General features: G+C 39.7%; 1 protein-coding gene across 1 annotated transcript; it reads left to right on the forward strand.

Moving 5' to 3' along the window:
• Positions 1 to 37,589: 37,589 nt before the first annotated feature.
• LOC105481426 (ubiquitin specific peptidase 26) lies at positions 37,590 to 107,976 on the forward strand. Its single transcript, XM_011741021.2, has 2 exons — positions 37,590 to 37,626; positions 102,885 to 107,976. Exon 2 carries the CDS (start codon positions 102,961 to 102,963, stop codon positions 105,706 to 105,708), a length of 2,748 nt encoding a protein of 915 aa, XP_011739323.2. The 5' UTR covers positions 37,590 to 37,626; positions 102,885 to 102,960; the 3' UTR covers positions 105,709 to 107,976.
• Positions 107,977 to 108,308: the final 332 nt, after the last annotated feature.

Raw genomic sequence — 108,308 nt, forward strand, 5'->3', positions numbered from 1 at the left:
CTATCACATGCTACAATGTGAATGAACTTTGAGGACATTTTGTTAAATGAAATGTCAGTCACAAAAAGACAAACACTGTATGATTCCATGTATATGAGGTATCTAAAGTAGTCTAATTTATAGAAGCAGTATGTAGAATGGTGATTGCCAGGGGCTGAGAGAGGGGAGAAATGGGAAGTTGTTGTTCAAGGGGTATAGAGTTTCAGTTTCATAAGATGAAAAAAATCTGGGTATTTGCTGCACAACGATGTGAATAGACTTAACACTATTGAACTCTACAGTTAAAAATGGTTAATATGGTGAAGTTTGTTATTTTTTTTTAACCACAATTAAAACTAAAAATAGGCTGAGTGTGGTGGCTCACACCTGTAATCCCAGCACTTTGGGAGGCTGAAGCAGGAGGATTGCTTGAGCCCAGGAGTTTGAGACCAGCCTGGGCAACAAAGCAAGACCCCATCTCTACAGTTTTCTTTATTTATTTTATTTTATTATTATTATTATTATTATTATTATTATTATTTAGCCAAATGTGGTGGCATGCACATCTAGTTACTCAGGAGGCCAGGATGGGAGGATTGTTTGAGCCTGGGGAGTCAAGGCTGCAGTGAGCCAAGACTGCACCACTGCACTCCTGCCTGGATGAGAGAGTGAGACCCTGTCTCAATAAATAAACAAATAAAAACCTGTTAAAAATAAAAAAATAGAACTGCACTATGAAGTTTCTGTTTTTGTGTAGGTCTTGGAGTTAGTTTTGTTTTAAAGACTGCTATAGTGTGCTATTGTTGTGTTAGCAGGAACATTAAAAGTTAGGCTCTTCCTAATATACTGATTGTGTTGAGAGGTGGAGGTAGCCCCTTAAGATCTTTGCCTTGGCCTGGTGCGGTGGCTCACACCTGTAATTCCAGCACTTTGGGAGGCCAAGGTGGGTGGATCACCTGAGGTCGGGAGTTTGAGACCAGCCTGGCCAACATGGTGAAACCCCGTCTCTACTAAAAATACAAAAAAATTAGCCAAGCGTGGTCACAGGCACCTGTAATCCCAGCTACTTGGGAGGCTGAGGCAGGAGAATCACTTGAACCTGGGAGGTGGAGGTTGCAGCGAGCCAAGATTACGCCATTGCACTCCAGCCTGGGCAACAAGAATGGAACTCCATCTCAATAAATAAATAAATAAATAAATAAATAAATAAAAATAAAGATATTTGCCTTCTTTCCCTCTATCCCTGGGCAAGGTATGACCTTGCAGACAGATCCTTCATGTACGTTCTGAAGATCTGGCTTTCAGACAATTCAGGTGAAAAGATGTGTATAGAAATCACCCCAAATCTGACCAAACTGTTCTGATTTCCAACAGTGGCATCATACACTATGAACAACGTCAGGAGTTACAAAATTGGGGTTCTATTTTTCCTCTCCTCTACTAATGTACACTAAAGTGGTTCTGCAGACCACTCTTTTCTCCTCTTTACTCCATTTTGTTCTAGAGGAGGAAGTGGCAGCAGTTTATTATGTTTCTACTCGTTAGTTATTTGCTTGAGAGAGGCTTTGGTCCCACGTCTCGGGGATAATGTGGTAAATAATGTTAAACACAAGTACAGACAGTTCCCAACTTAACGATGTTTTGACTTATGATGATTCGACTTTAAGATGTTGTGAAAATGAAACACATTAGGTTTTGTGTTGGATGATTTTGCCCATCTGTAGGCTAATGTATGTGTTCTGATCATGTTTAAAGTAGGCTAGGCTAAGCTATCATGTTTGGTAAGTTAAGTGTATTAAATATGATCCTATCTTAAGTCAAGGAGTATCTGTAAGGTCTTTTTGCATTTATTTTCATCATGATAATATTTTTCTTTTTTTAAGAGACATCGATCTGTCACCCAGGCTGGAGTGCAGTGGTGTGATCATAGCTCAATATAGCCTTGAATTCCTGCGATCAAGTGATCCTCTCACCTCAGCCTCTGGAGAAGCTGGGACCACAGATGTACACCACCACACCCAGATTATTTTTTAGAAAGTTTTTTGTAGAGATGGAGCCTCAAACATAGGAGCTCATACACCAGCCTATGTTGCCCAGGCTGGTCTTGAACCCCTGTCCTCAAGCAATCCTCCTGTCTCGGCCTCCCAATGTGCTGGGACTACAGGCATGAGTCTCCGTGCCTAACCAATATTAGTTCTTTAAAATGATTTGAAATAGTTTTACTCCTTCACTCCAATTTTTAATTTCAATTTAGGAAACCAGAAATTGCTTATCTCCCTCCTGTTTGTATTCCTTTTCTTCAATATACCCATTGTCTCCTGTATTTCTTTGCTGACTTTCATTTTTCTCTTCCATATAATTTTTTTCCTCTTTTTTATTTTTTGTTGAGTGGGGTCTCACTATATTGCCTAGGTGGGTTTCAGACTCCTGGATTCAAATAATCCTCCCACCTTGCCCTCTTGAAGTGCTGAGATTACAGGCGTGAGCCACTGTGCCTATCCTAATTGTTCTTTATCCATGTTTCTCACCTCTTTTAGTTTATCTCCTTTTATTTTCTTTCTCTTTCCTTTTTTCTTTCCATATCTTTCCTTTCTCTCTTTTTCTATTATTCCCATTGCCCTCTTACCTCCTCCCCTCCCCATTCTCTTTTCTCCTTTCCCTTTCTTATCCTCTCTTCTTCTCTCACCCTTTAAATTTAGGAAGCATAAAGGAACTTTGGAGAGAAGTGAAACAACTACTGACCTAGCACCCATTGTACCCATTACAGAGAGACAGGCTGCCTAGGTGTTGTGCTTCCTTCCTGGTGGCAGGAGGTACAAATAATGTGTCCTTCACTTTAGAGAGGATATCCTGGCATGCTACAAACCACTAAGTATCTAGAAACTTCACTGATGTGGCATGTTCTCTGAATCTTCATTGCGTTTTTCTCCTACCCTTCGGATATGTATGTGTTTTACCAAGGTGTCCAATGCACTTACTACTTCTTCCTTATCTGGTCCAATTAGCATGGTGTCATCACTATAGCCTACTGATGTGATGTTTCAAGGTATGTCCAGATCCCTTTGGACTATGTTGAGATAGAGGCCTCGAAAGTTAATATAGCCTTGGAACAAGATAATAAATATATGTTATTGACTGGATGCGGTGGCTCATGCCTGAATCCCAGGACTTTGGGAGACCGAGGCAGGTGGATCACTTGACGTCAGGAATTTGAGACCAGCCTGGCCAATATGGTAAAAACACATCTGTACTTAAAAAAAAAAATAAAAAATACAAAAATTGGCTGGGCGTGGTGGTGCATGCCTTTAATCCCAGCTACACAGGAGGCTGAAGCAGGAGAATCACTTGAACCTGGGAGGCAGAGGTTGCAGTGAGCTGAGATCCTGTACTTCAGCCTGGGTGGCAGAGCGAGACTCCATCTCAAAAAAAAAAAAAAAAAAAAAAGGATGCTATTGTCTTGTCAGTTACATGTGAATATGAATTGCCTCTGGTAATCTTTCCTGACTGGGGTGGAAAGAAAAGTAGTATTTTTCTGATCTCAATGACCACATACCATCAACCTGAGGCTGTGTCCTTTTACTCTAGAAAAGATACTGTATCTGGCACAGCAGGACCAGTTAGGGGTACTACTTGGTTGAATTTAGAGTATTCTGTTGTCATTCTCCAGGATATGTCAGCTTTTTTTGTAGTGTTCAGTCTGGCGAATTAAATGGGAGTACGATGGAAACAACAACCCCTACATCATTTAGGTGTCTAAGGGTGACACTGATCCCTGCCATTTATCGAGAGTATTTTAATTTACCATTTTTCTAGAGGTTAAAGGGCTGTTTCAGTAATTCATGTTGTCTTATAAGACAAAAGCCTTTTTGTTGTCTGTAAGCAAGTGAGGAAGTACACTAGTTTTTCACAGGGAGGAGTGGGCCACTTCTACAGGCCTAGAGGGTTTAGAGAAATTGGAGAATTGAGACTTTTGAGTGCATCAACCCAGATCTACCAGCCAAAGTCTCAGTGTCCTACTCCTTCCTAACCAGGGCCCTGACCTTAGCGAACAAGACTTGCTGTGGTTGAGGACTCAATGTTCTCTGGAGATCTGCTACTCTTTCCCACCCCAGCTTTATTGTGGAGTGATTGACACATAAAAATAGAATATATCTACATTGTACAACATGATGTTTTAATATACGTCTACATCTTGAAATTACCACATACCAGCTGACTTATAATTAAGTCATCGACTTGATATTTAGCTGTTTTTCACATGCCAAGGAGCAAACATAAAGTCCTAGGCACCTTAATGTGGGTTAATCTGTACATAATATAGGTGCATCGTGTATAGATTAGCATCAGCACATATAGATGTAGGGAGCGAGATAATATACATCTCTCTGCCTAGTAGCATGATTCAGAATAGCATGAGAATTGAGTTTCAGACTGATTGAAAAAGACAAAGTAGGGATGTGGATAAAGAAAGTGGAGGCAATAGAGAGGATGGTGGATAGAAAGTACACAGAAGAAAAACTTCATGAACTTGTCAATTTTTGTTCTGTTGCAGTGCTCTACTTCATCTATAGTGGTGTGCTAATGAGCCAGGCTATCACAAAGCTCCAGCTTTGATGGGTGAAGAAACAACAATCTGCAGCCTTGTTGGGGTCCTGTGGGAGAGGAAGATTTGTTTGCTGAGCAATCTGGTAGCAGGGGATTCATACCTTCCCTACTAGAATTCTTGACTTGAAGGTGTGACTAAGTTGTAAGTACAGTATGTTGTCCCTGACTCCAGTGCCATCATAACAAATCATTTACTTCAGGTTGCTTTTTAAAATTTTCATAAATAAATAATTACTCTGGCTCTCTGGGCAAAGTCATTCTAAGCACTATTGTATACAAATGAATATCTTGAAATACTTCCTTGAAATTGCATGCCAGAAAGAAAACAGCCAAGGCAGTAAGTTTTTCACCAGTTTACAGGGAGAGCTGGGGACCACCATGTGCTTTAACTTCAGGTGATCAAGTGGCCTTACTATCTGATACGGGTATATCCAGGCAGCCAAAAGGATCTGTTTATCACATGGTGTTTTGCTTTTGTTTGTTGTTGTTCTAAACACGAACATGATATATCTGCTTCACCATTTATGACTACCCCAGCTCGGCTATCTCTCGGGCTTCTCCTGGACCACTATAATAGTTTCCTAATTGTTCTCCCTGTTACCAGTCTCATCCCCTCTGAATTTTTTTCTCCCAATTAGCCCAGATAAATGTTTCTATACCACATCCCTGTTCTATACCACCTCCCTTCCTTAAATCCCTTCACCTAGTATCTTGAAGTTTCTGTGGGTCAGAAGTCTGGGCACAGTTTAGCAGGCCCTTTGCTAAAGGTCTTACAAGAGACCTTCAAGGCAGTCAAGGCGTCAGCTGGGGCCGTTGCCTTTTCTGAGGTTTGACAGAAAGGATCTGCTTCCAAGCTCATGTAGTTGTTGACAGGATTCAGTTCCTTGTAGGCTGCCAGACTGAGAGCCTCAGTCTGTTGTTGGTCATTGCTGGAGGCCATCCTCAGCTTTTTCTACATTTGGCAGCTTGCTTCTTCAAGGCCAGCAAGGGAGAAAGTGTCATTCTTAGCTAGATGGGCATTAGAGTCTTTGTTTTTGCTTGTTTGTTTATTTTGTTTTGTTCTGACACAGTCACATTCTGTCACTCAGGCTGGAGTACAATGATGCAATCTCAGCTCACTGCAACCTCGACCTCCTGGCCTCAAGCAATCCCCCCACCTCAGCCTCCTGAGTAGCTGGGACTACAGGTGTGCACCACCATGCCTGGCTAATTTTTGCATTTTTTTTAGTCGAGACGCGGTTTTGCCATGTTGCCTAGGTTGGTCTTGAACTCTCGATCTCAAGCAATCCTCTTGCCTCAGCCTCCCAAGTAGCAGGGACTATAGGCATAAGTCACCTTGCCCAACTGGGCATTAGCACCTTATGTAATGTAATCACATATATGAATTTTTTGTCACCTTTTCAGTTTCCTATTCGTTAGAAGTAGTCATAGGTCCTGCCAACACTCAAGGGGAAGGAATCACACAAGGGTGTGAACACCAGGAGTAGGGATTATGAAGGCCAACTTAGAGTCCATCGGCCACAGCATTTCACCACCTAGATGTAGAGCCACTATATCGCACAACTTCCTGGAGTTGTGCATTACGAAAATCCTTTACTATGTGTTGACTGGAAGAATAGATAAACCAGAGTTAAACCACCTTAGGCATAAAATTAGCTGAGATGTAACATTATAGAAAGAGTTTTAATGTGGGAATACAGCATTTCCTCTGTCTGGGCCTTGGTTTCCTTATCTGTAAAATGAGTGGCATAAACCAGCTGATCTCTAGATGAGCTTTCATCTTCAGAATTCTGAAATTCTATAGCATCTGTTTGTTTTCATCTTCATCCATCCCTATCTTCTTCATGACATAATAATAGCTAACACTTACATAGCACTTACTTTGTGCTGGATATTTTTCTAAATGTTTTATATGCTTTAAATTCTCACAAAAACACTACGAACGTAAGTTTTATTCTTTTCCACATTATATGAATGAGGCAGTTGAGATTCAGATAGTTAAGTAATATTAGTCTTTCCCAAGGTATATGCAGTAACCCCGATGCAGTACTGTCTCTCTAACAGACACAAACAGAGGAAGGAATGAAGGAAAGGAAACTAGTTTATGAGGGTTGACTGGTTATATTTAGGATTTTTTTTTCTTCAAGGTTCAAATTTGAGGGTTAGACTCCATGAGATTAAGAAAAGAAAAACCAGACAGTTATTGCAGCTCTTTCTCAAACCTGGCATCTCCCCAGAGCATAGGAAGGGTATTAATGGAACCAAAGCTCAGTACTTCCAGCAGTGGGAAGGAGAATACTGAAAAGCTGTAATGGGAATTTGAAAGACTCCCTCCTCCCTCTCCTGCTCCAGGCAATGACAGGTAGACACCCTCTCCCTTATGTCCTTTCTTGGTCTGTCTTGGCTGAACAATGCCCCTTCCATGTTGGGAATTTCCAAGGAGAAAGATAAGTAGATAGGAGTCAGGCTGCTCTGGATGGTGCAAGGGAACTGGGTGAGAAAGGCAGTGAAGCAGAACATACCCAAGAGTGACAGTTTCTTGTTCATTAAATGATCAACTCCCCAACAGAACAAACTGAGTCAAAGTAGATCCTTATTAGCCCTGAACTGGACTGGCCTAGTCCTAACACCTTGCTCTCTAAGTCATTCTTTTATTTCTCCACTAGACATAATCCTATATCAAGGAGCAAGGTGTATTCTGGCTTTTTATTACTCTCCTATGAAGTGATAGTTTCTGGTGCATGGAAAGATATAAGGCTAAATCATGCACTGTGATCTCTCAACCCTTTCCTATCTAAATTAAATAGAAAGTCAGATGCCTGGCAAGCCGCCTACTTTGTCCCACCCTTGTAGACTACATTTTAGCTTTTATAGAATGGAATCCACAATTTAACAGAGAGAAATAAAAGTGTATGTCCTTAATGACCACCTTGTAAAGAATGAAAACTCTGTCAACCTCCTTGACCCAGCCTGCAGACACAAAATGGGATGTGTGGGCTGAAGATGCATCCAGGCAACATCGTGGAGTGTGGGGTGGGCAGGGGGCAGGCTCCGAGGCTCCAGGGCCCCACCTCTATTTATTTAGCAATGGTACCTGGGAAAATTTGCCCTGGCAGACAAGGTAAATTGCTGCAGTGTTTCTGAACATGCTGCCAGCTAATAGTGCCTCCCGCATCAAAATAGCTTGCAGAAGTTCAAATTTAATGGGGGAAAGTAAAATACAAAATCCTTCTGTTTGGATAAATCATTAGAAGGTTTTAATGATGGAGACTTCAGAAATTGCAGTTTAACCTAATGTTTAAATAATATAACGGTTAAGAGTGCAGACAGACTCTCAAGCTAGACTATCTGGGTTCAAATCTCGGTGCTCCTGTTCACTATCTGTGCAACCGTGGGCAAGTCATTCAGCTTTTCTGTGCCTCAGTTTTCTCATCTCTGCAATGAAAATAATAGTATTTATACCTAGTAAGTAGTATTTACACCTAGTATTTATACCTAAAAAGTTGCTATGAGGATTAAATGAGTTAAATTTTGTGAAGTGCTTAGAATAGTGCTCAGCATGTAGTAAGCATCTGTAAACATAAAATAAATATTTATTCACTTCCTGCTAGGACTTATACAGATTTCCATTTTTTGAGACAGGATCTTGCTCTGTCTCCCAGACTGGAGTGCAGTAGCACAGTCATGGCTCACTGCAGCCTCAGCCTCCTAGGCTCAAGTGATCCTCCTGCCTCAGCTTCCCAAGTAGCAGGGAGGGACCACAGGTGTATGCCACCATGCCCAGTTAATTAAAAAATGTGTAGAGACAGAGTCGCACTATGTTGCTCAGGCTGGTATTGAACTCCTGGGCTCAAGCAATACTCCTGCCTCGGCCTCCCAAAGTGTTGGGATTACAGGCATGAGCCACTGCCTACAGCCAGATTTGTTTCTTGTTTCACGTAATTACCCTGGAAAGTACATACTATTATTCACCATTTATTGACATAGAAACTGAGCCTCAACTAGGTTACACGGGTTCCCTAAGGTCATACCAGTTATATGTTTGAGATCAAGATTCCGAAAAGAATGTGCCTGATGTAAAAGTGAAGACTCCTTCCATCACACCTCAATAGCTTTCCATTTGTAGCTCCGTGGAATTTTGCTCCCCGCTTTGTTGAAGGATATGGACTTTGAACAAACTTCTCATATCAACCTCTCCAGCTGCCCTGGAGAAGTGGCTGCAAGGGCCTTCAGCTGTCATAGGACTCAGTATAGGTAGTTTCTTGTTTTGTTAATTCTCACTTTCAGAATAATCCTCTGGAAAGTTATAAGTTCCCATAGTAGGTACACAGAAATGTATTGAATCCATATCCTCTGTTATCTCACAAAATAACTTGTTTAATTCTTCTCCAACAAACCATATTGTTGTTCACAAGCAGGTTACATTTAATCTCTGGCTCATCGTAGCCCTTTACAAATTTTTCTAACCAGCCTGATTTTGAGCAGCCTGTATGATTCCAGCTGCTGCTCCTTCCTCCCAACTTTTACTGTAGATCTGTAAATATTTACTTCCCTTAGACATCAGCCATCAGGACCGCTACCCTCGTTCTTGTGCCTTAGAGGACTCCCTCTGGTCCCATCAGGCAAAGGAGTTGGAGTTGGACATAACTGAATTTGAAGGTCCATTTATTTATTTATTTATTTATGAGACGGGGTTTCGCTGTGTTGCCCAGGCAAGAGTGCAGTGGTGTGTGATCATAGCTCACTGCAGCCTTGAGCTCCCAGGCTTAAGCAATCCTCCAGCCACAGCCTCCTGAGTAGCTGGGACCACAGGCACACACCACCACACCTGGCCTCCACCTGTTTATTAGGTATGGTAAGTTGGGCAAGTTAATCTAATTTTCTGGACCCCAATTTCCTCATCCAGAGAATGGAGACAACAAAATACACCTCAAAGTGCTGTGAAAATTAAATAAGATGATTAATAATATAAAATATTTATAATGGTGCCTCGCACATAGACAGCAGGAAATTTGGGCTCTTTTTTGCAGAATAAACTTCTAGAATCACAGACTACACATTTTAACAAACAGCACCACAATTTCAACAAACAGCACCACAATTTCTTCCTTGAGCTCCTTAAAATCCTCAGATAGATATTGCCTGGTTCCATTCCCCATGATTGATCTACACTGACATAGTTTGTAAATTAAGAGCACAACATCTTGTGCACTTAATATATTCTAATCTGGTTCATCTACCTGATCTGATTAAAAATCCAATATATGGAGAAAATGAGAAGGAAAGCAGCAAAAGGGAAAGTAAAAAGCAAATTTCAGGATTGTGGTGGAATATGTTCCTAAAGCTGGTTGCAGCATGAGCTCCCATCCCACATGCTCTTTTGCAGTGTGCTTTTGCCGTTCCTCCCACTGAGAGGTAAATTTGGACTGGCCCTGTGACTTGTTTTGACCAGCAGAATGTGGTGGAAGTGACAGATTCCATGTGGTGGAATCTTCCATGGTTGAATCTTGAGCGATCTTCAGTTTCTGTCTTTCTGCTGGAATGTTTCTTCTTGGAGTCCAGCCACCACACTGTGATAAAACCCAAGAAGCCCCACAGACACGGCCACATGGAGGAAAACTGAGGCCCCCAACCAAAGCCTCAGCCAAGCTCCCAACCAGGAGCCAGCACCAATTGTCAGCCCTGGGAAGAAAGCCATTTTGGATCTTCCAGCCATCCCAGGGACCTAGGCAACACCACACAAAGTAGAAGAACCACCCAATCAATCAACACAGCATAAGAAATTAAGAAATTGATGTTGTTCTAAGCTGTGGAGTTTTAGGGTTGTTTGTTACACAGCAATAGGCAACTGATGTTGAAACATTTAGTAATCATGCTGTATCCACAGGCACTGTTTACCAGAGAACATCTTTAAATGATGAAAATCAGAAAAAAAGAAACACATCACACTACCTGGTAACAGATTTGAGAAGAGATGCTATTCGAACTATTAATGGAACTTCTGAATTAGTAGTACATAAATTTATTCATATTTATAGAAGTGATCTCTTTGCCACTTTAGTGTTTTAAACACATATGCATAGTGGTCAATGTAAAGAATATGTATCTATTTCCCATTGTGATTTGAATTGGTAACCATTAAAAAAACTCTGCTGCTGATAGGGGTAGAAATGATTGAGTTCTCTGTGTGACTTTCACATAAAGGCACTGAGATCTGCTGAGGGAAAATGCATGTCTTTCTGTGTCATGACTTTGGATTCTGTAATTGATTTTTCTTGTCTTTGTGACAAAATATTATTTCCTGCTCTATGTCTCAGGTATAAGCAGGAATAGGAGTCCTATCAAAGAAATATGCATATAAGAATCCTAACATGAATGGCATGAGTGATGGACAATTCTTCATTTATTCTTTTAAAAGTCATTGCCTCCAACTTCCTCAGGGCTCAAGTGCTTTTTTTTTTGTATGAAGACTCTAAAACTTTGATATGCTGTAGTAAGACTAGATATTCTGTTTTTACTATACCATTATGGGTGGTCTCAGCCCATCGTCTCATTGTCTTGAATATATGATTGTACAAATGTAATCCAGCATCTTGCTCAATTAAGGTAAGACCTTCCACATATGCCCAACTAGAAATTATCATTTGGCACTGAACCGTGTGAAGACCCAGATGAGAGGCCTTCCCTTTAACAATGACATCTACCTGCCTAATGTTCTATTCTACATCCAGCAGCTATAATGCCTCCAGGAAAAGAGAAACCATATTTTGTAGACCTACCCTAAATGAAAAGCTCCCTTGGAAAACACAATCGTCATTACTAATTATTGTTCAGTTGATTTTATTTGGATGAAGAAGGTATCTGATCAGAGGTAGCCAGAATTTTCAGTTGCTGTCAGTGAATTTTATGAATAAGAGAAAATTTGTTTTCAAGGCAAGGAGCAAATACTCACTTGATTCACTGTTGAAAATTACATAGAAAATTATATCTGGGAAGTAAAAGATCCACAATGAAAGGCATTTAAATACTGACCTACTCAATGCAAGTGCTGGCCCTATTTCTTTACTTGGCCAGTCTCTCTGACTCATTTTTTTCTCTCTCTCTAAAGGACATTTCCCTCAAATGACAGTGCTCAAAGAATAGATAAAGCAAGCCTGTGATACAGGCCATTGAATTCCAATTTCATTTAAACTACAATCCATTATTTTCTTCCTGCACTTATTCAAGAACCCGTTGTTCATTACTCTTTCATCACTCTGTGATTAGAACAATTTGTATGTGTCCCTTGTACATTGGCCAGATAATGAAATAATCATTTCTGCATCTACAAAGTATTTTTCACTTATTGTTCACAGTCTAATTCACTCTATAAAGCCATTTTATCATTTTCTAACAAGAGGGAGGTGAATCTCTGAGGCATCTGGTCAGTGAAGACAGTTTATTTACTTATGAAACAAATATTTACTGAGCACCTATTATGTACCAGGCACTCTTCTAGGCACTAGGAAAACAGACAAGAATCCCTGTTTTAGAGGAGCTTACCTGCTAAAGAGAAAAGACAGGTGAAGGAAATTAAAATATTTTATCCCAGCTGGGTGCAGTGGCTCATGCCTATAATCCCAGCACTTTGGGAGGCCAAGGTGGGTGGATCACTTGAGCCCAAAAGTTCAAGACCACCCTGGGCAACATCATGAAAACTCTACCTCTACTGATAATACAAAACTTAGCTGGATGTGGTGGTGCATGCCAGAAGTCTCAGCTACTCGGGAGGCTGAGGTGGGAGGATTGCTTGAGCCTGGGAGGTTGAGGCTGCAGTGAGCTGAGATCATGCCACTGCACTCCAGCCTGGGCAACAGAGCAAGATCCTGTCTCAAAAAATACTTTTACTCCCAAAATATATTTCTTTGATATATTTTTAAATGGTTGCCATCTGACCATCCTGACAGAAGTGGCCTTGCAAAACTGTCTTAAGTAGGGAAAATTTGTATCTATAGAGAATCTCCATTAATGCAGCCATGCCCCCTCCCCTTTCTCTGCCTTTCTCTGGATCCGGGAGAGATTTAGAGTCTGACACCTTTAAAAGTCTGAAAAGAAGAGATAACAAAAACAAATGGAAAAATATTCCCTGCTTATGGATAGGAAAATCAACACTGTTCGTATGGCCATACTGCCCCAAACAATTTACAGATTCAATGTTATTCCTGTCAAACTACCAATGACATTCTTCACAGAATTAGAAAAAACTTTCTAAAATTCATGTGGAACCAAAAAAGAGCCCAATGCAATCCTAAGCAAAAAGAACAAAGCTGGAGGCATCACACTACTCAACTTCAAACTGTACTACAAAGCTACAGTAACCAAAACAGAACAGTACTGGTACAAAAACAGATGCACAGACCAATGGAACAGATTGGAGAACTCAGAAATAAAGCCACACACCTACAGCCATCTGTTCAACAAAATCAACAAAAACAACAAAAACAAGCAATGGGGAAAAGACTTCCTATTCAATAAATGGTGCAGGGGTAGCTGGCTAGCCATATGCAGAAGATTGAAACTGTACCCCTTCCTTTCACCATATACAAACATCAATTCAAGATGGATTAAGGGCTTAAATGTAAGACGTAAAACTATAAAAATCCTAAAAGAAAACCTAGGAAATACCATTCTGGACATAGTCCCTGGCAAAGATTTCATGATGAAGACTCCAAAAGCAATTGCAACAAAAACAAAAATTGACAAATGGGACCTAATTAAACTAAAGAACTTCTGCACAGCAAAAGAAACTGTCAACAGAGTAAACAGACAGCCTACAGAATGGGAGAAAATATTCGCATACTATGCATCTGACAAAGGTCTAATATCAAGAATCTGCAATGAACTTAAACAAATCAAAAAGCAGAAAATGACTCCATTGAAAAGGAACAAAAGATATGAACAGGCACTTCTCAAGAAAAGACATACACACCACCAAAAATCATGAAAAAAATGCTCAACATCACTAATAATTAGAGGAATGCAAATCAAAACCACAATGAGATATCATCTCACACCAGTCAGAATGGCTATTACTAAAAAGTCGAAAAATAACTGATGCTGACAATGTTACAGAGAAAAGGGAACACTTAGACACTTCTGGTAAGAATGTAAAATAGTTCAGCCACTGTGGAAAGCAGTCTGGAGTTTTCTCAAAGAACTTAAAGCAGAATTATTCAACCCAGCAACCCCATTACAACCCCATCAATGGTGGGCTGGTTAAAGAAAATGTGGTACATATATACCATGGAATACTATGCAGCCATAAAAAAGAATGAGATCATGTGCTTTGCAGCAACATGGATGCAGCCAGAGGCCATTATCCTAAGTGAATTAATGCATAAACAGAAAACCAAATGCCACATATTCCCACTTATAAGTGGAAGCTCAACATTGAGTACACATGGACACAAAGAAGGGAACAACAGACACCCAGGCCTTCTTGAGGGTGGAGGGTGGGAGGAAAGTGAGGACGGAAAAAATACCTGTTGGATAATATGTTTTATTACCTGGATGAAAAAATAATCTGTACAGCAAAGCCTCACAACACACAATTTACCCATGTCACAAACATGCACATATACTTCGTGAACCTAAGATAAAAGAAAGAAAAACAAAGTCTGAAAAGAAACATTTACCATTTGTTCTCTCTGAGGGAGGCTTCATCAGCCTAACAAGGCCACCTTTGCTAGCCAAGCCTCTTCTCTCCTTTCCATAATCTGTTTTTAACAGAATCTAAGTCCCCATTCTTTCTGTAATTTCAAAATGGCATGTAAGTTTCTGTAACTCATTGGGAAGTTGGATCTTCATTCTGAAGGCTCCCATGCATGCATGTTAAATAAATTTATGTGCTTTCTCTCCTATTAATCAATCCATTTCAAGTCGGTGATTTCTAGCAAACCTTTAGGGGGCCAAGAGTCTATGGCTCCCACACAGACAATAAACAAATAAGGAAGTAAAATAGATGATGTGTAACAGGATAAAAAGTGTTATATGAAAGATAAATAAGAGAAGGAGGGAAAGGGATGCTTGGCAGGAGATGTGTGTAATTTTAAATAAGATTATTGAGGAAGGTCTTACTGATAAGATGGCATTTCAACCACGATCTGAAGAAGGTGAGGGAGTCAGTATGCTCTGTGGATACCTGGAAAAGAGCTATCCAGGGCAGGGAGAATAATAAATGCAAAGGCCCTGAGGCAGGAGAATGTCTGGCTGTGTTTGAGAAACAGACAGGAAGCCCTGTGTCTGGAATGGAGTGAGAGAGGTGAAGAAGAATAAAAGATGAACTTGCATTGCCAATGGGCAGAGCTATTGTTTAGGTTTGTACAGGCCGCTGTAAGGGCTTTGGACTGATATAATTTTACATTTTAACATAATCCTCTGTTTGTTACATAGAGAATTGTGTAGAAGACTGTAAGATCAAAAGCAGGAATACAGGAGGCTACTGCAAATGATCTAGGTGAGAGATGATGATGGTTTCAATCAAGGATCAAGCAGTGGGCATGGTGAGAAGTGATGGCATTCTATATATATTTTATAGACAGAAATTGCAGGATTGTTAATAGATTGGGCAGAGGGTGTGACAGAAAGAGAAGTCAAAAATAACTGCAAGATTTTGGCCTGAGCAACTGAAATTAAGTGGTTGCCATCTCCGAAGATGGAAAGATTGGTGGAAGAGCTATTTTAGGTAAAAATAAATAAATAAATAAAATGAGGAGGCTTTTTTTGTATATGTTAAGTGTGAGGTGCCTATCAAACTCCCAAGAAGAGATGTCTTGTATGTCATGGGAGAGCAGCGACTATCTGAGGTCGGTGGGGTGGGGGTAAGAAGACTTTACTAAGACAATTGTAGGTAAAGAAAGTTAGATTTATTAGAGAAAGTATGAAAATATGTTGCAAGGAAACAACAGGCAGGCCAGCAAAGGAGAAGCTGACTGCAAGGAGACAAAGGTTTGCTGGGGATTTTATAGAATGTTGCTGTGTGCTGAAGGGGGTTTTGTGCAATATTGATAATGCCAAGGTTGCACTGAGCTAACTTGCATTTTTCTATCAGTTGAGGGTCTAGGGATAAGTTGGGTGCAGGAAGATTGTGAGTTATTTGCGCAGGAGGACTATGTGTCCTGGATCACAAAGAAAGGCAGACTTATAGCTTATCTGCTTTTTCTTTTTGCTTTCCCCTGGTCCCTCCAGCCTGACTCCTCTTCCCTAATTTGGATTCCACACTGTAGGCAGTTGGGTATATATGACTGTAATACAAAGGAGAGGGCTGGGCTGAGGATATATATATTATGGAGTCATCACTGTCCAGATGGTATTTAAACCATGAGAACAGATGAGGTCACCACAGGGGTTAAGAAAGATGGAGAAGAGGCCCAAGTCTTGAGCTCTGGGTACTCCAATGTTTAGAAGTACAGGTGAATCAGGAACCAGCAAGGAGTCTTAGAGAAGAAACTAGCTGTAGCTAGTTGCAGCTGTTTGAATGTTGTCACCAATGGATCAAACACAATGGACGAAAGCGTTCATGACTAGAATCCTTTGGTAAATCTAACTGATCCTCTAACAAAGACCCTCTGATGAAAGGGAAATGAAAGGAAGGAAGCAGGATGATTCTTTGTATTTAAAACACTAGTATTATAGATCGTTTGAACTCAAAGAGACTTTAGGGGTCATCTTGTCCAAGTCCTTCAATGTTTACATAGGGAAACAGAGGTCAAAGTCATAGGTCTATTAAGTACACACCTAGAACTCAGGCATCCTCGGGTGCCCAGCTGAGGTCTCTTATCCTGGCACGTGATCTTCAGTACAAAGCCAGTTCCTTGAGAGCACCATGGCAGCAAATAAAGATTTCCCTCAAGTGTCAAGAGTTGAGGTAAATAAAAGAATTATTATGACATAAAGGAGGAATATTACCAGCTAGTGTTTCCATTTCCTTTTCATAAGTCTGTTTCTAGTCAATTAATTAAAAAGATATATGCTTTGCTCTCCAGATAGCACATATCATTATGTAAAAGCAGGCTTAGTTGTTACTTAGAAAAGGTCAGAGCCTGCTTTTTAATGGTGTAGTGAGCTACTGTTTCTCTCAGAAACTTCGTAATCACTCATTCATTGAGATCTTATGATGGTAAGTGGTTTCTAGGTCAAAAGATTAGATGTCATTCTTGGCAACGAAATTGCCCATGAATGACAGTATCAATTTATGCTTATTCTTTTGACAGTTGTTGAGGGAGATAATTCAGGCTGTCTGCCCCCAAGAGAATGAACTTCCCTGCCCAAGTACAAGTTGACATCTTATGCAACATACAGTTAAGTAACAGAAAAAGTACTCTTATTGCCCATCCCCTCCTTTGTAGTAGCTCATGATTCCATGATAGGAAGAGAGGTTTGATGTTCAGGAATAGAGTTGTATCTTAGGTAGGTCCCAGCACTTAGATCCAGAGCTGAGTTTAGTTCAGAAAGGCAACCATGTGAGGACTGGGACTTTAATATGATTTTCGCTTTCTCCGCATATAATGCTTATGTAGCCATGAGTAGTCCTGAATAATTTTGATAGAAACTGTTTTGAAGTGGCTGAATTTTCCCTTTTGGTGATATCAGATTGAGCTAGCCAACTCCTCTTCATCCCTGTCTCCCAGAGAAAGGGATGCATTAGCCTGAATTCTCTAGGGAACTATTTCCATGAAATCCCTGTCAGAACTAGGACAGAGCTGAGCCTCTCTGGGCCGATGGTCATCCCACCAACTGTGACAGATGCTGGATCAGGCCAGGTGAGGTTAGCAAAGAGCTGATCATAGAGCATTACTTGTGAACAGAGTCAAATAGTTAGCCCAGAAGGCAGATACAAAGATGCATGCCTGTTCCCCATCTTTAGTAGGAAGCCCAAGGTCCCAGTTATGAGGTGAGAGTGAGAGGGTGTGGATGGAGGATGCTCCAGAGACAAAGGTGGGCAGTTCAGGAGTACAAGCAGGGAAGGAAGTCACATGTGCACGGGAGCCAACCTAAGAACAAGAAAGAAGGGAAGGAACTTTCTGGCACCTATTTTGAGGTAGGTACCTTATCTGTAATAATAACTACCATTTATGTAGAAACAAATACCCTTTTTTAATCAGTTACTATGTGTCAGGTATTATGCTAGATTGCTAAATGCTTATGTACATGTTTATGTACACATGTACATACACACATGCATACACATATGCATACATGCACACATGTACATATGTGTCTGTGTAGATAGATAGATAAATAATATTTAAGCCATGACAGCAGATTAAATCACAACCTGGATAAGGGTGGATAGAATCTCAAGCCTGAAGCCCTGGGCACTCCATTGTCAGCACAGCAACATGGCACAAGTATACATATGTAACAAACCTGCAAGTTATGCACATGTACCCTAGAACTTAAAGTATAATAATAATAAAAAATAAAAAATAAAAAGAAGTAAGAGAGAAGCGGAAAAACTAGTGAAAAACCCTAGAAAGAAGCAGATAGTTGCTGGAATATGTTGTGTTATATATAATGCTTCGCTATATAATTTAAGTTATAATTTCCCTTCTTTCACTCCTGATATTGATGATTTGTATCTTTGCTGTTTTTTTTCCCCCACCCAGTCAAGCTGGCTAGACTTTTCTTATATAGGCCTGAATCCAATCAAGAGACTAAATCCATATAGTAATTTGAACAGAAGTTTAATATAAAGAATTATTAAATAAGATAGGAGGTTAATATAAATATTGAAAGAGAAATAAAATGTGTACCCTAGGGCTGAGGAGAGTACTAAACAAAGTTGGAACGGGAATTCCCTTTATTTTTCTTTGAAACAGGATCTCGCTCTGTCACCCAGGCTGCAATGCAATGGCACAATCACAGCTCACTGCAGACTCAATCTCCAGGGGCTCAAGTGATCCTCCCACTTCAGCCTCCTGAGTATCTGGGACTATAGGCCTGTGCCACTATGCCTGGCTAATTTTGCATACTTTTTTTGTAGAGACAGGGTGTTACTTTATTGTCCAGGCTTGTCTTAAACTCCTGGGCTCAACTGATCCTCCTGCCTTGGCCTCCCAAAGTGCTGGAATTGCAGGCATGAACCACCATGCCTGGCTGAAGGAAAATGCCTTACCAAGGCTGAGGAAAAGGTGTGGATGCTAACCACTGGATGATGGAGAATTTCACTGTGTTTCTGGGCAGTGAGAGTCTGCAGTCACTGGACAAACAGGAAACAACAACCATCCAGGGTGCTGGTGAGGCAAAGCTAGTGGGTGGGTTTTGGGACACTATTTGTGTCAAAACAGCATGAGTTTTGGGACACTATTGCTGCTGTGAGGCCTGGAACATGAAGTGTTCATATTGGCAGGGCTGCCAGGAACAATTCTTTGGTACATAGTTGTGTCACCACTGGCAGGCAGACTTGCAGAGGGAGTTGGGATATGGCTGCAGATATAAGACATGGAGCATGTGGAGTCCATATTCTGAAGACCACACAAAGGTAGGCACTAGGGATGGGCCACAACTATGAGTTTGCAAAAGGGCTGCATGTTCCTGGTATGCATCTTGGCTTGGGCTTCACTGGATATTCCCACCCACCTGCATCACTGACTGAAAAAAAAAAACAAAACCACAGTGCACCAGTAAGAGAAGCCTCCTTCCTTATGCAATTCCTCCATTCTCTTCTGCTGACAAATCTCATCATGTTTACTACAAAGGAGGAATACTAAACCATCCAGTGCAGTTTTACAGAGCAGACACTGAAGGGCAAATTCAGAGATGAGAAGCAATGAATTGGTAACTGGTACAGTCCACCCCTTTGGCTACTAAGCTTCCATATGAACCCTCTACATACATTTAAATTACCTCATAATCTAAACTGTTTACATTTTGACATAAGAAAATACCACTAACGTCTTTAGAAGTGTTCTTGTCCTTTTGCAAAATGAAAAGACATGCAGTTTGAAGTCATTATATCCATAGATATATTGAGCGAGAATTATTCCTCAACCTTAGTCACAGTCTCACTGAATATGCTGTTATTTAAACACTAAGCTATAGAACTAGGCTCCAATAATATGTACATAAGAACAAAGATAGGAAAAAAGAAGGAGGAGAACAAATGGCTAGTATATACAGATTAACACATGTACATATCAAGTAAAGAGAAAATATGAAAAGCTACCACAATTCTTGTTTCTCTAACTGTTCACATGGTTGTAGTTGATATCTATGGCCATTTTCTTCAATTAGTAGTTGAAAAAATTTCTATTTACTTTGTCCTCAGCCAGAACTTCAGCTGCTCTTAGTTTTTTTACATGGCAGAGTGCCCCAAACTTTTATTCCTGAAGGGTGTGATTACTCAGTCATCTTGCTTTGGGTGGGGGTGCTATAGTTTTCCATTAACCTTTACTATTGGACATAGAAGTATCGAGAAGCACCTCAGAGAATCTCCTGGATTCCAGATATAGTAATTCTTGATTGCATTGTATAGCAGCAAACAGATTTCCTCTTGATAATCTGGATCAGTCTCTCCAGTCAGTAACCCCTTTTTCTCCTGTTAGTTCAGTGGTATGAGAAGCCCCATACATTCAGGCAGTATAGTCTCAACTTCCAATTCAGTGTAACTATTTTGTATCTCTTGGTGGAAGCACGTGATCGCCAATGCAACAGAGCTCCAAGTTGCTGGAATGGGAGGAAAAAATGCTGTGAGTTAGTTATTAGTTGCAATAGTGACGGGAGTCATTCCCACTTCCACACCTTAATTTCTGGAACTATGTGATCTGGCTATGGGGGAAACAGCACCAGATAATTCTGCTCTGATTTAAAGCAAAAACTACATCCTGTGAGACTGAATCCCATCCTCACAGGATGTTTTCTCCCATTTGGTGTTGTAACTGAGTGTTCAGTAACCAATTTCACCTTTCAATTAGACCAGCTAACTCTGGATTGTGTCATAAGAGCAGTTATTTCCATGGCATGAGGGCTTTGCTGCACACTTCCTTTGCTGTGAGATGAGTTCCTTGGTGATGCATACAGTCACGCACTGTGTAACTGCATTTTGGTAAACGATGGTCCACATATATGAAGGTAGACTCATAAGATTATAATGGAACTGAAAGATTCCTATCACCTAGTAACACTATAGTGCAATGCATTACTCATGTGTTTATGATGATGCTGGTGTAACCAAACCTATTGTGCTGCCAGTCATAGAAAAAAAAGTCTTGCACATACAATTATGAACAGTACATAATACTTGATGATGATAACAAATGATGATATTACTGGTTTATATCTTTACTATACTTTACTTTTAATTAATTACTATTTTAGAGTGTACTCCTTCTACTTATTTTTTAAAAGTTAACTGTAAATTAGTCTCAGGCAGGCTTTTCAGGAAGTATTCCAGAGAAAGGCATTGTTATCATAAGAGATGACAGCTCCATGCATGTTATTGCTCCTGAAGACATTTCAGTGGGACAAAGTATGGAGGTGGAAGACAGTAACATGGATGATCTTGACCCTGTGTAGGCCTAGGCTAATGTGTGTGTTTGTGTCTTAGTTTTTAACAAAAAAGGTTAAAAATTTTTAAAAATTAATTACAAAACTTATAGAAATAGGATATAAAAAAGAAAATACTTTTGTACAGCTGTACAATGTGATTAAAAAACTATTATTATTATTGTTACTTTTTTGAGACAGGGTCTCACTCTATTGCCTAGGTTGGAGTACAGTGGCATGATCTTGGCTCACTGCAGTCTCAACCTCCTGGGCTCAAGCAATCCTTCCACTTTAGCCTCCCGAGTAGCTAAGACCACAGGCACCCACCAAGGTGCCTGGCTATTCTTTTGTTTTTTGTAGAGACAAGGTCTCACTATGTTGCCCAAGCCGGTCTAGAACTCCTGGGCTCAAGAGATCCTCCTGCCTCAGCCTCCCAAAGTGTTGAGATTATAAGCATAAGCCACCACTCCCAGCTGTGTTTGTGTTTTAAGCTAAGTGTTATTACAAAAGGCAAAAAAAGTTTTAAAAAAATCTAAATGCTTATAGAGTAAAAATGTTACAGTAAGCTAAGATTAATTTATTATTGAAGAAAGGAAAAATATTTCTATATATGTAGTTTAGCCTCAGTGTACATTGTTTATAAAGTCTATGGTAGTATACAGTAATGTCCTAGGCCCTCACATTCACTCATCTCTCACTCACTGACTCAAAGCAACCTCCAGTCCTGCAAGCTCCATTCGTGGTAAGAGTCCTATTAGGGTGTACCCTTTTAAAAAAATTTTTAATAACATATTTCTACTGTACCTTTTCTATGTTTAGATACACAGATACTTGCCATTGTGTTACAATTGCCTACAGTATTCAGTACAGTAACATGCTGTACAGGTTTGTAGCCTAGGAGCAAGGGGCTATACCATCTAGGTTTGTGTAAGTACATTCTATAACATTTGCACATTGACAAAATCACCTAATTATACATTTCCCAGAATGTATTCCCGTTAAGTGACACATGGCCATAATTCTCCATAGAATGCCATGATGGTAGACAAGACATTCTATGAATCCCCAGATGGTGCTACTGGAAGAAGCACTATAGGAAAGGAAGACAAATCCATAAACAGAGTACGTGTCCATTCCTGTGAGGATGAAACTCTTCCCCACCAATGATGAAAGACATCTAGTGTAATCCATCTGCTACCAGGTAGCTGGCTGGTCACCGTAGAAAATGATGCTATATCGGAGATTCAATGTTGGTTTCTACACTTGGTAGATTAGATACTCAACTCTAGTATTATCCAAGCCAGCCTTGATAAGAGGACACCTATGTTGTTGAGCCCATTCATAGCATCCATCCCTGTCACCATGGACTCTTAGATTCGTGGGCCCATTGAGCAAATACTCAAGTGACTAGAGAAAGAAGCTGACTGCCATCTACAAAGTGTGTATAGATATATACACACACATATATATAGAGACCCACATGATAGTGTGTGTATATACATATATATATACATATATATATATACACACACACATATGAGTATATATTTGTATATATATGGAGAGACTTATAAGATATTTATTACAAGGTAATTATTATAAAATATTGGTTTACATTTACATGATTATAGAGGCTAAGGAGTCCTACAATCTTCCATCTGTAAGCTGGAGACCCAGGAAAGCCAGTGACATCATTTAAGAGTGTGAGAGTCAGAAAACTGATATTGTGGATTCCAGTCAGAGTCTGAAGGCCTTAGAACCAAGAGCACTAAGGGCAGGAGAAGACTAATTTCTCAATTCAGCTGTCAGAGTTCACTCAACTTTCCTTCACCTTTTTGTTCTATTCAGGTCCTCTATAGATTGGATGAGTCCACCCATACTGGGGAGGGTCATTTGCTTCCCTCAGTCTGCCAATTCAAGCACTAATCTCTTCTGGAAACATCTCACAGACACACCCAGAAATGGTGAACCAGCTATCTGGGCATCCTGTGGCCTAGTCAAGTTGACAGATTAAATTAACCGTAACAAATTGGTATTGTTCTTTGAATGTTTTTTATAATTGATTGGTGAAGCCACCTGGCGGAGCCTTGTTTTGGGTATAGTTTTTAAAATTACTGATTTAGTCTTTTACCTTGATATAGGTCTGTTCAGATGGTCTGTTTCTCTCAAATTACTACTTTAGCTGCATCCCATCTCAAAGTATTTTCTCATTTCCCTTTTAATTTCTTCTTGGTCTATTAGGTGCTTCAGTGTGTTGTTTAATTTCCACTTATGAGTGAGTTTCTCGAATTTATACTTATTATTGAATTCTGTTTTAATTGCAATTTCGTTGGAGAACATACTCTATGTTCTAGAGATATTTGTTAGCACTAATTGGTTTATAGTGTTCTTCAGCTCTTCCATTGCTTTGTTGATCTTTTAAGGTGTTCCATTTATTATTGAAAGTGAGGTACTAAATTCTATAAATGTTATTGTGAATTGTTTATCTCCTCAGTTCTGTCAGTTTTGTTTAATGTACTTTGTATTAAACTTTTCTTTACCACATATGTTTATACTTATTATATCTTCCAGATAGATTGACCCTTTGCCATTATAAAGTGTCTTTATCTCAATAACATTTTTTGTTTTAAAGTCTATTTTGTCTGATATTAGTATAACCACTCCAACTTTCCAATGATTGTTATTTGCATGATATATCCTTTTCCATCCCTTTATTTTCAATTTCTTTATTTTGTTTAAAGTACATATTCTATAGACAGCATGTAGTTGGATCATATGGTTTTAAAATTCATTTGGATAATCCTTGTGTTTTGGTTGGATTGTTTTATCCATCCACAGATGGTAGGGTTTTTTGTTGTTGTTGTTGTTTGTGTTTTCTAGTTTTTTTTTTTTTTTTTTTTTTTTTTTTTTTTTTTTGAGACAGAGTCTCACTTTGTTGCCTAGGCTGGAGTGCAGTGGCATGATCTCTGCTCACTGAAGCCTCGACCTCTGGGGCTCAAGTGACACTTTCACCTTCACCTCCCTAGTAGCTTGGACTACAGGCGTGTGACACCATGACAAGCTAATTTTTTTTTTTTTTTTTTTTTTTGTATTTGTAGAGACCGGGTTTTGCCATGTTGCCCAGGCTTGTCTCAAACTTCTGGGCTCAAGCAATCTGCCCGCCTTGGCCTCCCAAAATGCTGGGATCAAAGGTGTGCACCATGGTGCCCGGCTAGTTTTCATATTTTATCCAAAATTTATAGTTATAATTAGCAGTAGGGAAAGGCTGTTAGGATCTCACACTGCTTTTGCAAAACTAGAATATGCTTGCCTATTTTCTATTAGGTACAATTTATATATAATGAATGTACTAATCTTAAGAATATCATTTGCAAGCTTTTGACAGATCTATGCATCTGGGCAGCCAAAACACAAATAAAGATATAGAATAATACTATCAACCAGAAACTCCCCATATATATATAGTTCAATTCAGCATCTGCTCCAGTTCTCCCAAACAACCCCGGTTGTAATTTATAACATCATAGTTTAGCCTTTCCTGTTCTAGAACTTATGTGGATATGATCATGATGGAGGCTGACAATTTTTTCCTATTGTTTATAGTTTCAGTCTACAATAATGTAGGATAAAAGGGAAATTTTTATTTTATTACAAATATGTGTTTGAATGCAGCCAACAAACATATGAAAAAAAGCTCATCATCACTGGTCATTAGAGAAATGCAAATCAAAACCATAATGAGGTACCATCTCACATCAGTTAGAAAGGCAGTCATTAAAAAGTCAGGAAACAACAGATGCTGGAGAGGATGTGGAGAAATAGGAACACTTTACACTGTTTTTGGGAGTGTAAATTAGTTCGACCATTGTGGAAAACAGTGTGGCAATTCCTCAAGGATCTAGAACCAGAAATACCGTTTGACTCAGCAATCCTATTACTGGGTATAAACCCAGAGGATGGTAAATCATTCTACTATAAAGACACATGCACACGTTTTTTTAATTGCAGCACTATCACAACAGCAAAGACTGGGAACCAACCAAAATGTCCATCAATGATCGACTGGATAAAGAAAATGTGACACATACACACCATGGAATACTATGCAGCCATAAAAAAGGATGAGTTCATGTCCTTTGCAGGGACATGGATAAAGCTAGAAACCATCATTCTCAGCAAACTAACAAAGGAACAGAAAACCAAACACTGCATGTTCTCAATCATAAGTGGAAGCTGAACAGTGAGAACACATGGACACAGGAATGGGAACATCACACACTGGGGTCTGTCGGGGGGTGGGGAGCTAGAAGAGGGATAGCATTAGGAGAAATACCTAATATACATGATGGATTGATGGGTGCAGCAAACCACCACGGCAGGTGTATACCTATGTAACAAACCCACACATTCTGCACATGTATCCCAGAAATTAAAGTATAACAAAATAAAAAAATATAAAATAAAAAACACAGCTGTTTCTTAATACATTTTACTTTTCACAAATGAAACTTGATTAAATGTCAACTTTTACAAAAACATATTTTCTGAAGCAGGAAAATAGTCAAGTTACCAGGAATCTTTTATACTTATTTCACTTAAAACTATTATTCATTCTTTTACACAAAATTATTTTGCACTATTTTTTTCTTAAGCAAATTTGTCTGGAAACCTAGTGAGTAATTTTCTGCTGTTTGGTGCAAATTGTTATTTTTGATGCTAAATGTATATGCACATATTTGATTTTAATTATTATAATTTAAATGAATTAATTTAAAAGTTATATTTGTTAACTATTATAACTTATATGAATGAATTTAAGTCACATAAATTAATCAAATCTTTGCTATATTTTTACTTGTTAAATATTATATTAATTAATAATAAACATTTTAAATATATACTAAACACTTTTTAGACAAATACGGCATACAAACAGCTAAGTGGTGCAATGTTTAGGAAAAGAAGAAATATCCATGTGGAAAGGAATTAAAAGTTTAAAATAGTCAGAAATTTAGATAGAAAAATGCAGAAAATTATCATGTCTTTAACATTATTAGAACAAAATAACTATCAAATTCAGAATTAAAGAATCTTCTGTGAACAGTGAAGAAAAAAAGGAAGGAAGGGAGATTTTAGAAATTTCAGAAACTATTGAACGTAATTGTAAACAGATAAGTAAGGTGATGCTATTTGAAATAAATTTGACCAGGCACGGTGGTTCATACCTGTCATCCCAGAACTTTGGGAGGCCGAGGTGGGTGAATCGTTCGAGCCCAGGAGTTTCAGACCAGTCTGGGCAACATGGTGAAACCCCATCTCTACAAAAAAATTTAAATAACTAGAAAGACATGGTGGTGCGCACGTGTAGTCTCAGTTATTCGAGAGGCTGAAGTGGGAGGACCACCTGAGCTCGAGAGACTGAGGTTGCAGTAAGCTGAGATCACACCACTGCACTCCAGCCTGGGTGACAGAGTGAAATGGTCTCAAAAAACAAAAAGAAAGAAAGAAATTTTTGAAATCCTCTATTATGACCAACAGTTTCTGATAAAGTAAAAATGAATTTAATAGAACATGTACTCAATTGAGAACAGATTTTGCAGTTTTAGAAAGTCTATTTCCCATGACAGGCAAAAAATTTCACATGACATTTTAAAAAGTTAAAATGATGAGTTGAACAATGAGACTAGCTCATTTATTCCAAAAGGTCCTTGTCTTTATTTTGTTTTCCATAGGTATTTTTTAGCAGTTATATAATAGAAAACAAAGTTATGGAACTCTTATTATTTAAAATAGTTTGATTGTAGATATGCTTGCATTTTCCATATAGACAATTATGGTATCTACAATTAATGGCAAAATTCTCTCATCATTTTCAATTTTCATCCCTTTATGGGTGGGGGGTCAATTCCATAGTGAGCACCTCCAATATAATGTTGACTATTAGTAGCCATAGAAGTTATCTTACTTCTATTTCTGCTTTTGGTGAGAACATTTATACATTTTTGCCATTCATTCTGATATTTTTTAAAGGTTTTGTTATATATCCTTTATTGGTTTAAGAACATTATTATCTATTTCATGCTTGCTGAGACTTTTAAAAATACATGAACGAGTTGACATTACCCAAAGCTTTTTCTGCAACTATCGATAGATCATATGGTTTTTATCCATTAATGTGTGCATCGCTCAATGCCCTCACGAGCACCACATACCATTATCAGAAGATTAATTGGGCCAGGCATGGTGGCTCATGCCTGTAATCCCAGCACTTTGGGAGGCCAAGGCAGGCGGATCACTTGAAGTCAGGAGTTCGAGACCAGCCTGGCCAACAAGGGGAAACCCGTCTCTACTAAAATACAAAAATTAGCCAGGCATGGTGGCACACACTTGATATTAACTCAGGGTCTAGCAACTATTGGAATCTGTTACTGCCAGTAGCCATAAAGGTACAAGAGGAGAGAATGGAGTTATTAGAATGAGGAAAATCTGTAGTTGTGAGAGATGGGCTTTTTTTGCAGGCAGTGTAACTCTAGAGGAGGAATACAGACACTGCAATGACCTCTTTAATGTCCTCTCAAATTTCTCACCTCTGCTTCTCTGTGGTTTAACACAACTTGAAGACAAAAGACAAGGCAGACTGGATGATGCAGTAGTCCATAGAGGTCGGTCCTCAGGTAACAAAGAACAAGATAGAGAAAGTAAAGAATGAATTTGGTTGGGTGAATAGAAAATATGTAGCTCAGTGCTTTTATGTGGTGAACTATGATCAGTTTTCCAAAGTTGAATTACACTGCATTAGTGGGATAAACAATACCTGCTTTATATACTGATGGGTTTGATTTAGTAATGTTATACTCAGGACTTCAGCATAAAATGTTTATAAGCCAGTTTGGCCTATAATATTTCTTCTCCTGTCATTTCCTGAGTTTGGCTATCAAGGTTATCCTAGCCTCATAAAATGTTTGGATTATTAATCAGTATTTCAAAAGCCAAGTTTTAATTTTAGAAGCATCTTAGCATATCTGTATAATTCTTTTCATCCCAGTCCATGGACAGTTACAGTAGGTTATTTTTAATCCCAACCTAGACTATGATTCCCACCCCAAACTTCAGCAAAATGATTCTGAAACTATTAGAATCACCTGGAATGCTTGCTTAAAATGTAGATACCTGACCCCATCCACAAGATTCTGATTCAGAAGGGTTAAAGTGGAGTGAAAAACCTGCATGGTTAAGAAGCCCTCTGAGTACATGTACATGAGTATTCATAGCAGCACTAATCACAGTAGACAAAAGGTGAATACAGTCCATATGTTCATAAATGGGTGAATGGATAAAGAAATTCTGGTATCCACATATAATCAATATTGTTTAGCCATAAAAAGGAATAAAGGACTGATACATGTTATAATATGAATAAACCTCAAAAACAGTATACTAAATGAAAAAGGCTAAACACAAAAGGTCATGTATGTGATTCCATTTATGTGAAATGTCCAGAATAAGCAAACTCATGAAGATGAAAAGCAGATTGGTGGTTTACAGAGGCTAAGGGAAGGAGAATGTTATAAACAGTGCTACTGGGATTCCTTCTGGGGTGGGCCAAATGTTTCAAGACTGTGTAGAGGTGGTGGTTGCACATTGTAAATGTACTAAATACCACCAAATTGTTCACTTCAAAATGCTTAACTGTGTGTTATGTGAATTTCACCTCCATAACATAAAAAAGGCAGCTTCCCAACTGATTTGGATGAAATGGAAGACCACACTTTGGGCATTCAATCTAAATCATAAAACAACGGGCCTCCGAGGAATGAAGTATGTAATCTTTGGTGTCCTTTCAACTTGAAGAACGCTGAAGAGTTAAGTAGAACTGAAGTAGCAGAAGATACCACCTCATCCCATTACTGTACATGTACACCTGTTTATTTCAGTCACTTTATCTTATTGGAAACACTCTTCTAGTTTCTTCTCTTAATGGTTTCTTCCTACCTATCCTCAAATGTGGTTAACAACATAGGTTGAATTCCTGGCTCTGACCAATCCTGGGGGCTATTGTACCTTACTTGGTTTACCAAGTTTGTTGTTTGGCTTACTTACATTTTTTTTTTTTTTTAAATGGAGTCTGACTCTGTTACCCAGGCTGGAGTGCAGTGGTGTGATCGCGGCTCACTGCAACCCCCGACACCCGGGTTGAAGGGATTCTTCTGTCTCAGCCTTCCAAGTAGCTGGGACTACAAGTGTGTGCCACCATGCCTAGGTAGTTTTTGTATTTTTGGTAGAGAAGGGGATTCACCATATTGCTCAGGCTGGGCACAAACACCTGACCTCAGGTGATTCACCCACCTCGGCCACCCAAAGTGCTGGGATTACAGGCATGAGCCACAACACTCAGTAAGTAGTATACTTTAATCTATTTAATAGCATACTTAAACAGTCTAGAGGGCTTCGGATTTAAGACAATTTGGGTCCCTTAGCTGAATTTGGTCACAGTGTTGTGTTTTACCTTCCAAAGTGATGACTCTAATATTTTATTTGTTTAAATATTGCTTTTGGTCCCCTCATGTATGCTGTCTAAGGCTTTGTGATGGTTTTCACTTAAAAATAAGGAAATACATGCCACGGTTGGTTGAGCAGGTGCAGGGACAGCACAGTGACTGCCAGGGAGCTGATTTTGCATTTTATCTTATATTTTGGGGTGCTTTTTTTTTCCTTTTCCTTTGGATTGACTCTCTCTCTGTCGCCGAGGCTGGAGTGCAGCGACGCTATCTCAGCTCACTGCAACCTCTGCCGTTGAGATTCAAGGGATTCTCCTTCCTCAGCCTCCCGAGTAGCTGGGATCACAGGAACGCGCCACCAAGCGCAGCTAAATTTTTCACTCTTTTAGTAGAAATGCGGTTTCACCATGTTGGCCAGGATGGCCTCAGACTCCTGACCTCAGGTGATCCACCTGCTCGGCCTCCCAAAGTGCTGGGATTACAGGCATTAGCCACCACGCCCAGCCTTACCAAGTTTACTTTCAACTGTAGTCTAAATTTATAATTCTCTGACCAGTCAGGAGACAGGTATGGGCTAGTTTATTTTCTGCACTGGATTTTGCAGAATTCCTGCAATCTAACAAAGGCAAACATCCCAGTACACATCTGGGTCCTTCTCGCCACATCCAGCCCAGTGCTAACTGATGCCAGTGCTGACAGTACTCCCTTGCACCCCAATTCTAATGTTTTCCCATATTCCCTACTGGTAGCAGCAAGAGAGGGCCTGTTAAGAGAGGGAAAGGATCAGTGAATGCATCATGGAGAGGCTGCATTTGAGCTGGGACCTAATTGGTGGGCAGAGATGGAGGGAAAGGACATTCCAGTAGGAGGCTGATTACTCTTAAATAGTGATCTACGACACAGACATTGGTGCTAGAGGGTCATGGATTCAAACGCTAGTATGGCCATTTCCTGGTTCTACTCGTGATCCCCTTCCTCAATCCTCTTATCACCCACATTCATTCTCCCAGTCACATAAACTCTTTCCTAATTGCCTATGCTCACTTAGTTCAATGCCCATTCTGTTTAACTGGTCTGCAATGGCGGCACCATTCCCAATTTAATGCCTTAATTACTATGCACGATTGTTAGGTGTGCAGCTATTTAGGTTCATTTTTCACTGGAAATCCCTGCCCTGACATCACACCCATTCCTTTTTCCCAAACATAAATGCTGAGGGGCGGGTTTCAATTCCCTGCTACGAATTGAGTCTCATCCCAATGGTAGAAATGGCTGGGAAGATCTTTCCTGTTCAAGGCAATAATATGCAAAAAATGTAAAAGCGGTTAGCGCGTTATTTGAATTCATTGTGGGAACCACGCTGAAAGTCTCGTGGGAGTTACTTAGTGATAGTTTTTTCCTTCTGTTCCCCACAGGAAACGGAAGTGGCGGTTCCTGCCACTGCACGTGCAAAACCTCCAAGCAATAATCCTTCCCACCAATGAGGAGCAAAGGCCCAGGGTGTGGACTGACTTTCCTGTTATAGAGAAGGTGGGAGTGGACAGTATCTGGGTCAATTGTTTCAGTCACAACCAATCAGGATCCTTGGGGGTGGAGCCATACACCCGCAATAAAAGAAGCCTGCCCCCTGTGGAGGGGCCCATTTTGTTTTGGATCGTTAAGTGGGCTCGTGGTGGAGCGTTGGCGTGTCAGGGGTGTCGACTTCTCCCACGAACTATTGTAAGGTCAATTTGCTTTTCATTTGTAATAGTTACTGATAGATATTTGTTGTGTGCTTTTTATATGTGGCTATATGAAATGTAGTAGTATACTTTTTCTTTTTCTTTTTCTTTTCTTTTTTTTTTTTTTGAGATGGAATCTCATTCTGTCGTGGAGGCTGTAGTGCAGTGGCACGATCTCGGCCCATTGCAACCTGGGTTGAAGAGATTCTCCTGCCTCATCCTCCTGAGTAACTGGGATTACAGGCACCTGCCATGACGCCTGGCTAGTTTTTGTATTTTTAGTAGAGACGGGGATTCACCATATTGCTCAGGCTGAGCTCCAACACCTGACCTCAGGTGATCCACCGGCCTCATTGTCCCAAACTGCTGGAATTACAGGCATGAGTCACCACGCCTGGCCTCTCTTTCTGTTATTTTGGACCTGGAAAGAATCACCTTCCCACTGGGAGGGATTGTCCACGGTATTAGAACAGTTAATGGCCATTAGCTTATGTGAGTAAAATGTTGTTTGTATTTTTTTCTTTTAAAAATGTGATATTTGTGGTTATCTTTTGGAATCGGTTCTCTCATCCACTAACTTTAAAAGAAAAGAAAAGTTTTCTGGTATTTAAAACTTGAAAATGTCTGGTCAGTGCACGAATTGTTCATTGACAATTTCAGATAGCCTCCTGTTGGTCACTGGCTATTTTGCATTTTTTATACAGTATAGTTGTGAATTTAATTGTATTCCACCAAGAATGCTTCTCATATTTTTCATGCATTTACCTTTAAAAGTTTGATCTTAATTGCAGTTGATGTTTGTAAACAATATGGATGCTCTGACTCTCTAGCTTTGGTGGCTAGTGTTTGTAATCCCAGTACTTTGGGAGGTGGGAAGGTGGCTTGAGTCCAGGAGTTAGAGACCACCCTGAACAGTAGAGGGAGACCTCATTTCTACACACACAAAAAAAAAAATTAAAAATTTTTAAAAAAAGAAAAAATTAGGCTGGGCACTGTGGCTCACGCCTGTAATCCCAGTACTTTGGGAGGCTGAAGTGGGTGGATCTCCTGAGGTCAGGAGTTCGAAACCAGCCTGGTCAGCATGGTGAAACCCCGTCTCCACTAAAAATATGAAAATTAGCCAGGCGTGGTGACATGTGCCTGTAATCCCATCTACTGGGGAGGCTGAGGCAGGAGAATCACTTGAAACCAGGAGACGGAGGTTGCAGTGAGCTGAGATTATGCCACCGCACTCTAGCCTGGGTGACACAGTGAGACTACATCTCAAAATAAAAAAATAAATGAATAGTCAGATGTAGTGTCCCTGAGTAGTCTTGGCCACATATGAGAACCTCTTTAGCCCAGGAGGACGAGGCTGAAGTGAGCTGCGTCTGCGCCACTGTACTGCAGCCTAGGTGAGAGAGAGAGATCCTGTCTCTTAAAAAAATATTGTTGGCATTGGAAACTTCATAGGTTTCTTATGAAAGGTTTTGTACATGTTTCAGTTTGCAGTAGAGGAAATTAATGGTCGATTTGAGTGCATTTTATAACAGAACGGCCTATTTGGTATAATTTTGTTTGTCCAAATTCTGGTCGTGTTTCTTCTTCATTAATTTCCTTATGAAATAAAAGTTTTGGAGTAATCTTGATTTACAAACGCACAATTTAATCATCTGGCTGTGTCCTTAATGTTTTGCAGCAGTGACTGCACTTAATTGTCTTATCATTGGCTGCCATTTAATGGAATTTGGAATTTTATTTTACAGAGGAATTATGTGTTTGGTAGCATTTTATTCCATTAAATGTGGGTCCTAGTCCTTTTCATAAATTTTGTGTGAAGTTTTGTATTATCTTCAATTTACAAATAACGAAAAGAATTTTCTAATTGAAAGAATGTTTTGTGGAATTTTCTTTCTTTTCTTTTCTTTCTTTCCTTTTTTTTTTTTTTTTTTTTTAACAGAGTCTTGTTTTGTCGCCCAGGCTGGAGCACAGTGGCATGATCCCAGCTCACTGCAACGTCTGCCTCCCGGGTTCAAGCGATTTCTGCTGCCTCCGCCTCCCAAGTAGCTGGAATTACAGGCGCCTGCCCCCATGCGCAGCTAATTTTTCTATTTTTAGTAGACATGGGGTTTCACCAAGTTGGCCAGACTGGTCTTGAACTCCTTACCTCAGGTGATCCACCCTCCTTGGCTTTCCAAAGTGCTGGGATTATAGGCGTGAGCCACCGTGCCCAGCCCTTTTGTGGTATTTTTAATGTAAAAATGCACACATTGCTAATTTGCCTGAGAGCTTGTTTTAGGACACAAAATTGTCACAAGTGCCAATCACCAGCCACTGCAGAAAGTTTTTTGGGATATCATATCCTGAAACAATTGTGTGTTGAGGTTCAGTGTATTCAATTCTGCTCGAGTCTTTTGCATACGTTTCCTTTAAAAGACTGAGGTATTTCAATGTGTAAATGAGGAAATTAACTGTAAGATCGAATGTTTATTTTCTGGCAGTGAACAGCCGTTGGAAGTCATGTTGCCTCATCTGAATTTTATTGTACAGTATAGTTGTGTGTTTAATATAATGGTATTTAGACATTTTGGCATAGGTCCTCTTTCCCAGGTGTTCCTTCCCAGAAAAAAAAAAAAAAAGGTTTATATTTATGAATAAGGAGGACAGAAGTTGTCTAGGGCCAGGTTAGGAGAGAAAATGGAAGTAGACCCTTCTAGATCCTTCTGGATCCTCTGCTCACTCCCTTGCTGGCGTGCACCAGCCCTGTCCCTTAGCCACGCAGTGTGCCACAGTGCCACAAGTAACACTTAAAGGGCAGCCGTTTTAAATTGGCAGCACTGGCTTCTTTACATTCCTACTGCCATTTTGTGACTCCTATTGTGTATTCAGTGGGATAATTAAAATTAAAGGAAAACTTTAGTCTCTCTCAAAAACTTGACGAGCGTAATCACTGAGAAACCAGATTTTTGCTTTGAGGATAAAGTGCAAGTATTTTTTTAAATGGTGCTGATTGAATTTACTTATTAGTCTTTGGCCTGGTTTACTCTTTTTTTTTTTTTTTTTTTTTTGAGACAGGGTCTGGTTTTGTTATCCAGGATGGAGTGCAGTGGAGTGCTCATGGCACACTACAGCCTCGACCTCCTGGGCTCAAGTGATCCTTCCACCTCAGTCTCCTGAGTAGCTGGGACTGAAGGCATATGCCAACTTGCCTAGCTAATTTTTGTATTTTTTATAGAGATGGAATTTTGCCATGTTGCCCAGGCTGATCCCCAACTCCTGGGTTTAAGCGATCCACTCCCATTGGCCTCCCAAAGTGCTCGGATTACAGATGTGAGCCACTGCACCTGGCTTATATTTCTTTTTTGACATTGTCTGTTAAGTAATGCTATGAGAGTTGAGGATTTTTTTTTCCTTTTTGGACATAGCATCTCACTCTGTCGCCCAGGCTAGATTGCAGTGGTGCCATCATGGTTCACTGCAGCCTTGACTTCTGGGCTCAAGCGATCCTTCCATCTCAGCCTCCTGAGTAGCTGAGACTATAGGCATGTGCTACCACGCCTGGTAATTTTTCTTCCTCCTCAATAGACTTTAAGCTCCATGGGGGCAAGAACTTTTTTCTTCCTTGCTGTAAACGTGGTGTCTCTAATGGTGCCTGATATATAGCAGGCACTCAAGTAATATTTGTTGAATGATTTAATCTAGTAATTTTTCTGGATACTGATTAAAATGTTTATTTAATTTTAATTTTGTTTTTGAGAGAGAGAGAGGTTTCACTCTGTCACCCAGGCTGGAGTGCAGTGGCAGTGATCTCAGCTCACTGCAACCTCTGCCTTCCTGGGCTCAAGTAATCCCCCCACCTCAGCCTCCCAAGTAGCTGGTAGCTGGGATGTGCACACCACAATGCCTGGTTTGTTGTTGTTGTTTTGTTTTGTTTTTCTTTTTGTTTTTGAGAAACGGGGTTTTGCCATGTTGCCCAAGCTGGTCTCCAACTCCTGGGTTCAAGATTCACCTGCCTCAACCTCCAAAAGTACTGAGATTACAGGTGTGAGCCACAGTAGCTGGCCTAGCCTGGCTTATTCTTGATTTGGATTTGAATTACATATATTATCTAGCATCTGAATGACTTATTAGTACCTTTATTGGTAGAAAGTTGGTGTTTTCCAAATATCCTTCTAGATTGAATTTAGAAACCTGAAAAATCAGTTGTTGGAAAGAATGAAAGCTACCTCTGCCTTTGCTAATATAAGGTGCCAAGATTTCAGGAATTAGGATATTAACTAGCCTCACAGATCCTGACTTTTTTAGCAGAGCTCTAGACCTTAAATAATAATCTAAGCCTAGAATGTAGAATTTAGATCCAGGTGTTAGGCTGAAGGCACTTTTGTTGTGTTCACTTTGCCCGTAGAATCCTAGAGGGGATATTTTCCAAAGAGTATACCCACAAAAGCAAATATTAGCAACTGTAAACGTTTGTGGATTATTTCTTTGAAGATCTATTCTCAGTGTCAGATGGCACCAACATTATTTAATGGTTGCAATTATTCGTGAAATTATCCTAAATGATACTAGCTTCCTTCTGAAGTCCATGGTTTTCTAACTTACTGTGTTACTAATTACTGACATGAATACACCATGAGAATGCTATTGTATAACCTGGTGAACAACTCAAACCTCCGATTTCAAAAAATTTGTTATCTGTGATCCTGTATGAGTCTCTTTCACCATGGTAATGAATACAATCAACTGACGTCTTTGAGACTTCCCCTTCTAGAAGCTGAGATATTGCCTATTAGCTTAATATATAATTCCCCCATAATGTTTGATTAAAGCAAGATGAACTATAGTTTATTTTGAAGGGACAGTCAAACCTCTGAAGCAGTAGTCTTGTCTGATCTTGTAACCACAAGATTGATGCAGTTCCTATTATATTATTTTTCATCCTCCATGATTGGGTACCTTGATCCGACCAACCATTTTCAGAAGTTTCTCTGAATAAGTGGAAAAGGAAGTGTGCTCCAGTCACCCACCAAAATGAGTTCCAAGTTCCATAATTTTCCTGCAGTGGCGCTGGGCTGTCCATCCACAGGCAAGTCTCTTGGCAGATTCATACAGTCACCATCTCCTTCAGAACCTGTGATGGAAAAGTCCAGCACCAGTGAACCTATGGGTCTGTAATGTGAAAAGGATGGAACTGGAATCAATTGTCAAGATCACCTAGACAAGTTCAAGGTGTCCTTACATTGTGTGAGGTGACTAGTGTCTTATGAAGGGCAGCACCCCTCCTCCTGTCCCCTGTGCATCATTAATGATGGTATTGAAACCCCTTCCTAGAGTCCTAGAGATAGGGACTACCAACAGTGGTAGTCACTCTTCCTAAGCACTGCTGACTCACTCCATGATACTGACTTTGTTTCTACAACCTTTCATTAGACAGGGGCATCTTTTTCTACTTCTTAATTGTGTTCCTCATGTACACCGTGGGTGCTGCTGTTACAGGGACATTGACAAACTTAGATTGTTCTGATTTCAAATAAACCTGATTTTGACTTTTTAACACCAAAGTTCTGATCTTTACTTCTATTTTTTTGAAAACCAGTAAGAGACAGCAGCAGGAGGGACTGCACTGGATTGTGGAAAACTTCAGGAGTTGAGGAGTGCGGAGTGCTGCAGGTGCCTTTGTTTCAGGTATGAGAATGTGGGTCTGAAGGTAATTTGAAAGCTAGCCTTATCTATACAAAGAGGGAAAAGATAGGTCCCGAGGACCAAGTAGGTGTCAGGGAATGGTAGTCTGCCAGCCCGCTCCACTTGTGACATTTATTTGCTAGGGGTCCTGAAGGTATACGCCAGCAATTAAAGTAATATGTAGGTTATTACTCCTTCAGATGTTTACTGTTCCATACATTGTTGTCCATTTCCTTGCTCTGCAGACATTGCTGGTACCACAAGGTTCCAGTTTCTGAGTCTGAAAGACACTGGGCTCATTTTCACTCTAAGGCAGTAGTCTCGCAGCTCAGCTGGTTTCTAACATAGTATTTTCACGCTTCGTGACATTGTTAAAAATTATCAGTGAATTCAGGCATTGGAAGCTGGGGACAAAGATTTGGGGTTTGCATGCTAAGGCTCCCTGACCCTTGTGTTTCCTGTCTTGTTACACAAAAGAAGTACAGTGGGATGAATGAATTTGGGTAAATAGATCATGACAAAAAGTGCTAATGTTATTTGGGTTATGTTGAATGCTCCCATATAATAAATGCTCTCTCTTGTGCCCGTCCAGGTGATAGTCTCTGTTCTATACAGCAGCCAACCACAAGGGTTGATTGGTAAGCGTTCCTGTATCTGTGCTGTTCCCCCTAAATTGCTATCTGATATGTTTCTTTCAAACATGTGGAGGTCCTGTGTCTGAACTTGATTTCACCATTGCTGTCAATTTTCAGGCAAAGTATACAGTAACTGGGTCAAAATTCCTTTCTAATGAATGATAGAATTTCATATCAATTTGGGATTCAAGCTTTCAGTACACGGGAATACCATACCTCAGAGTGGGGATCTTCTAACCAAAGTCTACACTTCTGGAGTCGTTGCCTGCTATGGCATATGTTCTGGAATGTGGTCTTTCCCTGCAGCCATTTAACAGTAAGCCTTATGATTTTTACTTATTAATAACATCTGTAGAGTAAATGCCTGCATTATGTAGTTTTCACTCTTGGTGCTTTGTAAATTGCCTCTTGGATTGCTTTGGAGTAAGACAGACCTCAGTTTAAGCCTGATTTACCAGTAACTGACTTTCTTTCCTTGTTTTTGGTTTTTCTTGAGACAAGGTCTCACTCTGTTACCCAGGCTGGAGCATAGTGGTGCAATCACAGCTCACTGCAGCCTTGACCGCCTGAACTCAAGTGATCCTCCCACCTCAGCCTCTTAACTGGGGTTACAGATATGTCACTATGCTCAGCTAATTTTTTATTTTTTGTAGAACTCCTGGCTGTTCTCAAACTCCTTGGCTCAAGTGATCCTCCAACCTCAGCCTCCTGAGAAAATGGGGCTACTTGTGTGTGTGTCACCATGCTCAGCTAAGTTTTTACCTTTTATAGAATGGGGTATCACTATGTTGCCCAGGCTGTTCTCGAACTCCTGAGCTCAAGTGATCCTCCAACTTCAGCCTTCTGAGTAAATGGGGCTACATGTGTGTGACACCACACTCAGCTAATTTTTTATTTTCTGTAGAGTGGGGTCTCAATGTGCTGTCCAGCCTGTTCTCAAACTCCTGGGCTCAAGCAGTCTTCCTACCTCAGCCTCCCAAAGTGCTGGGATTACAGGGGTGAGCCACTGCACCTGGCCATCAGTAACTTTCTATCCTTAGTTCCTAACTCTTTGGGCCTCAGTTTTCCTTATCTGCAAAACAGGAATCCTTCTTTGCTGTCAGAATTTTGTAAGAATCAAGTGTCATAATCTTTGTAATGCATCTAGTACACAATAGGCACTCGTGAATGAGCTCTCCATTTCCTGAATGCACATATTGGAGGGAGGACATACAGTGCTTGGTTTAGCACCTCTCCCACCTTCCTTTATTTATTTTCTTTCCTTTCTCAGGTATAGCACATTCCTCATAGATTATACTGTTTTGTCTTGGGAAGCCACAACCCTGTAATCTGGCTAAGGATCTCAGATTTTTTCTTGCTCTGAGCTGAGTTCTGTTCTAGGACACAATGCTAGGACACATTACACTGAGGCTAGCATCATAGTTCAGCATTCAGCAGGACTCTAGCTATCTGGGATGGAAGGTGCCTATTAACTAGCAGTCCTAGAAATTTCTTTCCTCGCCTATAAAAAGTCACTTTTGGGTTGTGATTAGTTCATTGAAGATTAGGTGAAGACACTTGACAATATAAGAAATGGAGGAATAAATGCTAAATATAAATATGCACTATCCTAAGAGTATCTTTTAACCTTTAGTTTCAGTAGATACCTGTGATTCCTCTACTTTTCTGTTAGCACATATTTTATTCTGGTAGCATCATGTAACCTGAAGTTCACCCAAACAAGGTAAAAAAAAATCCACATTTCTTTTTTATTAGAAACTAGTGTCTGTTACATAGCACATTGACATTTCAAAGCCTTTTGATTTATCCCTGTAAATGGCTAAATTACTTTAAAGCCATGGAAGGTGGAAATCATTGTTGTTATTTCCCATCCAGGAAAAACTGGGGCCAGAGTTATTTAGAAAAAAAAACTCTACCTAAAACCACTTAATGGAGCTTTGCTACCAAGTTCCTTCATCAAGTGGTCTGATGGTGACCTTAGCTCATTTGCTAGACCAAAAAAATATGTGAATCCTAACTATAACTGTGACACCTTCTCCTTTTGCACACCCTTGTTCTACCCACTGCTCTTCACAGTCATCTTGGGTCTCTTCTTTGGTAGTTTCTCTAAGTATTGGCATTTTAAAAGTAAGTCACAAGGTAGAGGAATCCAAAAGGGTTAATCTCTGTTTGGGCAGAAAACCCCAAGAGGTAGAAACCTAGGAAAGGTGAAAGTGACCCTATTCAGAACTTAAAGTGGGACCTGGCTTCTTGATTCCTGAGAGGTCCAGTCCTTTGCCCTTTAACTCAGGGGTTTCCAAACCCTGGGCCGTGGACTGGTACTGGGCGGTGGCCTGTTAGGAACCAGGCCACACAGCGAGAGGTAAGCAGCTGGGCGAGCGAGCGTTACCACCTGAGCTCCACCTCCTGTCAGCTCAGCAGCTGTATTAGATTCTCATAGGAGCACGAACCCTATCGTAAACTGCACATGCAAGGGATCTAGGTTGCACATTCCTTAGGAGAATCTAATGTCTGATGATCCTGAAGTGGATCCAGTTTTATCCCAAAACCATCCCTTCACCCCCGGTCCATGGAAAAATTGTCTTCCACGAAACTGATCCCTGGTACCAACAAGGTTGGGGACTGCTGCTTTAACTCATCTGGGGTCTACTCTGTCAATGGTTACTAATTATTTGAAAGAAAAACTTTTGAGACAGGGTTTCACTGTGTCACCCAGGCTGGAGTGCAGTGGCATGATCACGGCTCATTGCAGTCTTGAACTCCTGGGCTGAAGCAATCCTCATGCCTCAGCCCCCTGAGCAGCTAGGACTAGAGGCATATGCCACCATGCCTAGCTCATTTTTTACTTTTTTTGTTGAAATGGGATGTCCCTATGTTTCCCAGGCTGGTCTGGAACTTCTGGCCTCAAGCTATCCTCTCACCTTAGTCTCACAAAATTCTGGGATTACAAGTGTGAGCCACCATACCTGGCCTTGAAATTTTAACGTGCTGTAAATTCTTGGTGTGATTTCCTCTCTCCAAATTCATGTTTTCATGCTTGTTTATATGGATACAGGAGAGAGATTAAATTATAGTGGAAATTTTAGGGCAAGGCTATTTGGGTTCATAGATCTTTTATGGAAAAAACACATATTTTCCTTAATACTTCATGAAAACGTGCTATACACACAAAGATTAATTTGCTCAAATTTCATTTTCTTTAAAAGTAACCTCAAATTAGTATTTTTATGTGCTCACAAGGAAAGTCTAGAGACTACAAAAAGTGGTATGCTTTTTGTTTAACAAGTGGCTCTCCAAAAGAAGAGAAAAAACCTGATATGTGGCATTTGTCAATTTCTAAGGTGTAAATAATTCCACCGCCACCAATTTCAAGTGTTGTCACACTGAATGCAGATTTTGGAAGAGATGTGCACTTACCACCTCATATGAGCCAGCTCTTCCACAGCACTGAATAAATTAAAAATTACTGGCAATTGAACTGCTTAGAATTATGACCACTGCTAACATTTTGATGTTCTTCTAACTAATCTTTCTATGAAAAATATCCATATTTGTTGTAATAAGGAGTCTTTATATTGAATTTTAGTAAGTAGAGTAAGTCCTCACTTAATGTCTTCAATAAGTTCTAGGGAACTGCAATTTTTGAAGCAAAATTACTTATGACAAAACCAAATTTACCATTGGCTGATGGATATAAGCAAGAGTTAGGTCTCCATGGCATATATTTCTGGTCATGAAAACATCACCAAACTTCTAAATAAAGACTGAAAACACTTTTACTATTAAACATTGAAATAAAGTTGAGCTATCTATACCTTTAAGAAAGGTTAACAAAAACAAGATACAATAATTACCCAACTCTTGGTGAATCAGTGAGTCATGGTGGTCATTGTGGTGGTGGGTTTGTTTTCATTATTGTTACTTTTTTTTTTTTTTTTTTTTTTTTTTGAGATGGAGTCTCACTCTGTCATCCAGGCTGAAGTGCAGTGGTGTGATCTCAGCTCACTGCAAACTCCGCCTCCCGGGTTCAAGCGATTCTTCTGCCACAGCCTCCCGAGTAGCTGGGATTACAGGCTCCTGCCATGATGCCTGGCTAATTTTTTTGTATTTTTAGTAGAGACGGTGTTTCACCATGTTGTTCAGGCTGGTCTTGAACTGACTTCAAGTGATCCACCCGCCTCGGCCTCCCAAAGTGCTGGGATTATAGGCGTGAACCACTGCGTCTGGCCTTATTTTTATTACTTTGTGAGAGTTGGGATCTTGCTGTGTCACCCAGGCTGGAGTGCTGTGATGTAAACATGGCTCACTGCAGCCTCAAACTCCTGGGCTCAAGTGATCCTCCCACCTCAGCCTCCAGAGTAGCTGGGACTACAGGTGTGTGCCACCATGCCTGACTAATTCTTTTAAAAAAAAATTGTGGAGACAAGGTCTCACCACATTGCCCAGGCTGATCTTTAACTCTTGGCCTCAAACAATCCTCCCACCTCAGCCTTCCAAAGTGCTGGTTTTATAGGCATGAGCCACCATTCCCAGCCGTGATGGTGGGTTTACATTTAGGAAGCAACATTTGCCAAGTGAAAATTCTAAGAAGCATCTCCTACCACCATGCAGTTCAAAAACAATCACAAATGTGGCAAGCTCACTGAGCACTTTAGTACAGCATCGTTTATTGTTGTGCATTTGTATGATTATCATGGACTTTCTGAATTTTTATTTTACAATATCTTATATTCATTCGTTGAGTCATTTTCTAACCCACTTACTCCGGTTCAAGCGGTCACAGGTGGCTGGAGCTTATCCCGGCAGCTCAGGGTGCAAGGCTGGAACCAACCCTGGGCAGGACATTACATCACCAGGTGCACTCACACACACACCCGCACTGACTCACACTGGGACCATTTAGGCATGCCAGTTAGCCCAATGTACACATCTTCTGGATGTGGGAGGAAATGAGTACCTGGAGAAAACTCATGCAGACTCCACACAGACAGCAGCCCCAGCCGGGAGTTGATTATTTTTTTCCTCATCAATTTTATAAGGAAACAGTGTTGTAGAAAATGACCTTATTTGAGGACCTGCTATAAATTTATGCTTTCTCATTCAGGTATCTGACTCTAGTCCATGTTTCCAGACTCAAATATTATGCACACAATTGGGAAAGACATAAAAATTCAGTGAATTTATTTTAAAGGTTCTAGTTTTCTTTGAATCTAATGTTCTAAAAAGCATTGTACAGTGTAGCATTTAACAAGTTGTATGGTTAATGCAGATGTAATGTCTGTATGACTTCAGTAGCAGCATATATAGGAGTGGTGAAAAGACCTTGTTGGATCCTTGTAGGAACAGTTGCAGTTCTGTTCATTTGGCTTGATGCAGACTAGTTGTAGGGCTGCCCATTGATGTAAACACAAATGAGAGAGGCTTTCTATGTCTTGTTCACATTTCTATTCTTAGTGTGTGGAATTGGTACTAGGAATAAGCTGCCTCCTAGTGAAGGACCTCAGGTTTAAGTGAGGCATCTATTATTCTGAGTGAAGTAACTCAGGAATGGAAAACCAAACATTGTTCTCATTCATAAGTGGGAGCTAAGTTATGAGGATGCAAAGGCATAAGAATGACACAGTGGGCCAGGCGCAGTGGCTCATGCCTGTAATCCCAACACTTTGGGAGGCTGAAGCAGGCGGATCACCTGAGGTCAGGTGTCCAAGACCAGCCTGGCCAACATGGGAAAACTCCGTCTCTGCTAAAAATACAAAAATTGGCCAGGTGTGGTGGCAGTCATGTGTAATCCCAGCTACTCGGGAGGCTGAGGCACAAGAATCACTTGGACCTTGGAGGCAGAGGTTGCAGTGAACCAAGATTGTGCCACCGTACTCCAGCCTGGGTGACAGAATAAAACTCCGTCTCAAAAAAAAAATGACACAACAATGGACTTAGGAGACTTAGGAGGAAAGGGTGGGAAGGGAGTGAGGGATAAAAGACTACAAATTGAGTGCAGGGTATACTGCTCAGGAGTTGGGTGCACCCAAATCTCACACATCACCACTAAAGAACTTATTCATGTAATCAAACAACACCCATTCCCCAATAACCTATGGAAATAAAAAAATTTAAAAAATAAAAAATAAAGGGAACAAAAGACACTTATATGTGTTTGTGTGTAGATACAATTTAAGAAGTTATGGGCCAGGCACAGTGGCTCACACCTGTAATCCCAGTACTTTGGGAGGCTGAGGCAGGAGAATCTCTTGAACCTGGGAGGCAGAGGTTGCCATGAGCCGAGATCGCACCACTGTCCCCCAGCCTGGGTGACAAAGTGAGGTTCCGTTTCAAAAAAAAAAAAAAGCTCTGCCCAAGGCCGGGCCCGGTGGCTTACGCCTGTAATCCCAGCACTTTGGGCAGCTTCAGCACAGCAGTTTGGGAGCAGCCTGGACAATGTGGCTAGACCCCATCTCTACAAAAAATTTTTTTAAATTAGCTGGAGTGTCATGCCTGTAGTCCTAGCAGCTTGGGAGGCTGAGGTGGGAGGATCATTTGAGCCTGGGAGGTTGAGGCTGCAGTAAGCTGTGATCGCACCACTGCCCTCCAACCTGGGTGACAGAGTGAGACTAAATAAATAAATAAATAAATAAGTTGTGCTCAAGGCCTAGAAGGAGCTGATGAGGGTGCTGTACTGTGGCTGGATCAGGCAGAATCTCCAGGCCATTGGAGTGGAATACTGCATAAGCCCTTTGGATAGCCACAAGTACTTCAGGAGAGCCTCGTAGTGCCAGATTTCTCAAACAGAAGACCTGTGTGCTTTGGCTTGAGCTCTCCTCCCAGAGTCAGGATAGAGGCTCTGCTCTCCTTGCACGGGTCCTTCTTCTGGTGATATAGTGATTGATGACGGGGCAAGGACTTCAGTAGAAGGGATAGGGAAAGATGGGAACTGGAAGCATGGTGGGAAGAGAGCAAGAAGAAGTATTTATAGTACAAAAAGGAGTATGTATAGACTGCTGCTTAGAGCAACTTCCTTTTTTCCCCTAATTTTGACCTCTTCCCAATAGATTCCCTGTCTCTGCTTTAACCTGGGCTGCTTGCTAAGTGCTTGCCTCTCAGGATCTTGCGGAGGTAAGGATATACATAAGTCACAGACGAGAAGCATTTTAAAAATATGTATTATTTTGACTCACAAAACAAACAAAATGGATGCAGATGAAGGTTCTCACAGCCTATATGAGTGTTAATTAAAACCAGTTAGAGGCCTTGTCCATCAAAGGCGCTTATTTAATTCAAATATGTGCACAAAGAAACTGGGCCTTATCAAGTAAATCCATAGCTGGCACCAAGCCATCAGGAAACCCAAAACCCAACAAGCCCTCTGTTCCCTTGGACTTTTGATCAAAACGAAGTCACCCTACACACCTGGTTAGTGTAAGCACAGGTCTGTTGGGTATTTAAACCCAGTGGATATTTTGATTCCTCTATTAAGCAGAAAACACTGTCCAGCTACCAATTGTCAGCCTCTCTCATTTTTGGCCATTACTTAAACCTGTCCTCCATTTGCACATGTAAGTTAGCTTGGAAACATCAAGGGATCACAGAGGGATGTTTATAAAATTCCACAGAAAAATGCTTTAACTAAACTGAGGTTCATTGGTATTCCAGAGGAGTTGATAATGACTTGTTTTCCATCTGAGTCTGCTCCTCGCCTCCTCCCCTCACCTTGAACTTTTACTCGAGTCTAGGAATCAATTTTATCTAATTTCCAAATGTTGCTTGTCCATGGTTTGACTGGATTCATTATACCTATACCCAGAGTAGAAGGTAACTTGATGCATCTTAATGACATAAATATTGCCCTTACCTTGAAAAGCTTTTTCTCCCTTCTTACTACCTTATTTTGTCACTTGTTAGTAGAATCAAGGGCTGTAATGATTATTTTATTAAAATGAGGGGTTCTCTCATAGCGCATTGACCCTACTGTCTCATTTCATTTTACTTATCACATGTAGGCATTTTTTGAAACTCTTATTTTTCACAGTGCTCTAATGAGTCAGAAGTGATCCCAAAATATCTACCTCTTGGTCACTGAGAGTCCAGCTATGGGACTGACATGCATTTCCTGCAGTCTCTCTGTGCAGGGCTCTTCAGAGTAGAGGTTAGCTAGCTACTCATTGGGTATACAAACCAGTTAGGAGCTAGAGGTTTGCGTTTTGTTTCAATTTCTATCAAACTTCTACATGTGTGGAGTTTAGATACTCAAATAGCTCCAGGAGGTTTACTCACAAAAATAATAGTTCCTTAACCTACCATAATTCCTCCATTTCTTAATCACTTTGTTTATCCAGAAGCTACATGTGGTTTTGTGATTGTGGAAAAAACTACTGAAAACTGCTCAGAAGAATATGAGAGCACTAAAAGGATTTGAGATGTGGTTCTCTGGCCACTTTTGTTGTCTGTCTGAGGGGGGAAGAGTTACAGGGGAGAAATATTACAGAGGTTGGATCCCCAGATAAAGGGGATCAGGAAACATGGAATAACACATAAGAATGGTTTCTTACCATCAAGGACCTACAGCCTAGAGGTAGGGAGAGGGCTGTGAACAGCGGCACTATGTAGAGCTGCTTTTGAGGATGACAATAAAGCAAATAGGAAGACAAAGGCCTTTGATGTGAAAGGTGATGTGGGCCATGTATGTTCAAGGCACTGTCTCCTGTCCGCTTCTCCCTTCCTACTTCTCTCTCTGCTTCAACATCTCCCCAACTGGACAAGCAACCCAAGGGATATCACAGGTCTGGGACTTTCATTATGTGGCCCAAATATAGCCAGCGAATATGGAAGAACATATATATATATATATATATCTAGAGATAAAACTGTGGCATTTTGCAGACACTACTCCTCCCTCTGGCTTTCAGCTTTAGAATGTGGGCATTCAAAAGAAATGTCCAATGCTCTTGCCATTCAGTTATTTTTTAAACTTTCATGTGTCTTCACACCCTGTGCCTTGTAGTTTGCTTCAACTAATAATAATACCTAAAGATGACTTTTTATTTGGACATTAGATGAATCTTTAAATTTTAGTACCCTTGAAGGCAATCTCAGTTTGAGATGTATCAATTGCTTTAAATACTTAAATGTGTGTTACATCTGTGGTCTACTTTTTAAACACTTGGGCAAAGAGCTGGTAGCTCCATGCTCCTAATGCTATCATCTTTCTGTTATTACAGTGACATAGCTGGGCGTGGTGGCTCACTCCTGTTATCCCAGCACTTTGGGAGGCTGAGGCGGGTGGATCACCTGAGGTCAAGAGTTCGAGACCAGCCTGACCAACAAGGTGAAACCCGTTCTCTACTAAAAATACAAACTTAGCCAGGCATGGTGGTGCATGCCTATAATCCCAGCTACTTGGGACGCTGAGGCTGGAAAATCTCTTGAACCTGGGAGGCAGAGGTTGCAGTGAGTGGAGATAGTGCCACTGCACTCCAGCCTGGGTGACAGAGCAAGACTCCATCTCAAAAATAAATAAATAAATAAATAAATAATAAAAATAAAGTGACGGAAAGACTGAGTGCTCTTTATACATGAGGAAAGGATAGTAAATAGTGTTAATCATCATCTTTTAATCATCTGGAGCCTGAGAACAAATTTTTTATCCAAGAAAAGTATTTTTATTCACCAAAATGCAGGAGATTTGGGCTCCACTGCAGGTGTTTTAACTACTAATTTATTAGTCGTAGTTTGTCAGCCTGCAAAATGATAGCTCAAAGTCTTAGGCATATGAGCTTCATGGGTACACAGAAAACCAGGGGGAGACAGGCCAAATTAGGCAATATAAAAGGAGTGAAGGGGAAGTGTGTGTGAGCTGGGAAGTACTTTGGGGGCAATTCGGTCATCCCATTTGTAAGGGTATCACCATCTGAGAACCTTTCACTTCCTAGAATTAGTTTATATATTTGATTCATTTCTTTCTAAACACCTTGACCTCAGTGGAAAATGAGTAGTTTGGAATTGGATTGGATTGCCTCTATTCAGAACAGCAGGGCATCAAAGAATTACAGAGAAATAAAGGTCCTTGATAGAATGCTCCAAATAAGTGTAGGGAAAAAGCAGATATCAACACCCATTTTGAGTATATGAGAGAGCACTACCTTCTTGCAAAGTTGGGATACTGGTGATGGGGCAGGTCCTTTCTGTTTTCGCTGTGAATCCTGCAATTCTGAGCTGGTATAGGTTTTGCTGCTATAGGGTTTGCTGCCCCTGCCTTTTTTGTGGATTTCTTTTGGGCCTGTGAGAAATGGTTCTGGGGAGAGGTGGCATCTCCAACTCTTCACTTACTTGGGGAGTTGTGTTACTTAGAAAAGACTTCTGTTTAAGAGTGATGTTGTTCCAACATAATCCTTGACAGTTTTCCTTCAGCCTTTCCCTATTCCATGTCTTTCTGCTGTGCCTTAATCTGCAGTGATGGTTGCTGCCTGTAATACTTCAGTTCCCTCTTGTAATCCCTCACTGATTTTCGGGAGGTCTTAGTTGAATTTAAAATTTTAACTCCTTACATTTGTCAGTGTCTTTTTCTGATGTTGGGCTAGTTCTGTGTACCAGGTTTCAGTGCCTTCTTTCTTCTGCTTCTCCTCGTTTTCTGGCCTAGATCTTTATTTTTTTAAATATGATCTTGTTTGTGAGGCCTAACAAACAGTGACACCTCTGAAATGACGTGTTTTATGTCTGTTAAAAGCATCTATTCCTCCATTAAATCCTGCTTTCTCTTCATGAACGTCATCAGACTATCCACAGTAAACAAAACCAAGCCTCGTTTTTGTCTGTACTTGTTCTTTTTGGCTCTTGTTTATCATGTTTTATCTTTGATGTGCCTTTCCTCTGAACACTAATTCCATAAATTTTTCTGACATATGGCCTCAGGAAACATGTAATTCATATATGTCCACCTACAATAACTGTCACTAGAAAATCATCTAGTAAGTCTTGTTAATATTTTATACTGATATTGCTGCACTTTCCTTCTCATTCATCTATATTTTTATCTTAATTTTCAGCAAGTGTTTTCCTAATTGCCAGTTTCCCAATTACCACACATTTCATCGGCAGCTCTACCATGTGCTTCTTAATAATTTTCTTTCTTGGCTTCTGTAAGAAATGGGAATTGGAGTCATTCCATTTTAATTTTTTAATTCTTGCCTCATTTCAATTGTCTTGGGTACTGGTCATACTTTGTCATCTTTAACAATTCAAAAATCCTTCTGTATCTAAATGCACCTTTTTTTTTTTTTTTTTTTTTTTTTTTTTTTAAGACAGAGTCTCACTCCGTTGCCTAGGCTGGAGTGCAGTGGCACGATCTCGGCTCACTGCAAGCTCCGCCTCCCGCGTTCACGCCATTCTCCTGCCTCAGCCTCCCAAGTAGCTGGGACTACAGGCACCTGCCACCACGCCTGGCTAATTTTTTGTGTTTTTAGTAGAGATGGAGTTTCATCGTGTTAGCCAGGATGGTCTCGATCTCCTGACCTCGTGATCCGTCCGCCTCGGCCTCTGAAAGTGCTGGGATTACAGGCGTGAGCCATCGCGCCCGGCCTAAATGCACTCTTGAAGAGAATGGAGGCCTGGGTTTATTTCTTTTCTATTTTTATATGTCTCTTTTGGTCTTCAAGATCTTTTATTCCCCTCTATGTACAGGCCGACTTCTAAGATCTCATATATGGTATTAAGAAGGAGTTAGGAGTATTGTTAATTCTGGGTCCTCAGAAATGCCTCCAGAATAATCTGTTGCTAAGGCACAATTGAGTTTATCCTGACTGTGGTGAGGAGGAGCACTACCTTGACAGAGTCTTAGTAGCGTGAGGGAGGGGCATGCACAGTCTGGAAGTCTGGATATTTATGAGGTTTTGGAGTGTGATTTAAGGTAGCTCTTTGAATGCAGAAGCTTGATCAGGATTGGGTAAGGATCATGATAGAATAGTTTATGACTGATGGACACAACTAGGGGAAGCTTTGAGGCAAGAGCTTTGATTTTAATCCTATCTGCTGAATGTCTGTTTGTCGTTCATTTGAATATTTCTTCTGGAAGTTTCTGAAATGAACAGTTATTTTTAGGTTTTTTCTTCCTGTGCAAGAGTGACCTGGACTAGTAAAGTTATGTTGATGGGTACAGTAGAAGTTTCTGAAATGAACAGTTAGTTGCATTTTTTTCCTTCCTGTGCAAGAGTTACCTGGACTAGCAAAGTTATGTTGATGGGTATGGTAGAATAATAAAATTATATTACTGAAGACAACCAAAGAGTAGAATCATGTCCATGCAGACAGTGAGCTGTAAGGAGGTAGATGCTTTCAGTTGTCAGCATGCAGAATCACTTTTTACTTTATGAATGGTCATGGTAGCATTGATAAGGCAAATGATTTTGCTTGTTGTTGATTTTTATGCCTTTCTACCTAAATGCAATTATGTTTTTTGCTTAAACTTAGTCGAAAAGAAAATCTTTATTCAGGATGACTAAGCTTCTGAAATGTCATTTAACTAACTTTCTTCAATACCTGGGCTCAGTCTAGCTTGAAAAAGTTAAGTGTATATTAACAACAGCAACTGTACATGATTTTCCTCCACTCCTTTAGAAAGTGACTAATCAAGACAGAGAATCGAAGGCAAGTTCAGAGGGGTTTTCATTAAGGTTAATCCTTAAAAAACGAAATAAAATATTTGGGGGCTGTGTTAGTCTATTTTGGGTTGCTACAAAGGGATACATGAGACTGGGTAGTTTATAAAGTAAAGAGACTTATTTGCACTCAGAATTCTGCAGGCAGATAGAAGCATGGCACTAGCATCTGCTCGGCTTCTGGTGAGGTCTCGGGAAGGTTACAATCATAGTGGAAAGCAAAGGGGAAGCAGGTGTGTCACATGGCAAGAATAGGAGCAAGCGACGGAGGAAGTGGCTGGCTTTTTTTTTTCTGTTTGAAACAGCGTCTGATTGCCATTGCCCAAGCTGGAGCACAGTGGCATGATCACGACTCACTGCAGCCTCAACTTCCTGGGCTCAGGTGATTCCCCCACCTCAGCCTCCTGAGTTGCTGAGACTACAGGCACACACCACCATGCTCAGCTAATTTTTTTGTATTTTTAGTAGAGGCGAGGTTTCATGTTGTCCAGGCTGGTTTAGAACTACTGGTCTCAAGCGATCTGCCCGCTTTGGCCTCTCAAAGTATTGGGGTTACAGGCGTGAGCCACGGCACCCAGCCAAGGCTCCTTTAAACAACTAGATCTCACATGAACTCAGAGTGCATTTATTACTGCAAAGACCAAAACATTCATGAGGGATCTACCCCCATAATCCAAACACCTTCCACTAGACCCACTTCCAACATTATCGGTCATATTTCAACATGAGATTTGGAGGGAGCATACATCCAAACTATATTGGGACAGATACACTCTAACACGCTGAGTGCAACACTAGAAGCAAAATTCATCTGACCAACCTGAGGCAGCTTTTTGCGTTCTTTGTCGTATATCTGAAAATGAAATCCTGGAGATTGTTTCCTGTCTAGCTTCCATTCTGGCCCTAATGCTGGCTTCACTAGTTAGCTTCAGCTACAAGCTACATAGTATAGATTTTTAAAAAATTCATCGTGCCGTATACTGGAGAATGGGTTGCTCAGCTCACAGATTAGGGTAGGTAAAATATAGGAAGATTATATTTAACATTGGGCCAACAGTTAAAATTTGGTTCTCTCAAGATAAATAGTTACACCAAAGTCAGTTATCTCTAGGCTACACAAACATCAAGTCAATATTATTGATTAGTCCTCTTAATTTAATAGTCAGGTGTGATTTCCTTCTAATGGTTCTGACACTGTTGGAGAAAATAAATGGACACAGGGGAAAGTGCATTGTACTTTGGCATATGTTATGGCTTCTTGGTAACCTAGAGTTTGTGTATTCGTTTGTTAATTTTGAAGAGGTTTTGAGACTTTGTAGTGAAGAAGGAAATCGCTACAGGAGGCTGTCCCCAGTGCTTAGTATTGGTTACTCTTCCAAATGAATGCCTGTATTAGCTATATATTGATTTATAAGAAATAACTTCAAAACTTAGCTTCAAATAATACACATTTATTATTTCCAAGTTTCTGTGGATGTGGAATATATGAGTGTGGCTTATCTGAATGGCTTGTAGCACAGGGTCTCCTAGGAAGCTATGATCCAGTTGTTTGCCAGACCTGTATTATCTCCAGGGAGCACCTTGAGGAAGATCTGCTTCCAAGATCACTGATGTGGCTATTGGCAGGCCTCAGATCCTTACTGGCTGCTGGCTGGAGACATCAGTTCCTTGCCACCTGGGCTTCTCCATTGGACAGCTCCCAACATGGCAGCTGGTTTCTTTCAGAGTGAGTAATAGCAAGACAAGTCTGTAAAAATGGAAGCCAGTCTTTTTGTAACTCAATCTTGGAAGCAACATCCTGTCCTTTCTACTGTGTTCTCTTTGATAGAAACAGTCAGTAAGACCAGTCCACCCTCAAGGGGAGGAGATTGCACAAAGGCATGAATACCAGAACATAAGGACTGTTGGGGGCCATCTTAAAGGCTGCTTCGCATAATTTTTGACCCAGTCCTATAGTTACTTCAAAGTCCCAGCAATCAGCAGTGCTCTCTCCTGAGTACTCTGAGTATCATAAGATTGCATAATTTTATGAGTCTGTCACCATTGTGGAAGAGGAAATTTCATAGCATCATAAACTCATTCTATGTCTTGCTAGATGAAAGACATCACATAGTTTAAAGCTCCCTAGCATCTACAGCACCAAGAAACCCTTTGATGGTTTTCCCCAGAGACTGCATGTTTGAAAATTTTGTATGAATCAAATAAACTACATTATAGTTAATTTGGTTCTTAATCATATGGAAATTTTTGGCATTTGGAAACTATCAGTTTGGGCTTCTGATGACCTGTTAATCCATCAAGTTGATAAGTTCCTGACTTTCTACCTATTTGTACATATTTATCCTAAACTCTCAGACTTTGGTAATTTAAATAATACTGTAACCCTGTTTGCATTGCCTCTGATTTCACAGAGGATTTAATAGACTAATGCAACTCGAAAAAGATGGGATAACATGTGTAAAGGTACTCAAATAGTCTGGATTTCCTATTAAGCTAGAATAGGATTTTCTCTTCTAATTTCCCTTCACCTGTAGCTATAGGGTTGTGGATAAAATAGCTGTATTTAAAACACAACAGCTCCGCATCTCAGTTCTGTTTAGTGTTGGTGAACTGTCTGACAACCTGTCTGACATATATTTTTCTTATCTTTTACCTCTTCCTATAACTCTGGGCCTTCTTTTTGTTCCATTTGCATGCCAAATACTTTCCGTCTAAGGGCTTTTGCCTGTGCTATTTTCTCTCCCTGGAATGCTGCTCTTAGCGTTTCCTGCCCTAAAATATCTTACCATCTCCCGTTGCAGTGTGGTACTTGACCATCAGAGTACAAATCTGTACCATCATGAAATAGGAGAATTGGAGAGAACTTCAGAGTAATTTTCCTATCTCATTTGGTAAATACAAACATTGAAGAAAATAGATTTGCTCAGGAAATAATGCATCACATACTTGAAATAACTCAGGACAAGGCCAGACATTACAGAAAATGTGAAAACACGTGGCAAAGAAGGAAATGTTCCCTCAGAACCTCACAGTCTAGTTAGAGAGGCAAAAGTAACTTAAATTCACTCTATCTGTATAATGACTTGAAGGAAAGGATACATTGCAGTTTAGGTTGAGAAATCTTAGAAAATCTTAATGGTGGGGTGCAACTTGTTCTAGCTTTGCAAGGATAGAGCAAGAGTAAGAATCAACAGAAGAGAGGGAGAGACTACTGGAGAAGAATAAGGTATGTGGTAAGGGTATAAAAGTGGGAGGACACAATAGGAACTGCCATCTTTAATGTTGAGTTACTGATTGCAATCTGCTGCTGCAACCAGACTTACATCTTTCCTAAGCACTAATGTCATTTGACCCTGAGTACAGAGGCTTTATTAGATTATTACATCTGTGACACTATAGCTATTAGTCACCCTCAGCCATAGGACTTGACAATATATTGGTGTTCTATTTTTACTTCTGCCTGGTAATATCCCTGAAGTACTGAAATTATGACCAGAAAATTAATTTCTTTGCATTTGAATGAGAAATAAAAGAACAAGGAATAATTCTACATTCAGGCTATAAATCTCTAGAGTTGTCAGAAACACTATTAAAAGTTTAGACTGAATTTTGCATTAAGCTTTGCCGCTCCTCTCCTGAGGAACTGATGAGAGAAATACCAGATCATAGCACGTTAATGTAGTTCAAAGCTACTAAACAGATGCATGCACATACGTGTACACACGGTTGTAATGTTGATTATTTTGCAAGGTCAGGAAAGGAATGGCTGTTTATTGTGCTGCCTACAATTTTCTTTCCTGAGTATGCAAATGAGACCAGCTATTTCTTAATCTAAGCTTTTCAGAGTTGTTTTTCTGAGGGATCTGTTTATGTGTGTGCGGTGTGTCTGTATGTTTGATTCCTCAACAGAGTATTCAAAGAACTATTCCAGTGCACTCTGGAAGTGAAAAAAGCACAGGGTACATAGAGGTTAAGAAGTTATATACACGTAAAGAAATGACATCACATCTAATACTGGGAAATGAACACACAATACCATATATGTTATCTTTCATATTGAATTCCTGATAAGATGAGCTAGGCCACGTTCAAGGGCTTCCCAGAACTCTTCCCTAATACTTAGTTCACAGTCTGATACTGGCAAAGTCAGAAGGGCCCTTGGGGATCACTTCCCAATGTTTCAGTAATGAAGCGGCCTTTAGTGGGATAAAGGCCACCCAGATTGTGATTGAGCTGAGACCAAAGTCTTGCCTCCTGCTATATGTTGTTGATTCCATTCCGCTGTGCACCTTCCCTCTCTGGAAAACTCAGAACTCAAATTTCCAGGAAGTTGATAGTTATAAAGACAGTACATTATCTCTTTTTTTCAGAGGGAGGAATGGAACCATAGTGAAATGATTTATCTACAGTCACAAGGCCAGATATGGGACTAGGTCAGGAATCTAGGTGACCATGCTCTGGCCACACCTCTGTTTAATAACTGCATCCGTATTTAGGAAGAAATGTCATGCAACTAAGTGGTGAATGTTATTACTTAGACTAACTAATATGTACTGCATGAGACATTCAGTCATTAGAAAGGCTTTGCCATCCCTCTGGAATTCAAAGTCGTGTAGGGTTTCTTGAATGCTTATTTCCAGAGCTAGATTGGGGTTAGGGTTGAGGTATTAGTGGTAGAAGGAGAGAGTGGTGTGAGCATGCATAGTTGAATTTAATAGGGGTTTAGCCATCCCGCAGCTTCTGACCATATAATAAGCATGCTTTATAAGCATGAAATTCATAGGTAGAAAGTAGTAAGCGCTACCTTTGATGTCTGGACCTGGATCTAAGGCTTTATATCAGCATTCAAGTGTTTCTATAAGGTGTAGGCACAAGGGAATTTCTTAGGCACTTATTTTCTGTGAAGTTGGGGAACTCATTGGGCAAAATAAGAAATAAATAGAACCATTAGATATCCTTGGAGAAAAGTGTATTTTTTTTTTCTTTAGTCCAATGAAACAGCTTTGGATAACCATCGTCTCTAGCTCCATGAACTCAGCAAATAAGTATGGAGTTCTATTATATTAATAGAGTAGATTGAAGACATTTAATAACTCATTATCTCACTTATATACTGAAATGAGTAATGAGAGTGAAGTACAAAGCCAATGTTAACTCTGTGAATGGAGTACTGGTTTTCTACTTAATAAAAGCTATAATTAGTATGAATGTTGTTGTACACTGATTGCCAACTGCCTTGGAGTAAATATCACCCCCGTTTATTGCAATTTCTTTGACATTATTCCATTTGAATTATTTATCCTAGTTTTAAAGGGACTCTATGAAAAAATGCAATAAATGTTTGTAATACTTTTTCAGAAAACTGTATTCCAAATCATTTTATAAAGCAGTGTGAAAACAGTAAAATAGTTATGAACCAAGTTGGCTGTCTATTGTTCTGGCTGATTGTCCAATTCAGGCCAGTCTGTGTTTACAGGCTGTCAAGTGCTGTGAAAGGGTCTCTTCAAGAGGGTAGGAAGTCAGTCCATGTGACCTGTAAGGTTTCTTCCAACTCTTGAGTATACAATTTGGTGAAAAGCTAAACTGGTGGTAGACAGGATACAAACCATCTGCAAATGTCGTTTAAAGGGTTTTGGATTTTTTTTCTTAGAGCTGATAAGGACCAAAATTCTTCTTGCCAAAGGGCACAGTTTATACCTTCCTGTTTATGGTAGCCATTATTCATTTGTTCAGATGATTTGAAATAATAGTGTTATGTTCAAATGCACAATGCTATCACTTTAAAATGTAGTAAATTTTTCTTTACATACCATTTACAGAATGCTCTGTCATACTTAACCATTGTGTTATTGAAGGGTAAAGGTAGACAAGGACTTTATAGAGGTCCTATATATGTGAATGTATATATTTGAAATGGCTGAGTGAAGAGTTAAAGGGTATGTGATAGCATGCCTATTTGTGGGTAATACTTTTCCTCATCTGGTGCATTTTCGTGTGCCGTGCATGCGCATGCATACACACATGCACACAGAACAGGGTTATCATGGCAGGTTATACCATCTGTAAGGCCAAAAGTTCTGTTTGTAGGGCTGCATTTTTATTTGTTCTAAAGTAGTGGTTCTTAACATTTTCTTTGATCACAGATCTATTTGTTACTCTGTTGACTTTGTATATTATCTACTTGGAAAAATAGACCTTTGCACCTAGCCATACACTTTTGTAGTTTTCTAGGGATTCAAGGATTACATTGGGTGCCCAATGTATTACCCAGGGTAGGAATTCCTGTTAATCTTACCTAAGTAGTTATTTCTTTATTGGGTAATAAGATATTTGACTGCCTACCATGTACTGTGGCCCCTATGCTGGATGTCTTTACTAAGCAGCCAGGTGACCTTGGGGCCAACCCTTTACCTTCCCAGGTTTCCTATGATGTAAAATTAGAGCATTCTAATGGATGATCCCTAAAGTCCCTTATAATGTTTTATTTACTCAGTCTTATTCTAGGCAATGAAGGAAATGCACAGTCCAAGCATCCAATAAGGTAGGACAGTGCCCAGAACCAGGCAAATGAAATAAAGAGAAAAATGCTCTCACTAGATAATCTGAAGACCAAACACTTAGGCAAAACTCTGTGTCACATTGGTACAAGTGTACTGCAGCACCAAGCCTGCTTCTATATATGGCATTAATTATTAGAATAATAATTAATTATGTTGTTAATCCTTTTGGACTATTGCATGGTTGTTGTACTTTATTGTTGGGTTGATTTTAAAGTTTTTTTTAATTGAATCTTTTTTAACCTAATATTTAATGAATTGAGTTACTGTTTCTGGACTGTAAGAGGTGGGAGGAGATGTATCCTGTGTAAGGAAGCTATGAGTGGTATTTCACACAAATCCTTTCAAATAAATCAGATTTAAAGTGTTTATGTTATAGGCTGTACTGAAAACATTTCAAAAGCTCTTAGTAAACTTGTCCCTAGGCTTCTTATGTCTGTATTTATTCAGCTTTCAGATGTTCATTTGCTCATATTGGGGGTATGTTTGTTTTAGTTTTTATCCAGTACCATTTATTTATTATTATTATTATTATTGAGATTATTGAGATGGAGTTTCACTCTTGTTGCCCAGGCTGGAGTGCAGTGGTGCAATCTTGGCTCACTGCAACATCTGCCTCCTGGGTTCAAGCAATTCTTATGCCTTAGTCTCTCCAGTAGCTGGGACCACAGGGGCGTGCCATCACACCTGGCTAATTTTTCCATTTTTAGTAGAGACGGGGTTTCACCATGTTGGCCAGGCTGGTCTCGAACTCCTGATCTCAGATGATCCTCCCGCCTCAGCCTCTCAAAGTGCTGGGATTACAGGAGTGAGCCACCATGCCCGGCCACCATTTAATTTTATAGTCAAGGTTTGTATAACTGAGACTTCAAGCTGTATCAGGATGTCCAAATAGGTTCATTAATTCTGGAAGATTTTCTCCTAACAAGTAAAAGTTTATCAGGATGGAATAATGACATCTTAAACCTATTAAATTGAAAATATCTTTATACTCACCCTGGAGCTTAAGTATGTCAGCCAATGATAATTAAATACCACCCAAACGCTCACAATTTTCTGAGAAAAGAAAATTAGCTGATCTTAATATGACTGGAAGATAAATCAGACCATCAACATTCAATCATTCATATGAGAAATTTATATAACTCATTTTAAACACATCAGATGAACTGGAAAATTAGAGTAATTAAATGTTAGAGGGGAATGAATTTTATTAGAAGAGCAAGAAAGAATTGACATGCTGAGAGCGCTGCAAAGACCACATCCTGAAGACTCTCGAGAAAATGCAGACATACAAGACTGGAGGGTATAATGAATGAACAGGTTCCCTGGAGTTCTTAGGAGTAAACAGGAGGAGTCCAAGGTGTCCAGATTCTTAATAGGTGGATGGCTAGACCTGGAATATGCCAGCACACTGAAGAAGAGGACAGAAATACCATAAAGGTTGACTTTACTCCATTTATCTAAATTAAAAGCCTTTTGAAGTTAAAAAAATATAAATGTCTTCAAATGTACAGATGGGTTTCTGATAAAGATCAACAGCCTTCTCTCCCATGTTTCTCTGTCCCCTTCCACCCTCTTCATATTTGTTTTAAATTCTTCTGGCTATTTCTCTATCTCCATATACTAGCTTGACCATTATTTAAATTTTTATCTTAGGAGATCCTCTATCGTCTTTTGTTGTAATAGTTCTTGTGCCCCACCCTCATCTTTCCTCTTGTGTCTTCTGCCAAAATGTATGTCACTACTAAGTTCTCTGTTAGTTGCTTCTGCAACTTCAGCCACTGTACTTCAGCTTCCATCTCTTGTTGGGTCAAGACTCCATGCTTACAAGGACATTTATTTTGCAATTCTCTCCTTCCCTTCACTTCTGTCCCTTTCACTTTCTGCCCTCTGCCCTTTACTTTTACATTTCATGGTTGTCCAGAGCACTCTTTCTTTTTTTATGATCCTCTTATTTTGTTGGAGTAAATCATTAAGTAAACTCCTAGGAAACGTGTGTGAGGCAGTTTCTGAATTGTTGACTTTTTGAAAATATATTTATTTAGACCTCACATTTGATTGATAGAATTCTAAGTTCAAACCCATAAGCCTATGGTTATTTTCTTTCCTGTTTTCTTTCTTCTATCTTTGTGGATTTTTTATTACTCAGATATTGTGTCTCCTGGACCAATCCTCTGTAATATTTATATTTCTTATATGTGTCTCTTTGACATTTTGCCTTTATTTGCTGGGAATACATTCCCAAGATTGTGAGACTCGTACTTCACTGAACACCTTTTTTTAGGCCGCAGTGCACTCCCCACCACCTCCATTCCCTGGCTCTTTCTAGGTCCCATTCTTCCCTCTTAAGCTTCTCATTCATAATTGTGACTTCAACCATGACGATAGTAGACAAAGAAGTTTTTGATTCTAATCCTTAAATTTGCTCTCTAACAAAAAATATTCCTTTTCCTTTCCTCTCTGTCGTCCTCTTTAATTTCTCATGAAAATGCACCTTCTCCTTCTCTTGGAATGCCATTATGCAACATAAGGCACAATTAAAGACTTCCTTATAATTGTTAAAATATCATGTAAGTTGCCTTTCACAATGCCAAACCTGGGCTTTGAGTAGAATTTATCATGTGAACTGTGCCACAGCTGATTTTTACACCATTTTCTCTGTAATTGGAGTAAATAAAAGTAGTACAAGGGTCACACATTATTAAATGAGCCATTAGAAAACATCTCGAATAACAAATGGAAGAAGAGGACATGTTACTTGCATAGGAGTCTCCCTTTCCGAAAACTATGACTTTTTAAATCTACAGTAAGCACTCTATTCATATGAGTTAATAATTAGCTCATTCTTAATTAGCAGAACACCTCAAAATTAACCGCCTTGATAATCCAAATTATTTTTGCTTATTATATATAAAGAAGTCATTTAATTTAAGCACTGCATCTAACTTTACACCTTGAAATATATTGCATCCCTCTTGTCCCACAAGTTCTTTAGAATTTTCCTGCAATGTTGTGTTTTGTGCTGATTGGAATCTCCCGATAATGGGCTCATCCAGCCACCTACTTGCTGCAAGATTCCTGGTACAGGAATCTGTACCCATTTCTCTTGCTGGTAATTGACCAAAGCCTTCTGCTTACAGGCAATGGGTAAATGAAAAAATTTCTCACCACTACTTAAACTATCTTGGGATGCTGAAAGCAAGATTGAGAGAAAGGTGAGGCTTCTGATTTTAGAGCTTCATCTTAGAATTTAGAACTAGAAAGCACTGTTTTTATTTTTCAGAGTGTAATGTTATTTTATATTTTATTTTATTATTATTATTATACTTTGAGTTCTAGGGTACATGTGCATAATGTGCAGGTTTGTTACATATGTATACTTGTGCCATGTTGGTGTGCTGCACCCATCAACTCGTCAGCACCCATCAACTCGTCATTTACATCAGGTATAACTCCCAATGCAATCCCTCCCCCCTCCCCCCTCCCCATGATAGGCCCCGGTGTGTGATGTTCCCCTTCCCGAGTCCAAGTGATCTCATTGTTCAGTTCCCACCTATGAGTGAGAACATGCGGTGTTTGGTTTTGTGTTCTTGTGATAGTTTGCTAAGAATGATGGTTTCCAGCTGCATCCATGTCCCTACAAAGGACACAAACTCATCCTTTTTGATGGCTGCATAGTAGTCCATGGTGTATATGTGCCACATTTTCTTAATCCAATCTGTCACTGATGGACATTTGGGTTGATTCCAAGTCTTTGCTATTGTGAATAGTGCCACAATAAACATACGTGTGCATGTGTCTTTATAGCAGCATGATTTATAATCCTTTGGGTATATACCCAGTAATGGGATGGCTGGGTCATATGGTACATCTAGTTCTAGATCCTTGAGGAATCGCCATACTGTTTATTTTACTTTTTAACATTTCTTCTTGATATTTTATTTTCTCTTTCTTCCCAACTTTTAGGTTCAGGAGGTATATGTGCAGGTTTGTTACATGGGTAAATTGAGTGTTGTGGAGGTTTTGTGTACAGATTACTTAATCATCCAGGTAATTAGCATAGTAATCATTGGGTACTATGATTTTTGTTTTTTTTTAATCCTCATCCTCCTTCCTTCCTCCACCCTCAAGTAGGACCTGGGGTGTATTGTTCTCTTTTTTGTGTCCACTGGTACTCAGTGTTTAACTCCCACTTATAAGTGAAAATATGCAGTATTGGTTTTTCTGTTCCCATGTTAATTTGCTTAGGATAATAGCTTCCAGCTCCATCCATATTGCTGCAAGGGACATCATTTCATTCTTTTTTATGTTTACATAGTATTCTATGGTATATATGTACCGTATTTTCTTTATGCAGCCCACCATTGATGTTAACAAGTGTTTAGGCTGATCCCATGTCTTTGCTATTGAGGCACTGCTTCTTTAAGGAACTGTTTCCTTTATCTACCTTTTTAAATTCACTGTTAACATAAGCTGCTCTTATTTTGTAAATTTTACTTTAAGTTCTGGTATACATGTGCTGAATGTGCAGGTTCATCACATAGGTATACATGTTCCATGGTGGTTAACTGCACCTATCAACCCATCATCTAGGTTTTAAGCCCCACATGCATTAGGTATTTGTCCTAATGCTCTCCCTCCCTTTCCCCCTACTCCCCGAGAAGCCCTTGTGTCTGATGTTCTTCTCCCTGTGTCCATGTGTTCTCATTGTTCAACTCCCAATTATGAGTGAGAACATGCAGTGTTTGGTTTTCTGTTCCTGTGTTAGTTTGCTGAGGATGATGGTTTCCAGCTTCATCCATGTCCCTGCAAAGGACATGAACTCATTCTTTTTTATGGCTGCATAGTATTCCATGGTGTATATGTGCCACCTTTTCTTTATTCATTCGGTCATTGATGGGCATTTGGGTTGATTCCAAGTCTTTGCTGTTGGAAATAGTGCTGCAATAAACATATGTGTGCATGTGTCTTTATAATAGACTGATGTATAATCCTTTGGGTCTATACCCAGTAATGGGATTGCGAGGTCAAATGGTATTTCTGGTTCTAGATCCTTGAGGAATTGCCACACTCTCTTCCAGAATGGTTGAACTAATTTACACTCCCACCAACAGTGTAAAAGCGATCCTATTTCTGCACATCCTTGCCAGCATCTGTTTACAGACTTTTTAAAGATCGCCATTCTAACTGGTGTGAGATGGTATCTCATGGTTTTGATTTGCATTTCTCTAATGACCAGTGATGATGAGCTTTTTTTCATATGTCTGTTGGCTGCATAAATGTCTTCTTTTGAGAAGTGTCTGTTCATATCCTTTGCCTAATTTTTGATGGGGTTATTTGCTTTTTTCTTGTAAATTTGTTTAAGTTCCTTGTAGATTCTGGATACTAGCCCTTTGTCAGATGGATAGACTGGAAAAATTTTCTCCCATTCTGTAGGTGCCTGTTCACTCTGATAATAGTTTCTTTTGCTGAGCAGAAGCTCTTTAGTTTAGTTAGATCCCGTTTGTCAATTTTGACTTTTCTTGCAGTTGCTTTTGGTGTTTTATTCATGAAGTCTCTGCCCATCCCTATGTCCTGGATGGTATTGCCTAGGTTTTCTTCTAGGGTTTTTATGGTTTTGAGTTTTACATTTAAGTCTTTAATCCATCTTGAGTTAATTTTTGTATAAGGTGGAAGAAAGGGATTCACTTTCTGTTTTCTGCATATGGCTAACCAGTTTTCCCAGCACCATTTATTAAATAGGGAATCTTTTCCCCATTGCATGTTTTTGTCAGATTTCTCCAGATCAGAAGGTTGTATATGTGTGGAGTTATTTCTGAGGCCTCTGTTTTGTTCCATTGGTCTATATATCTGTTTTGGTACCAGTCCCATGCTAATTTTGGGTTACTGTAGCCTTGTAGACTAGTTTGAAGCCAGGTAGCATGGTGCCTCCAGCTTTGTTCTTTTTGCTTAGGATTCTCTTGGCTATGTGGGCTGCTTTTTGGTTCCATATGAAATATACAGTAGTTTTTTCTAATTCTGTGAAGAAAGTAAATGGTAGTTTGATGGGAATAGCATTGAATTTATAAATTACTTTGGGCAGTATGGCCATTTTCATGATATTGATTCTTCTATCCATGAGCGTGGATTTTTGTTTTTTCCATTTGTTTGTGTCCTCTGTGATTTCCTTGAGCAGTGGTTTGTAGTTCTCCTTGAAGAGGTCCTTCAAATCCCTTGTAAGTCATATTCCTAGGTATTTTATTCTCTTTGTAGCAACTGTGCACGGAGTTCACTCATGATTTGGCTCTCTGCTTGTCTATTATTGGTGTGTAGGAATGCTTGTTATTTTTGCACATTCATTTTGTATCCTGAGAATTTTCTGAAGTTGTTTATCAGCTTAGGGAGTTTCTGGGCTGAGACAATCGGGTTTTCTAAATATACAATCATGTCATCTGCAAACAGAGATAATTTGACTTCCTCTCTTCCTATTTGAATACCCTTTATTTCTTTCTCTTGCCTGATTGCTCTGGCCAGAACTTCCAATACTATGTTGAATAGAAGTGGTGAGAGAGGACATCCTTGTCTTGTGCCAGTTTTCAAAGGGAATGCTTCCAGCTTTTGCCCAGTCTGTATGATATTGGCTATGGGTCTGTCATAAGTAGCTCTTATTATTTTGAGATATGCTGCATCAATACCTACTTTGTTGAGAGTTTTTAGCATGAAGGGGTGTCGGATTTTATCGAAGGCCTTTTCTGCATCCATTGAGATATTCATATGGTTTTTGTTATTGGTTCTGTTTATGTGGATTACATTTATTGATTTGGTTATGTTGAACCAGCCTTGCATCCCAGGGATGAAGCTGACTTGATCATGGTGGATAAGCTTTTTGATGAGCTGCTGGATTCAGTTTGCCAGTATTTTGTTGAGGATTTTCACATTGATGTTCATCAGGGATATTAGCCTGAAATTTTCTTTTTTTGTTGTGTCTCTGCCAGGTTTTGGTATCAGGAGGATGCTGGCTTCATAAAATGAGTCAGGGAGGAGTCCCTCTTTTTCTATTGCTTGGAATGGTTTCAGAAGGAATGATACCAGCTCCTCTTTGTACCTTTGGTAGAATTTGACTGTGAATCTGTCTGGTCCTGGGCTTTTTTTGGCCGGTAGGCTATTAATTACTGCCTCAATTTCAGAACTTGTTTTTGGTCTATTCAGGGATTTTACTTCTTCCTGGTTTAGTCTTGGGAGGGTGTATGTGTCCAGGAATTCATCCATTTCTTCTAGACTTTCTAGTTTATTTGCATAGCGGTGTTTATAGTATTCTCTGATGGTAGTTTGTGTTTCTGTGGCATCAGTGATGATATCCCCTTTATTGTTTTTTATTGTGTCTATTTGATCCTTCTCTCTTTTCTTCTTTATTAGTCTGACTAGCATTTTATCTATTTTGTTAATCTTTCCAAAAATGAGCTCCTGGATTCATTGATTTTTTTGAAACGTTTTGTGTGTCTCTATCTCTTTCAGTTCTGCTCTGACATTAGTTACTTCCTGTCTTCTGCTAGATTTTGTATTTGTTTGCTCTTGCTTCTCTAGTTTTTTTAATTGTGATGTTAAGGTGTCACTTTTAGATCTTTCCCACTTTCTGATGTGGGTATTTAGTGCTATAAATTTCCCTCTTAATACTGCTTAGTAGCTGTGTCCCAGAGATTCTGGTATGTTGTGGGTTTGTTCTTACTGGTTTCAAAGAACTTCGATATTCTGCCTTCATTTCATTATCTACCTAGTAGTCATTCGGGAGCAGGTTGTTCAGTTTCCATGTAGTTGTGTGATTTTGAGTGAGTTTCTTAATCCTGAGTTCTAATTTGATTGCACTGTGGTCTGAGAAGCTGTTTGTTATGATTTCCGTTCTTTTGCATTTGTTGTGGAGTGTTTTACTTCCAATTATGTGGTCAATTTTAGAATAAGTGTGATGTGGTGCTGAGAAGAACGTATATTCTGTTGTTTTGGGGTGGAGAGTTCTGTAGATGTCTATTAGGTCCAGTTGGTCCAGAGCTGAGTTCAAGTCCAGAATATCTCTGTTAATTTTCTGTCTTGTTGATCTGTCTAATATTGACAGCTGGGTGTTAAATTCTCCTACTATTGTTGTGTGGGAGTATAACAATACTTTGTTATAGGCCTTTGTCTCTGTAGGTCTCTAAGAACTTGTTTTATGAATCTGGGTGCTCCTGTATTGGGTGCATATATATTTAGAATACTTAGCTCTTCTTGTTGCATTGATCCCTTTACCATTATGTAATTCCCTTCTTTGTATTTTTTTATCTTTGTTGGTTCAAAGTCTGTTCTATCAGAGACTAGGATGGCAACCCCTGCTTTTTTTCCTTTCCATTTGCTCAGTAAATATTCCTCCATCCCTTTATTTTGAGCCTATTTGTTCCTTTGCACATGAGATGGGTCTCCTGAATACAGCACATGGATGGGTCTGGACTCTTTATCCAGTTTTCCAGTCTGTGTCTTTTAATTTGGGTATTTCGTCCATTTACATTTAAGGTTAGTGTTGTTATGTGTGAATTTGATCTTGTCATAGTGCTGCTAGCTGGTTATTTTGCACATTAGTTAGTGCAGTTTTTTCATAGTGTCGTTGGTCTTTATATTTTGGTGTGTTTTTGCAGTGGCTGGTACCGGTTTTTCCTTTCCATGTTTGGTGCTTCCTTCAGGAGCTCTTGTAAGTCAGGCCTGGTGGTGACAAAATCCCTCAGCATTTGCTTGCCTATAAAGGCTTTTATTTCTCCCTCACTTGTGAACCTTAGTTTGGCTGGATATGAAATTCTGGGTTGAAAATTCTTTTATTTAAGGATGTTGAATATTGGCCTTCAGTCTCTTCTGGGTTGTAGAGTTTCTGCAGAGATATCCACTGTTAGTGTGATGGGCTTCCCTTTGTAGGTAACCCAACCTTCCTTTCTGGCTGGCCTTAACATTATTTCCTTAATTTCAACCTTGGAGAATATGACAATTACGTGTCTTGGGGTTGCTCTTCTCAAGGAATATCTTAGTGGTGTTCTCTGTATTTCCTGAATTTGAATGATGCCCTGTGTTGCTAGGTTGGGGAAGTTCTCTGTGATAATATCCTGAAGTGTATTTTCCAACTTGATTCCATTCTTCCCATCACTTTCACGTACCCCAATCAATCATAAATTTGGTCTTTTCACATAGTCCCATATTTCTTGGAGGCTTTGTTCATTCCTTTTCATCCTTTTTTCTCTAATCCTGTCCTCACACCTTGTTTCAGTAAGTCGATCATCAATCTCTGATATCGTTTCTTCCACTTGATTGATTCGGCTGTTGATACTTGTGTATGCTTCACAAAGTTCCTGTGCTGTTTTTTTCAGCTCCATCAGGTTATCTGTGTTCTTGTGTAAACTGGTTATTCTAGCTAGCAGTTCCTGTAACCTTTTTTCAATGTTCTTCACTTCCTTGCATTGAGTTAGAACATACTCCTTTAGCTCAGAGGAGTTTGTTATTACCCACCCTCTGAAGCCTACTTCTGTCAATTTATCAAACTTATTCTCCATCCACTTTTGTGCCCTTGCTGGAGAGGAGTTGTGATCATGTGGAGATGAGGCATTCTTGTTTTTGGAATTATCAATAATTTGTGCTGTTTTTTCCTCATCTTTGTGGATTTACTTTGGATAGGATTTTGTGGGGGTGTCCTTTTTGTTGATGTGGATGTTATTGCTTTCTCTTTGTTAGTTTTTCCTCTAACAGTTAGGCCCCTCTTCTGCAGGTGTGCTGCAATCTGTTGGAGATCCACTCCAGACCCTACTTGCCTGGGTATTACCAGCAGGGGCTACAGAATAGCAAAGATTGCTGCCTGCTCCTTCCTCTGGAAGCTTTATCCCAGAGGGGTGCTGGCCTATTGCCAGCCAGACCTCCTCTGTATGAGGTGTCTGTCAACCCCTCTTACGAAGTCTCTCCCATTCAGAAGGCCCAGGGGTCAGGGACCTACTTGAGGAGACAGTCTGTCCCTTAGCAGAGCTCAAGTGCTATGCTGAGAGAACCCTCCTTGTCAGGATCAACTGCTCTCTTCAGAGCTGGCAGGCAGAGATGTTTAAGTCGGCTGAAGCTGTGCCCACAGCTGCCCCTTCCCCCAGGTGCTCTGTCCTTGGGAAATGGGAGTTTTATCTATAAGCCCCTGACTGGGGCTGCTGCCATTCTTTCATAGGTGCCCTGACCAGTGAAGAGAAATCTAGAGAGGCAACCTGGCCACAGCCACTTTGCTGTGCTGTGTTGAGTTCTGCCCAGTCCTTACCACTGACAGGAAAACCACCTACTCAAGCCTGAGTAATGGTGGAAGCCCCTCCCCACACCAAGCTCGATTGTCTCAGGTTGACTTCAGACTGCTGTGCTGATTGTGAGAAGTTCAAGCCAGTGGTTCTTAGCTTGCTGGGCTTCATGGGAGTGGGACCTGCTGAACGGAGAGGGAACTTTCCAGGGGAGTGAATGGTTCTGTCTCACTGGGGTTCCAGGCACCCCTTGCGGGGGAGGGGAACCTCCTGCTGCTAGCTCTGTGTCTGCCCTAACAGTTGCCTAGTTTTTTGCTTGAAACCCAGGGGCCTGGTGGTGTAAGCACATGAGGGAATCTCCTGATCTCTGGATTGCAGAAACCCTGGGAAAAGTGTAGTGTCTAAGCTGGATAGCAAAGTCCCTCACAGCTTCCCTTGGCTGGGAAGGGGAGGCCCCCCTGCTCTTTGTACTTCCTGGGTAAGGCAATGCCCCACCCTGCTTCTGCTTGCCCTTTGTGGGCTGCACCCACTGCCTAACCAGTCCCAATGAGATTAACAGGGTACCTCAGTTGGAAATGCAGAAATCACCCGCCTTCTGTGTTGATCTTACTGGGAGCTGCAGACTGGAGCTGTTCCTATTTGACCATCTTGCCCCCATAAGCTGCTCTTATTAGGGCAAACATTTCACATGCCATTCCTCACTTTACAATCATTACAATACAAATTGTAATTTTGGAAGTGACAGATGGGGGCGTGTCAGCATGTCTTCCATACTTAAAAGTGATTGAGAGAAATAAGACCCTCAGCACACATTGCTATTCATTCTGCCTCATTGGAGCTTTCATGAAAGACTCTCAAATGACCATGCTTTTGCATATCTGGATTTAAGAAGAAGAGAAGATGTTCCAGAGGACAGTATCTTAGGACTTGAGAAATCATTAACTTCAACCAACCAACCAATTAGTAAATTCCTGTTACAGTCTTTTTGTTTTTTTTTTAAACGTGTCAAGATAATGAACAAACTTTTTTTGCTATTAATATTTAGAAAAACCACCATAAATACAACTGTTCTTCGGTATCTCTGGGGGATTGGTTCCAGGAATCCCCACAGATACCAAAATCCTTGGATGCTTGAATCCCATATGTAAAATGGCATAATATTTGCATATAATCTACCTGTGTCCTCCTGTGTACTTTAAATAATATCTAGATTACTTGGAATACCTAATATAATACAATGCCTACATATCAATTCGTTCCTGAAGATTCAAAGTTTTGCTTTTTGAAACTTTGTGGAATTTTTTTTTCTGAATATTTTTGATCCTTAGTTGAATCCACAGATACAGAATCCATGGAATACAGGAGACCAACTATTTAGTTTTAGTGTATTCTGAAACTGAATCTTAAACTATTCTGATAATATTAAGATAAACTTAGCTTTTATAGAGTTTGGAAAGGGTTTACCTTTAAGATTGCCCCAGTATATTTGTTAGTGAATTTTTTTACATGAATTAATGCAACTTTAAAAAATATTAATTTTTTCTCTTATGTTTTCTTTAATTATCTTTATTTTTAAATTGATATTTTAGAATAGTAGATTATCTTTCACAGCAGTGCCTCCTGGACTGATAATATAGTACCCAGTTTCTGAATGTAAAGATTTTAAAGTGCAGTTATGATGTTCTATATAAGCTTTTGAAACAACTGTAAGAAGAAGGATTTTTCTTTTTTACTATCCAGGAAGAAAAAGTAAATTATTAGATCATTAGCATTAGGAAAATAACATTTAAGTAAAATATTTATATTGTGGCGAATGATGGTTTCTTTTTATTTTTGTCTAATTTCAAGGCAAGACCTAGTGTCAGATTTTAGTGCTTTCAGAATTAACCTACTGAACAGAATACATTTCAACAGAGCAGAACCATAGGGTATTAGGAATTATTAGGACTCCTCTATGTCACACTGTCTCCTGCTACAGCAGAAGAGGGCTTCAAGCTCTTAGAGAAATGCTTGCATAAAAATAAAAACTACTGTCATACACTAAATCTTCATTTCACTGCAGTATTGAATTTCATTTTGATTAATGCCTATTCTGCCATTTAGCATCTTGGACTTGGGAAATTTTGGGTTGCAAGGAAGGATTTGACAATGGCCTGTTGTCAGTCTTCTGTGCTCTTACACTAATCTGCTGAACATGCTGCATTTCAACAGAGCAGAACCGTAGGGTATTAGGAATTATTGGCACTCTTAAACCTCCAAATTATTAGCATTTTCTTGTGTTGTAAGTCTGAGATCATTCTTTCCTTTGTAACAATCTGTTGGAGATCATTGTCAGTGATTTTAGGGAAGAGGAAGAGTAGAGGGTAAGCAAGCTTCTGTTAACAGAAGTCCTTAGCTAGGTCCTGAACCTATTTATGGAGTAGTCTGGAGCTTTGGGGGTTTGAAGTCACTCAGAAAAGTGGCCTGGCCATCCAAGAACTTTAGGGGGAGAGAAGTCCTAAGAATTAATTTAGTGGACTGTTTTGTACCTAGAGCGATCCTGTGATCCCAGGGAGCCTCCAAATCTAGGATGCTTGGATTCTTTTTGACATTGTCAACTTTGTCACCAGATTTTTGGTACTGTGAAATAATGGCACCAGCAACAATAACAATTAGCATTTGTTGAGTGCTTAATATGTGCCAGCCAAAGTGCAAATACATTAAATTCTTACAGCTACCTGGTAAAGACTAGTTCTCAGTGTATAAATGTGAGATAAGATGCTGAGCCTTAAAGAGGTTGAGTTACTGTCCATCCAATGAGGCGTTTGGATTTAAACCACAGGCATTGGAACACTAGAGCAGTTGCTCTTAACTGCTATGTGTGTTATCATGCCTTCTGTTACAATAAAATGATTGAGAGAGACTCAACTTGTATTAGGAGTTCCTGAAGTTTTTTGTCTTACATTGGTAAAAGTATTATTAATATGCTAGGAGAGGGGATGAAAGGAGATCATATGAAATGCTTAGTTAAAACCAGAGATGGCAGAAATGGAGGGGAAGAGAAAAGAGGCTGGGCACAGTGGCTCACACTGTAATGCCAGCACTTTGGGAGGCTGAGGCAGGTGGATCACTTGAGGTCAGGAGTTCGAGACCAGCCTGGCCAACATAGCAAAACCCCGTCTCTACTAAAAATACAAAAATTACCCAGTTATGGTGGCAGATGCCTGTAATCCCAGCTACTGGGGAGGCTGAGGTGGGAGGATTGCTTGAGCCCAGAAGGCAGAAATTGCAGTGAAACAAGCTGAGATCATGTCACTGCACTCCAGCCTGGGCAATAGAGTGAGACTCTATCTCAAAAAGAAAAAAGAAAGATAAAAAACAATTAATAGAAAATGGTTACCAACATAGTAGTTATTAATCCATCTATATCAGCAATCACTTTAAATGTGAATAGTATGAATATGTAGGTTAAAAAAGACTGTCAAAGTAGATGAACAACTGAGGCCCCAAATATATGTCATCTAAAAGAAACCCACTTTAAATATAAATATTGACACTTACACTCTTCCAAGACTAAACCAGGAAGAAGTTGAATCCCTGAATAGACCAATAGCAGGCTCTGAAATTGAGGCAATAATTAATAGCCTACCAACCAAAAAAAGTCCAGGACCAGATGGATTCACAGCTGAATTCTACCAGAGGTACAAGGAGGAGTTGGTACCATTCCTTCTGAAACTATTCCAATCAATAGAAAAAGAGGGAATCCTCCCTAACTCATTTTATGAGGCCAACATCATCCTGATACCAAAGCCTGGCAGAGACACAACAAAAAAAGAGAATTTTAGACCAATATCCCTGATGAACATCGATGCAAAAATCCTCAATAAAATACTGGCAAACCGGACTCAGCAACACATCAAAAAGCTTATCCACCATGATCAAGTCAGCTTCATCCCTGGGATGCAAGGCTGGTTCAACATTCGCAAATCAATAAACATAATCCAGCATATAAACAGAACCAAAGACAAGAACCACATGATTATCTCAATAGATGCAGAAAAGGCTTTTGACAAAATTCAACAGCCCTTCATGCTAAAAACGCTCAATAAATTCGGTATTGATGGAACGTACCTCAAAATCATAAGAGCTATTTATGACAAACCCACAGCCAATATCATACTGAATGGGCAAAAACTGGAAAAATTCCCTTTGAAAACTGGCACAAGACAGGGATGCCCTCTCTCACCACTCCTATTCAACATAGTGTTGGAAGTTCTGGCTAGGGCAATTAGGCAAGAGAAAGAAATCAAGGGTATTCAGTTAGGAAAAGAAGAAGTCAAACTGTCCCTGTTTGCAGATGACATGATTGTATATTTAGAAAACCCCATTGTCTCAGCCCAAAATCTCCTTAAGCTGATAAGCAACTTCAGCAAAGTCTCAGGATACAAAATTAATGTGCAAAAATCACAAGCATTCTTATACACCAGTAACAGACAAACAGAGAGCCAAATCAGGAATGAACTTCCATTCACAATTGCTTCAAAGAGAATAAAATACCTAGGAATCCAACTTACAAGGGATGTAAAGGACCTCTTCAAGGAGAACTACAAACCACTGCTCAGTGAAATAAAAGAGGACACAAACAAATGGAAGAACATACCATGCTCATGGATAGGAAGAATCAATATTGTGAAAATGGCCATACTGCCCAAGGTAATTTATAGATTCAATGCTATCCCCATCAAGCTACCAATGAGTTTCTTCACAGAATTGGAAAAAACTACTTTAAAGTTCATATGGAACCAAAAAAGAGCCCGCATCTCCAAGACAATCCTAAGTCAAAAGAACAAAGCTGGAGGCATCACGCTACCTGACTTCAAACTATACTACAAGGCTACAGTAACCAAAACAGCATGGTACTGGTACCAAAACAGAGATATAGACCAATGGAACAGAACAGAGTCCTCAGAAATAATACCACACATCTACAGCCATCTGATCTTTGACAAACCTGAGAGAAACAAGAAATGGGGAAAGGATTCCCTATTTAATAAATGGTGCTGGGAAAATTGGCTAGCCATAAGTAGAAAGCTGAAACTGGATCCTTTCCTTACTCCTTATACGAAAATTAATTCAAGATGGATTAGAGACTTAAATGTTAGACCTAATACCATAAAAATCCTAGAGGAAAACCTAGGTAGTACCATTCAGGACATAGGCATGGGCAAAGACTTCATGTCTAAAACACCAAAAGCAACGGCAGCAAAAGCCAAAATTGACAAATGGGATCTAATTAAACTAAAGAGCTTCTGCACAGCAAAAGAAACTACCATCAGAGTGAACAGGCAACCTACAGAATGGGAGAAAATTTTTGCAATCTACTCATCTGACAAAGGGCTAATATCCAGAACCTACAAAGAACTCGAACAAATTTACAAGAAAAAAACAAACAACCCCATCAAAAAGTGGGCAAAGGATATGAACAGACATTTCTCAAAAGAAGACATTCATACAGCCAACAGACACATGAAAAAATGCTCATCATCACTGGCCATCAGAGAAATGCAAATCAAAACCACAATGAGATACCATCTCACACCAGTTAGAATGGCGATCATTAAAAAGTCAGGAAACAACAGGTGCTGGAGAGGATGTGGAGAAATAGGAACACTTTTACACTGTTGGTGGGATTGTAAACTAGTTCAACCATTATGGAAAACAGTATGGCGATTCCTCAAGGATCTAGAACTAGATGTACCATATGACCCAGCCATCCCATTAATGGGTATATACCCAAAGGATTATAAATTATGCTGCTATAAAGACACATGCACACGTATGTTTATTGCGGCACTATTCACAATAGCAAAGACTTGGAATCAACCCAAATGTCCATCAGTGACAGATTGGATTAAGAAAATGTGGCACATATACACCATGGACTACTATGCAGCCATCAAAAAGGATGAGTTTGTGTCCTTTGTAGGGACATGGATGCAGCTGGAAACCATCATTCTTAGCAAACTATCACAAGAACACAAAACCAAACACCGCATGTTCTCACTCATAGGTGGGAACTGAACAATGAGATCACTTGGACTCGGGAAGGGGAACATCACACACCGGGGCCTATCATGGGGAGGGGGGAGGGGGGAGGGATTGCATTGGGAGTTATACCTGATGTAAATGACGAGTTGATGGGTGCTGACGAGTTGATGGGTGCAGCACACCAACATGGCACAAGTATACATATGTAACAAACCTGCACGTTATGCACATGTACCCTAGAACTTAAAGTATAATAATAATAAATAAATTAAAAAAAATTTTTTTTCACTAAAAATAAATAAATAAATAAATAAATAAATATAAATATTTAAGCACTTCATAAGATAAGAGATGGAGGAAGATAACTCAAAAGAAACCTGGAGTAGCTATATTATTTTCAGACAGAGCAAACTTCAGAACATGGAATTTTTTCAAGGATAAAAGCAGGCATTGCAAAATGATAAAAGGGGTCAATTCACCAGTAAGACATAACAATCCTTAATGTGAGTGCATCTAACAATAGTTTGTTGAAATGTGTAAGGCAAAAGCTGATAGAACTGCAAGAAGAATAGACCTCCACTATTTATACTTGGAGGTTTTAACACACCTCTTTAATTAATAGATCAAGCAGGCAGAAAATCAGTATTGTATGGTTGACTCGAACAGCACCATAAATCAACTTGATCTAATTAACATTTGTAGGTTACTTTGACAGCAGTAGAATACATATTCTCATGCTCACATGGAGCATTCACCATTATAGAACAGGTTCTGGTCCATATGAAACACCTAAACAAATTTAAAAGAATATATATCATGTAAAGTATATTCTCAGACCCCAGTGAAATTAAAATTAAAATAACAGAAAGATGATTGTCAAGTCCCAAAACATTTGGTGATTTTACAGCACGTTTTTGAGTAACAGCTGGGTCAACAACAAAGTATACAGATAAATTAGAAAGTATTTTAAACTAAACAAAAGTGAAAATACAACTTACCAAAATCTGTAGGGATGTAGCAAAAACAAAGCTTAGAGGAAAATTTATAGCATTAAATACATATACCAGAAAAGAAGAAAGATCTCAAATCAATTAGTTTAGCTTATACTTTAGGAAACTAGAGAAAGAAGAATTTAATCCTAAGGCAAACGTAAGTAAAAGAGACAATACGAATTAGAGGGGAAATCACTGAAATTAAAAATAGGAAAACAACAGAGAGTGAGAAAATCAACAAAACCAAAATCTGGTTCTTTGGAAAGCTCTGTAAAATCGACAAACTTCTAGCAAGGCTAACAAATAAAACAAAGACACAAATTACTAATACCAGAAATGAAAGAGAGAAGTCATCAATACTGATCCTGTGGTATACTAGTTTTAGTTTTAGAAAATCTAAAACTTTCTAAAATAATAAAGTCTGTTTAAAATATTAAAACTTTTTATACCTAATGCATGCAGGGCTTAAAACCTAGATGACGGGTTGATAGGTGCAGCAAACCACCATGGCACATGTATACCTATGTAACAAACCTGCACATTCTGCACATGTATCCCAGAACTTAAAGTAAAATTTAAAAAATTAAAATTTTTTAAATGAATAGTGATTGATCAGGAGTTTGCTGAAGCATAGGAGTCTCTATGTAGATGATAGAGTGCATGCAAAGGCTGAGCTCATAAAAGATCTTGTTTAGTTTATGTATCAGTGTCTAGCGTGCTATGGCTGCAAGGGATAGTAGAATAAAGACCCCAGAGAGCTTAGCTTACTTAGCCAGACCTGTGAATGCATTTGGGGGCCATGTTTAATTGGCACTCACCAGTCTTAGAAGCTCTGTTGAATTAATATGTGTATTCACAAGAATTTAAGTGAAATTTTTCAAGGTGAAGACTGACTTGCCTTTTATTTTCCCTTAAGAGCAAATGGGCCATTGGTAGTCAGTAAAAGGAAGAAAGATTGAATATAGTGACAACAGCCATAATAGCAGCTGATAATGAACAGTGCCTATCATTTGTTTTTTTCAACTGCCTTATGCCAAGGTTCTTTGAGCAAATAACTTTTGAATTGACTTTTAAAATTTACATTAAAGATGACTCACCTGAGGTGTACCTTATGATTGTATGTAATTTCAAATGCTGAATTCCTGTACCAAATCTCTGCCTGTGAGTCACAGGGCTGCTAGTCTAGCTTCTAACAAAGAGAAATCCCCTAATTGGCTCTTCCTAGGAATCTCTAGCTTTGGGTTTTCAGAAAATAAAATCATATGGGTCACAAAGGAGTGAGGGTGGGGAACGTCAAGGGGTCCACAGATAGGAAGAAGGAAAAGGCCCAAACCAATTGTCATCACACCTTCCCTATTAGCAGCCAGGGATTGTGAGAGAGAAGAGTTAGAAAATGGGAGAGCTCAGATATTTCAGGAGGAGGATCCAGATGTCCACAGTTTGATGTACCTGAACTAATACTTCCAAGATTTATTTGGCTCCTTGAAAAATTTGCTATTAAATACTACTGTGCACTTACTTATGTTCTACATGGGCAGTGTCTTTAATAGATCACTGCAGGACCCTGATTATACCCCTTTTGCTTATTGTATTCTGTGGATTATTTCATTGTAGAGAAAACAAGTCTCACTGGAACAAAATAATCATACTCACTCCCAGCCCAAAAGGGCATTACCTCTGTTACAGATTGAATTGTATTTTCCCACAAAATTTATATTTGGAAGCTCTAACCCCCAATATGACTGTATTTGAAGACAGAGCTTTTAGGAGGTAATTAAAGTTAAATGAAGTCATAAAGGTAGGCTTCTAATCTGATAGGATTGGTGGCCTTACAAGGAGATATCTCTTTCTCTCCCCATACGTACATACTCACCAAGAAAAGGCCACGAGAAGACAAACGACCACATCTGCAAGTCAGGAAGAGAGGCCTCACCAGAAACCAAATTTTGCTGTACTTTTTATTGAACTTTGCAGCCTCCAGAACTGTGTGAACACACATTTCTGTTGTTTAGGCAACCCAGTCTTTGGTATCTGTTATGGCAACCTGAGCTGACTATGATATCTTCCATCTTTTTCTCTAGCCCTGGAGGATCATTAGAGGCAATAGCTACTGAGTATTCCCTACGTGTAAAGGACAAATGAATTCCCTGTGTGGAAGCTTGGTGTTTACATGTATAAAGGGCAGTTTGACTTGTCTCTTTGTCTCTTTGTGTTTTAATAGCAGAATGGCATTTCACATAATAACTTAACTCCATGGCTGACTCTAATCTGGGTCTGTCATTGGGGGGTTGCATTCCTTGCTTGTGATTTCCATCACCTGACACCTAATGTAATGATTTCCACTGCAAGGGCCATCTCTGTGTCTATGCAGCTCTAATCTCATTGGCAACCTTGTGATAGCTGGGATATCCCATTCGATCAGGAAACTAGGGCTGTGTATAATTAACTACATCCCTTTCCCCAACACCAGCAACTGTTACACATCACTTCCCCTAAAACTAAGTGAAAGAAATATTTTTTCCCACTTACTTTTCAGTAAGTGCAGACAGCTGCTTTAAGCTTTTTTTTTTTCATTCAAAATATTCATGAGCATGTCTGTGTTGAAAATTTCAGATGCATTCTTTTAAGGATGTCATTAGTACCTGAGCTCCCTCACTAGCTACTGTACTTCAGGTCAGTCATTGTAACTGGAGTTCCAGCCATCTGCATTTAAGCAGCAGCCATCTCTGTGATTGTCCTCTAGGACTATAATAGATCTTTTAGCTGATAAATAGTACATGTAATTTTACTGTCAACATTGCAGTTCATTGGCAGTACCTAAGAACCAGTTATTCTGTGAGTTAGGCTGATTCGATAGCCTTATGGTGTAATAGAATATGGGACTGGGATTTTGAGGGCAGGGTTTGCTGTGATTATTTAGGTTGTATCATTAGGCATTATTACACCAAATAATTTATCCAAGTGGATGGTCTTCAATTTTCAAGTTATTCAGATTTTGAGTGACTGACAAATTAAGAGAATGAAGTTCATTATGGGGAATGAGAAGAAGAAAAGTACATCAGAAGCTTGGAAAGGGCCAGAATCTTAAAACCAGCTAAGCCCATAATGCATTCCAGCGAATTGTTAAGATGCCATTATTATGTTAAGAAGTCCTCTGCTTTCCTATAAAGGTCTCTGAGAGTATTTTCTGTTGGCCATTAAGCAGAGCTAGGCAAACCAGACAACAATTGTGACTTGAATGCTCAGTGCTATAAAACTACTATGTGAATCCATTTCAGTTTAGGTATGGAAGATGATGGTGCCTCAGTGCCGTTTGCATCATTAAAACTCAGGAGGGAAAATGTAAAGTGAGTGGAAAAGAGGAAGGTGAAAAAATTAATTGGAGCTGTAAGACCAATGACACTCCCACCCGGTCAAGCCCCATCTATAGTTAAAGAATTAAATGCTGTCTAGAAGACTCTGAATGAGTCACTTCTTGAGAATCTCTGAAAGGTTGTTAACCTTTTGCCCGTATGCAGGAAGCATATCCCCTAGAACATATTCTGACACTATTCACTAGAAAATAGAAATCAGGATTAGGTAGACATTCTTAGAGCTTATCCAGGAGAGTTTAGTTAACTGAAATAACAAATATCCTCATTACCCAAACTCTCCTCTCCAGCCCAGCACAACTCCCTGTACTATCTGACTTTTCTGTCGTTTCCCATCTCTGGAATGTGCCCTCTCAGCCTTTCACTTAATGAGTAAAAAGGCTTAGCCCAATGCTAAGGTAGACTGGAAAAAGGAGACTGTACTTAGATAGGTGCTTTGAGTTCTAGTCTTTGTTCAAACACTTAAAACCTTCCTGACCTGAATTTACCTATCTGACAAACTTGGTCGTGAGGCTAGAGATCTCTTATATCCCATCATCAATCACCAAGACTTCTTAAATCCCTACATTTACCAACCTAAGAGAGCTCCCTGCTTTGTGGCCCGTTGCCATGCAGGATTTACTTACATCTAGAAAAGAACACCAACTTGGCTCCTGAATTTTCACATTGGAAAATTAATCCTATACTCTTGGCTTGTCTCAGGTATGAATCTGTTTTATACTAGCAGGGAATATTAGCCCTCTATACTTGTTTTTCCTTTTTTTTTTTTTTTTTTAAAAAAAAGACTCTCACTCTGTTGCCCAGACTGGAGTGCAGTGGTGCAATCTCAACTCACTGCAATGTCTGTCTCTCGGGTTCAAGTGATTCTCCTGCCTCAACCTCCTGAGTAGCTGGGATTACAGGCATGCAACACCGTGCCTGGATAATTTTTGTATTTTTAGTAGAGACAGCGTTTCACCACGTTGCCCAGACTGGTCTCAAACTCCTGACGTGACCTCAAGTAATCCACCCGCCTTGGCCTCCCAAAGTTCTGGGATTACAGGTGTGAGCGACCGCACCAGCCCTCTGTACTTTTTCTATTCATATTTTAAGAAGACATGAGCTCATATTATACTCATGGTTAATATCCTGCTTTCTTAACATTATACTCATGTCATGGGCTTCTTAGAATAACCATATATTCTGAAATGAGTACTATAGACATGGTATATGAGTGTGGTCACTTTTGATTGAAGGTGTCAGAAAAATTCGAAGTAGCTTTTAAGTAAGGGGATTTATGGCATGTTACTGGGAAATTATTTGGTGACACTTAGTTTTACATATAGTATTTTCTTTCTTTTTCCCAGCTCTGCTTTCTCTGGTTCTCTAAGTCTTGGCTCTTTCCTCACACAGAAAGATGCCTTTTTCATGTGGCAATAGGAGACAGCTACCAGTCCTCTCACCCCCCTCCCCGTCTACATTATAAGGAGAGACCTTCAAACTGGAAAGGAGATCTCATTTTCTCCACATGGCTTGGATGCCCTGTTGTCCCAAGATGGGCAGGCAGAGCTCTGATTGCCTGCTCACTGACAAAATCAACAGCAGTCTACCATATTCTATTCCTACTCTGCTAAGCACTCTTCGGACTCTCCCTGAAATGCACATGGCAGTTCCACTTCTTTTCCTGGGACTCTTTGTTAAACAACTTCCTGGCTGGAATCACAAACACACTCATTCTCTTTCCAACTGAAAATAACCGAAAGACAATCAAGTTGATGTTTGATGTTTTCAGTGGTATCTGTGGAGGAACTTCTTTCCAGAATTGTGGAATCAGTTATGTGAATAGACTTTAATAGGAATGAAAATCCAATTTTATTTTTTTCCACCTTTTTGGTAGTCACAAACACATTCACTCCGTTTCCCACATTTTAAAGTGGTTCTTCAAATGGTTTTAAAGCCCTGTAAACATTGAGACCCACTTAAATGCCATTTGTGATCTGAATGTAAAGTCTCCATTTCCACCCAGGTGTGCTGCCTGAACTCTCTAAGTGTGTAACTGATTGTCTACTGTAATCTCTCTTGAATTCAGACTCCACTATCATAAATCGATTTTTCACCTTTTATCTCTGGGGCCACATCTTGGATTCAGTAAATTCCACATTCTTGTGACTTTGGACTATATCCATAAGGATATTAATGGCTATTGCACCATTCTTCATGCTTTTCTACTGCCTTTTACTGATAGTGATCACTCTTTTCTACAGTTTGATCTCTATTGTTTGCCAGTGCATCATTATCTGTCGAAATCTCATCTATGCCATACTATAAGCAAACCTTGAATGTAAAATAGAGGCTTAAACAAAACATCAGTTAGGAAGCCATTCACTGCAAGGAACTCTAATGACTTAAGTAGGAGTTTGACTATTTTAATTGTTTCACATAACAACTCTATCTTGGGTGGTCAGAATTCCTATTTAAGGCTTCTTCCCTATGTGAATATGGAATTAATGATTAAAACTAAGTACAGAATCATTTAGGTATGTTTGACTTTAACACAAATTTTACTGCATGTAACCCCAACTACAGGCTCTTAATCAAATAAGAGTTCGTTTAACTGTCATATCACACAAAATGTGTTGGTAGTAAATTCATTCCTTGTGTAGTAGCTAGCTCCACATCATTAAGGGTCAATGCTCTCGTGATCTTTCATTTTACCTTGCCATCCTGCACTTGCTAGCTTTCCAATTCAACTAATCTAAAATGACTTTTCTTCTCAACTTTTAGTCTTAAACCTCATGGTATTCCATATCCAGCGGTCCTGGGCTTTCAACTGCAAGTAACAAAACACAGCTACAATAGCTTAAATAAGTAGGGTGGTTATTGTAGTGGCTCAATGGCATCTTCAAGAAACAGTGTTCTTAAATCTTTTTACTCTTCAATTCTGGTTGTATTTCATCTTCCTAATTCTTGTCTCATGAGCCTAGGAAGGCTTCCTTATTCTAGTCATCTTCTTTATACTTGTCTCATGGTGCTTTATTTCCTTATTCCAACTGTCATATATGTATTCAGCCAGTGAAAAGGGAAAAAGTGAATGTCAAATGGCAAAATGGGTCCTTCTAGACGTGTCTGTCTTTATCAGGCCAACAAACTCAGTAGACTTCTGCTGCTATTGGTTGTCATATGTCCTCTATATCCTAGAAAGGGGATTGGAAAGGAAAATGCTGTGGATGGGGGTTTGGGTCAGCAAACCTCTAGTACCTGCCAAACAGAATTAGATATCACAATAGATTTTCCAGAACTGTCAAGGTATTAAGCTATGCCTAGAGTCACCTTATTTTATAGATCTTAGATCTGTACTGTCAAATATGATAGCTACTAGCTACTTGTAACTATTTAAATTAAAAATTAAATAAAATTCAGGTTCCTACTCTCATTAGTCATATTCAAGCATTCAGTAACCACATATGACTTGTGGCTACCATATTAACAGTGTGGATATAGTACTTTTCTGTCACTGTGGAGAGTTCAGTTGCACAGTGCTGTACTAGATAAAATAGGGCCAATAAAGGAACAGAGTTAATTTACAGTTCTCAGAGCTTGCTAGCAGCAAAGCAGACACCAAGCACCTAGTCTTCTGATGTTTGATCAATATTCTTTTAAATAGGTAACATGGCTTCTTAAACATTTCTGTTCTCCAGTTTCATATTATTTCTTATTTTTTTAAAAAATTATACCTTTATAGTTTGTTCTATCCTCTAGTGGATATGATTAGCTAAAAGTACATGAGCAATTTGTGGTGTTTTCACTCATTGAGCTGCTTAACATTACAATATAACGAGGACCTAAGTGGTCACAAATAAGTCATTTGAGACTAGTTAAAAATTGTGGTGATGATGAAGAAATCTGTTTTAGCCTTAATTCTGTGTTTTCGTTTGTATGATGGTTAAAATGCATTGCCTCTTTAAGAAACCAGATGGTAAAATTGAGTGTTTTAAAAGACAGAAGGAGGAATAGCTGGAGGCCCAAAGTATTGCTCACCCTTTAGAAAGCTTTTTAGATCTTCAGCATAGAGAAGGGCTAGAGTGGGAGAAGTGCAGAAGCAAAGATGTTTGTAAGAGTAATAAAAAGCAGAAAGGCTGTTATCACCTAGATTCTATGTAATATCAGGCTATAAATGGAAACACTCGGTTTAAAGTGTGTGCAGATAGCCTTGGGTGATGGCGAGGGGGACAAAAGACATTAGTTAGAAAAAAAGGAATATTAGAAGTCAGAGATAAGAATGCTCTATGTATTTGAATTCCTTCTTTCTTTGGTCATTATTTAAGTGGGCTATTTTACAAATAGTAAATGGGAAATGTTAAACTGTTTTCTTATTTATCTAAAAGTGTACGCACAGATAATCTGGTTTATTGCTGGTATTCTTGATTTCTTAACAAAAATTTAGCTGGTTTTCCTGTGCTGCCTGAAGTAGACATCATTAATCACCTTGTGGCTATAGCTAGAGGTGAAAGTATTTCAGAGGAGTAAACATCATCCTCTCATACCTGGCCTTCATTTAGGAATGTGTGAGGCATAAAGCCTTAGCAATGAAAACCAAATACTTGACGACCACCCACTGTAGTGCATTAGTTAGAACATGTCCAATATTCTTGAGCATTGGTCTCATTTTTTTCATATGAAGAAATTTAACCTTTCACATAACTCATTTCCCTGGTCCATTCAGTCTCTGTGTATGTCTCTGTGCACGTTTTTCAAGCACTCAGCAAGGAAGTAAATAACTAGGATAAGCATCTATAGGTTGAGGAGATCTTGGTTTCTTCTAGAGATGTGCTTTGTTTTCACATCTCCAGAAGACACAAATGGAAATTTTGTTTTTTAGGAAAATACAGCACAGGTAATCAGCAGAGAATCTGATCTGAGTTCAGTCCCTAGCTATGAGGATGTGTATTTGACAATCTGTGTACTGATATTGAAAGAATATGAGGGAATTAGCTTTGTGCCCTTGAACAAGTAATTTATCCATAGGCTTATTTTTCTCATTTGTAAATGAGGAGTATGAACGAGTTTTTTGTGGCCCAAGTTTCATGATTCTGTGGGAAATATTCCTGGCTTAGTATTTAGAAATCATTAAATGTGTAACCCCTCCACAGACATGAAAAAGTACACTAGAAATTGCTGAAAACAACTGCAATAGAAAATGCCCAGTACAACTCATTGTCTCTTTCAGTGAGAAAAGTTCAAGTTCCAAAGGAAATTCTCATGAATTCTGACTCTCATCAAGAGGCACTGAGTAAATCAATGTATTATTGATCAACCTGCTCTCATGAATCTTTTCTCTCCATCTGTCTCTTTACTTATATAGTGAATGACATGTCCAGCAGCTCCTCAGAGAAGTAAGCATAGGTGGTTCACCAAATTCCAGGGGTGTTTTGCTTAATAGAGCAAAAACAAGTGGCCTTTAAAGAATGCAACTGTTCCACTGTGTTGTTGGCTTTAAAATAGCACCTACTCCAGGGTATGAAGGTTCTGTCACATGTGCTCTCATCTGTTCGGTCAAAGATATGAAAAGGCAAAATTCACGATGGAGTAATTATGAAAATAGGGATATACAAACAATCAAAGCCAAATCCCCTTCAATGGCTCCAAATTCAAACCCCAAATAAGAACTCTATAATTACACTATGCTTGTCATATTCAAAACAATCCTGTCATTTAGCCCCATGAATTAATTACTTTATAATTAACAGTTATTGTTTGGGCATGTCGAATACTGGCTCTTCAAAATATCACCAGAATAACCTGTTGCCAAGATAAAGCTACCCGAGTTTATGGTTTGGCACTGTTAGGGGGAACTCACCTCGACAAAATCTGATAGCATTTTAGGAAGGAAAAGGCAATGCCAGGATATTGAGACTTTAAAGTCTGGCTTAATGAGAGGGGGGAATTGATTAAAATTAGGTAAAGATTATGATGTAATGGTTAAAATTGGTGAGCATGGAAAAACAGATTGGGAGGGAAGAAGTTCAAAAAGTCTCAGGGTACAAAATTCATGCTTTTTGTCTTGGTCTATTTGGTCTGCTATAACAAAATATCATAAACTGGATGGCTTGTAAACAGTGAAAATTTATTTCTCACAGTTCTGAAGACTGGGAAGTTCGAGGTCAAGGTGCCGGCAGATTTGGTGTCTAGTAAGGGCACTCTTCTTGGTTCACAGATGGGGTCTTCTTGCTGTGTCATTACCATGGTGAAAAGGGCTAACTAGTTCTCTGTGATCTCTTTAATAAGGACACTCATTCCAGTCATAAGGCCTCTGCCCTCATGACCTAATCACCTCCCCAAAACCACACCTCCTTCTACCATCACTTTGGAGTTAGGATTTCAACATCTGAATATGGGGGGAAGGTGGGGATAAGCGTTCAGTCCATTGCACATTCTATTGAAGAGTTGCTGGAATGAGCAGTAAAGCTATTTGCAATTTGTATCTTCCTGGGCAAGAGTCTCGTGGAATAGTAAAGTAATATTGATGAATATAGTGCAGTAGTAGACTCATGTTAATGAAAAACTAAACTGTGTTGGGGTAGATGGTTTCCTTCTTGGAATCTATGTACTAGAAGAAATACATATGCCCTGCTGCTCTCCAAGTATTTTATGTATTTTAAAATTCACAGAGGCAAAGGGCAAGAATTGAGGGAATAGACATACTGTTAAGTTGGGAGAATGGTGGACACATTCATGGAGAAGATAGCATTTGAGCTAGGCCTTGATCACTGGACTTAAGTTTGTAGCGTTTGGGTGGTAGCCTGCTGTTTGATGATAAAGGCTGCTACTGCTTGGCTGGTCATGGCTTCTTTTCTTCTTTATGGGTTCATTCAGGGCAAGTAAGGGTTTTCATTTTGCCATAGTCCTGTGGAGGAAAAATGAAAGCAGTCATTGGTTGAGGTTTAAACCCTTATTTTTGAAGGCTGCTGGGCGCTTTCTGTAGCAAAGTAGCATGTTTTCTTGTCTCTGCTTTTTATAAATGAAGCTCAGAACATCGAGCAGTTTTGTTGGTTCTGTACATTCTTTAGTTTGAAGATGGCCTCCATTAGCATAACATAAAAATCACTAAAATAGCAGGGAAAGAAGAGGGATGAGGTGGTTTGTTGGACTCAGGATTATGTTGAAGTATGCAAATCCACAGCAGTTGCTTATTTTCTCATCAGAACTTGATGGGTTCCTTTTTCTTCCAAGGTGACTGAGCTGAGAGCCCCGTTTTTGTCAAACAGTGGGTTATAGACTCCAGGAAGCAGGAGCTGCAAAGCTCCAAATAACTGTGCAAGCATTGATTTTCTTTGATTTTTGGATCTCTCTGTTTTTTTCTGTCTCTCTTTCTCTCTGTTTCTGTCTCTCTCTCTCTGTCTCACACAAAACTTTTTAAATGGCAGCAAAGAGGAAGAACTAGTATGCAGAATCAGGGACCACCTAAGTAGGGAGATGAATGAGAATCACTTTTTTAGGGGTTAGAGGTATGATTTAGGTTTTGGGAATCCAATCTTAAGGATATCTTGGTACAAGTTTTAAAACCAATGGACAAATTAAGGCAACTTTACAAATCTGCTCAGGAGACTGATCCTTTAGATAAGACAATTTGGTATTTTTAAGGCATTCTGAAGGATTTTTATTCCAATACCTGTGGCATTTAATACATTTTCAAGTTCATTTTCCAAATAAGCATCTATGTAAAATTCCCTCACGGCTCTTGCTAGGTGTATGTTGCAGTTATCCTTAACTAAGCTGAAGATGCATTGAAGAATTGCTGCCCTCTTTACCTTGGAAAGGAAAATGCTATAGCTCCCCCTTGTGTCATGTGAGGCCAGACAACCCTGATTGATCCACAGCAGTGGAATCTATTCCATTAGTGTCCCATAGTGTCTCTGCAAGGCTTTTTGGGGATGAGGACATTGATAGAAGGATAAGTACCAAGGAATCCTTGTAGGACCACCCCAGAACATTCCAGGGAGACCTCTGTCATACTCCTGCTTGTTGAAAAATGAACTTACCCACTACTCCGTAATTGGATCAAGGCCTTTTCCTTTCCAGAATTGGGCCTGTGGTCATGGATGTTCCCAGGAAGACCTTGACCCAACAATGATTGTTGGAATAATCAATGGCAAGAAGTAACTCTTTTTTATTATCATAAACTGTCTGCTTGTGATATGTTTTCCTTATTCAGATTTCCCAGCATATTTATTTCAAGGAAGAATGTGAGGATAGTAGTAGACGGGTGGGTGGGCACAAATAGTGCAGTTTACCCTGGGATTTCCCTCAAAGGTCAAGTGCCTGAGCTTTTTGACAGAAATCCGAAGACAAAACCAATGCATACTTAACCGTCTGCTCACTTGTGGACTTACTTCTTTTTGAGCTATTTTTTTTTCCCCCCACAGGGTTAGCTCTGTGGCCCAGGCTTGAGTGCAATCACAGCTCACTGCCACTTCAGCCTCCTGGGCCGATCCTCGCACCTCAGCCTGCTGAGTAGCTGGGATCACAGGGACATGCCACCACACCCAGCTATTTTTTTTTTCTATTTTTCTTAGAGATGGAGTCTTGCTATGTTGCCCAGGTTAGTCTCGAACTCCTGGGCTCAAGTGATTCTCCCATCTTGGCCTCCCAGAATGTTGAGATTACAGGCGTGAGCCACTGCTCCCAGCAGGAAGCACTTGATATGGTACAAGCCCTAGCCCCGCCTATCTCCTATGGCAGCGCTCCTTAGTCAAGTGTCAGGACTTGCAAGAAAAGATGTCAGTGAAGGGTTAAAAATAGGTTTACCAGTAAGGACAAGAGAGTACAGGACAGCAGGATCAGGGCTGGAATTCTGCTGAGCAAAGAACGTTGTAATGGGATGTCAAATATCAGTGAAGTTGAGGGTTACTCTGTACAGAAAGTCCAAACTAAGTAAGATTACACACACGGTGTGAGGGAAAAGGACCTGTGTGTCTGTGAGCTTCAGTAGCCCAGGAAATCTTTTAGCAGTGGTAGCTCAGTTATCATTGGCCTGCAGTAGGCTTCTAAAACTTCCTACAAGGCCAGGCGCGGTGGCTCAAGCCTGTAATCCCAGCACTTTGGGAGGCCGAGACGGGCGGATCACAAGGTCAGGAGATCAAGACCATCTGGTTAACACAGTGAAACCCCGTCTCTACTAAAAAAATACAAAAAACTAGCCGGGCGAGGTGGCTGACGCCTGTAGTCCCAGCTAACGTAGTGCCAGCTACTCCTGAGGCTGAGGCAGGAAAATGGCGTAAACCCGGGAGGCGGAGCTTGCAGTGAGCTGAGATCCGGCCACTGCACTCCAGCCTGGGCGACAGAGCGAGACTCCGTCTCAAAAAAAAAAATAAAAAAATAAAAAAACTTCCTACAATCTCTCCTTTCTTTTCACCTAATGAAATTTTAAAGCAAGTGAATCCCTGTACAGCACAGCTCTTAAGGTTTTCCCAATCCAGTACCTTCTCAAAATCCTCATCATTTTTTGGGTGCCCCCTTCAATTTGACTACTTTCTGATAGCTCAAACCACCCCCACCAGTTCCTTCTCTGAACGCTTAAGCACTTATTGTCTGAATCAGTTTACTGACACCAAACTAACTCTGCCCAGAAATACTTAGTACCTTTCCTGGATTCCTGTCAGCACTCCAGATATTTGAGGGAATTAAACAAAGGCCATTTTTTATTGCTTTCCTAACTCAAGTCTAGACTGTTTTTTTTTTTTAGGCTTCATGTTGCTTTACTGTCAAAATTGGTTCCAGGTCATCCCTCTTACTTTTTGAGTATAGTGTCTAGCCATTCACATGCTTAGAGAATAAGGATTCCTAGCAGTGACAGACACTGATACTGTACGCATAAATACAGTTAATACTGTGTCCTCAATAGGTAGCAGCACTCCTTGCTTGCCAAAAAAGTGGCAATTTGGTTTTCTGTTGTTGTTGACAAACTTAAATAAATAATGAGTTCCTTGGAGGAGGGGCTAAGATGGCTGAATAGAAACAGTGCCAGTCTGCAGCTCTCAGCGAGACCAATGCAGAAGGCAGGTGATTTCTGCATTTCCAACTGAGGTACCCAGTTCATCTCACTGGTACTGGTTAGGCAGTGGGTGCAACCCACAGAGAGTGAACAGAAGCAGGGTGGGACATTACTTCACCCAGGAAGTGCAAGGAGCTTGGGAACCTCCCTCCCCTAGCCAAGGGAAGGCAGGAGGGACTGTGCTACCTGGCCTGGGTACTATGCTTTTCCCATGGTTTTTGGAATCTGCAAATCAAGAGATTCCCTCATGTGCCTACACCACCAGGGCCTTGGGTCTCAAGCACAAAACTGGGCGGCTGTTTGAGCAGATACTGAGCTAGCTGCAGGAGTTTTGTTTTGTTTTGTTTTGTTTTTGTTTTTGTTTTTTTTCCATACCCCAGCAGTGCCTGGAACCCCAGCAAGACAGAACTATTCACTCCCCTGGAAAGGGGGCTGAAGTCAGAGAGCCAAGTGGTCTCACTCAGTGGGTCCCAGTCCCATGGAGCCCAGCAAGCTAGGAACCACTGACTTGAAATTCTCACTGCCGGCACAGCAGTCTGAAGTCAACCTGGGATGATCAGACTTGATGAGGGGAGGAGCATCCACATTACTGAGGCTTTAGTAGGTGGTTTTACCCTGACAGTGCTAAGGAGGCTGGAAGATTTGGACTGGGCAGAATTCACCACTGCATGGCAAAGTGGCTGTGGCCAGACTGCCTCTCTAGATTCCTCCTTACCAAGTAGGGCACCTTTGAAGGAAAGGAAGCAGCCCCAGTTGGAGGTTTATAGATAAAACTCTCTTCTCCCTGGGACAGAGGACCTGGGGGAAGGGTGACTGTGGGCACAACTTCAGCAAACTTAATCCTTCCTGCCTGCCAGCTCTGAAGAGAGCAGTGGATCCTGGCAAAGGGGATTCTCCCAGCACAGCACACCAGTTCTGCCAAGGGACAGACTGCCTCCTCAAGTGGGTCCCTGTCTCCCATGACTCCTGACTGGGAGAGACTTCCCAACAAGGGTTGACAGACACCTCATACAGGAGAATTCCAGCTGGCATCAGACTGGTGCACCTCTGGGATGAAGCTTCCAGAGGAAGGAGCAGGCAGCAATTTTTGCTGTTCTGCAACCTCCACTGGTGATACCCAGGTGAACAGGGTCTGAAATGAACCTCAAGCAAACTGCAGCAGACCTGCAGAAGAGGGGCCTGACTGTTAGAGGAAAAACTAACAAACAGAAAGCAACAGCATCAACATCAATAAAAAAGACCCCCACACAAAAACGCCATCCAAAGGTCATCAGCCTCAAAGATCAAAGGTAGATAAATCAATGAAGATGAGGGAAAACCAGCACAAAAATGCTGAAAATTCCAAAAACCAGAATGCCTCGTCTCCTCCAAATGATCACAGCTCCTCTCCAGCAAAGGCACAAAACTGAATGGAGGATGAGACTGACGAATTGGCAGAAGTAATCTTCAGAAGGTGGGTAATAACAAACTCCTCTGCGCTTAAGGAGTATGTTCTAAACCAATGCAAGGAAGTGAAGAACCTTGATAAAAAGTTACAGGAACTGCTAATTGGAATAGCTAGTTCAGAGAAGAACATAAATTACCCGATGGAGCTTTAAAACACAGTACGAGAACTTCGTGAAGCATAAACAAGTATCAGTAGCTCAATCAAGTGGAAGAAAGGATATCAGAGAATGAAGATCACCCTACTGAGATAAGGAGTGAAGACAAGTTTAGAGAAAAAAGAATGAAAAGGAACAAACAAAGCTTCCAAGAAATATGGGACTATGTGAAAAGACCAAACTTATGATTTGATTGGGGTACCTGAAAGTGACAGGGAGAATGGAACCAAGTCGGAAAACAGGATATTACCGCGGAGAACTTCCCCAACCTAGCAAGACAAGCCAACATTCAAATTCAGGAAATACAGAGAACACCGCTAAGATACTCTTCAAGAAGAGCAACCCCAAGACACATTCATCAAATTCTCCAAGGTTGAAATGAAGGAAAAAGTGTTAAGAGCAGCCAGAGAGAAAGTTCAGGTCATCTACAAGGGGAACCCCATCAGACTAAAAGTGAATCTCTCTACAGAAACCCTACAAGCTCAAAAAAAGTGGGAGCCAATATTCAACATTCTTAAATAAAAGAACTTTCAACCCAGAATTTCATATCCAGCCAAACTAAGCTTCATAAGAGAAGGAGAAATAAAATCCTTTCCAGACAAGCAAATGCTGAGGGATTTTGTCACCACCAGGCCTGCATTACAAGAGCTCCTGAAGGAAGCACTAAATACGGAAGGAAAAACTGGTACCAGCCACTGCAAAAACACACCACAATATAAAGACTAATGACACTATGAAGAAACTGTGTCAACTAATGTGCAAAATAACCAGCTAGCATCATGATGATAGGATCAAATTCAGACATAAAAATATTAACCTTAAATGTAAATGGGCTAAATGCCCCAATTAAAAGACACAGACTGGCAAATTGTATAAACAGTCAAGATCGATCAGTGTGCTGTATTCAAGAGACACATCTCACATGCAAAGACACACGTAGACTCAAAGGGATGGAGGAATATTTACAAAGCAAATGGAAAGCAAAAAAAAAGCAGGGGTTGCAATCTTAGTCTCTGATAAAACAGACTTTAAACCAACAAAGATCAAAAAAGGCAAAGAAGGGCATTACATAATGGTAAAAGGATCAATGCAACAAGAGCTAACTATCCAAAATGTATATGCACCTAATACAGGAGCACCCAGATTCATAAAACAAGTTCTTAGAGACCTACAAAGACACTTATACTCCCACACAATAATAGTGGGAGACTTTAACACCCCACTCTCAATATTAGACAGAAAATTAACAAGGATATTTAGGACTTGAACTCAACTCTGGACCAAGCAGACCTAATAAATATCTACAGAACTCTCCACCCCAAATCAGCAGAATATACATTCCTCTCAGCACCACAAAGCACATAATCTAAATTTGACCACATAATTGGAAGTAGAACACTCCTCAGCAAATGCAAAATAATGGAAATCAAAACAAAACAAAACAAACAAAAACAAACAAACAAAAAAAACAGCCTCTCAGACCACAGTGCAGTCAAATTAGAACACAGGATTAAGAAACTCACTCAAAACCACACAACTACATGGAAACTGAACAACCTGCTCCTAAATGACTACTGAGTAAATAACACATTTAAGACAAAAGTAATGAAGTTCTTTGAAATGGATGAGAACAAAGAGACAATGTAACAGAATCTCTGGGACACAGCTAAAGCAGTGTTTAGAGGGAAATTGATAGTATGAAATGCCCACATAAGAAAGTGGGAAAGATCTAAAATTGACACCCTAACATCACAATTGAAAGAACTAGAGAAGCAAGAGCAAACAAATTCAAAAGCTAGCAGAAGACAAGATGTAACTAAGATTAGAGAAGAACTGAAAGAGATAGTTACACGAAAAACCATTCAAAAAATCAATGAGTCCAGGAGCTGGTTTTTTGAAAAGATTAACAAAAATAGATAGACCAATAGTCAGACTAATGAAGAAGAAAAGAGAGAAGAATCAAGTAGACGCAATAAAATGATAAAGGGACTGTCACTACTGACCCCACAGAAATACACAAACTATCATCAAAGAATACTATAAACACCATTATGCAAATAAACTGGAAAATCTAGAAGAAATGGATACATTCCTGGACACATACACCCTCCCAAGACTAAACCAGGAAGAAGTAAAATCCCTGAATAGACCAAGAACAAGTTCTGAAATTGAGGCAGTAATTAAAAGCCTACCAACCAAAAAAAGCCCAGGACCACACGGATTCACAGCCAGATTCTACCAGAGGTACAAAGCGGAGCTGGTATCATTCCTTCTGAAGCTATTCCAAACAATAGAAAAAGAGAAACTCCTCCCTAACTCATTTTATGGGGCCAGCATCATCCTGATTCCAAAACCTGGCAGAGACACAACAAAAAAGAAAATTTCAGGACAGTATCACTGATGAACATCAATGTAAAAATCCTCAGCAAAATACTGGCAAACTGAATCCAGCAGCTCATCAAAATCTTATCTACCACAATCAAGCTGGCTTCATCCCTGGGATGCAAGGCTGGTTAAACATATGCAAATCAATAAACTTAATCCATCACATAAACAGAACCAATGACAAAAACCAGATGATTATCTCGATGGATGCAGAAAAGGCCTTTGATAAAATTCAACACCCCTTCATGCTACAGTCTCTCAATAAGCTAGGTATTGATGCAGCATATCTCACAATAGTAAGAGCTATTTATTGACAAACCCGTAGCCAATATCATACTGAATGGTCAAAAGCTGGAAGCATTCCCTTTGAAAACCAGCCCAAGCAAGGACTTCATGTCTAAAACACCGAAAGCAATGGCCACAAAAGCCAAAATTGACAAATGGGATCTCATTAAACTAAAGAGCTTCTGCACAGCAAAAGAAACTTCCATCATAATGAGCAGGCAACCTACAGAATGGGAGAAAAGTTTTGCAATCTACTCATCTGACAAAGGGCTAATATCCAGAACCTACAAATAACTCAAACAAATTTACAAGAATAAAGCAAACAACCCCATCAAAAAGTGGGCAAAGGATATGAACAGACATTTCTCAAAAGAAGACATTCATACAGCCAACAGACACATGAAAAAATGCTCATCATCACTGGCCATCAGAGAAATGCAAATCAAAACCACAATGAGATACCATCTCACACCAATTAGAATGGCGATCATTAAAAAGTCAGGAAACTGCAGGTGCTGGAGAGGATGTGGAGAAATAGGAACACTTTTACACTGTTGGTGGGACTGTAAACTAGTTCAACCATTGTGGAAGACAGTGTGGCCATTCGTCAAGGATCTAGAACTACAAATACCATTTGACTCAGCCATCCCATTACTGGGTATATACCCAAAGGATTATAAATCATGCTGCTATAAAGACACATGCCCACGTATGTTTATTGCGGCACTATTCACAATAGCAAAGACTTGGAACCAACCCAAATGTCCATCAGTGACAGACTGGATTAAGAAAATGTGGCACATATACACCATAGAATACTATGCAGCCATAAAAAAGGATGAGTTCATGTCCTTTGTAGGGACATGGATGCAGCTGGAAACCATCATTCTCAGCAAACTATTGCAAGAACAAAACCAAACACCGCATGTTCTCACTCATAGGTGGGAATTGAACAATGAGACCACTTGGACACAGGAAGGGGAACATCATACACCAGGGCCTGTTGTGGGGTAGGGGGAAGGGGGAGGTATAGCATTAGGAGATATACCTAATGTAAATGACGAGTTAATGAGTGCAGCACACCAACATGGCACATGTATACATATGTAACAAACCTGCATGTTGTGCACATGTGCCCTAGAACATAAAGTATAATAGAAAAAAAAAAAAAAGCCCAAGACAAGGATGCCCTCTCTCACCACTCCTATTCAACATAGTATTGGAGAAAGAAAGAAATAAAGGGTATTCAAATAGGAAGAGAGGAAGTCAAATTGTCTCTGTTTGCAGACATGATTGTATATTTAGAAAACCCTATTGTCTCAGCCCAAAATCTCCTTAAGCTGATAAACAACTTCAGCAAATTCTTAGGATGCAAAATGAATGTGCTAAAATCACAAGCATTCCTATACGCCAATAATAGACAAGCAGAGACCCACATCGTGAGTGAACTCCCATTCACAATTGCTACAAAGAAAATACCTAGGAATACAACTTACGAGGACATGAACGACCTCTTCAGGGAGGACTACAAGCCACTGCTCAAGGAAATCAGAGAGGACACAAACAAATGGAAAAAAATTCATGTTCATGGATAGGAAGAATCAATATTGTGAAAATGACCATACTGCCCAAAGTAATTTATAGATTCAATGCTATTCCCATCAAGCTACCATTTACTTTTTCACATAACGAGAAAAAACTTCCTTAAACTTCATATGGAACCAAAAAAGAGCCCATATAGCTAAGACAATCCTAAGCAAAAAGAACAATGCTGGAGGCATCATGCTACCTGAGTTCAAACTATACTACAAGGCTACAGTAACCAAACAGTATGGTACTGGTACCAAAACAGATACACAGACCAATGGAGCAAAACAGAGGCCTCAGAAATAACAGCACACATCTACAACCACCTGATCTTCACCAAACCTGACAAAAACAAACAATGGGGAAAGGATTCCCTATTTTAAAAATGGTGTTAGGAAAACTGGCTAACCATATGCAGAAAACAGAAACTGGACCCGTTCCTTACATCTTATACAAAAATTAACTGAAGATGGATTAAAGACTTAAATGTAAAACCTAAAACTATAAAAACCCTAGAAGAAAACCTAGACAGTAGCATTCAGGACATAGGCAAAGACTTCATGACTAAAACACCAAAAGCAATTGCAACAAAAGCCAAAATAGACAAATGGGATCTAATTAAACTAAAGGGCTTCTGCTAAGCAAAAGAATCTATCATCAGATTGCACAGGCAACCTACAGAATGGGAGAAATTTTTTGCAATCTGTCCATATGACAAAGGTCTAATATCCAGAATCTACAAATAACTTAAACAAATTTACAAGAAAAAAACAACCCCACCAAAAAGTGGGTGAAGGATATAAACAGACACTCCTCAAAAGAAGACTTTTATGTGGCCAACAAACATATGAAAAAAAGCTCGTCATCACTGGTCATCAGAGAAATGCAAATCAAAACCACAAAGAGATACCATCTTACACCAGTTAGAATGGTGATCATTAAAAAGTCTGGAAACAACAGATGCTGTCGAGGATGTGGAGAAATAAGAATGCTTTTACACTGTTATTGGGAGTGTGAATTAGTTCAACCATTGTGGAAGACAGTGTGGCAAGTCCTTAATGATCTAGAACCAGAAATACCATTTGACCCGGCAATCCCATTACTGAGTATAGACCCAAAGAATTATAAATCATTCTGCTATAAAGACACATGCACATGTGTGCTTATTGCAGCACTATTTACAATAGCAAAGACTTGGAACCAACCCAAATGCCCATCAATGACCGAATGAATAAAGAAAATGTGGCACATATACACCATGGAATACCATGCAGCCATAAAAAAGAATGAGTTCATGTCCTTTGCAGGGACATGGATGAAGCTGGAAACCATCATCCTCAGCAAACTAACACAGGAACAGAAAACCAACCACTGCATGTTCTCACTCATAAGTGGGAGCTGAACAGTGAGAGCACATGGACACAGGGAGCAAAACATCACACACCAGGGCCTGTTGGTGGGTGGGGGTAAAGGGGAAGAAGAGCATTAGGAGAATTACCTAATGCATATGGAGCTTAAAACCTAGATGACAGGTTCATAGGTGTTGCAAACGACCATGGCACATGTATACCATGTAAAAAACCTGCACATTCAGCACATGTGTCCCAGAACTTAAAGAAAAAAAAACCTTAAAAAAATGAGCTTCAACTGATACTATATATATACACACACATATATATATACATATATATGTGTATATATATATTTTTTAAGGCAGTTATTTCCTTTTTTTTTTTTTTTTTTTGAGAGGGTCTTGCTGTGTCACCTATGCTGGAGCGCAGTTGCATGATCACAGCTCACTGTAGCCTCCACCTCCTGGGTTCAAGCAATCCTCCTGTCTCAGCCCACATTTTTGTATTTTTTGTGGAGACGGGATCTTACCATGTTGCCCAGGCTGATCTCAAACTCCTGACCTCAAGTGATCCACCCAGCTTGGCCTCCCAAAGTGCTGGTATTACAGGCATGAGCCACCGCACCCGGCCCCAACTGGTACTTTAAAGCTGGAATCATTTGATGATTTCTGTTCTGCTGTGATTCTCCTCTACTTTGGGACAGAATTGCTTTACCTCTTGTTTCTACTCTTTACCTGCTGATCCATTATTGTGGATATTTGCCTAAAAGGTCTGTAAGATTTGGATGTCTCATTTGGAAAAGACAACGGAAAGAAAGGAAATGAGAGAAAAAGCCTAAGAAATGCAAGTTGATTCTCCAACCAGATGAGACAGGAAAAAATAATAATAAAGGAGGCGGGTGGGATGTTGGCTCAATTAGTCTCCATATATGAAGAAAATATGGACAAAACATTTTTATTTAGCACCATGTGTGTTTGTGGTTTTAACTCCCCAATGTTTTCTGTCATAATAGGCTCTAAAAGCTGGTTCTCTCATGGGAGGCATTACCAAATTCTTTGGAAACTCTTCCCCTTGGGACCAACAGTACCATTCTTTGATAAGCTGAGGTCTCCAGCTAATCTTTTGTGCTTTCCCCCTTATTTCCTGCTCTCCTGCAGTGTGTCCAAAAGAGCCTCTTCTTGGAGGGTCATGTTTTTCCAGCAAATAATTCCTTTGGATAATTTTCTTGTAGTCCAGTTATCTCCCACTTAGTACACAGAATATTGTACCATTTCTTCTCCAAATAGAGGGAGTAGAACTTGCTTTCACTTTTGCCTCCTTTTGCCATGTCATGTGGGATTCTTTCAGTATCATGACTTAACCAGTTTCAGTCAGGCACCAGGGTTTTTGCCCCTCTTACTCCAGAGTAAAGATGTCAGATTTTCCCATGACTCTCACACTCTACTCAGTGTAGCTTACAGATTTTGGCTTCTCAGTGAGTATCCAGCCAGGGTGTAAGATGCAGTCTGAAATCTTTTGTAAATGATTTTCCAATTTTAGTACTCCTTCACCTACTTGACTTGAACATGGGAATCAGGGAAATGCCACAGTGTTCCCTATTAATGAATTTCCTTACTTTAAATATTTTTTTTTGTAAGACACATGGTCTTGCTCTATTGTCAGGCTGGCACTATCACAGCTCACTGTAGTCTTGAACTCCTGAGCTCAAGAGATCCTCCCACCTCAGTAGGATCCACATGAGCCACTATGCCCGGCCTTCTTTAAATAATCTTTGATAACTATGTTATTCACATGTATGGTAATTCTTGTGCAGTGTATTATAGTTCTTGTTACTCAGTTTTGTATCTTTGCCAGTATCATGAGACAAGAAGAAAAGTCTCATTTTATAGGTCCTTTAAAAACAATCAAAGATACTGATTGTTAGAAAGATTTATAGTTTTCAACTATGTAGGACACAAACTTAATAGAATAATTGCTTCATTAAAGTGTGTATGCATTTAAAATGTGATTGAGGTGTATATCTGTTTAGTCTCCTGTCTTATTTAACCTTGCCTTCATGTCATAGCTTGATGTTCCCATAACAGTTCTAGCCCATTAATTTCATCTTTTCCTGACCAGTCGGTCCTTGTTTTAAAACTTTAGATGCTGTTTTCCTCAGGAAAGTTAAGATTCTTTGGTCCTAACCCTTAAAGGAGCCCTAGTTATCCAACTTTATGGTTTCTCTAGGTAAAGGAAAATTTGGCTGCACACACATACTGAAAATAAATTCATCCTCTGATAGCTGTTAACTTTGTGGTCGGATAATATGGAGCAGCATTGCAGGGTATCACAGGCAAAGTAACAGTCTTACAAAAAGTGAATGACTGGTGAATTCTGAGGCAGGAAAACTCAAACCTGGGAATCATCAAATAAAGTGTGACTTGGACTGGGTCTTTAAAAGTTAAGAAGGGTAGAACTGAGACAAAAGTAAGGGAATTATTAGGGAATTCCAGGCAGAGAGGAAATGCTACAAAAGCTAAGATAGCAGAAGATACATGGACTTTTAGGTAACACTAACTGAATTTTACTTTCTTAATTAAGACATTTTCCCTTGCACTGCCATTGTTTGTATTTGTCTTAAAACCTGAGGTCAGGAATATTTCACTGCTTCATGTCTGGATATGGGCCATAGTTGATGTCCATAGTTGACTAGGTATCAACATAGTTTGGTCAGTAAGTGAATAAACAAATGAATTGCAATAGTTAGCAGAAAGGGCTGCAAAATACTAGGAAGATTCCAACAGGAGAAAAAAGTTTAATTTCAAGAAAACCTCATTTATCATTATTTCAGTGTAACAAATACATGCTTTCTCATGAAAGAGCACTTTTTCTTAATGAATTCATATTAAAATTTTGGAAAATAATCTTCACATTCTGTTTTCCTAGTCAACTATGTTGTGTTAATAGCACTAACATAATTTTAAAAGAATGAAAAAAAAATGCTCTGCCAAATCGGTCCCTCAGAAAGGGTTCAAAGCTTGAATAGTTCATGGGAACAATTTGCTAGTCTAGAGAATTCTTCCCATTTTGGTCAGGGCCTCCTATGGAGAGATTTATGTGCAGTGTATGTCAAGAGACAAAATAATGGCATTTCTCTGCAACACAATGACTCGGACGTTTGGTGAGTACAGAAATGCACCTTTAAACTAGAGAAAGAAAAAGAAAGTCTGCGCCCTAATCCAATCATTTTGAAAAGCCATGCACACTGAAGCTGGGACTAAACATAATAACAGGATTTAATTGCTAATGCTCTAGAAGCAATGTGTCTCTTGATGTGTTGACCTTTAGCCCAAACTTGGGAGGGTAAAAAAAAGGGAGGGAAGGATTTCCTTTCCCCTTCTGCCCACTGTCCCCGACTCCCTGTATCTGATCATGTCTGCCTCTAACCCAGTCTACATGCCCTTAACATTCAACTCTCCACTTCCATTTCCATTAGTTACTTCCAACTTTGGAGCCGGGATGAGAATGAATAGAAGAACAGAAAGGAAGATGGGAGGAGAATAGGAGAAGAAAGTCTGTAAGCAGTTGACAGCTGCTTAGAATCAGGGGACAGAATTATAGCTGCTGAAATGAGAGCTAGACACCTAGTGCCCCGATGCTTCTCCCCTACTCCATAGTATTTTGTGATATTTAGGCCTTTTCATGTGTTTCTGTTCATTGTTCCATTCCACCCTTTCTGGGTCCGTACTTATAATCATTTTTTTTCTCTACACCATCAGCTCCCATTTTCCTCTTACTTGGTTACTTATGAATGGCAAAATTTCAAGCAAGTTAAATTCAAGGCTCTGCCTATTCCACACCTGAACCATGGCAACTAGACAGCTAAATGTGGCTGGAGAAAAAACATGCAGATTGGTCTTGCTGTAAATATATGACTACTAGCCTAAGTCAGCCCTTGGTGCTGCTCAGCAAGGTTACTAGTCCATTCAGTCTCCCGCTCTTTTACAAAACTTCCACAACTTCTTTCTCTTCAAATCTTTTACCATGCTCCAGCCACACTGACCTGCTTTCTGTTTCCAACATGCCAAGCCCATTCCCACCTGAGGGCCTTTTCATTTTCTCTTCCTCCTGCCTGGGGCACCCTACATTTAGATATTTGTTCACTTCTTTCAACACCCTGCTGCATATTGTCATCACATGTTAGGCCTTCCCAGAACCCCCTATATAAGGCAGCACATCCCTGTCACCACTGACAAATTCAGTTCCTCTAACTTTGGGGTTTTGTTTATTTGTTTGGTTGGTTGGGTTTTATTTTTTTTATTTTTTTTATTTTTGACAGAGTTTTGCTCTGTTGCCCAGGCTAGAGTGCAGTGGCATGATCTTGGTGCACTGCAACCTCTGCTTCCCAGGTTCAAGTGATTCTCCTGCCTCAGCCTTGTGAGTAACTGGGACTACAAGCACATGCCACCACACCTGGCTAATTTTTGTACTTTTAGTAGAGACAGGGTTTTGCCATGTTGGCTAGGCTGGTCTCAAACTCCTGACCTGAGGTGATCCATCTGCCTCAGCCTCCCCAAATTCTGGGATTACAGGCATGAGCCACTGCACCCAGCCTCCTCTAACTTTGTTTTCTTTAGCAGTTGCCACCATCTGGTGTTCTCCAAATTTTGTGTGTATGTACTGTATTTTCTATCCCCCTGCTAGAATTAAAATTTTTCAAGAGCATGGATTCTGTGGGTTTTTTTTCATTCTTCTATACCTAAAGCTTAATGTAATGCTTTCTAGTACTCCATACATATTTATTTAATGAATAAATGGATGTTTGCTGCCTTTTGAATATCTTCTCTTCCCAATTGCCAAACCTAGAATATCCCTTCCCTATCCATCCTCCCATATGTTTTTGTATTGTGCCCCTCGTGTCCAAGTCCAGATTTAGTGCACACCATCTAATTGTTGGAGAAAGTTTCTTTTATTTGGCCTGTCTTGGGAAATCCAATGTGCTTAAGTATTTTGTACTTAGAAGTATAGTGTCACAGAATGGAGCCCTCAAAAAGAGTTTTATGATCATTTCTCGATGTGTTTAATGGACCCTAATAGAGGAATTGGCTTATCCAAGATCACCAAACTAAGTGTAGTTTAAAATAAATCTGAGTTGAAGTTGTTTTGCTTTTCAAAACTCTTGCTTGGGATTATTGGAGATACCCAGAAATGGTTAGAAACTCATGTAGTCAATACGTGGCTCTGCCTTTCCACTTACTGCATTCATGGGTTGGCACACCACCTCATGGGTACTTCATTTCTCTTCCATGAGATTTGCTTAGGTAACTTAGCAGGATTTCTCAGTGTATCTTTGTTCTCTTCACATGTTTTCATGAAGTTGTGAAAAAATAATAATAATTAAAACACACACCACTTGTACCACACTGCCATATATCTTGACCTTCACCTATTCAGTAAGATAAACACATACTCGATTTTATATAATTGATGACAGTTTGTACTCGTGTCAGCAGAGGAGAACTGACATAGAAATGTTAGTTTCTCATAGTCATTGAGCCTAACGAGCCTTCTAGAGTTTATTAATTTGCCTCCAAGCCATAGCTCCCTCTAAACTTTTCAGAACAAATGGTTCTCTTCTTAAAGCATCATCCATTTCACCAAAATACTTGAAAGAAAATAATTTTTGTCTTGTTTCTAATTTTTATTACTCTTTTGTAATGTACACTTTGGGATTGAGAAATGCAAATTCAGATTTGAAAGGTGTATACGGATTTGTCTTCAAGTTCTTCTACCTCTTGAAATAATGAAAGCCTGAGTGGTAGGAGATATAAACGGAGGATACAGAGGGTAAATACTCCAAAAGCAACACAAACCTTCATTAAATTACAGGAGTCCCCTCTTTTATTGTGACGTTTACACAGTGTTTAGAGTCTAAATTATTTAGGTACAGTGAATCCTCACATCCATTGTGTCCCTGAGAACACCGGCTGCAATACCCAACATTGAGCAGATACTCAGCAAATCATAATATGCAGGCAGCATAGACTAGATGCTCAGCAACTGTCTCAGTGACCATGAAGACCAATGTAGGGTGAATTAGTAAATTAATGATGGAGCAGACATTTCTATTAGGGATTTTTTTAAACTGCACAACAAGATGCTTGGCACCATAGGTCATGCCTCCAAATCTGACAGAAGTGGTACAGTTTTGTGAATGTCTGGCTATCCTTTGAGTCTGAAGTGTTGCACTAATAGTTGATCAGTCAAACTGAATGGATGGAGTTTGTAGGTAAAATGAAAGAAACGCATGTTGGCTTTCATAACTTTTGAACACAGCTGTCATCTATATGTTTTGACTCTGGTGTGGGGGTGAGAAGGGAGGAGGAATGCTGAAGTTTATTTTAGGTTGTATGGAATAGTCACATAGTGCTCTTCAGTGGAGTCTTGGAGAAACAATACATTTTAGTTTAAAATACTCTCAAAGCAAGCAGTCAAGACAAAATGAAGAACAGGATTTAAGCTTGAGATGTCCTAGGGAAGTAGGCAGTGGTGAGACCACTCAGCTTGTACATCAGCGAGATGGTTCTTAATCTTCACTTTCCATGCTCAGTGGGCTCAAATAAGCCTCCTTTCATCTGGAATGAAATGTAGTCAGGATGGACTGTGAGGAAGGAATGTCTCTTAACTGTATTTCTGAGGGCAGAGAGAAGAAATGTCAAGAGGGTCTTAGATTATTTCATCTACCAATAGAAAGAAGATCGTAATTTTTGATAAATACAGATGAGCTGGGTGCAAAATTTTAAAATAGACTGCAAGTGGTTCTATGGTTGCAGATTCTCTCAAGTTGTTGAAATAAAAAGGAACAATTAAGACTACCTTTTTTGTGGAGAGGAAATAGTTTAAATCCTTACTTAGCATCTACACTAGAACAGTGAAATAGAAATAATCCAGAGAACTTAAATTTTTGCTGTGCTTGAATGTTTTTATGGCCCCATTTCTACCATGAAAAATATAATCATTCTTTTACTTGGATGCATACGCACTTTCGTATATGGATGGATGCCTACTATGTTCAGCGAAGCATGCCCTACTTCGCTGAACATAGGTTGATAGATGAAATACTTTATAAAACAAAAATCTCATTAATTTATGTTTCACCAATTTTAAGATTTTGATAATTTGAACAGGGACTGAGCAGGAGTTTCCTGCAGTATTATTCATAAAGACGGGGTTTGCTTAAGCAAGTTAATAGCATAGAGAAGATTCAGGAAGAATATTTAACTATTGAAGAGGACAGCTTCCAACTAATTCTTGGATGTATACTTTCTGATGCAAACATTTGTAGTGCTATCTGCTAACTTATTCAGTAATTCACATTGGCTCCAGAGTTTTTCAGAGATTCTGATTTTCAGTGATTAAGTACATCTAATTTTTCCTCACTTGTTTTGAATACAGGGAGCTAGCTCTGATTAAGTGGGCCTTATGGCCAGAGTTGGCTGCAGGAGCCTCACTAGCTTATATCTAATGGGTAAGAAGTTGTTATTCTTAAACTTTTGTCAATGGGCAGGTAGAATGTAATGATGTTCCCCAGTGCCAAGTGAAATATAGGAACATAGCTAGATTTGGAAGGAGGTAGACTGATTTACTTTGGCCCATATATGAGATCCTCTAGACATCAAGGAACAATTCATCTGTTACTGAGTTGAAGGCCACATAGTGCCTTCAATTTCTCATTCACTTATTGTAGTTGCCCTGTGGGGTCATTCTGTGACAGGAAGATTAGCATATTGTATGCATACGCTTGAGACTCTATTGAGTATACTTTTTCAGTCATGTACTGAAAATCTTCCAAGTGTTTCATGATTTCAGTTGAAGTTGGGAAATTAATCAGAATGGAGCCCAATATTTTGGTGGAAACTGCATGTAGTGTATGAGTGTAGAGTTTAAGTTTTGTCGAAGCCAAGCATTTCTGTAATAGTTTAAAGAATGTTTCTTGATTTTTCCCATAGTGTTCTTGTCTTGGGAATCAAGACTCTGCCTTCATGCAGCCATGGAAGGCTCTCAAAAGGCATTGGTCTCATTACCGAAGGGCTGGATACCTAGAACCTGAACTAGACTCTAGTATAAAGCCAATACTAGAAATAGGATCATTCTGTGTAGAGAACTAATGAACTGTTTCTTTGGTGTTGTCTCCACAGCTGAACTTGCAAACCAGATTGGAACTTCAAGATTATCAATAATTGGAGATACATATATTTTATTTGTAAAGAAAACATGGCTGCCCTATTCCTACATGGTTTTGTCCAAGTAGGGAACTGCAAGACTGGGATGTCTAAGTCAAAAGAATCATTCATTGAAGCAGTGGAAGGAAGGAAGAAAGATAGACTGGTGCTCTATTTCAAAAATGGAAAATGTAACACTTTTCAGCTAAGTGATAATATTCAAAACGTAGTCCTAAGATCCTGTAGAGGAAACCAAAATCACCTGCATTTAACTTTACAAAATAATAATGTCTTGTTTATTGAAGGATTATCCTCCACAGATGCTGAACAATTGAAGACATTCCTGGACAGAGTTCATCAAAACAAGGTTCAGTCACCTGTGAGACCTGGTAAGGGTAGGAATGTCTTTTCTAGCACAACAACACAGAAGGAAATCAACAAAACTTCATTCCACAAAGTTGATGAGAAATCAAGTAGGAAATCTTTTGAGATAGCAAAAGGAAGTGGGACAGGTGTCCTTCAGAGGATGCCTTTGCTTACATCAAAATCGTCAACACTTACTTGCGGAGAGTTACCTGAAAATCAGCACAAGAAGAGGAAAAGAATGCTCTCATCTAGCTCAGAGATGAATGAGGAATTCTTGAAAGAAAATAATTCTGTAGAATACAAGAAATCCAAGGCAGATCGCTTGAGGTGTGTAAGCTATAATCAAAAGAAACAATTGAAGTTAAAAGAGTTAGAAGAGAATAAGAAATTGGAATGTGAATCTTCGTGCATCATGAACGCTACTGGAAGTCCTTACCTAGATGACATTGGATTTCTCCAAGCTCTCACTGAGAAAATGGTTTTGGCATTTCTATTACAACCAGGGTATAGTGACGGTTACACAAAGTGGGATAAATTAAAACTATTTTTTGAATTATTTCCAGAGAAAATATGCCACGGCCTCCCCAATTTGGGAAACACCTGTTATATGAATGCAGTTTTACAGTCTCTACTTTCGATTCCATCGTTTGCTGATGATTTACTTAATCAGAGTTTCCCATGGGGTAAAATTCCCCTTAATGCTCTTACCATGTGCTTGGCACGGCTACTTTTTTTCAAAGATACTTATAATGTAGAAATCAAGGAGATGTTACTCTTGAATATTAAAAAGGCCATTTCAGCAGTTGCAGAGATATTCCATGGCAATGCACAGAACGATGCTCATGAGTTTTTAGCTCACTGTTTAGATCAGCTGAAAGATAACATGGAAAAACTCAACACAATTTGGAAGCCTAAAAGTGAATTTGGGGAAGATAATTTTCCTAAACGGATTTTTGCTGATGATCCTGATACCAATGGGTTTTCTTGCCCTGTCATTACTAATTTTGAGTTAGAGTTGTTGCACTCCATTGCTTGTAAAGCTTGTGGTCAGGTTATTCTCAAGACAGAGCTGAATAATTACCTCTCCATCAACCTTCCCCAAGGAATGAAAGCACGCCCTTCATCTATTCAGTCTACTTTTGATCTTTTTTTTGGAGCAGAAGAGCTTGAGTATAAATGTGCAAAATGTAAGCACAAGACTTCTGTTGGAGTGCACTCATTCAGTAGGCTACCTAGAATCCTTATCGTTCACCTCAAACGCTATAGCTTGAATGAGTTTTGTTCATTGAAGAAGAATGGCCGGGAGGTCGTCATTTCCAAGTATTTAAAGGTGTCTTCTCATTGCAATGAAGGCACCAGACCACCTCTTCCCTTGAGTGAGGATGGAGAAATTACGGATTTCCAATTATTAAAAGTTATTCGAAAGATGACTTCTGGAAGCATCAGTGTATCATGGCCTTCAACAAAGGAACCCAAAGATATCCTAGCTTCACACATTGGATCAGATACGGAGTCTGAACAAAAAAAAGGCCAGACAGTCTTTAAAGGGGCAAGCAGAAGACAGCAGCAAAAACACCTTGGAAAAAATTCTAAACCAAATGAGCCAGAATCTGTATACTCAGGAGATCGAGCATTCATTGAAAAAGAACCGTTAGCTCACTTAATGGCATATCTGGAAGATACCTCACTTTGTCAGTTCCACAAAGCTGGAGGTAAACCTGCCAGCAGCCCAGACATATGTCTTGCAGAAGTTCACTTTCAAACAGTCCCTGAAAATCCAAAACGAAAGAAATATGTGAAAACCAGTAAGTTTGTAGCTTTTGATAGCATTATCAATCGTACTAAAGATTTGTATGAAGATAAAAATGTCAGAATTCTCAAAAGATTCCAAAAAGTGTCTGAACAGACTCAGCAGTGTGATGCTATGAGAATCTGTGAACAAGCCCCTCAGCAGGCACTACCTCGAAGCTTTCCAAAGCCAGGTGTCCAGGGGCACACAAAGAACCTCACAAAACCTACAAAATTAAATCTCCAGAAGCCTAACAGGAATTCCCTACCTGCACTGGGTTCCAATAAGAACCCAAGAAACAAAGACATTTTAGATAAGATAAAATCTAAAGCCAAGGAAACAAAAAGAAATGACGATAAGGGAGATCATACCTACCGGCTCATTAGTGTTGTCAGCCATCTTGGGAAGACTCTAAAGTCAGGCCATTATATCTGTGATGCCTATGACTTTGAGAAGCAGATCTGGTTCACTTACAATGATATGCAGGTGTTAGGTATCCAGGAGGCCCAGATGCAGGAGGATAGGCGTTGCACTGGGTACATCTTCTTTTACATGCATAATGAGATCTTTGAAGAGATGTTGAAAAGAGAAGAGAATGCCCAGCTTAAGAGCAAGGAAGTAGAGGAGACCCTTCAGAAGGAGTAAGAGGAACGTACTCCTCCTTGAACAGATCTGCTTGACTGTCTCACTTGATACCACTTCCTCCATGGAAGGAAAACTCTAATCTTTATCCAGAGATGAAAACGCAATTACTCTAGGACCAAAGGTCAAACAGAAACACTTAATGGGGAAATCACCATTCTAACCCTGACACAGACACCTCAATCCCATAGCTCTGGCTGATGAACATCCTTCTCTCCTACAAGACTGAAATTGTGTTTTTCATGTTCTTCTTCATTTTAATATAGTTAGGGTCTCGCTCTGTCATCGTGGCTAGAGTGCAGTCCTTCAATAATAACTCACTGCAGCCTCAAACTCTTGGCATCAAGCGATTCTCTCTCAGCCTCCTGAAAAGAGAGGGAGTATTCTCGCTTGAGCTGGGACTATAGGTGTGTGCCATCAGGCCTAGCTAATTTTTTTTTGGTAGTGACGGTCTCACTATGCTGCCCAGGCTGGACTTGAACTCCTGACCTCAAGCAATCTTCCTGCCTCTTTTCATGTTCTAATGCAGTGGTTTAAAACTATGCTCCTTAAACTAGCAGCACCAGGAGCATGGGGGTACTCATTGGAAATGCAAGATCTTGGGTTCCACTGTAGACCCACTGATTCAGAAACTTGGGGTGGGGGATAGCAATCTGATGGAGACTGTGATGCTTGATACAGTTTGAGAAGCACTACTGTACTACCTACACTACCTTGGTTGTATATTTAAATTGCTTATTTTGTAAAAGGTTTTGATTATATTTTTGTGTTTTTCATATTAATGTATGCCTTGCCTTTGTGAACTTACTAAAAGCCAAACTCACAAAAATCACTTCTGATCATACTCTGCAATTTGGTGGAAAAAACAGTTGCTGGGATCCTGGCAATAAAAAATGAGGCCGATAACTTTTGAATCCTCTTGGGCATATATAGATGAGGCTAACTGCCAAGTCAAATCTCCAGATTGATTTGCTTTTAAGAAATTGGCCCACATTTCCTGTGTGTCTGCTAGAAAGTTCTTGGCCTTTGGTGGTCTGAGCCCACCTTGCCATGTTAGTTTTCTTAGAAGGGCGCTTTTGTTGCCTCAGAGGAACTTTGTTTACCTGGACTTCATCAAGATTGAAACCTTAAACAATCTTCTTCATTCAACATTACATGACTAATTCCAGATTTTTTTTTTTCATCTCTGTACCTTATAGTGTGGTGGTCTTGTTCCTTCAATGAGTAAGCAATATATGCTTTAAAGTGGGCTTGTAGGATTTGAAAGTCTTACTTGTTACTGATTTGACACAACATCAGAAACTCCGTATGAAGATGTTCTGCTTCTGGGGAAAGATGCATGGATCCTAGTGTGGTCATATTTCATTAAAATCCAGGGGATTTAATAATTTTGCCATCAAGCGTGTGCCACCGCTGTATCATAACCTTTTCCTACCTTTGAGGCAGTGAATCTGTTGTACTTTGTGCCTTTGCTATGAACAAATGACTTGTACTAGGAGGTTTTCTCACATAACATAGGATTGAATTTTCAGTCACACCTTTACCAATAGAAATGTGCCCCCTTGTATATGGGGTATGGCTTTAGTATAGCTGTATTAATCCAAGAGCTTTTTGATGCTCTTAAGCCTAGGGTCCTTTAAAATAGGTGAGTTGGATTTTAGTGGTGTGGGGAAGTTATTAATAGGTAATACCCTGTAAGAGGAAAACCAGATTCCAAAGCTTGGAGATTCTATTCAGAACACAGTATATCTAGAAGGAAGTCTTATGGGACCTGAAGATTGCTAAGGTATATAGGAGGGAATATCATAGATTGAATTAATCACTCTTATGGAAGAAGGTGTTACAGACACAATGAGTGATTGTTCATCTTCTGTAGTACTTCAGGAGCTGAAGGATAAGGCTGGAGTTGCATTTAGAGGAGAGTGACAATTTGGGTTCTAAATTTCGTGGGGTTTTTTTGGCATCTAGAGTAGTTTATGTTGAGCCCAGTTACATAGATAACAGAACAGGATTTTGGTAAGAATGAAGGAAAGTTGTTTTGTTTTGACAGGAGTGTGTAGATGCTAATAGCTTGATATTTTAGTACGGAGTTTACATCCTGGACACGCTGCTCTTCAGCATGTAGCACTTCCAAATGCAGGGCGAAATGAAATATGAAGAAGATGGTAGGGGTATCCATGACAGGGAGGACCGTGGCTGCAATCCGTTGTTGCCCTATGAGAAGAAATTCTGAATGCACTATGAATGCTTGTATAGTATTTACATGGTATGTTTTCAAATAAAAGATTAAAAGTTCTTCAGTGACTCAGTGGCTATTATGTATATAAATTTGTTCTCTTAATTTATGGGTCAAATTTTCAAGTAATCCATGGAAATAAAAGTTTGACTTTCAGTGTGTTCATTTCCTATTGCTTCTGTAACATATTACTACAAACTTAATAGCTTATAAAAACATAGTTTTTTTTATCTTACAGTCCTGGAGATGAAGAGTCCAAGATGATTATCACTTGGCTAAAATGAAGGTGTCAGCGGGGCTGCAATCTTAGTTGCTCTGAAGGCACAACCTGTTTCTTTGCCTTTTCCAGCTTTCTGGAATCTGCCTG

This window comes from Macaca nemestrina, chromosome X (genome assembly GCF_043159975.1).
Source record: "Macaca nemestrina isolate mMacNem1 chromosome X, mMacNem.hap1, whole genome shotgun sequence".
In the NCBI taxonomy this organism is placed as follows: domain Eukaryota; kingdom Metazoa; phylum Chordata; class Mammalia; order Primates; family Cercopithecidae; genus Macaca; species Macaca nemestrina.

Excerpts from the sequence above, each read along its gene's own strand:
- LOC105481426 (XM_011741021.2), top strand. The coding sequence starts at position 102,961 with ATGGCTGCCCTATTCCTACATGGTTTTGTCCAAGTAGGGAACTGCAAG.